The 144179-nt window shown below is 34.2% G+C and overlaps 1 pseudogene across 1 annotated transcript; it reads left to right on the top strand.

Annotated features, from left to right (window-relative positions):
* The first annotated feature begins 101895 nt into the window (after positions 1-101895).
* On the top strand, positions 101896-102691 carry LOC105738553 (annotated as a pseudogene). Its single transcript, XR_004027538.1, has one exon. The product of XR_004027538.1 is annotated as a 40S ribosomal protein S3a pseudogene (transcript).
* Positions 102692-144179: the final 41488 nt, after the last annotated feature.

The raw sequence follows: 144179 nt of genomic DNA, 5'->3' as shown, positions 1-144179 counted from the left end.
AGACTTGTTGTGAGGCCATTCTCTAATCCAACATCTGGAAACTCGTGCTTTCATTTCTGGAAATTCATTTCTTTCATGCTTCCAACAACTGTTAGTCATTTTTCTGCTTTATATATCTGAAAGTCTTCCAAATTAAAGCCTTTTTATTTGGAACTACTTATCACATTAAAAGCATAACACCTTAGAAAGTTGCATTTTTAACTTACGTTCAATTTATAAAATTTTTAATTTTTGTATATAAAACTGATGTTATTGTGGCTTTCCAGTTATTTAACTTTAAAATATAAAATATATTATTTTCTCTAAAATGTCAGGTTTCTTTTTTGGCTTGTTGCTTATTTATGTGGTATTTTCTTCAGACAAAAAACCATTAATTATTTTAAGTAGTGATAATAATTAGACATCCCATTTAACTTAATTTCTTATATATGCATATACACAATGCCAACTTTTGGCCTTCAAATTTGACTATGTAAAAAGGATTAAATTATGTCAAGAAACCAAAAACAAATTTCAGAGTATAATGTAGGTTAAAAAACAACTAAAAAGGAATTTTCATTATGTGGACCCAGAATCTGAAATGAGATTTAATCATTGCTTTGAAAATTATGAAAGATAGGTATGATGTTAATTGTTTATTACTAAATTTATAAAAGACAAAAATTTGAAGTGATTTTAATAACAAATACTTTGAAAATAAGGCTTAGATTTGTACTGAAGTTTGGAAAGAAGTGTATTAGACTGTAAAACATAACTGTAGACACATCCCATGTAAAAATACAATATATAGAATGCTGATTATTTATAAAGTTAAGAAATATACAAAAGTATTTAACAATTTAAGGACTAAAGATAATTTTCATTATTTTACTACTCTCATAAAAATCTAATTACAAATGAATGCAATAATTCTGATATAAGTGGATAGAATTCCTGGTTTATGTTACACTTAGTTTTAAGTTACAGACAAAAAGAGATATATGTGCTAAGCAGATTTATAAACTTATGTGTAAATCTGCCACTTGTGATTCTGGAAGATAGTAATCATTTAAACTTGAATACAATAATAATTGAAGAGAAATATATTGCATATCAAAATTAATAGTCTTTCTAATTAGGGAGATATAAATTAAAAGAAATACTTTGAGGAAACAACTTCGTTAATTTAGCCATGATTTCATTCAATTTATTGAGCACCTATCTCTGCCAGGCATTTTTATAGTCACTTGGGATGTATTAGTGAATAAATCACGTAGATATTCAGTGGTAGGCTAGAGTTGGGAAACCACAGTTTACTAGAACAGATTGTCAAATATTTAGCGTGTTTTGATTTGGTTTTTGAAACATCGCCATTGTTAGCTTAAAATCAGCCACGATGGGAATATTTTACAACATGGAAATTGTGCAAACAATACAAAGCATGGCTTCCTTTTTTAGACAGTTTGCCAGCCCACCATTTCAAATATCCCTTTTCTAGCACAGAAAGATGCAACAAACAATATGAAGAATAAGCAAGTATATCATATTGTATGTTAGAAGGCAGTAAGAGTTATGGCAAACAAAAAAGAGAGAGAGAGAATGGTGGTGAGTTTGTGAGTGTGATAGGAGAGCAGTTTGCAGCACTAAATAGGTTAGGCATCATCAAACAAAAACAATAAAACTTGTGAGGTAGTTAGCCATGCATATAAGGAACAGGTAAGCTGCTGTGACAGGAGCAGAGTGAGCTGTGAAGCAGGGTAGTAGGAGATAAGATCAGAGAGGTAATGGGGTCAGATAAGGTCATCTTCTGGAGGCTAGAGAAGGATTCTGACTTTTTCATATTGAATGGAATGGAGAGAACCTGCAGAGTTCAAAAGAGTGACAATATCTAACATATTTTAAAAGAATAACTCTAGCTTCTATGTTGAATGTGGGGTCAATGCGTAGGAGGCATATAGACAAAGTTTGAATAAGATAAGCCTTTAGGATATATTACATTCATTGCACAAGAAAAGACAGCAGCTTGCAAGAGGGTAGGGACAAATGAACACAATGAGAAGTCCTTGGATTCTGAATATATCTCAAGAGCTATAGCCATAAAGGATTTGGTGGTGGTAACTGCAAACAAGTTTATCACTACTAACCAATCATTTAAAGGTCAATATCTTGGAAAGCTAAATTTCCATCATGACTAGTGAGTTACCTTTGGTGCCCAAAATTAAAATACATAATTTGTTATTATCCTGTGAGATAGAATGGCCACTTTTACCACAGCTTTATTTTGTAATTTTTCAATCCTTTAAAATTAGAATAATTTTATTTTCATAATTTTTGTTTCAACATTTTAAGGAGTTAACAATATCAGTTTGACTTTTAAATATTCACCTAATTGAAAGTTTGAGTATGTTTTTGTTTTCACTTGCCATGGGTCTTGTTTGTCAAGAGTCACTAGTACCACAATTAACATAGTTGACACCAATCTGAGGCCATTAAGATGCATTTTGCTTCACATTGGAAATCTTTGTCCTCTTCATCTTAGAAGCCACATCATTATTATTATTATCTTGCTAATGAATTGAAGTGGTATGGGATTTCTAATTTACTTAAAACTAAGATCGGTTTTCTTTCAAGTCCATAGCTGGACTGATAGAAATCTACTTCAGGGCACATTTCAAGGTACATTAGACACCATCAACTTTATTCACATAATGCTTTTATTATTGAAATATTAAATGACCCCCTCCTCATCCGAAACACAGTGTTTAGTCTCTAGCAATTAGCAATTAGCAGACATATTTCCTACAGATGCAATGAATGAACTCTGTCTGAATTATATAATCATTATTTCATACATGTAATGTGAGTTTATCTTTCATAGGAACTTCATGTTCAGGTGGTAACTTGCTCTACATACTGGAGGAAAGAAAAACTCTATAAAAATAACTGATTATATAATTTGAAAGAGTCACCTACAGCATCTTTATTCTTCCATGTTTCTATATGATGATCTATATAATATTTGCCATAACTCTCTTGAAGATACCTTGATGACATATTATAATAATATATCACAGGGGTGCTACTACTAGGTTTTATTTAAGAAGTTTTACATGTTATAAAACTAACTTACACACCAAAAGTCAAATATTTATTTTTCCTGAGAGTTGTATTCAAAATGAGGCATAATTAACACAGAACTTTAATTTTAGAAATTATCACATGGAGTATATGTATAAGATAATTAAAACAGGAGGGGATTTTAGAGGTCACACCAAAGCTCTTACTTAAGGGAGGTGGTGATTAACACCAAATGAGGTGATATGACTTGCCTAAAGTCACACACACAGCAAATAGTCCTGGGATTAACATCTATTTTCCCAAGTTCATCTTTCATGCTTTTTGTGTAATACCACGCTGTACCTTCCAGCCTTCACTGTCATTTCTAAATTTGTCTGAAGCATTACCAATTTGGTCTTCTACTGTTTAACATCAAAATATTATTTCATATTACTGTAAATATTAAGAGTTTCAATATTCATATTAAGTAAAACATAATAGACAAATTAGTACTTTTGAAAAATATTTTAATAAATGTCATTAAAGTAGAAGATTAAGGATTGCACTAAATATGTTAATGAATATGTTTTGAGTTATTTCTCTGTACCATTGTATGCTTCACAAATGATGTTAAAGGTAAAATAATTATTTTTAAAATTTTTAAAATTTAATAACAATGGCTTTCAGTGAAAGTGAACATCTGAGGAGATTTGACCAAATTAATTGCTTACGTAACATCATAAATCATAAAGAAAAATACAATTTGGGTTAATGAAACCTTGGCACACACTGCATGCAGTGGTGGTACATTGGACAATTAAATATGTATTTTGTGCCTATAATAAATAGTGAAAAGTAAGACAAGGATGACTTAATAACTCAACCTGAAATAAATGAGTCACTCTTTTATTCTACTTTCCCAGTGACCCATGCTTTACTCAGGTTCCTGTATGAGTTAATGGAAGAATCAGACAGCTATCTCTTATAATTACAATATGTGTTTAAAGTCCTTAGTTGTATATATCCATCCATGATAAACATTGAATAAGAATTTATTTCATAATGAGGAAAACCTAGACTGTTATAACATTTTCTTATGCGAGTCAACGATTATTAGAATACAGATTCCCTTATGTCATAACATAAAAATGTCAGAATCCAGCATCACCATCAAATGTCTGATTTTTATTTCATCATTAAATAATGTTTTTGCTATTTTAACAAGCTATTTTGATTTGGTTATCATTTTAAAAGTTGAGGACTCTGAGTGACTTATGTATAGCTAGATTTAAAATGCAGAATATGCCATTTGAAATTCCTTGCCAATAGTAAATTTAATGGTAATTCAAAACTGCTTTCATTCCAGAGGACCTGCTTCAACAACGTATGAAATGTAAAGTACAGCATGTATCAGGAAATCTAACTGTTGGACTAATAAGGGTGATAAAAGCTATGAGAAAAGTGACATGAAGCTAGTTTAGTCATTGAGTTCCACGTTTTCTGTAAATGATCCTAGATCTGTACATTGTCTTATTTTTCTAAGAACCTTGGAATTATTTGTTGATTACTTTCTTTGAATGGCTGACTTTTTAATATCCCAAATTAGATTCATTTCATGAAACTTTCTCAGTGTTTAGTATGTATCTGTTACTGTTGCATTTGCTGAAGTTATCTAGACAAACAGGAGAGAGCCACTTATGGAGAAGATACAAATATATACTAGTATACACCATAAAGAATATGACATGATAAAATTTCAAAATGTCCTAGGGAAGAGATCAATAGGCAACATTAAATATAAGCAGTTCATTTAAAGAAGAAGCAATGCCTTTCTTTAGGTATGTATTTCAGAATTTCTGGAAATTGTTCTGATGGAATGCGTATACTAAGTGCTTAATGAATGTTTGTTAACTTAATCCTTGCTGTTCTTCCTACAAATAAGATCCCTGAAAGACAATATTAGTCCCACCATTGGCATTGGCATTTTAAATATGATAAAACAATGTGTTGATTCCTGAGAATTTTTCTACTGAAACTCAAAAGTTGTAATTTTTTTACTCTGAAATAATTTTAAACTTTCGTTAATGCTGAAAATATAGCACTATTTTTTCTTGAACCATTTGGGACTCCTTCTGATACGATGTTTCATCTCCCATGAGTACTTTCATATGATTTTCCTACGCAGGAATATATTCTTATCTGTATCTATAAGGCAACCATTAAAATAAGAAAATTAACAGTAATACACGCTACCATGTGATCTTCAGAACCGACACAAATTTCTTCAACTTTTGAAAATATTTTTTAACATCTATAGGATGTAACTCAGGATCATACATTCTATTTTGTTGTACACATCCTTCTTTTCCTTCAATCTGTTACAGTAACCCAGTCGTTCTTTTTGATGTTTATGACTGCAATGCTTTTGAAGATTGAAGGCCTATTATTTTATAGAATGTGCCTTGATTTTGGTTCATTTAATATTTTTATTAGATTCAGTTTATGCATATTTACCAGAAATATGTCAGAAGCACTGCTGCATTCTTCTCATTGCTTCTGGTCAGGTGATACATGATTTTCATTTGGTTCATTATTGATGATGCTAAATTTACTCACCTTAATTCAGATACTGCTTGATAACTTTAATAAACAGCTTATTTTCTGCTCTTTGTCAGAAAATAACTTTTAATATTTTATTGAGGTATAATTTACATACATACTATAAAATTTACCTATTTTAAATGTATAATTCAGTGATTTTAAAGAAATTTACAGGATTTTGAAACCATCACCACAGTCCACTTTGAAAGTTTTTCCTTCACTCCTTTAACAGATCTATATTGTTATTTAGAGTCAATTTCTATTTTCACTCCCAGCCTGAGGTAATCAGGCATCATTTTTTCTCCTAAAGTTTTGCCTTTCTAGACATTTTATATAAATGGACTCATACAAGATGTAGTTTTTTGTGGGAAAGTACTTTAAGACTTGTAAATATCCTATTGTTCATAAAACTTTCCCTCACAGTTTTAAGGACTTGGTGGTAATTAATGCGTGAATTCATTCATACTATGATGCTTACTGAGTGATGATTTTCTAATCCAATACCTTACATAGTTCTTAGCATTCTGCTGTAAAGAAAAAGCTTTTACTTCTGTCCATTTTTTCATCTATTCTTGTGTCTTTATCAGTATAGACTCATGGATTCGTCTTTTATTTCGTGAGTTATAATTTGTTACTGTCATTATTTATCATGCTTATATTTGCTGCTATTTGTCCAATGGGAGCCCTTTCAAACTGGCTTCCATATTCTTTACACCCAGAAAATCATTCTTTGAACACTTATTTATGAATAATAAGATATCTGAGACTCATCTTGTATTTTTCTGCTGAAGTCCTGGAAATTTTTCTTGGTTCCTCTTGGAGGACACTGGTATTTAGAAACAAAGATCTGGGAACTATGTTTGCTCATTGTTGCTTTTGGGTGTCATTTTCCCCAGGCTCTCAGTGATCAGAGATAAGATATAATATATATTTATGTTATACATGTTAACTATGCATCTATGTATTTATTATACATATATATCTATCTATGTAAACTTGACTTTGTTTGGGCTGCTACAACATAATATCTTAGATTGGGCACTTTATAAACAACAGAGATGTTTTTCTCAACTTTCTGGAGCCTGGAAAGTTCAAGATTAAGGCACCAGTAGATTCAGTGTCTGGTGAGCGCTCTCTGCTTCAAAGATGGTGCCTTGTTGCTGTTTTCCTCAGACCTCAGAAGGGCAAGGGATCTCACTTCAACCTGTTTTGCAATGGCACTAAATCCCATTAATAAAGACAGAACCCTCATGATGTAATTATTTCCTAAGCAACCCTATCACTTAATACCACCATAATGGGAATTAGGTACCAACATTAATTTTGGGGTTTCACATTCATAATAACAATGTTGAAAACCACGCATGTACATTTGTATCTCTCGTTCTAACCCAGTATTATAGGATTCATTCTAGTCTTTATCCCTAATTGTACTATCTTCCTCTAATAGTTAAAAACAAATACACAGACACAGAAACACAAAAACATACATACACACACACACACACCCCCTCTCATTATGCTCACTAAATATACTTGCTTGACAGATTGTGTGTGTGTAACCAATTTCTTGTTGCTCATGACACCCTCTTCTCTAGCTTTTTCCCACTGTGGACACACGTCTCACATTCCTTGATGCCTAGCCCTTCATTTTAGATTGAATATATCCACCCACTTCCCTCACAAATGCCTCTTTCACCGGCTCAGGCTCTGACATCTTTCAGCAGTTTAGTGCTACTTCCATACGCCAGTTTGGATGCCTACTCCATCCCTCTCGGGCTCCAACACGCTCTAAGGTTTTAGGGCCACTGCTTGTGACTTTACACCTCTCCCTCTCCCTGTAAACAGGTGTTCTGTCTGTGAAGGCTCTGATACTTTGTGCCACCATCCTGTATTTTCAATAACAAACTCCAAATGTACTTGGAAAAAAAACTTTGTGTAATTTTTTCCTCAGATTAGTCTCCTTTCCAGTATTTTTCTCCAGTGTTAATATTTTAGTATTCACTCAGAGTCAACATCTACATTTTATCGACCTTTTCTTCTCTGTTTCTTCTTCCTATTCACACATTCTACATTCTCAAACTTTTTCCTCCAGGTGTTTTTCTTCCCCTCCATTGCCACTGTCCTGTTGTTCAACACTCCTGTAAATCCATATCTATATTACTACAAATGATATCTTAATGCTTATAATTGTTTCCCCCCCCAAAATCATATATAACGACACAAGATTGAGATTCAGGACAATACTTTTATTTTGTTTCTCTCTAGCTTAACTCATTTTTCTCTTGCATTCTGGTTCACCTTTCCAGGTGTATTTATTTTCAGTAATAATTCTACCTTTCTTAAACACTTTAGAAGAATTTCCTCATTTGTTATTGCTTGTATTTTTCACCCACACTTTCATTCATTTCTTGGATTCATTTTATATCCAAGAAATTCATATAAAATTACATATATGGGTACATCAAATCTTGCCCACTAAGTTTTACACTTCTGTTCTCAATGCCAGATATTCTTGCTTTGTCATATTTTTTGGCGAATATATGACTGAGTTTTGTTTCTCCAACCACATAAGGAAAATACAACTCACCTTTCAGTTATTTCAGCTGCAGCATCTTGCATGGGGTCATGTACAGAATGGACAATAAATGATTGTATACTAAAAATACATAGAAAAACACTAAGCTATTCCAACAGAATTTGCAATGAAGTAATCAATTATAGCTGATGAGAGTCAAGGGTGCTTATGCTGTTTCATTTTTTTCTTTAAAACATTTTAAATTCTACTTGCCTAAAAAGTGACCAAATTGAAGGTTATATTCCATTTATGTGGCTGATTTATTATTTTAAAATACTCTCAAATTGTGTTAAGCAGTTTCTATTTGTATTCAATGTCACCTCTGTATGGAGTCAAGAACAGAAAGTAAATAGTAATAAATGTAGTAAATGAAGTAGTTACCTTGGGAACAATGCATCTGACCATTTTAGTTATAAAGAGCCACCTAGAATACAACAACCAAATAGGATCACAGCACACAGTGAAAAATGTGTGCTTGTTATTGTATGACTGTCCTATGTATTTATGTTTTTAATTTCCTGACAGTTTGTATTTTATTCCTATTTTCAATTCGGTTCAATTTTATGTTTACAGATAAATTAGATCTAAAATTCTTCTTCAAACCTGAATCATCTTGATACTTACAGGAAAATATTATTTACACTGAGAAACCAATGGACTTAAAAAATATTTACTATTGTCTCTCATAACCAATGCTTGAAATTGTCTATTAAACATTTATTAATATTAAATTTGTAAGCATGTTGTACTGTAATTTTAATCTGCATTTCTCTTTCACTAGTGAATTTCAGCATTTTTTTCTTTGTGTTTGTTGGCCAATTACATTTTTCTTTGCATAAACTTACTTTTCATATTCTTGTCACAAGTTTTAATACTGAAACTCAAGTTTTTATGTTATTACTAGTTTGTAGTAATATCTTGACATTCCAGAGATTACTCCTATGTCCATTTTAAATGTGGAAGATATCATCTCCCAGTTTTTCATCTGTCATAGTTTTCTGTGGTTTTCAAATGAAATTCTTAATTTTATGTATTAATATGTATCGATATTTTTCCCTACAGTTTGAAGTGTTTGAGCTTTGTTTAACAAATTTTATCTACGTTATGGTCATGAGACCATGGCCATGACACTCCTACATTTTCTTATATTAGCTTTAATATTCATATTTTATTTTATAATGTACCTAAAATTTATATATGGTATGTGGCAGTTATCCAACTTGATTTTTCTATGTATCACTGGAGGGTTTTCTTCTCTAAATTCAGTAGACAGTCCTTCTGTCTCATTTATAATATTGACTTCATCAAATGGCACTTTTCCACCTCTCCAGTGACTGGACCTTGAGCTATGTCTTCTGTTTATTTCCAAGTATTACCTCGTTTTCTTTCTTTTAAAAGTTGGCATACCCCAATTTTTAAAATCCAATTGTATAGGTTAAAGTATTTAGCAAAATATTTTGTCTAATTCAAACAAAATTTAATAAATCTTTAGAAATTCTTAGAAAAATCACATTTCTAATGTGGATACTTGATCCCATATTATTATGAACTGCAAAAAATTTGAATATAAAGTAAAAATATGTGGTTTTTGATACAATTCACATCTAGTATTCTATAAATCGCATTTAAATTATCCTCTAATTAAATTTTCATGTTTAAAGTATATCTTTTAGATTTTAATATCTAAATAATATCTAAAATAAAAATAATATTTAAAATAAAAAAACTAAAAAATATCTAAAGAGCTACCAATAATAATAATAATTTAATAATTCAATAATGCATAATTAAATAAACATGGGTTCTCTTTTCTAAATGTAAATAAAATATTTGATAGTGGCATTTTTTAAATCAAGACTTCTATTTTCAACAGAATAAATATTCCCTTCCAAAAGCAAAAGGCCAAAGATGAATAAAAAAAGTCATCAGTTTCTTCTGGAATCTGCAAGGACCAGGTTAGATTTTTTTATGAGAAGTGGCCACTTTGCAAGATTCTTTTTTTTTTAACTTATTTATATTACTTCAAGTTCCAGGACACAAGTACTGAATGTGTAGGTTGGTTACTTAGGTATACGTGTGCCATGGTAGTTTGCTGCACTTATCAATCCGTCACCTAGGTTTTAAGCCCCATATGCATTAGCTATTTGTCCTAATGCTCTTCCTCCGCTCGCTCTCCACGACCTGACTTGCCCTGTTGTGTGTTGTTCCCCTCCCCGTGGCCATGTGTTCTCATTGTTTTGCTCCCACTTATGAATGAGAATATGTGGTGTTTAGTTTTCTGTTCCTGTGTTAGTTTGCTAAGGATGATGGCTTCCAGCTTCATCCATGTCACTGTAAATAACAAGAACTCATTCCATTTTATGGCTGCATAGTACTCCATGGTGTATATGTACCACATTTTCTTTATCCAGTTTATCATCAATGGACATTTGGGTTGGTTCCATGCCTTTGCTATTGTGCTGCAATGAACATACGTGTTTATTGTGCTGCAATAAACATACGTGTGCATGTGTCTTTATAGTAGAATGATTTATATTCCTTTGGGTATAAACCCAGTAACAAGATTGCTGGGTCAAATGGTATTTCCAGTTCTAGATCCTTGAGGAATCACCACACTGTTTTCCACAATGGTTGAACTAATTTACATTTCCACCAACAATGTAAAAGCAGTCCTATTTCTCCACAGCCTCACCAGCATCTATTGTTTCTTGACTTTTTAATAATCACCATACTAACTGGTGTGAGATGATATCTCATTGTGGTTTTGATTTGCATTTCTCTGATGATCAGTGACGATGAGGGTTTTTTTTTCATGTTTGTTGGCCACATAAATGTCTTCTTTTCAGAAGTGTCTGTTCGTATCCTTCACCCACTTTTTGATAGTTTTTTTTTCTTAAATTCATTTAAATTTCTTGTAGATTCTGGATAATAGACCTTCGTCAAATGGGTAGATTGCAAAAATTTTCCCCCATTCTATAGGTTGCCTGTTGACTCTGATGATAGTTCCTTTTGCTGTGCAGAAGCTCATTAGTTTAATTAGATGTCATTTGTCAATTCTGGCTTTTGTTGAAATTGCTTTTTGTGTTTTTGTTACAAGTGTTTGCCCATGCCTATGTCCTGAATGGTACTGCCTAGGTTTTCTTCTAAGGTTTTTATGGTTTTGGATTTTACATTTAAGTCTTTAATCCAACTTGAGTTAATTTTTGTAAGGAAGGGGTCCAGTTTCAGTTTTCTGCATATGTCTAGCCAGTTTTCCCAGCACCATTTATTAAATAGGGAATCCTTTCCCCATTGCTTGTTTTTGTTTGGTTTGTTGAAGTCTGTTTTGTCAGAGACTAGGATTGCAACTTCTCCTTTTTTTTTTTTCTTTTCATTTGCTTGGTAAATATTCCTCCATCCTTTTATTTTGAGCCTATGTGTATCTTTGCATGTGAGACCCATCAGATACAGCACACTAATGGGTCTTGACACTTCATCCAATTTTCCCATCTGTGTCTTTAAATAGGGCTGTTTAGCCCATTTACATTTAAGATTAATATTTTTGTGTGTGAATTTTATCCTGTCATCATGATGTTACCTGGTTATTTTACACACTAGTTGGTGCAGTTTCTTCATAGTGTCATTGGTCTTTATATTTTGATGTGTTTTTGCAGTGGCTGGTACTGGCTTTTTCTTTCCATATTTAGTGCTTCCTTCAGGAGCCCTTGTAAGACAGGCCTGGTAGTGATGAAATCCATCAGCATTTGTTTGTCTGGAAAGGATTTTATTTTCTCCTTTGCTCATGAAGCTGAGTTTGGCTGGATATGAAATTCTGGGTTGAAAATTCTTTCCTTCAAGAATGTTGAATATTGGCCCCCAACTCTCCTCTGGCTTGCAGGGTTTCTGCTGAGAGGTCTGCTGTTAAGTCTGATGGGCCTCCCTTCATAGGTGACCTGGCCTTTCTCTCTGGCTGCCCTTAACAGTTTTTTTTTTTTTTTTTTTTCATGTCAACCATGGAGAATCTGATAATTCTGTGTTTGGGAGTTGATCTTCTCATGCAGTATCTTAGTGATGTTCTCTGTATTTACTTAATTTGTATGTTGGGCTGTCTTGCTAGGTTGGGGAAGTTCTCCTGGATAATATCCTGAAGTGTGTTTTTCTACTTGATTCCATTCTCTCCATCTTTTTCAGGTATTCTTTTTTTTTTTTTTTTTTTTTTTTGAGATGGAGTCTCACTCTGTCACCCAGGCTGGAGTACAGTGGCGCGATCTGGGCTCACTGCAAGCTCCGCCTCCCGGGTTCACTCCATTCTCCTGCTTCAGCCTCTCCAAGTAGCTGGGACTACAGGAGTCTGTCACCACGCCCGGCTACTTTTTCAGGTATTCCAACCAAGAGTAGGTTCCGTCTTTTTATATAGTCCCGTGTTTCTCGTAGGCTTTGTTTGTTCCTTTTCATTCTTTTTTCTCTAATCTTGTCTGCATGCCTTAATTCAGCAATATGGTCTTCAATCTCTGATATCCTTTCCTCTGCTTGGTCGATTTGGCTATTGATACTTGTGTATGGTTCACAAAGTTTTTGTGCTGTGTTTTTCATCTACATCAGGTCATTTATGTTCCCCTCCAAACTGTTTATTCTATTTAGCAGCTCCTGTAACCTTTCATCAAGGTTCTTAGCTGTTTTGCATTGGGTTAGAACATGCTCCTTTAGCTCAGCAGAGTTGGTTATTACCCACCTTCTGAAGCCTAGTTCTGTCAATTCGTCCATCTCATCTTACGTCCAGTTCTGTGCACTTGCTGAAGAAGTATTGTGATCATTTGCAGGAGAAGAGGCACTCTGGCCTTTTGAGTTTCCAGGATTTTTCACTGATTCTTTCTCATCTTCATGAGTTTGTCTCTTGTCCCTTGTCAAGGATCAATATCCTTGAGGTGCTGACCCTTTGATGGGGTTTTTCTGGGGAATTATTTTTGTTGTTGATGTTGTTGTTGTTTCTGTTTATTTGTTTTTCTTGCAATGGTCAGGTCCCTCTCCTGTAGGGGTGCTGTGGTTTTCTGGGGTTCGATCCAGGCCCTATTCATCTGATTCACTCCTGTGCCTGGAGATGTCACATGAGGAGGCTGCAGAACAGAAAAGACGGGTGCCTGCTCCTTCCTGTGGGATCTCTGACCTCAAGAAGCACCCACCTGATGCCACTAAAATTGCTCCTGTATAGGCTGTCTGACAACTTGTTGGAGGGTCTCACCCACTTGGGTGGCACGGGGAGTAGGACACATTTAATGATGTATTTTGACTGTCCCTTGGTGGCGGGGGTATGCTTTGGTGGGGGGAAAAACTCACTCATTTGTGCTGCCTGGATTCCTCAGAACTAGCAGGAGGAATGACTAAGTCTGCTGGTCTGTGGAGACTGTGGCCACGCCTGCCCCTAGGGGCTCAGGCTCAAGGAGATCAGAGTTCTGTCTCTGAGCCCCTGGCTGGAGTTGTTGGAGTTCCTGCAGGGAGGCGCCACCCAGTGAGAAGGGATGGGTCAGGGTCAGGCCTGAAGAGGCGCTCTGTCTGTAGTCTGCCACAGCCAGTGTGTTGGGCTGTGAGGGGGATACCTCTTAGGACCAAGCAGTCCAGCTTGCCTGGATCCAGCAGGGGAAAAGCACAGCCTGGAGCTATAAAGATGGATGCTGCCTTTCTCTTGCCCTGGGAGCTTAGTACTTTAGGCAGCTATCAGTCCCAGTGTTGGCTGTGGTCCCTTCTGCAAGGAACTCAAACAGCTTAGACAGCAGGCAGTGGCAGCTGTGGTGCTGGTTACCCCTGCCCCCGGGAGCTCCACAGGCTTAAGCGGATTCTAGCTTAATGACTGTTGAGAATCTGCACAGCTCTGTAGTTGAGACCCTAGGACTCGGTGGCATGGGCTCCCAAGTGGGATCTTCCGAACCATGGATTGCACAGTTATGTGGAAAAAGCACATTTTCCCAGGCCAGGAAGCATGCTCACTCATTGCCTTCCTTGGCTGCGCGGTGGGTCTCGCCTGCCCCCTGTGGCTCTCAGGTGGGCCACCACACCACACTGGCCTTCCTTCCTCTTCTTGGGTCACACCAGCCATCTAGTCGGTTCTTATGAGAGCCTTGTGGCCACCTAGATACCTCGGTTGGCAGGGCAGGATTTGCATACTACTACGGTTTTTTCCAATGGGAGCCTCTGACCACCACTGCTTCTAGTCGGCCATCTTGGACCCACCCCTGAGACTGTCATTTGCTACCTCTTGTACAGTTTAATCAAGTTTATTTCCCTAACATGTTGTTACATTCAATGTTTTGATTATCTTTATCAGAATAAGGGATCACAGTGAATGTTTTTGATGATCATCGTAATAGAGAATCACTGCCCCAATAAATTTCATGGGTACTAGTCAAGTATTTTGTAAAATGGCCCTTATCTAGAATTTTTCTGATGTTTTTCTCTGATTAGACTAAGGTTGGGGGTTTGGAGAGAAAGACCAAAGCAGTAAACTGACATTTTCATTATACCATATAAAAATCACATATATTAACATCATAATTACTGTTAATTTTAGCTATATTGCCTAGCTGAAGCAGTCTTTGTGAGGTTTCTTCACTGTGGAGTTTTCGTCTGTCATCAATTTATTCTGTAATCTTTGGAGGGTATCACTATGCATTGCCTGCAGTTAAGGAATGGGGAGTTAGGTTTCGTCTTAAGGGCCAAGTGTCTACAAAAATAATTTGAAATTCATCACTGGCAGTTTTTTTTCTATTTTCTCCTATTTTGCAATTATTAACAATTATTTATAAGCATTAACTTGTGGGTATTTGTGGTATTCTTTGAGTTTTAATGCGATACTAAGTTATTTATTTTGTTGCTCAAATCACTTCAGCTTTAGATGTTGGAAGTTCTTTAGCGCTTGTGTCACTTGGACCTATCCCTTTCATTTTGTGTGTGTGTGTGTGTGTGTGTGCGTGCATATTTGTTCAATATTTTCTTACCTTCTGATACTGTGAGATGCTTCAGGCTCATTTGTATATTCCCAAGACCAGTGCTAAAATCAGCCATTTCTCTAAGACGCCGTCATTTCTTTGTTTGAAGAATGGTGTTGAAAACCAAGATCTAAGGGCTCTATGTGCTATCAATAGTGAAGTGTCTTTGCTGCTAGGCCAATTCAGCTGACAGATGTGAAAAAAAAATGTGTATGCTAATCCATCTAAATATATAGATATCTGTAAGTATTACACTATATATTTATCTGTGTCTAAATTAGTCTAAATATGAGTTATTTTGATGTCTCCACCTCCAATTTAGTACCATATCTATCATTCTTACATTCTTTCCCTGGGTGTATGTAAGCTCAGACTCCAACAGTAATAAATCTGCTTCCCAACATTAGCAAACTATTTACTAAATATCCAATTACTATATTATTAATTTAATTACATATAGTGGTTTCAAAATTGATAATCCTTTTCTTTGTGGGAAACAACATTTTCCACTTGAAGACAGGACAAATGTTGCCTTTAGACTTACAGATTCCACTAATATGCAAAGCACCATTTATCCAGCTCCCTTTAGCATAGTTGTTTCATACGTTTGTAATAGCGTCAGATTGACTTGTCATATTCTGTATTCTATTCTTGGATCCTTCTAGTTCCTAAAGTGATTTATTTTTAATTTGCATGCAATAAGTTCACACTTTGTGTTGTAAAGTTCTATGGGTTTTGACAAATACATAGTGTTATATCTCCACCACAACATGGTTAAAATAATTTCATCAGTTTAAAAAATCCCATGTGCTTGACATCTTCAACCTTCCTCCTCCCAATCCCTGACAATCACTGATCTTTTACCATCTCTATAACTTTGTTATTCTAGAATGCCATATAAAAGGAATTACATAGTATTGTGCAGTAGACTTTCAGACTGGCCTTCACCTAACAATATGTATTAAAATTTAATGTTTTGTGTAACTTAATAGGTCATTCCTTTATATTGCTGAATATTATTTCATTTTATGTATGTAGTGCAATGTATCAGCCCACCTACTGAAAGACATCATAGTTGTTTCCAGTTTTTGCGTATTGTGAATAAAGCGTTATAGCTTTCACATGCAGATTTTTGTGACAACATAAATTTTAAATCAAAGAACTTAAGAATATGATTGTTGGCTCTTATGGTAAGACTTCAATTATTGCTTAAGATACTGAAAAACTGCTTTTCAAAATTACTGTACTAATTTGTATTCATACAAGCAATAATTGAAAGTTTCTGTTGTTTCATGTTCTTTCAATAATTGGAATTTTCAGCTATGTGTATTTTCAAAAGTGGTGTCTTATTATTTCAGTACACATTTTCATAAGGAAAAATAATAATGAACGTATTTTTATATGCTTGGTTGCCACCTACATTTCTTTTTTTTTTTTTCTGGTATGGTGTATGTTGAGATTTTTTGTCAATTAAATTGGATTTATTATTCCCTTATTGTTGATATTTAAGAAGTCTGTATATTTTGGATTCAAGTAATATCTCAGATATATAAATTGCAAAAATTTTCTCCTATCTTATGACTTTTCCATATTTTTAATTGTATTTTGTAGAGCAAAAGTTTTTAATATTAATAATTCCAACACAATATATCTTTTTTTCTTTTTCATGGATTATACTCTTGGTGTTTTATCTTAAAATATCATTAAGGCCAGAGTCATGTAGACTTTATCCTAGTTTTTACTCTAGATATTCTGTATCTTTGCCTTTAACATGATGTCTTCAATCTATTTGAAATAACTTTTATTTAAGGTATAAGGTCTAAGGTCAGTTTCTATGTTCTTTTTTTTTTTTTCTTAGAAATGTCCAACTGTACTGACACTGTTTTTGAAAGACTATCTGCTCTTCATTGCATTGCTTTTGCTCTGTTATCAAATATCAGTTGGCCATATTTGTGTGGGTCTGTTTCAGGACTCTCCATTCTGTCCCAATGATCTATATCCAAATTTGGTATATACTTTCACCAACATTATGTTGTTCTTATTATTGTAGTAGTACATTAAGTATTATAATAAGTATTGAAATCAGGTACTGTGAGTTCTCAAATTTTGTTCTTCTTCAATACTGTGTTAACTATTCTAAGTGTTTTATGTTTTGACTTTAATCTTAAAATCAGCTTTTGAGTATCTACAAAGTAGCTCAATGGATATTGTTTGGGGTTGCATAGATTATATAGATCAGGTTGAGAAATGATACCTCAACAATACTGGATTTTCCAATCCCTGGGAAAGTAATAATGCTTCTTCCAAACCATGGACAATGAATAATGCTTCATTTCTTTAAATCTTTTATTTATTTCTTCAGTGCTTTTTATTTTTTTTTACAAAAAAAAATCTGTGATATTTTGTTAATCTTACCTAAGTATCTCTCTCTCTTTTTTTAGTGACATTGTAAATGGTACTTTTAAAAATTTTCAAATCTATTTTTTATTGTTTGCTATAAAAAGGGAATGAGTTTTTGTATATTGGCTTTAGCAATCAACGAACTTGCAGTTTCAATATAGGTTTACATAAGGTTAAAATATTTCTTAATAATAATGTTAAATTTTATGTACTTTTTACTTTAGAAAGTACTCATCATTTTTAGGACATTTGGTTAAATGGTTCATTAAAATTCCAGGAGTTACTGTTTAGTATAGACTCTTGCACAATACTTTAAAACTTTTGTCACTAAATGTATTTCTTTGTTGAAAGGCTCTAAATATACATTAGTGGGTGATGCAAATTTACATTTAAATTATTGACATTAAGTTCACCGAGTATGATGCAGTTCAGCCTCCAACATTTTTAGAGCAAGTCACAGGCTCCTGTATATTGACTTTATATCTGGTGATCTTGTCAATTCATTAGTTAGCTCTTTTTTGTCTGTTATTTCTTTTTTAGATTATTTCGGGTTTCTACTTAAGAAATCTTGTCATCAATGAATAGCTCTATTGTCTTATTTATCAAAGACTGACTTTTGTCTTACTGTATTCGCCAAGACTTTTTATATTTTGCTTAAAAGCTGTGTGGAAAGAAGACATCTTTGCTTTGTTCCCCATTTTTAAAAGAGAAGTGTTTATTTCTCACCATTTACTATACAGTAAGCTTGGATTTTTTTTTTGTATATTCCCTTTATTAGGTTGAGAAACTTTCCTGTTAGTACTAGTTTTGGAGTTGTTTCATAAAAATGTGTTTTAACTTGTCAAATAATTTTTGTGCATCTATGGATAGTACGTACTTTTTCTTATTCAGTCTGATAATATGATGCTCACAATGATTGCTCACAAATATTGACCCAGTGTTGCATTTGTGGAATAAACTCAATTTGGTTTTGAGATATTATTCTTTTTATATATTGCTAATATTTGTTAATATTTTATTGAAGATTTTCACATCTATGTTCATGAGAAAGAATGGGTTGTTGTTTTCTTGTTATGATGTATTTTATGGTGATAGTATTATAATGCTGGCCCCATAAAATGAGTAAAAAATGTTACTTTTTCTTTTTTTTTTCTTTTTTTGAAGAGATAGGGGAGAACTGCAATTATTTTTTCTTCAAATGTTTAGTAGACTGCCCATGTAAAACCTTTGATCCTGGTAAGGTTTTGTGTTGTTTTTTATCTTTGGAAAAGTTTATATTATATTAAAATTATATTACAAAGAGATTAGCTATTTCTCTTAATGTAAATTTTAATAGTTTGTGTGTTCCAAGGAACTGATCAATTTTATCTTTGCTATTAATTTTTTAAGCATAGAGTTACTTATAGTATTAACTTTTTAAATGTCTATGAAATTATTAGGAATGACTCATTCATTTTTTATATTGATGGCTTATTCTTCCTCTTTTATTTTCTTATTCTGCTTTTTAGTTTATTAATTTTCTTAGTCTTTTTAAAGAATCACATTTTGGTTTTCATGACTTATTTTTTTTTGTTTCACAGGTTATTTGGTATGTTATTTGGAATAATTTCAAAATATTTTGGAATTTTTTAGTTTTCCTTGTGTTACTGACTTGTAGTTTAATTTTACTGCATTCTGAGGCTTCTATTCCTTTAAATATGAACGGTGTCTTTTATGCCACAGAATGTGTTCCATCTTGGTGAATGCTGTATGCAAAATTGAGTTGAATGTGTATTCTACTGCTGTTGATGGGTATTCTACAAATGTCAATTAAGTCAATTGATTGATGGTACTGTTTAGGTCATCTGTATCCTTCTTTAATCACTGCCTCCTTAATTTATTATTGACCATACTGATGGATTTATTCCTCCTTTCAATTCTCAGTTTTTGCCTCAGGTATGTTGACGTTGAACTGTTACAGTCTTACACTTTTAGGAGTGCTTTGTCTTTAGGTAGTATCCTTGACATAGTTACTTTAGTTTTCATTTGTTTTGTTTTAGTGTTATTGTACTATCTCTCTTCATCCCTTTATTTTTAACCTTTCTGAATCTTTTAAATTGGGTTTTTTAAATAAAACATACAATTGGGTCTTTTTTGTTGTTGTTGTTGTTGTTTCAACACTAACCCTCTCTGTGTTTTAATTGGTATGTTGTTTTGATGTGTTTAGACCATTCACATTTAGAGTTGTTGCTACAATTAGATTAATGCCTAACATGTTTGTAACTACTTTCTGATTTTGGCACTTTTTGTTTCTTTTCATCCTCTGTTTCTGCATTATTTTGTTTTAATTTAATGTTTTATGTGATTTTTTTAAAAGCTTTTTCTATAGTTCGTCATTTATTTTTTGTTTTATGCTAGATATGTTTTAACCAGTATAGGAATTATATTGAATAGGCCTTTCAAAATGAGGTTTTATATTAATCTATCTAATGTTTGGACTGGGTTTAATGTTTGTTATAGTTAAATATACCAGAGGCTTCAAGTTCCTCTAATATCCCTATTTTTGTCTCCTCTCTTAGCTTCGAGGCTTCCTCATGTGCTTCTTCTCAAAAAGAGTCTGTTACTTGAAACTCTTTCAGTTGAAACCTTTTGTAATTATGATGTCATTATAATGATATCAATATTGTCTTGGTATAGTAGTAATGTATTGGAAGGGTATGCGCTGTAATCTTTCTAAGTTTCTGTGTCTTAGTAGGCCTCTTTCTCAAAAGAGTGCGGAAATATGTGATTTTCTCTATATAATCATTTGTTTCTACTTTTTTTATCCTTTTACAGGTCTCAGACTAGCCTTCCTGCCTGAGAGCTCTCCTTGCCTACTTCTGAAGTTGGCCACTGGAATGTGTTCCAGAATGTTGAATTATTTCTGAACTTGCCAATGTTTTTCTCTGTGATTAGGCCATCTGTGTTTGCTAATTGGTGCTCATTAAATTAGGCTCCTAACCTCCCACATGGGCTGGGAGATAGAGGCCCTATCTTCATGATGGTTACATTTATTCAAATGAATGGCTTCAAGGTCCTTGAGACAGACATTATTGGGCTGTAAAACTGGCAAGAGAGTTTTTAAAAAGTATGTGGAAATAATGTACAACTGTACGTTTTCTAAAGTGAATGCTCTAAGAAAAAGGAAGGTCAGGAGCCAAGACAGGGAAAGACCTGTCTAAAATTCAATCATGGCGAGGAGAAGGCCAGGAGCACTTTGGGAGTCTGAGGGGGGTGGATCACAAGGTCAAGAGATCCAAACCATCCTGGCCAACATGATGAAACCCATCTCTACTAAAAATACAAAAATCAGCTGCGTGTGGTGGCATGCGCCTGTAATCCCAGCTACTCAGGAGGGTGAGGCAGGAGAATTGCTTGAACCCAGGAGGTGGAGATTGCAGTTTGCAGTGAGCCAAGATCATGCCTCTGCACTCCAGCCTGGCAACAGAGCGAGACTCTGTGTCAAAAAAACAAACAAACAAAAAAACTGTTTTAGTCACTTGTAGAGAAAAATTGAATTAAGAACACTCTTCTACTGGCCTCTTAAAAATAAAACAAAACAAAACAAAATCCATTTATTCAGAGTGTAAAACTAACAGATTGAAATGTCATGAATTGTGCAGTTCTGATGATTCAGCTCTTGTTCCAGGCCAGAAGGCTATGATAGGTGTGAAAGGAAAGTATTTTGGGTCCCTTCAACTTGGGAACAACTCAGGGCAAATCTGCCTCCCATTCTATTCAAAGTCATCTCTCTGCTCACAGGAATAGATACATATTCTGATTGCCTTCTTTGTAAAGACCTATCAGAAACTCAAAAGAATGCAACTATCTGTTTCTCACCTACCTGTGACCTGGAAGCCCCCTTGCTTTGAGTTGTCTCCACTTTTCTGGACAGAACTGATGTGCCTCTTACCTATATTGATTGATGTCTCATGTCTCCCTAAAATGTATAAAACCAAGCTGTGCCCAGACCACCTTGGGCATGCGTCATCAGGACTTCCTCAGGCTGTGTCACAGTCCTCAAACTCAGCAAAAGAAACTTTCTAAATAAACTGAGACCTGTCTCAGATTTTCCGGCTTCACTTTTTGGTAACCACCAAAAGATTCTGAGTGGAGATGCCCTTGACCTTTGACAAATCTCCTTTAGGTGCTTGTACCAGCATGAGCTAACTTTATGGCTCAAACCAATGGGACAATTTGCTGAGGCCAGAGAGCATTCCCTCCAGAGAGTCCCTGATCTCCCAAAATTTGGTCGAGATCTAAAGTTTATTTTGGTGTGCAACTCTTCCTTTTTTTTTTTGGAGTTTTACTTGCTTTCAACAGGAAGGCAAGTTTTCCTGCTTCTGTGATGATGGAAGGCAGGTAACTCCTTTGTGGAGATTGAGCTTGCTTCCAACAGGGAAGATGAATTTTTTTTTTCTTTTTTCCTCCTTCTACAATGGTAGAAAGCAGTCTACAACCTGAGACCCAACACTAGGTAAGAAATTGGTTTGGGATTCTGTCTTGCAAATTCTTTTTAAGTGACTAAAGTTAGCATTTAACAACCAGCTGCTGTTAATTTCTGCTCACACTTAGAGCACTCAGATATCATATAATCTGTGTGATCATAGTTCATTTTGCTTAACTGTTTTATTGTTTGTTTCTGTCTTGGTCAAATCCTAAGGGAAACCCTAACTCATGGGGAACAAGGTCTCTGAAGTGAAAGGAAAATGGCCAGCAAGAGGAAAAAAAAAATTTAACTGTAACTACTAAAAGGGCTTTATTTACATAATAAGGCCACCTTTTGCCAGCCACACCAAACTGAAAGAGCAATGGCTGAACTTCTGAAATAGCAGCATTTTCTCCTAGCTGAAATATGGTAATGAGATTTAAAGATTTTTTTTTTTTAAAGAGCTCAATGGTTAAAAGTCAGCTTAATTAAAAGGTTAACATCTGAGGTGTGTGTATATGTGTATGTTTGTATTAAAAAAGCCTTTATGTTTTTTTTTGGGGGGGGGTTGCTTGTTTTTCTGTCCTAAGACCTTGTCTTTTTTTTGAGCAAATTTCTTTTTCTCAGTTGACTGAGTTCTGTTTTCACCCAATCTTCTGACTAAAATAATTTTTGCAACAAAGTCTACTTTTGGTTTTTAAAGAAGAATGTAGTTTAGACACTCAGAAATGTCTTTGTTTAAAAAAATTTTAAATGGACTGTAAAAATGTCTCTCTCTAACACCACCAGACATTTTCTCTCTGTATCTTATGAGGTAAATTTTGCTATTCGATTTTCACCTAAGTTGTTTCCTTTAATGTGCAAATTTAAGAATATTTAGCTGACAACTGCTTAGGGTTGTGAAACAGGTTATCAAGAATCTGAAGGTCTAAGATAGGAAAAAACAACAAAAAAGGGGGAGTCTTTATTTATATTTATATTTTGTTTTATTTTATTTTGAGATGTTTTGCTCTTGTTGCCCACGCTGGAGTGCAATAACGTGATTTCAGCTCAATGCGACCTTCACCTCCTGGGTTCAAGTGATTCTCCTGCCTTAGCCTCCCGAGTAGCTGTGATTATAAGCCCCCGCCACCATGCCTGGCTAATTTTTTCTATTTTTAGTAGATATGGGTTTTCACCATGTTGGCCAGGCTGGTCTTGAACTCCTAACCTCAGGTGATCTACCTGCCTTGGCCTCCCAAAGTGCTGAGATTACAGGCGTGAACCACCATGCCTGGCCAGGGGGGTCTTTACTGATCTGTGAAATGTAGTTCCATCGGCATGCCTAACATGTCTTTGTATGTGTTTATGTGTTCTGTACAAAATATGTCACTACTAAAAATATATAAAAAAGCTCTAAAGTGCTAATTAATTGGCTTTTAAAAAGTGCTTAAGTCAGATACTTAAAAAAAAAGACTAGTCAAATGCTTTTTCAATTTTATGTAACTTAAGTAAAATCTTGAGTAAATAAACTGATTTTTAAATTTTTGGTAAAGTAATATTAGAAATGTCTTAAAAATTGGCAGCATACATCTTTGTTTGCATTTATTAATCAAGCAAATTTCATACTTATCCCTGACAAATATTATAAGGTGTCAAAATTTGACATAGGGCTAGAAAACTATAACCCAGCCCAAAACAGGATATTTCCTTTTGTAATTTTTAATAAATAAGACACTGCTGTAGGTTTAATAAAAATAGCTGCATCTTGAATTAAGTAAGATTACCATAACTTCTAATCCTGTGGCTTTAGGCAGTCTGGTCCACAGATAATAAGGAGATTTTTTGGGAAAGGATAGTTACTGTTTTTGATTCAGAACTAAACTATAAACTAAGCTCCTCCCAAAGTTAGTTCAGCCTAAGCCCAGGAATTATCAAGGACAGCTTGGAGTTTAACAGCAAGATGGAGTCAGTGAGGTCAAATCGTTTTTTACTGTCTCAGTTATAATTCTGCAATGGTGGTTTCATAACTTCAAATCATGACTATCACAGTTTTCTGTGATAATAATAATAATAAATAATAATAGTAATAAATAATCTAGGTAAACAATTAAAATTGTGTAATTAGGCAAATGTAATGGGATAAATACTTCTAGACAAACTGGTCATAATTTAAAATATAAAGTTATATGAATTAAATGATATTTTATTATTTGGATATTTTTCAACAAATGTATATTGTAGAAAAACATTCTTGCTACCAAAAAAGTGTGTTCTTTCTTTTTTTTTTTCTTTAAAAGGTGAAGAAGTTTTGTCTAATTCAAAGCTTATTTAAAGGTTACATATAAAATAAGGTAAAAGGAAACAGGACTAAAACAAGATGTAAACAAAGGTATAAAAATAAGAAGGATTTTTTGAGTTAAAAAAGCTTAAAGAAAAATAATTTTATATAAGAAAGAACCTTTTATGGTAAATTTAGTCCTAAAATAAAATAACTCTTTCTTTAAAAAGAAGTGATGTTCAGAACAAACCAGAAAATCATATTATTATTAAATTTTGGTTTACTTAGAAAAAAACTGAGATAATTTTTTTTTAACTAAGGGTATTACATCCAAGCCTTTTCCTGTATGTGCGTTTAAAGTCCTTGTAACATTGAGTTAGAGGGCTTTAACTCCTGGATCTAAAAGGGACACCAAGTCCTGCTAAATCTTGAACCCTGACAGCAATTAAAGCATCATCTTCAGGCCCCCATAGAAGACGCCAGTCAAAACAAACTTCATTCCTGAGACACAGGGCAAGAAATTAAAGCTATTCAACTCCTCAAGGCCCAGGGACTATCACCGAAGAGTTGGGTGCGTCAAATTCAAAGGGCTGATTTTGAAACACTATTAGACTAAGCTCAGTTTCTCTATAAATTAATCATTAATGCCAAAGGCACACTAATGCAAAACCAGTATATGGACTCCTGTGTCAGAATAACAAGTTTTTCTTGAAGCATTAGCTAACTCTTTAATAAAGGTTATAAAAGGCTTATGGAAGTTATATTTTATAATTAATTTAAATTTTATAGGTTGAAAATTTTGAAAAACAAATGTAATTGGCTTCTTTTTTTTATGGCTTCTTGTTTAGAAAATTAAGTCTCCTCTCTCAAAGGATGAAGGTTTTTGCTTTTTTTTGAAGTCCTTGAATTATCACTTTGGTTAAATAAATGACTTTATAATGACCTGTAATCCTATTTTGTAATGTTAAGTGTTTTAAACCTTTTATATTTGACAAACTTTCCAAAATCAAATTATAAGTTATGTCTTTTCCTAACCTAATTAATACTTTAATATATTAGGTTCCCCTAAAGTCCAAAAATGACATAATTAGGCTTATTTGATATAAAAATTACACAGGAAGCATTGTCAAATATGAAATGGTGTTTGGTTTTCTTTGGTATCTATTTATATAAATATGTTATTGGTATATGTTCCAAAATTATGGGAAACTCCAGTAATTCTAGGTTATATTAGAATTTGACAAACTTTCCAATCCAATTTGTTATGTTAAAATTATTGGGTGCCACAGAGATAACAAATTTCCTTGTCAATTGTCTTTTGACTATGGCTGCCTTAAAACTGTTTTTTCATCAATGGACAATTGTCTTGTTTTGGTCCTCTTTAGAAGGTGGTTTTATAATCAGCTATAAAACTCCAACAGGTGCTCTTAAATTCAGATTTCCAATAACTTTGGAGATTGTGATACCACAACAGAGGGAAAACTTTCAGGACTCATGGAGAGGTAAAAATATTCATGAGTATCAAGTAGAACAGAAATTAACTCCATGGACTGAACCAGTCTTTTTAACTTTTTACTTAAAATATTTGCTGATCCTTTGTTTTGTTTTTCACTCATAAAACTTTTCTTTTAGGCTATTGACAGGTTTTCAAAATTTAGTATACTCCTATGAACAAAATTTGGAGCATATTTGTTTCTCTCTACCTGATTGCTCCAGAATTTGGAAGCTATTTGTGAGTATTCTTAACTTATGGCAGTACAGTTATTTGCATACATGCAAAAAGAATCTGTTTTCATTTGTAACTGGACACAGTTGGAGAAATTGATTATTTTACCAAGGCTTTGACTGGAATAGTGTGCCTTCATTTAAGGAATCAAAATTGACTTATGAAGCCAATAAAGCCTTTGGAAAACCTGGCCTCATGATTTGTCTTTAGTGAAAAGGGAAACTGGAGAGAGAAAAAAATATGCTTCAAAATGATAGTACACACATTGTTAGATTCTAGTATTGCCTAATTTTTTTTCCAATTTTATTATTCTTCACAGTTAGGGCTAAATTCTATTTTTTTCTTGGCTACAAGTCTTCAAAACAATGTTTTTAATTATTTTTTCTTTTTCTTCTTTTGTTTTCCATTTTTTCCTACTTGGCAGTCACTGAAAACTAAGCTGTATTTTCTTAAAGCCCTGCAAACTGAAGCTAGACAACTTAAACTTCAGAAGAAAGTAACAGTAACCTATTTACATACATAAGCCACTTTCATACCTGCTGGTATGGACTTCAGAGTAATGTGTGGACTGTAGAGTAATGTGGCCTATATTGATTTTTTTCAGGATTGCTCTTTGTTATTGTTTTCCTCCCTTCTTCCCCCTTATTTTCCCTTCCCTGGACATGAGGCTTCACAACTTGTTAAAAAATGAGCTTTCAGGACATACCCCTCTAGAAATAAACTGTCCTAGCCATGAGAGATCATATGAAACCTGAGACCAGACACTCATTTTCTTGTAAGGTGGTTTCTCCAAAAGATTTTTAAAAAGAAAAGGGGGGAAATGTAAAAAGAAAATATCTTGGGCCCCTTGAAGCTGAAAACCCCTCAGGGCAAATCTGCTTCCCATTCTATTCAAAGTCATCCTTCTGCTCACAGAGACAGATGCATATTCTGACTTCCTCCTTTGGAAAGACTTATCAGAAATTCAAAAGAATGCAACCATCTGTCTCTCACCTCCCTGTGACCTGGAAGCCCCTGGTTGGGGGGTGATGAGTGGTTTGCTTTTACTTTTCTCTGCCTTTCTAAACGGAACTAATGTACTTCTTACGTATATTGATTGTTGTCTCATGTCTTCCTAAAATGTATAAAACCAAGCTGTGCCCCGACCACCTTGAGCACATGTCATCAGGACCTCCTCAGGCTGTGTCACGGCCTTGGCAAAATAAACTTTCTAGATTAACTGAGACGTGTCTCAGATTTTCTGGGTTCACACAGGATTAGTATATTTTTTGAGGATATATCTGGAGGATATACTATAAAGGGTTCTTCTGAGAGCAGTTTTTGAGCTACATGGGTTCCCTGTATCCGGGCTTAAAAAATCCAGAGGAGGACAGGTGGCATTATATCACTTGTATCTGCCTCAATCTGTGTTCAGAGATCTTAAATTTTAAACCACGTATCCCTATAATATTTCAATCAGCATTCATCCCTTGTGGAAAATTATTTTTCTGAGACTCAGGACTGCAGTTCTACACATATCTAGGCTTTTTTTCTGGATTGTGCCTTAAAAATTAGAGATTCACTCAGAATATCATGACCTTTTAAATTACCAAATTTCTTGGCATCTTGATTCCATGTATTTATATTGTAAACTTCAATCATATCTTCCAAGTTGGCAGAACACTTTATACTTGAATCTTCTTCTAAAATGAGGTTTACACTTTTAAATCAATAGGCAGGTTTACCTTCTACCTGGAGACAATTTTACAAATGTTTGTTTTATTGATTTCTAATGTGTTTCTCTCTCTCTCTCTCTCACACACACACACTCTCTCTGTCACAAACACACACACACACACACACATCTCTAGCTAAATTTTTTTTCTTAAGTTTAGTATTCATTATATTTATTAAGAGGGATAGTAACATTGTTGACCCTGTTCAACTATTAAGAGGTAGATTTAAATGATAGGTTGACCTAATTTTCAATGATTTTTTTAATATAACTTGGTAAAACAATTTCGAATATCAGGCAGTTGGAAAAACAAGACCACACATTATTTCTCTTTCTTTTCTCTCTTGAAAAAATTCCTTATTTATACATACATGCACAGAACAGATTTCTGCAAAGCAAATTTTTATGCGTTAAAAAATAAAATTTGACAATAATGCCAGCAGCTTGTAATGCATCAAAAAATGAAAAAAATATATAGTTTAATATTCATTTCTTGATGTTTGTGTTAAAAATACTTAGGAGGACAAAGAAAATATAAAGTCTGTTTATGTTTGATTTAACATGTCAAATGTTTCTACATTACAAGCAGTAAAAATCGAAGCTCTTAATGTATTTGCAAGTCAAACTAAACAATTATTGTTGTATGCACTTACTCCAGGAAATGTGTTTTCTTTCAAAAGAATTTGAAGCCTTCTAACTCAGATCCCATCAGTAAACCATATGGCATTTTTCTCATACACCATTTCATAGGGAAATAGCTCATCAATTATTTATGTTTCCTTTTTGAGATTTTCCTTTGTTAATATGCATAAATAAATTTCCTTTTATTTTACAGAAAAGCAAACTAGGGGCTACGGGCAGGTAAGAAGAGATAACATTAATAATGTAGTTCTACAAAGTTATTTGTTTCTAAGTGCTTTAGAAGCTTACCCTCTGGTTATAATTTTCTCAATTTTTGAAATTACACTGAGTATTAAAGAAGCACATTACATGCTAAAGTAAAACTATTTCTTTAAATGAGAAGCCAATTTGTAGTGCTATGATCAACTAAAGATATTGTAATTGTTAGAAAGAAATTATGCATCATTCCTGTACTAATTGTCTGACTCTTATGGCAATGTTGTGCTGTTGTAAGGTATAGAAAGGTTTAGAAAACTTCCATGTGATTTTAGTAACATTCTGCCCTCTTTGAATCTAAAATGTATGTGTTTTTTGTGACAATGAATAAAATAACCATCTTCAATTAATTAAATATAGTTTTCACAATCAGCTTTGGTTAACTAATAATTATGAAAATGAAAACTGACTTAATATAAAACTGAATTTGTCAATTTATCCAGATGGCAGTTATTTATATTATCTACTCGGACAGAAACATAGCTTTTATTTTAAATACTCAAGATGGTTCAGCCATGTCATCTAAAATTTCACTTTGTACCCCACATTAAAATGAATCATGGTTTGTTAATTGTAGATTTAATCTCTAAATATCTTAACAATCTGAAGGCTTAACCCCTTTGCCTTCCTATTTTCAAGTAAAAATTGCTTCTTTTGGTGGAAAAGATGAAGCAGAACAGTAGTTGAGCGTTTTCGCATCTGGTTTGGCTGTAGGTTCACATCATTCCCTTTGTTTCAAGCCATGCACACTGTGAAGTGTATTTTTACTTCCAAAGACATCTAAGAATAATTAATATTAATATAAGTGGTATAATCATGATGAAATAAATCACTGATAGCAAAAGAGTTTAAATATTTGTTTACTTGTAAGAATCTATTATAAAAGTAAAAATTTGACAAAGTGTTACCAAATATAAATGATCAATTAATCACTGTAATTTCCTTAGTCACTTTTTCCTAGTGTATAAATTTGTTTCTAAATAGAGTTATGACACATTTTTGGGGGCTGATTTTACATTGTGAATTTTCTTGCCCAATAATTATGTTTATACATTTAATTTCTAATTACTAGTAATTTATTAGTAATTGGTAATTATAAATAATTTGTAATTTATTAGTGTAATCTATGAAACAAATCACTGGCAGTTTAAGTCATGCTTCTCCTTGCCTAAATGGATGAGCATATATTCCCAGAGGAGTTGTGTTTCCTATGTTTATAGAAAGGTCATTTCTTTAGACTATAAGTATCTGGTCTCTTTCATAAGGATACCAATGTCTTGTACAATTTTTTATAACTAATTGAAAATAAATGAACCTGTCATGCCCATTTTAAGTCAGCGTAATAAAACAGTAATTATAATTATATCAGTAACCCAGCATTTAAACATATGCTGCTCTTCTCAAACTATTGTGAAATGAGGACTTGAAAGCATCGCTCTGACTGACCTTATTAAACTGTACCACACTTCATTATGCACTTTACCTCCTAAACCTTTGACTTCTCGTATTTAGATATGAATTCTGAATTATCATTAATTAAAAGCAAATACTTAGGTAATGGTTCAGATATTAATAAATTAATGCAATTTTGCTTTCTAAAATCCCATATATACTGTACATGATAGATACGGCCCTGGTATAATTTTTTCTTTTATTTATTTATTTATTTATTTATGTATTTATGTATTTATTTATTTATTTTTCTTTAAGTTCTGTGGTACATGTGCAGGATGTGCGGGTTTGTTACATAAATAAACGTGTGCCATGGTGCTCTGATGCACCTATCAACCCTTCACCTAAGTATTATGCCCAGCATGCATTAGCTATTTTTTCTGTTACTCTCCCTCCCCTCGCCACCCCTGACAGGCCCCAGTGTGTGTAGTTTCCTTTGCCCTTCCTGTGTCCATGTGATCTCATTGTTCAGCTCCCACTTAGGATTGACAACATGTGTCATTTGGTTTATGTTCCTGGGTTAGTTTGCTGATGATAATGGCTTCCAGCTTCATCCATGTCCTTGCAAAATACATGACTATGTTCTTTTTTATGGCTACATATAATTCCATGCTAAGTATGTACCACATTTTCTTTATCCAGTCAACCACTGATGGTTATTTGGGATTCCATGGCTTTGCTATAGTGCTGCAATGAACATACAAGTTCATGTGTCTTTATAATAGAATAATGTATATTCCTTTGGGTATATACCCAGTAATGGCATTGCTGGATCAAATAGCACTTCTGGTTTTAGGTGTTTGAGGTATCACCACACTGTTTTCCACAATGGTTGAACTAATTTACTTTCCCACCAACAGTATACAAGCATTCCTATCTCTCCACAGCCTCGCCAATATCTGCTGTCTTTTTAATAATCACCATTCTGACAGGCGTGAGATGGTATCTCATTGTGATTTTAATTTGCATTTCTCTAATGATTAGTGATGTTGAGCTTTTTTTATATGTTCATTTGCCCCATAAATGTCTCCTTTTGAGAAGCGTCTGTTCATGTCCTTTGCCCACTTTTTCATGGGGTTGTTTGCTTTTTTCTTGTAAATGTGTTTAAGTTCCTTGTAGTCGCTGGATATTAGACTTGTCAGATGGGTAGGGTGCAAAAATTTTCTTCCGTTCTGAAGGTTGTCTGTTCACTCTAATGATAGTTTCTTTTGCTGTGCAGAATCTTTTTGTTTTAATGAGATCCCATTTGTCAGTTTTTGCTTTTGTTTTTGCAATTGCTTTTGACATTTTTGTCAAGAAATGTTTGCCCATGCCTATGTCTTGAATGGTATTACCTAGATTTTCTTCTAGGGTTTTTATAGTTTGAAGTTTTACATTTAAGTCTTTAATCCATCTTGAGTTAAATTTTGTATAAGGTGTAAAGAAGAGGTCCAGTTTCAGTTTTCTGCATATGGCTAGCCAGTTTTCTCAGTGCCATTTATTAAATAGGAAATTCTTTCCCCATTGCTTGTTTTTGTTTGGTTTGTTAAAGATCAGATATTTGTAGATTACTATCTTATTTCTGGGTTCTCTAGTCTGATCTGTTGCCCTATGTGACTGTTTTTGGACCACCATGCTGTTTTGGTTACTATTGCCTTTCAGTATAGTTCAAAGTCATGAAGTGTGTTGACTCCAACTTTGTTCTTTTTGCTTAGGATTATCTTGTCTATAAGGGCTCTTTTTTGTTTCATATACATGTTTAAATAGTTTTTTTTTTCTAATTCTGTTAAGAATGTAAATGGTAGTTTGATGGAAATAGCGTTAAATGTATAAATTACTTTGGGCAGCATGGCCACTTTCACAATACTGATTCTTACTAATCATGAGCATGGAATGTTTTCCCATTTGTTTGTGTCCTCTCTAATTTCCTTGAGCAGTGGTTTGTAGTTCTTCTTGAAGAAGCCCTTCGTTTCCCTTGTTAGTTGTATTCCAAGGTATTTTGTTCTCATCGTAGCAATTGTGAATGACAGTTCATTCGTTGTGGCTCTCTGCTTGTCTGTTGTTGATGTATAGGAATGCTTCTGGTTTTGCACATTGACTTTGCATCCTGAGACTTTGCTGAAGTTGCTTATCAGCTTAATAAGCCTTTGGATTGAGACGATGAGGTTTTCTAGATATAGAATCATGCCATCTGCAAGCAAAGACAATTTGACTTCCTCTCTTCCTATTTAAATACCCTTTATTTCTTTCTCTTGTCTGACTGCCCTGTCCAGAACTCCCAATACTATATTGAATAAGAGTGGTGAAAGAGGGCATCCTTGTATTTTGCCAGTTTTCAAGGGGAATGCTTCTAGCTTTTACCCATTCAGTATGATATTGGCTGTGTGTTTATCACAAATGGCTTTTATTATTTTGAGTTATGTTTTTTCAATACTTAATTTATTCAGGGTTTTTAATGTGAAGGGATGTTGAATTTTATCAAAGGCCTTTTCTGCATCCATTGAGATAATTATGTGGTTTCTGTCATTGGTTCTATTTATGTGATGGATTACATTTATTGATTTGCGTATGTTGAAACAGCTTTGTATCCTGGGGATGAAGCCAACTTGATCATGGTGGATAAGCTTTTTGATATCCTGCTGGATTCAGTTTACCAGTACTTTATTGAGAATTTTCACAATGATATTCTTCAGGGATATTGGCCTGAAGTTTTCTTTTTCAGTTGTATCTCTGTCAGATTTTTGTTTCAGGGTGATACTGGCCTCATAAAATGAGTTAGGAAGGAATTCCTACTTTTCAATTGTTTGGAATAGTTTCAGAAGAAATGATACCAGCTCCTCTTTGTATCTCTGGTAGAATTCAACTGTAAATTCGTCTGGTCCCAGGCTTTTTCTGGTGGGTAGGTTATTTATTGTTGCCTCAATTTTAGAACTCCTTATTGGTCTATTCGGGGATTCAACTTCTTCCTGGTTCAGTCTTGGGAGGGTGTATTAGTCCAGAAATGTATCCATTTCTTCTAGATTTTCTAGTTTATTTGCATAGAGGTGTTTATAGTATTCTCTGATGGTTGTTTGTATTTCTGTGGGATCAGTGGTAATATCCCCTTTATCACTTTTTATTGTGTCTATTAGATTCTTCTCTCTCTTATTCTTTATTAATCTAGCTAGTGGTCTATCGATTTTATTAATTTTTTCAAAAATCCAGGTCCTGGATTTGTTGATTATTTGGAGAGTTTTTGTGTCTCTATCTCCTTCAGTTACACTCTCATCTTGGTTATTTCTTGTCTTCTACTGGCTTTTGGGTTTATTTGGTCTCGGTTCTCTAGTTCTTTTAGATGTGATGTCAATTTTAGATCTTTCTAGCTTTTTGATGTGGGCATTTTGTGCTATAAATTTCCCTCTTAACACTGTTTTAGCTGTATCCCAGAGATTCTGACACATTGTCTCTTTGTTCTCAGTAGTTTCAAAGAACTTTTTGTTTTCTGCCTTAATTTCATTATTTACTCAGGAGTCATTCAGGAGCAGGTTGTTCAATGTCTATGTAGTTGTGTGGTTTTGAGTGAGTTTCTTAATCTTTAGCTCTAATTTAATTGCGCTGTGGTCTGATAGACCATTGTTATTGTTTCAGTTTCTTTGCAATTGATGAGGAGTGTTTTACTTCCAATTATGTGATCAATTTTAGAGTAACTGCCATGTGGCACTGTGAAGAAAGTATACGCTGTTGTTTTTTGGTGAAGAGTTCTGCAGATATCTATTGGGCCCACTTGATCCAGAGCTAAGTTCAAGTCCTGAATCTCTTTGTTAATTTTCTGTCTCAGTGATCCATCTAATATTGACAGTGGGATATTAAAATTCTCCCACTATTATAGTGTGGGAGTCTAAGCCTCTTTCTAAGTCTCTAAGAACTTGTTTCATGAATCTGGCTACTCTTGTATTGGGTACATTTATATCCAGGATAGTTATATCTTTTTATTGAATTTAACTTTTACCATTATGTAATGTCCTTCTTTTTTTTTAATCTTTGTTGATTTAAAGTCTGTTTTGTTCAAAACTAGGATTGCAACCCCTGCTTTTTTCTGCTTTCCATTTGCTTTGTAAATCTTCCTCCATTCCTTTATTTTGAGCCTATGTGTGTCTTTGCATGTGAGATGGGTCTCTCAAATACGGCATACCGATAGGTCTTTATGTTTTATTCAGCTTACCATTTTGTGTTTTTTAATTGGGCCATTTAGCCCATTTACATTTAAGGTTAATATTGTTATGTGTGAATTTGATCCTGTCATCATGATGCTGGCTAGTGATTTTGCAAACTTGTTAATGTAGTTGCTTCATAATGTCATTTATCTTTGTATTTCAGTGTGTTTTTGTAGTGGCTGGTAATGCTTTTTCCTTTCCATATTTAGTGATTCCTTCAGGAGCCCTTGCAAGGCAGGCCTGGTGGTGATGAATTCCCTCAGCATTTGCTTGTCTGGAAAGGATCTGATTTCTCTTTAGCTTATGAAGCTTAGTGTGGCCAGATATAAAATTCTGGATTGGAAATTTTTTTTTTAATGTTGAATATTGGCCTCCAATCTCTTCTGGCTTATAGGGGCTTTCTGCTGAGAGGGCCTCTGTTAGTCTGATGGGCTTCATTTTGTAGGTGACCTGGACTTTCTCTTTGGCTTCCCTTAACATTTTTTTCTTCACTTCAACCTTGGAAAATATGATGATTATGCGTCTTGGAGTTGATCTTCTCATGGAATGTTTTACTGGGGTTGTCTGGATTTCCTCAACTTGAATGTTGGCCTGTCTTGTAAGGTGTGGGAAGTTCTCCTCGATGATATCCTGAAGTATGTTTTCCAGGGTGGTTCCATTCTTCCTGACTCTTTCAGGTACCCCAATTAGTCATAGGTTTGGTCTTCTTACATAATCCCATAGTTCGCAGAGGTTTGTTTGCTTGTTTTCATTCTTCTTTTTTTCTAATCTTGTCTGCCTGTCTTATTTCAGCAAGACAGTATTCCGGCTCTGGGATTGTCTCTTCTGCTTCATCTATTTGGCTATTGATATTTATGGTTGCATTGTAAAGTTCTTGTGTTGTGTTTTTCAGCTCCATCAGATCATTTATGTTCCTTTCTAAACTGGTTATTCTGGTTAACAGCTCCTATAATATTTTATCATGGTTCTTGGCCTCTTTGCTTGGGTTAGAACATACTCCTTTAGCTCAGCAAAGTTCATTATTACCCATCTTCTAAAATCTGCTTCTGTCAATTCATCTGTCTCAGCCTCTGCCCAGTTCTGTGCCTTTGCTGGAGAGGTGTTGTGATTATTTGGAGGAGAAGAGGCACTCTAGATTTTTGAATTTTCACCCTTTTTGCATTGATTTTTTCTCATCTTTGTGGTTTATCTATCTTCAATCTTTGAGGCTGCTGACCTTTGGATGGGTTTTTTGTGGGGTCTTTTTTTGTTGATGTTGTTGTTGTTTTTTTCTATTTGTTTCTTTTTCTTTTAACAGGCCCCTTTTCTGCAAGTTGCTGCAGTTTGCCAGGAGTCCACTCTAGACCCTGTTTACCTGTCACCCAACTACCCACACCTGGAGGTATCACCACAGGAGGTTGCATAACAGCATAGATGACTCCCTGCTCCTTCCTCTGGCAGCTCTGTCCCAGAGGGGCACTGACCTGATACTGGCCAGAACTCTCCTGTATGAGGTGTCTGGAGACTTCTGTTGGGAGGTCCCACCCAGGCAGGAGGCATGGGAACAGGGACCTGCTTGAAGAAGCGTCTGGCTGCCCTTTGGCATACCAGGTTCGCTGCACTGGGGGAAATCCCTCTTATCTCTACTTCCCAGCAGCCCCGGTATTATTTATGAAAATGTATTACATTGGGCCGGGTGCGGTGGCTCACGCTTGTAATCCCAGCACTTTGGGAGGCTGAGGCAGGTGGATCACGAGGTCAGGAGATCGAGACCACGGTGAAACCCCGTCTCTACTAAAAATACAAAAAATTAGCTGGGCGTGGTGGCGGGCACCTGTAGTCCCAGCTACTCGGAGAGGCTGAGGCAGGAGAATGGCATGAACCCGGGAGGCGGAGCTTGCAGTGAGCCGAGATCGCGCCACTGCACTCCAGCCTGGGTGGCAGAGCGAGACTCTGTCTCAAAAAAAAAAAAAAAAGAAAAGAAAATGTATTACATTATTCATGACACAAATCTTATGGACTGATATTCTCTTGTCTCTTTAATAGTTTCTTTAATTCTGATCACTTTTTTTCCAATTTTTCTTCCCTAAATGATAAAAAGGTGATGTGATTTGATTGGTTGCTGCCCTGACCATTTTGTGGAATACAGTTTACAAGTGGACAAATTTATGTGCGCTATGATTTAAAATTCACTCCTATATTTTCAGCTTACCAAAGCAAGTTTTGCTTCTCTGCATCTGTAGCTAATTGTGCTGGATATTTTTCATTTAGCTTCCAAATCCACTATTTGTCATTCTGCAGTTTTCTGCCCCAGGGATTGACCACTAAGACTGTGCTAACAAGTTGTCTTTTCCTCGTTGAGTTGCATTTTGGCCAACCAAAATTAAAAGACAGGAGAAATAAGATATTAGTGTGTTTATTCCTTCAGCATACTCTTTGTTCAAATATCGCACGTTGGTGTGTTCCTCTAGCAAAAGCCACAACCCCTATCAGGTGACCCTCTGCACTTGCTGAGTTATCTTGATGCTTCCCTCCTTTTGCCCTTCAGTCTAGATTTTAATGACACCATTTCTTGCCACTGTTTCAAAATTCCTTTATAAACAATTAACGTTTAAAAATTACTTCCAGTTATGCAGATTGAGTGAGCGACTTGTTCTTAGGGACCCTGATTGATACAACTGTTGATTGAATCTTCTTCGGATGGAACATTTCTAAGAAAACGGATGTAATGGGGATATTTGCACAGTTATTTTTGGCACAGCTTTAGTGTTTAAAGTCTAATCTCATACAGAGCTTGATTAGAAAAGCTTTAGAGTTGGTAAATGAAATGATATTTTGCTAGTGAAATTTCAATTGTTTAGTATTTTGGTTTTTTCTGGTCAAAACTAAAAAGTGAATACAAATGTATACACACAAACACACACACACAACTGAATTCTACATGGGCTGCAGATTAAATATGTTTAAGAAATTTGGTAATTATATTTTTACTCATTAGCAAAAGCAATTGAAATTAAATAGATATTTTTCTTTACCTTATTTTGATTTCAATCCATTGTTTAAAAAAGAAGTACAGCGGAAGGGTCACCTACCAGAGATCTGAAGTCAACTTCCAGTAAATAACCAAATTCAGTCATCTTTAGATTTCCTGCAAATAATCTCTAATCATGTTTTCAATTGTATATATTCAGGATGTAAAATGAGGAAGCAGATTTGTACTGTTATATAAAAAACATATCTAGGAAATACATGGGGTTAAGTCTCAAAAGGGAGAGTCTTAATTGGACTGTGTTATTTAACTCATCCTCTCTCTATGAAAACATTTCTGTTTTCTGTTTTATATTTTCATATAACCTAACATTATCTTGAATTATTTTATTAGTGCACTTTTTTCTTCCTCCAATAGAATTAAAATTTAAAAAGTCTAGGAACCTTATTCATTTTGTTGACTATTCATTCAAAATTTTTAGGAAGTTTTTACACCATTGTATGCACCCATTTTAACTAATAGATGAAAATAGTATTTCTAATATATTTATGTAGGATACAGTAAATTCCTCTTCAAAGTTTAGCCTGTTAACTTCCGTTAAAATTCAAGAGGGAGAAAAATTGTTAAGTATAATGAGTTCTGAGTTCCTCTTCAAAGAACCAATATGTCAGTATCTTCAACTTCTCTCTTCTTTGTTCTCCATTTTAAAGTTTAACTTCCTCATTCTCTATGTCTCTTTGCACCCAGTTTCAGTAAACAATCCCCTCCAAGCCTCTATCACCTATTCTGTCCTTAGTCATCCTTAATCACTTTTTCGGGCCTTAGTCATCCTTAGTTACCTATCTGTAAACCGTCCTTCCTGCCGAAATTACTCACCCCGCCACTCCAGCTCATACCCTTGCTCTCTTTAAAATAGCCAATTAGAATTAGCTTCCACTGTGTGGTCCAACCCTAGCCAATAGGGGAAAGACACAGCAGTAGGGACTAGCTGCGTTAGGAATAAGACCCCCTTCCCATGCCTGTAGTCCCAGCTACGCGGGAGGCTGAGGCAGGAGAATGGCGTGAACTCAGGAGGTGGAGCTTGCAGTGAGCTGAGATCGCACTACTGCACTCCAGCCTGGGTACAGAGCGAGACTCCGTCTCAAAAAAAAAAAAATAAAAGTAAAAAAGACTCCCTTTCCCTCCCTTGCCCGGTGTGCTCTCGCCATTTTTCCATGCATAAGTTGCATCCTTCTATAGAAGTAAATTCCCTTGCTGAGAAAACTTTTGCCCGAGTGTTATTTTCACTTGGCTTCACTGAGCATTAACTTACAACATTTAGAAAAAACAAACTAAGAATTGTTGCCCTCAAAATTTGGAAAAAAATTATTGAAGCACAATCCTATATATTCCTCCAAAATAACTGTCAGATTGATTTGAGATGTAAATATAAAAATAAAATTATAAATGAGTTTAAAAAAAGCTAAAAATAAATGAACATATCATTATTGCATGGTTGTTTTAAAATAAGAAAGAAATATAAAAAATATACTCTCTTTTGGGCAGGTAGATATTTTATAAAAATTTTTGGTAAAATAAAAGTGATTTAATAAATTAAGTGTTTTCTTAATTTATTACTTAAAAAAACACATTTCTCAAAAGATTTTATGACACATTCAGTAGTATAATATTTAACATATGTGTAACAATTACTATGATTCAAATAAAACATCGCTTTTCTAAGGACTTCTATATCATGCCCTTAAATAGACAGCTGCAAAAATAGTAGATATCTTATGTGTCTTCATTAAAAAAAAAAAATCAGAGAAAAGATGATTATTTAAGTTAAAAAATAGAATTAAGTGTTAACAGTACATATGATTTAATTAAAGTAATTAAAATAATTTAAAATTATCAAAAATAGTTGTATAGTAATTAAAAGTTACTATATATAATATATATATATAAAATATATATATTTACTATAAGTTACTAAATATAATTTATATACGAAATATAATTAAATTAAATTACTGTGATTTAATTAAAATATTTGTATAGTAATTACATTTTTTTCATTTAAATTTAAATGCAAGTATAAAAATAAACTTTGAAAGAGAAAAAACAGCAGTGGAAAAACCTAAGTGAATTCTACAAAAAAAATTGGTTACAGTCAAAAGTCTATTATTTTCAGACACATTAAACATTAGTAATTCTGTGTTCATTGCTTAATACAACTGATAATAAACTTTTATATTTAAAGCAAAGAGTTCTTTGATTATTAGTGTAATGTGGTACGAGGCCTGAAATCAATTCGTACATGTCAGTTAGTACATGTACCTTTCATCTGGAGAAAACTAGGAGCTCCTTAAATGCAAATTTCTCTTCACATTTTGCTCTTGCAGATAAGGTTCCCTAGCTGAAAATCCTCTTCATCATAGTGATCAGACACAATACCTACTTATCTTTGAATTGTGGGCTTCAATTCCTTGATGGCTAGCAGAATTTTTCAAACAATCCCATGACATCCTCTCCTGTGAGAATGAGAAGTCACCTCACCTCATTTTACTACAAAAATTAGTAGTAGATTGACATAATTTAATATGTTTCTCTTTAATGAAATATGATAAAATATTTAAAATATGTTTGTGCAATGGACAAGGTGGAATTTTAAGTGAATAGCATTGTATTGCATATCAAATTCATTGAACAAGATTGTGAGCTCTGAAGCTTCTTGGATAATGCAGACACTTGCCTCTCTCCTGCTGACATGACATTAGGCAGTGCAAATAAAAAAGTGATATTTTTTATTCATGTTGCTTTATCTATACTATCTATTTGTCATCACTGTTCGGGAGGAATTTCAGCATTCAAAATGTTATAGGATGTTTTAGGTTGCAAATTATTGAGGTGCTACGCTGCTAGCATTGCTTTTTACAGCCTCCCAGTAATGAAGCTAAACATACCTAAAATGCTGAACAAAGGTTTTAAATGTTCTGTATTTGTAATTTTAATAGAAAATTTTAAAAGAATATGTATTTTAAAATATAGGTAGTATTTCTATTCTCTAAATCAATGCAGACAAGGGAAAATTCTATAGGGCAACATGGAGTATAATATTGTTTATAATGTAAAATAACATATATACTATGACTTCACATTCATTATTTGAATCTAATCAGTTCTTGAAACATATTAAATAGTAATAGTAAATTTTCAGAGAATAGAAACTTGTATTCCATTATATTAAGTGGTAAAATAATAACAAATCTCTAGTTCGTTTAAAAGCTTAAATCAATCTCTCCCCAAAGCATTAAAACCATTTTAAATTTCTGTATAACTTACCACTAAGGATTTCCTCAAATTATATAGCATTCCTAGAATGAGTTGTTTAATTAACTCTTAATTAGCATGTGTGTGTTATGTGTGCATGTATCACTTTATCAATACGATATCAATAATTGTTTTATCCAACTTCACAAATATGCTCAAATAATAATTAGAAATGGAATGATACATTACAGTTACAAAATAAAATAACATTCACATACATAAAACAAAAAGGAGATTAAAAATGGCTTCTGTGATCAATTTGAGAAGTGAGAAAATGAATAAGTTTTGGTGTTCACGAGAGGAAGTGGAAAGCGATAGTAACTTGCTGTTAGGCAGTGGTTTGAATGGAGAGTGCTTGTAAAGGTGGGAAGGCAAATGCTACGAAAATATCTGTTGAAACAATAGATGCATGAGACAATATCTTATTAGGAGAATGGATGGACTGCAAGTGTAATGCAAGTCATTTTCCCTCCTATGAAGTTGTAATTATGTAAACATTTTCACTAGTGCACGCACAGGATTAGTTATAGTGGGTTTCTATTTAGTGAATTTTGGACAAATATTTTGATCTGCTTTATTAAAACAGAAAAATAAGAGTTTATGAGAGGAAGAAATATATATATATACACACATCAATTTGTTTTTTGCTGTCTATGTATTTCTCTATATATTTTATATATAAATATAAACTTTAATGTATTGAATAAGAGATAGAACAACTCCAAATTGCTTAGCTTTTCTATTGCCAAAGCCAAAAGCTTCTAACAAACTAAATCCATTATCTGGAGGCAGTGACTTGGGCAATGTCAGAGAGATCATTGTTCAAAGCTAAAACATTGATTGATAAAATCAAAGAATATGTGTGAAAATCACCTCAATATTTGTTAGTGAATATTCTGATTCCACATTTTTACTGTAATTCCTTTTTTTTTTTAGTGAGCCCCAGAACAGTCCATTAGGGTCAGTCTGCCCAGGTACCATTTAATACCTCATCTTGTGTACTCTGATCTTACAAGTTAGAGTAATGTCCTGGCCGTTCATGTTGCTCCTCTGTTAAAATATTGATTCAATATGGCCCTTCAGATGTAAAATAAATGTAGAACAAAAAGTTTTAGATGTATCTAACTTATGGATTACTAGATTTTGCTGGACTCTTCTGATACATCCTTAGTATTTTTCTTAGTATATTAGAATTTCCAAGCTGTCAGTGGATTCTGACATGTGGCAGGTTGTGTCAGACCTCTGTTCCAAGAACCCAAATCCTATCACATGTTATAGGACACAGATGGGTTAGTGCTAGGCAACTGAAGGTATTGAACAATGTTGCCAAATTGAGGAAGAACTGTGTAGAGCAAAGAATGTTCTGAGGAAGGACCAAATAAATAGAAGATTTTTTGCGTGACTTTAAAATATAGTGCAAAAAATAAAAAGTATTTTGGCAAAGTCCATTTCCCAATGTTCACTTCTAAATAAATCTAAATTAATTCAAACATCTTTGCACGGTGCCTGTGAAATGTGGGGACTTTGGGGGCATTATTTAAGTCTAGAATCAGGAATTAATTTAAATGATAATGAATAATATATCTGGAATAGGCAGGTTTAAAAAATAATAGTTTATTTGCAAAGGTGTCTTCGTTTTAATTTGTCCTTTTCTCATTGTACTAGTTCTCTTGAAGTTTTATTTTATCATGAAAATCATACAAGAGAGGAAATGCTTTGGACTAATATTTCTGCAAAGTAAATTGGAACTACTTCAGTTTGTTGTACAACTGTCAACTTAAAAATATATGGACTTTTCCTGAAAACCAGGCAAAACAAACAAACATGAAAAAACAGACTATAGATATTTTCTGCTGCTTTCTTTCCTGAGGAATTAGCTAACTGCATCCTGTGTTCAATTTAGACTTTGGAGCCATCATTTTTCCAGTAGACTACCTGGTTGGTTTTCCTATATCCCCTGAGGTAAATTTAATGTTTATGGAGCATGTATAGTTATCAGTGCTTTCTAGTTAAAATCACAAAACTTTACCTTCCTTTCTCTCCTACTGCTGCAAAATTTTTAGAGTGTATCGCTTCCTTTGAGTTCCAAGTAATGACTCAGTCAATGCTTGCAGTTTGTTCCTTTGGGCTATTGATTGGTGTTTCCAGATTATTAACTTTCTCTACTAATTTGTCCAATGTAGATTTCAAACCTTTATGCCCTCTTTGCATACTATTTGTCTTTTTGCCAATTTCCATTAGTAGGGCATGAGTGCAAAGCCACTAATGACAGTTCCATTGGTTCATTTGATTGCTGTACTACCCACAGAATGCTGCGGGTATTGACTGGGAAAAAGTAACTCAGTGTATTGTTCATATTGACAATTCTCCCGGCTCACTTGATCCAATTCTAACCATTCTAAAGCTTTCTCAGTCAAAGCACATAAATCACGTATCTTTCCTGCAGATCAACCATCTTGCATCTTGATGACCGAATATCTGGATCTAGTCTGTCTATATTTCATTTCATTGTGTGATGCCGGGTTTACTTCGTTTGAAGTAAAGAACATTATAATGAGTTTTTGAAGATTTCTGGGTGGATCAAGTTAATTGACTGTTCAATTTTTAATGCCAGACTTCAATGTAGTGACAGATATATTTTAAGATATTGGTAGAAAAGGTATAATTTAGAATCAAAATTACTGTATTAATTAATAAATTAATTGAAATAGGAATAACTTTTAGCTATGAAACTTTTGCATTGAGAACTATGCTCTTATATTACAGTTATGACAGTTTATGCTTTTTTATATGACAGTTTATTTTTTTATATACTTTTTAAAATATAGTTTTGTTTATAATTCTTTTCACGTGCATTTTTTGTTTACTTAACAGTATTTAAGTTACTCATGCTATGAATAACTGTCCAACAGGCATCAAATATGTGAATCAAAGTAAAAAGCTTCACTTAAGAAATTATTATTTTATGTCACTAAGGGCCATTGTAGGGAATGATACCTGTAATCAGTTGATCATACTGCTTTTATCATAATAAAGCACACATTTCTGAAGACAAAACATTCAAACCACATCACTATGCATAAATGAAATTCAATATAAATGAAATGTGTGTCTTTATCATGTTAAACCTAAAACATTATGAAAGTGTTTGAATTTTCTTAAATTACTACTTAGAGTTATATTGTTCTGAGTTAACATTTAGGGCTGTTTTTTCATTCTGAACAGGACACTGAGACCAGATTAGAACTTAATAAGAGAATGTTAGTCATTAAGACTTAATAGCATCACTTTTACTCTGCCATGTTCTTGCATTGCTATTCTAAAATATTCATATACTTTGTACAAGGTATCAGCAAGTGGGGGTCTCAAGCATTAGGCTAAAGAACCTCACAGAAAATCAATGCAAATTAAAGCTATTTCCTTGGAATCAAAATTAACTTCTTTGATCTTTGCAGACAGAACTTTGTTTTTATGAGGTAAAACAGTTCGAATATTAGAAAAAAAGGAAAAAATTAAATTTATCCATGTTTTTCTATAATAAAGCATAACCATTATGTTTTTGTATGAAGTCAATCAATCAAATAACACACTTGCTTCTATCTTTGTTAACTCTTTTGAAATGGTATTATCTTAAGAAAAATAAGAAGACCAAAGGCCTAAGAATGCTAGACATCTAAATGTTTGTGTGTCTAAACAGCACTAGGATTTAGACTAGTTTCAAAACTTTTCCATGTACCCAATCCCAAGACTAGGACGTAGTCACTGAACTCCTTGAGCACTAACATTAAAAACTGGAACTAATATGAATATTTCTTATATCCATGAGTTTAGTTACATGATTTCCTAAGTATAGAAAGGAAATATACTTTAACAAAAAACTCAGCACATAGTTACTTCTCACAATTAAAATTTATTGATTGGTATATATAAAATCCCAAGTAAGAATAAATATTATCATAATATAAAAAGCTAAGATTTAAATCTCAAGACAGACTATCTATAGATATATCAACTTATATAAATATTACAATAATAAATATTCCCATACTAACAAAACTAGAATAATAAATTTTAAAAACCAATAAAAGTAAAGTTTTAGTATCATATGTACTTGGAAATGCCATTCCAAAATACTCTAGTATTAAATTAAAGTAGTTAGAAATAATTTTCCACCAACATGAAAATATGTCAAGACTCAAGATATCATCAAATAAGACACGAAGTCTGGAGCAAAAGACATTTTTATAATAGCAGATTATCAGTTATTATTATAACTTACACTAAATGCTCAATTTTCTTCTCTTCCTTCCCCTCTCCTTCTCCTCTACTGTTTTATGTAAAGAGGATACCCAATAGTAAAAACCAATTTTTATAGCTTCGATAAAAGGCAATAAGCTAATTTAAGTAAAAACTTGGGTTTAGAGAACTAATGCAGTTTTTAAAAAATATTAGAATATTTAAAAATTGACGAATCAATCATATCCACCGAAGACATTACAGGGTATCTGATTTACTGATCTTAGATGTTTGGGGGGAAAAGCTGAATTGTCTTTTTAGAGGACTTCAAATGAACACTGGTAACAAATCTTTTACGAATATTTAGAAAGTTTGCAAGTTTATAAGATAATTCAATTCTTCAGTGACTGACTGTAATAAAAATATTTGTATATCTGTCTATGATGTAAGGGATATAAATAGCTGCTCTTAAAAACATCAGCATTGACTCAAGGCAGACAACTTTGTTCTCTGCCTCCTCGTGAGTCAAATGGAGACAGTCACGCCTCTTCCTGCTTTTTTCACAGGAACAGAGGTGTCCTCACACTCTTGTCAGGTATGCACCAGCAGGATGGGATGTAAATCAAACTTATGGAAAATATATTTTTGTTTAAGATTCTGCTAAGCTCCTGCTTCTACATTATTCTAACTCCTATGGCTAAGAGCCATTTGCTTCCCTTTTCTAATACTAATGTAACACTAATCCTATCTCAGAACTAAGAGAATGCAGGAGTTTCTAGTTTAAAACTCAGCAATTTAGAATTGTCAGTTCTATGTTCGGTAATATTCTGACCTTTTCCCTCCAGTTTAATTGAGTTCCTACTACTCTTCTAGTTGTGAGAAACTAGCATCACTGCCTCTGAAAACTGTCAGAGACAAGTCCTCTGCTGGTTTTAGAGATGGTAACTTAAATAAAAATCAGTAAGTGTTGAAGAAAGTAGTATATTTCAGGAGGGTGAAGTTAATAGGAATGAAATGCCAGGAAGGCTTATATAATGTTATGTCTGGAAAGCGAAAATATTTACTGTAAGTTTGGAACTATAGGATGAACTACAAACAAGGTTTTAAGAGAGAACTGAGTAGTAAGAACATGTCTAATGACTAGAATCAAGTGTGTATTAGTGTACAAAATCAGAATCTGATTAAGTATAGATGTCGGCAGATCCTGACGCTCCAGCAGCGGGAGTGATCAAGATATTCTTTTGACCTAGATAATGCAAACTTTTGCCAGTTGTCCTACATTTTTGAGAATTAGGAACATTGGATGGGGGTTATTTCCAAGCCACAAATAACCTTAATCTATCAAAGAATATAGTAGTCAATCAAGTAAGTATCTGCATTCTTATTCTTTCAAATCTTAAAATATGGCAGTGAAAGGCAGCAGAGATATTAAAAAATGAAGGTGGGGAAGTAAAAGGAAGTTTTGAGTTTTGACATAGGGAACTTTTTTCCTACTTGACTCTAGTGTCTAAAACAAAGCAATAGCTCAATATTTCATAAAGATTGGTTGGTGGAACAATTGATCAAACTGTATGACAATGGAACAGAAAACCAGGAGACCCCAAAAGTGATATAAGAATAAACCATTCTGAATTGGGAGCAAAGTTAGCTTTCCCTTTGAAACAATGAACGTATAGCTATCCAAGTTTATTTGCTTGTCAAGGTAAAAACTAGAAAATGTGCTCATGGGGAAATTGGTATGTGGGTATGGGAGTTTCATTTACACACACATATGCGTAAGAAAGGAGACAATAGAAGTGTACATCAAAAAACTGAGTTCTAGAACTCAGAACAGATAAGGAGATGGGAAAATATATATGCAGAAGATAGCCAGAAAATGCAGAGCAATGTCTAGAAGGTCCTATAGCAGGTATTTTGAAAAGGGTTTTGTTTTGGTAAGAACACATGAGATCTACCTTCTTAAACAATTTGAAAGTGTACAGTACTGTTAACTATGAGCAGAACTATGAGCACAACAGAACTCTAGAAGTGACTAGCTTCCAAAACTGAAACTTTATACAGGTTGAAGAGCAACTCCCTGTCTTCCCCACCCTCCAGCCCCCGAAACCAACATTCCAGTTTCCTCTTCTAAGAGTTTGACTATTTAGATACTGCACATAAGTATAATTACGCGGTATTTGTCCTTCTGTGGCTTTTTTCATTTAGCATAATGTAATCAAGTTTCATCTATGTTGTCACATATCGCAGGATCTTCCTAATCTTTTTAGCAGCAAAATATTCCATGGTATGTATATATCACACATTTTTTAAGTTAATTCATTCATCTATGGACATTTAGGTTGCCCCTACATCTTGTCTTTTGTGAATAATGCTACAGTAAACAGTAGTACAAACACCTCTTTGAGATTATAATTTCAGTTCTTTTGGATAAATACTGAGAAGTTTGATTGCAGGAGCCTATGGTAGTTCTATTTTTAATTTTTTGAGAAATCCCCATATTGCTTTTTACATAATGCATCTTTTTACATTTCCGCCAACAGTATATAAGAATTCTCTTTTCTCCACATCCTTGCCAACACTTAATATGGTTTCCTTTGTTTAATAATGGTCATACTAACAGGTATGAGGTTATGTCTCATTGTGGTTTTAATTTGTACTACCCTCACAGTGATGTTGAACATCTTTAATATACTTGTTAGACATTTGTATTTATTCTTTGAAAAATTGTCTGTTCAAGTCCTTTGCCAATATTTTAAAATGGGGACATTTGTTTTGTTTTGCTTTGTTTTGCAATTGATTTGTAAGAGATTCTTTGGATATTAACTCCTTCTCATACATATGGTTTGCACACATTTTTCTCCCATTCTGTAGGTTGCCTTTTCACTCTGTTGACTGTTTTGTTTTGTTTTGTTTTTTGTTTGTTTTTGCAGTGCAAAAGCTTTTCAGTTTGACAGAGTACCACTTGCCTATTTCTGCTTCTGTTTCCTGTGGTTTTGGTATCATATCCAAGAAAGCATTGCCAAAACCAATGTCATGAAGCTTTCTGCTTATTTTAATGTAGCAGAAAATCTAGTTTTCTGTAGTACTAAAAAAAATGGAAACAATATTTCAAGTGTTCACCTTTCACAAATGGGCCTATTGGAAACTACGGACAGGGAAAATCTCTAGAAGATGAAATTAATAAAATATATTCTTTTGGGGTATTATGGAACTCAAGAATGTCTCTGAATAGTCAAGCTTAAAATAACTATTTTCTTAAAGACACACAAAGTAGACAGTTAAGATGTATTTCCCTTCTTCAATACTGATTTTGTGACTTTATAGTAAATCCAAATTTCACATTTGATATATACACAAGGTGTTCCTTCCTGGAAGAAGGTCTACAGAATAACTGTAAAACATCTATCTTTTTATTCTATCAATCACCAAGAGACAAATCACAAAGAAACAAAATAAGAGTTATGTCCTTTATCACATGGTTTAATATGCATGCAGGGCACTTTAAATTTCGTTCTGAATTTAAATTTGAATTTTTTTAATCAGTGGATTCTCAACACTGCCTCAATTACACCCATGATTCAGCTTCATTGGGTTGTATTCCTCGGATTTTTCATATGCTTCGACAGCTCTGTATCATCTTCCTTGAATGCTTAATCTATCTCCCCTCCCTTCTTTTTTTATTCTTCACCTGGAAAACTTGTAGGTTTCAATAACTACTTGGAATTACATTTCTTGACTTGCTTATTTAGGATACATTGTTCACTTGGATTCCACATAAACTTGTGAATACTTATTTGTAGCACTTAAAAATATACTACAGTTATCTATTTCTTTAACTAGACTGCAAGCTATTTGAAGGTAGGGACCATGTATTATTTCTTAATTTTTGTATCACGAGTAACTTGCTCAATATTTGACACAAAATGAATATTAAGTACTTATATATTTGTATCACTTGTTTGTCATGGAATTTATATTTTCCATATTGAGATAATATATATTACAAACAACAATTTTAAAATTAGTTTTGTTCCTTTTAGAAATGGTCCTTGTGATTAAAAAAAGATTTATGTAATTAATTTCCCTCTCATTCCTTTATTTATAGGTTATCTGTCACCTTTCTTTTGTAGGGAGCTTGTTTTGCTAACTTTTTGCAGATAGCTGAAGAGTATCTTTTGAATACAATAATTCGTACCTGAGAAAAAATCAGGAATTTAAGTGCAAGATTGGAAGCATGGCAAAAGGTAATGTTGGCTGGATACAAAAAGAGGAGGCACCTCTAAGCTATATTAGCAAAGAATTGACAGTTCAAGGAAAATTATGGAAAAAAGGGTCAAAGAAGATAGCTGGACCAACAAGTAATTCTGTGAATTCAACTCTGTATATTTAGAAAATATTTTTTCTCTTTGATTTTGTTTAGATTATTATATATTAACTCTATTCAGTCATCAATATGCACTAAGCACCTATTGCAGGCAAGGCACTTTTGTGGGCACTGGGGATCAGGCAGTGAACAAAAATTTTGGTTCTTAGTAAACTTACCCTGTAGTACAATTTAGTAGTACTTATAAGTAAATCTAAATTTTAGGCATTTATATTCTTAACAAATTTTATTTATTCTTAACAAAGAATAATTTTATTGTGACTTATCTGACAGAATATATGAGTGTACAAATTCAACAAAAATAATATCAATGAACAGTCATATACACACACTGGGCTTAAAAGTAAACGTTACCAATGAAATGGGAGAGTTCCCTGACCCCCTTGCAAGATTTGTGACAGGGGTGTGGCTTGTTTGCTCTGTCACTGCACACTCAAAACCCTTACAGGAGGGTGAGCATGCAGACTGGCAGGTGCAGGAGCTGGAGTGAGTGCTTTTGGGCTCTGGCCCCATGGTAACATCTAGGGGTGTGTTACAATTAATACTGTTATAGCAGTTGCTATCTGTGGATGACCAAGTATTAGACCAGCTCAGGGTAAAGTGACCCTGACAGCCTTTTACACTCTGTCATCTTGGTACCTGGGTCCTTGTCCAGCATCCAGGAAGAATAAGATCACATGGAATTCAACGATTGTGAATGTAGGGATTTTACTGAGTGGTGAAGGTGGTTCTCAGCTGTTTGGATGGAGAAAGGGGATGGAGTAGGAAGATGATCTTCCCCTGGAGTTCATTTGCCCCATGGCTGATCTCCTCACTGACCCTCCCCAGCTGAAGTCCTCCCGATGTTCAGATGATCCTTCTTTTCTCTCCTTCTCTGCTGTGGCGCTCTGCTGCTCTGCTGCTCTTCTGCTTGTGGAGTCTGGGGTTTGGAGTTTAGATGGGGTGCAGGGTAGGTGGATGTGGCATGTCAAAAGGCAACATTTGGTCATGAAAACAGGAATGCCTGTTTCCATTTAGGGCTGTGGGTTTTCAGGCTTGAGGGTGGTGTATTTGCCAGGGAACCACTTCTTCTACCCAGTATTTCCCTGCCCCCTGTCCATATCACCATCTTTGAAACTTTTTCATTTTCTTGCTTAAAGGGAATTGAGCAACACAGCTACAAACCTTCTTGCTCTCTCTCTCTTTCTTTCTTTTTTTTTTTTTTTTTTGAGATGGAGTCTCGCTCTGTTGCCAGGCTGGAGTGCAGGGGCATGATCTCAGCTCACTGCAAACTGCAATCTCCACCTCCCAGGTTCAAGCAATTCTCCTGCCTCAGCCTCCTGAGTAGCTGGGACTACAGGAGCCCACCATCACGCCCAGTTAATTTTTGTATTTTAGTAGAGACGGGGTTTCACCCTGTTGGCCAGGATGATCTTGATCTCTTGACCTCGTGATCCACCAGCCTCGATCTCCCAAAGTGCTGGAACTACAGGCGTGAGCCACTGGGCCTGGTCAAATCCTCTTATTTTTGCTAAGGAGAAGAGGCTATGATCCCAGGCTTTGAGAAGAGTGACACAGAATTCACAGTTACGCCACATAATTCATTTGCTTGTGATTCTGCTTTCTTTCTTACTGTTATGGGGGTTACATTCAGCTCATAGAGGTTGCCAGCAGTTCCGTGACAGGTGGCTCTCTTCATAGGCACAGTCATGTCATGAGACCTCAGTACAGTAACTCTGCAAACTGATAAATTACCATACACAATAGTCAAAGCAAATTGCAGGGAGCATTGAGACTGTGTATTTATGGCCTGATCAAACTAGAAATGGTAATTTCATTCTAGTATCAATTGAAAATTCAATGTTTACAATTTTTGTCTATGAATAAGTAAGAATTTTTCTTTTTATTTTTTTCTGAGACAGTCTCATTCTGTCTGCAGTGGCTGAAGGATCATGGCTCACTGGGGGCTAAACCTCCCAGGCCAATCTATCCTCCCATGTCAGCCTCCTGAGTAGGTGGGAATTTTGTATTTTTTCTAGAGACAGGGTTTCGCCATGTTGCCCATGTTGGTCCCAAGCAATCTGCCTGCCTCAGCCTCCCAAGTTCTGGGAGCCACCATGCCCAGCCTGAATTTTTCAAATTCAGTAAAGGAAAATGGCTTCCAAAGAAGAAAAATACATTATATTTCTTAAAATTGGTCAAGTCCTCAGCATTAGGATAATGCTAAAGATAATGAACTTTTATAATGATGATAGTTTACCTTGCTACATTTTAATGGCATGGCCTTTTTTTTTTAATGATTATTAGCTAGAGGCAATTGCAGGATTTAAAATGAGTTTAGAAAAAGATAACCTATGTGTTTCATTTAAACAAAGCAATCATAAATAAATAAATACTAAAATTGTAACCTTTGGTTATGTTGAGTCTTCAGTAATGCCACATTTTCCTTGTGTTGAAAATTCTTCAGTGTGCTGATGATAAGTTTTATTTTGCATAAGATTAAAGGTTTTTCACTGATACATAAATTTATTTTCCATCTCCTGCATTTTTAGTCTATCTTTAATCACTTATTTTTGTAAGATATCAAAGCATAAAATTTCAGAGCAAGTTATAAAAAATGTGTTTTTCACTGATATTCATGTCAGTTATCTTTCTACATAAAGATGGATTCCTATTCTGTCATTTGTAAATTAGAATAAAAATTTCTTACCTGTGTATATTGCAAGTCAGTAGCAAATGGAATATCTGAACTTCTTTTTACTCTTCAAATGAAATTGATATTGCTGCACTGGTGCTGTATGATTTGTTGACTAATGCTATAGCATTCATATTTGATTTCCCAAAAGTTTAACATTTTTCTAGAATAAAAGAGAAGACCAGCATGTACTACTCAGTTATATGATGGTCTTTCTATAATACGAGGTATAGGTTTTATACCTTAACGCTATAGAAATGCTAGTCTAAATCACGAATACAAAATATACTGTCTAAAATAACAAACAGTAACAACAGCAATAATGTATTTCACAAAAAGAAGTATCATAGAGAAAATGATGAAGCAAATAATTATGAATTTCTGAATTATTGGTTTACAACAATACAGAATGAAGCACATGAAATATTACTTAAAATTACTTGAAAGCTTGAAATGGGAAACAAAGAGTATAAGTTCAGCTAAAATAGCTCTCAAGAAGCGAAAATGCTCATTACTGTGAAGATACAAGAAAGAAGTCTTGGTAGAGCAAAGAGATATAGAAAAATTATTTTAAAATATGGGAGCTTTAGGCAATCTTTGAAACTCGTTACTACTGGGGAAAATAAGGGAGTAAGACATTTTGGAGACTAAATCGTGAATAAAATAATAATAATGAGAGGAATATTGAAGAACCTTTAAGACAAAAGAGGCTAACTATCAAAGGATGTAGGAAACACTTACCAAAAATTAAAAAAAAAATGAACATGGAAAGAAAGAAATGAATGAAAGAAAAGAGACCATAGATAAAACTGCAAAAGTTCTTTGCCAGACTAACAAAAGAAGTTGAACATGAATCCCGTTCATAAGTAGGCAAAAGATTTAATCATTTATGCAAAGCATGCAAAGCAACTATAACAAAACAAAAAAATGAAAATTAATATGCCAGATGATAACATTTTTCTTAAAGAAACCTCACAAAACTGAAGCAGCTAAAAAGTAGCACACTCTAAAAGGAAATAGCTGTTTGTGAGCACACTTCTCAACAAACAAAATATGAAAGATAAATTTTAAAACTGATAATGGATTTTTACAGAATAGAAGAAATGAAACAAGAATTAATTGAAATAAGAAATATAAATGGAAGAGAAACAAAGTGTTCTCAGAAAAGAAGACAAAATTATGATATGCCAAAGAGAACATAAAGTATTATGAAAACTTACCTTCCTAAGAAGGAATAGTTTTTTTTTGCTCTTAAAATATATTTTGGAAACTAACAAAGTGATGTCAAATGATCTAGAGCTAGATCCTTTTCTTATCATACTATCACTTTGTAATGATGGATAACTCAATCAAATGTTCCAAGTCTCATTTTCCTTTTCCAAAAATAATAATTGTTTTCTTGTATTTATTAAAGGCTATTACATTTTCTAAGTTGTTTTGTAGCTCTTTTATCATTTAAGTTCAATCACTTATTAAGTTCAAACAATTATTATTGTTGCTTGCCTGTTTTCCCCAGCCGTTAATTTTAATTTATCCATATGCTTAATTCATTGTGTCTCTTTCTACATTTTGTTTCTGTGTCTCCTTCAAGAATAAAATTCAAGTTGCTAATTCCAGCATAAAACTTTGAGGCATTAAATCAATGGTACTTGAGAACCAGAATAGTTTTGAAATAGGTGATGGTCATTAAACAAGGTCAGGCTAGTCACATATCACCTGATTATTTTATGGAGAAAATAAAGCTGAACAGAAGCTTGTGTCCACTCGGCTATGGAAATCAAATGGTAATCCTAGAACTAATGTGGGGAGTCATCAAAGATATTAATCTGTGGAAGGAGGAAAAGGCACAGACAATTAGACTACCTTTTACAGTAATTGAGTGAATGTCCATTGAGTGAATTGTCCCTGACATTTGTTCAGTTACTGTAGCTTTTGACAAGGAATTTCAGAATATTTCTTCCTCTGTTCATGTCCCTTTATCAAGCAAGTGTTTTTATAGTTTCAATATTACGTAGAGAAAATTTTAGCAGTGGCTATTTTATTTCTTGATTAGTCTTTTGAAGCTGCAAATTTATTCAAAATTTCTGTATGGTTTAATGGATCTTCTTGTTCCGTATGATTTTGATATTTGTTTTCAAGCTAATAATACACATAGCTCTTAAAATAAAAATGTAATACAAGAAACATTTTCCCATCATCATTTTTGTGTGTGTGCAAGTTAGTATAAATATGCACTCTCTTTGAGTAAAATTTAAAGTAAATTGCTTCAGAAATGATAAACTATAACTAAAATTATTTAATAACTATTCACAGTTATGTGACACAAATCAAACTTTTTTTATAATCTTACTTGACTTAGTTATAAGTATCTTCACTAAAATTACTTATAAGCACATTGATGTTCAGTTCTGAACTGTGAATGTGGCTTACTGCAGATGTTCCTCCTTCTCATTCATAGTTCAATGAAGTTGTCACTCATAATTCCATACTATTTAATTTGGTGGCAAACATGCACAGTTGGTTTTGTTTATTCCATCTCTTTCTTATTTATAAAATTAAATAATCAGGTACCGTAAAAAGTGGTGGAGATATATAGTTCTGCGAAGACAAAAGAAAACAAAATTAAAAGAACACATTGAAGTATGGTAATATAATTACTTTCTCCGAGGAAGGTAAACTAAGTTAGAAAGAAGGTCAGTGAAGATGTGCTATGTGTGAAAATGCTTTCTTGGTGTTTACCCTTAATGACCAACCATTACAGGCTTAAAGAATCAATTTTACACAAATACCTCTGGGTAGATTTTATCTTAAAAATCTAATTTTTGTAATTGTGTTAATTGCTTTAAATTTCCGTTGAAGCATAGTTTTAATAAAATAAGCTCCTAGTTGATTAAAGTAGAATAATATTCCCCCTCCTTATAAAATCAGTAATAGCCACAGTATAACTATTGAAATTAATATTTAAATCCTTCTGGAATTATGATCACTGTCTTTGTGTATCTGTCTTTGTTTCTTTTTGGCTCTCTGCAACTCTGTCTAAATCTGTGTGTCCCTTTCTTTCTCTGTTTTTTTTGTCTCTCCTGCTCTGTTTCCTCCCCCTTGTCTTTCATCTTCTCTTTTTCTTCTCTAATTTTTTCAAGGTGGGAAGTTGCACTCAGAAAGATCAGACTAGTTTCCTATTTAATATGGTCTTTGGTTTCGAGTCAAAATGTGATGAACCTGGTCATGTTTCATTGAGCAACTGGGAAATACTAATGTGTGGAGTACTGTAAAAAGGTCAGAAAAGAGAGTAATTTAAAATCACTTTCCTCTTACTGTCATACATGAACAAAGTAAAATAAATCATTAGTTGAGCATATGTGTGAATAAATTTAAACTAGTTATTTTGAAAACCCATAAAATTCATAAAAGCTTAATGAAACGAAGAAAGTCTATTAACCCAAAATACCACCAGAATTCATTAGAGATGATTAAGCCTCTCAGACAACAGATAAATGAACCAGTCTCGGTATGAAAAGCGAAATGTGTGGGAGAGCATCTTAGTTGCCTCTCCCAACACTGTTTTCACTCTCATTTCATATTTTTGAATAGAGCAGTAGAGTGAATATAAAAGGAATGTTAATTGAAGTATTATTTTCTTATTCTACATATTAGAGCTTTTGGAAAACAAATGAGAAATATCTAAGGCATATAATTTACTTCCTTTAAAAGATATGATAGTTTAGAGTTAAGTTAAATTCAATTAGTGAGTTGATAATCTCTGATATATTTATTAGGTAAATTTTATATTATTTAGATCTATATTACTTTTAAAATTACATTAGTATTTGATATCGTTTGGCTCTGTGTCCCCACCCAAATCTCATCTTGTATCTCCCATAATTCCCACGTGTTGTGAGAGGGATCCAGTTTAGCTCCCAGTATTCCCACGTGTTGTGAGAGGGATCCAGTTTAGCTCCCAGTATTCCCACGTGTTGTGGAAGGGACCCATGGGGGCTAGTCTTTCCCGTGCTGTTCTCGTGATAGTGAATGGGTCTCACAAGATAGGACGGTTTAAAAACAGGAGTTTCTCTGCACAAGCTCTCTCTTTGCCTGCTGCCACCCACCTAAGATGTGACTTGCTCCTCCTTGCCTTGCACCATGATTGTGAGGCCTCACCAGCCATGTGGAACCTGTAAGTCCAATAAACCTCTTTCTTTTGTAAATTGCCCAGTCTGAGGTATGCCTTTATCAGCAGTGTGAAGATGGACTAATATAGTATTGAATAATATCACATACATTCTTAAATAATAAATTTAACTTACATTTTTTAAAATATAAAAATGAAATGTATTATTGTAATTTCCAAATTTCTAACAAAAAAGGGCATGACTAAGAACTAAGCTATTTTTGAAATTAATTTTATCACTACGTTGAATGCTATCAGAATTAAAATGATAAAGAATGAGAGAGGAGAGAGATGAAATATTTATGAAGTCATTTCAATTAGTTTCACTTCATAAAAATACTACTTAAAAGTGGTGTTACATATATTACTTAGAGCATATTAGTTTATTTAATGTGAAAATTACATTTTAATAACAATAGTATAATTACATATAATTTTCAGCATCTACATTAAGACGTAATCCATGTACCATAAAATGCCATAAAATGCAAGCATTTAAAGTGTACAATTCAATGCTTTTAGTATACCCTAAAACACTTGTAAAACAATCACTGCAGTATAAATTTAAAATATTTTCATCATCTTTCCAGGAAAAAAAAAATGTTCCCATTAGCAACCACTCTTTACTTCCGTCCCTTACTTATACAAATGCTAATCTTTATTTCAGCCCTACACAACTGTGTTTAATTTTCATAATAATGACATCATATACTAGGTGATCTTTTGTGACTGGTTCTTTATATCATAATGATTTCAAGTTTCATACATGTTGTTGAGTGTACCAGTATTTCATTATGTATTAATGTGGACTAATATTCCATTGTATGAATATGCCATGACTTATTATCCATTTTTTAGTTGATGGACATTTGTGTTGTTTCCACTTTTTGACTATTATGAATAATGCTGTTATGAACATTATGAACAAGTTTTGTGTGGATATGTTTTTGTTTCTCTAGAATAAAAACATAGGAGCAGATTTCCTGGGTTATAAGGTAACTCAGCATTTAACCTTCTGAGGAACAGACAGTTTTCCAAAAGCCAGCACTATTTTACATCCCCATCAGGAATATAAGGGTTACAATTGTTCTACATTCTTGGCAACAGTTGCTATCTGTGTTTCTGAAGATAGTCGTCCTAGTGAGTCCAAAGTGGTATCTTACCGTCATGTTAATTTGCATTTTTCTAGTGACAAACAATGTTGAAAATTATTTTATATACTTTTTACCCATTTGTGTATTGTCTTTGAGAAAACCTCCATATAAATACTGTGCCATTATTTTATCATTTTTATTTTTAATACCTGTTGCTGACTTGAAATGAAGCTCCAGTGTCATATTAATTGGGTTACCTGTCTTTTTTATTATTGAGTTGTAAATATTCTCAGATATTTTTAATATGTATTTGTCAGCAAATATATGATGATTAGATTTGCAAATATATCTGTGATTGTCTTTCACTTTCTTAATGGTATTATTTGCAGTACAACATTTTTAATTTTGAGATACTCCAACATAATGATTTTCCTTTCAACATATGTGCTTTTGGTGTCATATCTAAAAAACAATTGCCTAAACCAAGATCACAAAAATGTATTGTATGCATCCTTTTGAAGTTTCTGTAGTTTTAGCTTTTACATTGACTTCTATGGTCCAGAGTTCATATCCCCCTATGGTGTAAATAAGGACCCAACTCATTCCTTTGCATATAAATGTATTTTTTTCCCAGTACCATTTTTTGAAGAGTCTATTATTTCTTCACTCTTACTGGCAACCCTGCCAAAAATCAATTGACTGTAAATGTTAGTTTTTTGTTGTCGTATGTTTGTTTTTCCTGGACTCACAATTCTATTCCATTTCTCTAAATGCCTATTCTTGTGCCAGTACCACACAGTCATGTTGCTCTCATTTTGCAGTACATTTTGAAATTGGGAAGTATGTGTCACCCAACATCATTCTTTTTTTCCAATATTATTTTGAGTATTCTGCATCTCTCCCATTTCCATTTGAATCTTAGCATCAGCATGTCAATTTCTGCAAAAAGGGAACCTGTGATGTTGTCAGTGATTGCACTGAATGTGTAAATTTGAGGAATATAGCCATCTCAACAATGAAGAGTCAGTCTTCTGGCCCACTAACATGAAATGTTTTTCCAATTGCTTAAGTCTTCTTTAACTTCTTTCAAAAATGATTTGTAGTTTATAGTATGGATGTCTTATACTCCTTTGCTACATTTATTCTAGTGTTTTATTATTTGGTTGATCCTATAAGTAGATTGTTTCCTTAATTTTGTTTTAGGATTGTTCATTGATAGTGTATGAAAATTAAAATTGTTTTGTATGTTGATTTTATATTGTGTAATCTTGTTAAACTTGTTTATTAGTCCTAATATCTTCCCTCTCTCTATGGAAATTTTAGAATATATAAAATTACGTTATCTGCAAATACAGAAAGTTTTATATCCTCCTTTTCAATCTGAATATCTTTGGTTTATTTTTCTTGCTTAATTTCCCCAGATAGAATTTTCAATACAATGTTGGTGGAAGCGGTAAGAATGAAAGAAAGGGCATTCTTACTGTCCTTTGATTTTAGTAAGAAAGCATTCGGTTTTCATCATTTTAAGCACGAAGTTAGCTGTACCTTTTTCATGAATGTTCTTTATCAGTTTTAGGAATTCTCTTCTATTGCCAGTTAGTCCAGTGCTTTAACAAAAAAGGGTGTTGGATTTTGTCAAATGTTATTTTATTTTAATGATATAATTCTGTGGCTATTGCCCTTTATTCTATGGAAATGGTATGTTACATTCATTGATTTTCATGCTAAACCAATCTTGTATTCCTTGGATGAAACTCACTGGATCATGGCATATGATTCCTATTATGTGTTGCAGTATTTTTAAATTTAATAATCTATTGTTGAGGAGATTTGAATCAATCTTTAGAAGAGATATTGATCTATAGTTTCTTTTCTTGCGGTGTATTTTCCTAGTTTTAGCATTAGAGCAACACTGATGCCAGAAAATATGAGAAGTATTCCGTTTTCTATTTTTGGAAGAGTTTTTGAGGATTTATATTAATTCCTCTTTAAATGGTTTCATTGTCCAGTCAAGTCAGTCCAGTCCTATGCTTTGCTTTGTGGGAATTTTAAGATTAACTAGTTGAATAGTTTTACTTGCTAGAGTTCTATTAAAAATTTTATTTCTTCTTTAATTATTTTGATAGTTTACATTTTACTAGAAACTTTTTTGTTTTTAAATATTATCCACTCTTTTAGCATACAGTTGTTCAAAATATTCCCTTTTAATTATTATCTTTATCTATAAGTAATATCTCCTTGTTCATTTCTGATTTTAGTAACAATTCATTATTTTATTGACTTATATAGCTAAAGGTTTGTCAGTTTTATTGCTGTTGAGTCAACTTTTGCTTTTGTTGGCTTTATGTATTAAAAGTAATATATATTATAATAAACTTCTTATTTCTACTTTATTATCATTTCTTTCTTCTAAATATTTAGGAATTAATTTGCTGTACATTTTTAAATCTTTTAAGGCAGATGTTATGTTATTGATTTGAGATCTTGTTTGTTATTATAGGCATAAAAACTGTACATTTCACTCTCATAACTGTTGGCTGCATACCATATGTTTTACAAGTAATTTTTTTTCTGATTTTTAAGTTTTCTTTGTGACTTCTGAATTGATCCATTGGTAATTCAGAAATATGTTAATTTTCATATATTTGTAAAATTTCTAAATTTCCTTCTAATTTTTAATTTCATTCCATTGAAGGAAATTGAATTAATTTTTAATTTCATTCCAAAATCATCAAACAACATACTTTTTATGATCTCAATCCCTTCATATTTACTAAGGGTTGCTTTATGGCCTTTGTTATCATAAAATGTCTCTCTATCTCTGGTAATATGTTTTATTAGTGGCCTAGTTTGGCTTATTTTTATATAGCCACTCCAATTGTCTTAAATTTGATATATATATTTATATATATATATATATATATTTGATAAATATATCTTCCATCATTTTACTTTCAAACTTTCACTTCTTTGAATCTAAATTGTGTCTCCTAGAGTCAACATTTAATTGTGTTTTTAGAAAATAATAAGACTAGTATCTACATTTTGTTTGGATTGTATAATACATTCACCTGTATTGTCGTTATTGAAGTGGTAGAATTGATACCTAGATTCCTGCCATGTTGTATTTTGCTACTTGTCTCATGTCTGTTTTATTCCCTGATCCCCCTGTTTATAAGTGTTTCTTTTTATTAAATGGGTATTTGCTAGTGTAACTTATTAATTCTTTTATTTCTTTTAATAATATTCTTAGAATTATTTTATCACAGGTTGCTTCAGAGCTTATTTTAATACCTTAACTTATCAAATACATTTAGATATAAGCAAACAATTCTAGAAATAAAGAAACCTAGTCTTTTACAGTTTTTTATCCCTCCTCTTTGTGCTATTCTTCTTTATATATTTATAAACCCAATAATAGTAATAATTATTACTCATGTATTTTTACTTTTGGCACTTTGAATGTGTATTTCCAGTGCCTTCTAGCCCCTAATTTTCCTTATGAAAAGTCCACAATAGTTAATTTTATTGCAGTTCCCTCATATGTAATGTTTTGTTGTTGTTGTTGTTGTTTTTGGCCGTCAACATTTTGACTCTGATGTATCTGAGAGTGTTTATCCTATTTGGAAGTTTTGAGCTTCTTGGGTGAATACTGCGAACTCAAATTATCTGAGACAGGTCTCAACCAGTTTGGAAAGTTTATTTTTCCAAGGTTAAGGACTTGCACATGCACAGCCTGAGGAGGTCCTGATATGTGCCCAAGGTGGTTGGGGTACAGCTTGCTTTCATACATTTTAGGGAGGTATGAGACAACAACTAGTATGTGTAAGATGTACATGGTTTGGTTCAGTTCAGGAAGACAGGACAACTGGAAGCAGGGGGCAGGTGGCTTCTAGGTCACAGATAGATAAGGGACAAATGGTTGCATTCTTTTGAGTCTTTGATCAGCCTTTCACTGAATACACAATTTATGTGTGACAGCAGGATACAGGAATAGTGATTTATGCCTTAGTCTGGCTTAGTGAATCTGCATTTTTACATAAACAATAGGGCAGAGGAAGCAAGGAGATAGGCATTTTTCTCAGGTGAGCAGAGGGGTGACTTCCTGTCCTGCACCTGTGAAGATAAGCTATCAATTTATATTGCCAGGGTGAAATTCAACAGAACTGTTTTAGGGTAAAGATCTTGATGCCCATAAGGAATTCCTTGTGGGCAAATTGTGAGGGGGCTATGCAGCTTTTTAAAAATCTTTGTAACTGTCTTATTTGAAGTTATCCAATATTTCTCTGAGTCTCGTAATTTTTCTTTGTCCTCTTTTTTCTCTGTTTATTCTTGGCTTACATAATCATCTGTCATCAAGTTTGTTGAATTTTCTTATAGCTCAAGTCTACTTTGAAATTCTCATGTGAATTTTTCATTTCATTATTATGCTTTTCAACTCCAGAACTGTCATTTGGTTTGCTTTATAATTTCAATCTCTTAACTGATATACTCTATTTTATGAGACATTTTCATTGTATCTTCTTTACATCCTTTAGATGACATGTTCCCTAGTTTTTTTTGTTTATTTGTTTGTTTGTTTTAACATATTTAAAAGAGCTACTCGGAACTCTTTGTTAGCCAACTCAAACATCAGGTCTCCTTTAAGAACAGATTTATTATCTTACTTTTTTTTCCTATATATTTGGATATATTTTTTGTTGGAAACTGGACATTTTAAATATACATATATGTAGATAGATAGATATTCTGGATGTTCAACCTCTTACCAACTCAAACTTGGAAATTATGTTTTGTTTTTGTTTTTTTTTTCTTAGTCATTTATTTACTTGGTTAATGACTTGGGTGAACTGATAATATGCAGTTCATTTTCTTTTTTTTTTTTTTTTTTTTTTTTTTCTTGTGACAGAGTCTTGCTCTGTTGCCAGGCTGGAGTGCAGTGGTACGATATCAGCTCACTGCAATCTCCGCCTCTCAGGTTCAAGGGATTCCCCTCCTCAGCCTCCCGAGTAGCTGGGACTACAGGTGCACACCACCACACCTGGCTAATTTTTTGTATTTTAGTAGGGACAGGGTTTCACCATGTTAGCCAGGATGGTCTTGATCTCCTGACCTCATGATCCTCCCACCTCAGCCTCCCAAAGTGCTGGGATTACAGGCGTGAGCTACCTTGCCCGGCCATGCAGTTCATTTTTATGCAGTATACATCCTCTGCTGTTTCTTCTCAGATTGTCTTTTAATCAATGTCTTTGCTATTTTAGATCAGCATAAGTTATATTTGTCAAACGTTATGTTGAAGCCTACTGGTAAGATTTTACTCTTTCCATTTTAGCTGTTGGAAGTTGCTATTAGAGTTTAAAGAGTTATTTTTTCTTACTGTCACCCAAGGACCAGTAGCTTAGATTGTTTTTCTTCTCTCTGATTCCTCCTGAGAGTATAAATCCTTAGACTTGGACATAGTCTTTCAGATTGCCAGGAATGTGTGAAATTATATTTTATGACTGTCTTCCTAGGACTTACCCCTGGGTCACAGTAGCTTATTGCTCAGCCTATAGCTGGCAGAGATTTTCAGTAAGCCCCTAGTGCCATTGAAACTGTCCCCCTTTGTTTTCTGAAATGCTTCTGAGTTGTTCCCACTCCCTACTCCAATTGCTCTTGAATGAATGTAGCTTAACACTTCCAACAACTTTCTCATCACTAATGTAGTCTTAAGCATTCTCTGGAGACTAAAAAAAGTTAACAGACAAGATATTATTAAAACAGCATTATTATTATATGGAATGTTATACAACATTAGCTACCCAGGTTAAATATGTGTGTGTGTGTGTGTGTGTGTGTATATATATAGTTTTAATAGATATTTGAGAGTTTATGCCATATATATTTCCCAGATACATTTCTTATAATAGTGTAAACATTGACTGAGAAAGTTAAAAGTTAATCTCCAATAGAGTCTCCTTTAGAGTAAACATTGTCAACATTGTAGTTACTTGTTATTTGCTAATATCAATATCGTAATACAAACTCAGGCTTTGGATACAAATAGTCATAATTTAGAATTGTGCCCTAAAGCTGTCTTTTAATGCAAAAATTGTAAAATTTTAGAAACTCTCTTGTGTTTATTTTTTAAGTCATTGCCACAGATATTTTCTCATAACAATGTCTTGAAGATTAATTATATAACTCCATAAATCAGGATTACTATTATCCTTGTCATTGTTATAAAAGTGACTGATTTTTTAAAAAAAGTTAAATTATATTGCATGTAAATATTTTTTCCTTTAGTCACCTACAAACATAAGTGACTATTTTATATGAATGAAGTCATAAGCACTTTAATAATTGCATTTAATGAGTGTGCTGTGGATTCATTGGTATTATGTTACATAGGTCTTAATTATGTCACCTAAGTTTGTTTTTTTTTTTTTGAGACGGAGTCTCGCTCTGTCGCCCAGGCTGGAGTGCAGTGGCGCAATCTCCGCTCACTGCAAGCTCCGCCTCCCGGGTTCACGCCATTCTCCTGCCTCAACCTCTCCGAGTAGCTGGGACTACAGGCGCCCGCCACCACGCCCAGCTAATTTTTTGTACTTTTTAGTAGAGACGGGGTTTCACCATGGGCTTGATCTCCTGACCTCGTGATCCACCCACCTCGGCCTCCCAAAGTGCTGGGATTACAAGCGTGAGCCACCGTGCCCGGCCCACCTAAGTTTTTTTTTAAACCACATTTCTTCTTCTCTATAATCTAGAATTTCCTTTTTTTTTCCTTTCAGTGATTTGAAGGCATGTCTTATTCTACTAGTAATTGTCTTTAATTTAATAACTATTTTTATATTATTTTCCTAGTTATTGTCAAGGTAAAAGTAAAATATACTCAATCAGACCTTATGAGTTAAAAGTTTCGCACATTTTTGCTTCTTCACCTTACTTGGCATTTTATTGATACAATTAAGGGGTTGTTGGTGGTGATGGTGAGTCTGATGGTGATGATGATAATGATGATGGTTAACCACGTTTAAACTGGCTACATTATACATCACTTTTCAAAATATTTCATGATAAAAATTGATGAAAGAAAAACTTCAGCCAAATTAAATTTAAAGGCACATAATTGAGCAATGAACAATTCGCGAGTCAGGCAGCATTTCCAGCCAGAGAAAGTTTGGAGATTCCAGCGCAGCCTCATGGTGGAAGATTTATAGGCAGGAAAAGGAAAGTGAGGGGTAGAAAATGGAAATGAGGTACAGAAACAGCTGGATTGCCTACAGCTCCACCTTTGCCTTATTTGAACATGGTTGGAATAGTTGGCTACATTTGATTGGCCAAAACTCTGTGATTGGCGCAAGTGTAGGCTAATGTCTGGTCTGTTTACACTTTCACTTGCTATAGTTCACAACGTGGGAAAAAATCTTTAGGCTGAACTTCAAATACATAAGGAGGAAGCTTTAGGCTAAACTTGATTTAAGGAAATCTTCTATGATACTTTTTATGTGTTTTGTTTTTGTTTTTGTTTTGCTTTGCTTTATATCTAGGCCGCAGGATTGAAATTTTCTTAACTTTCATTCAGAAAGAGTTTTTTTGTTTGTTTGTTTTTGTTGTTGTTGTTTTGTTTGTTTGTTTGTTTGGTTTCCAATACTCTAAAAATGACTTGGCAGTGGCTGTTAGATTTTTATAGCTACCTGAACAGTTACATTATTGTAAGATCGTATTAGTCTTATTTTAATTGTGGCATACTATGTTGTAACAATTGTACTGTCAGAGTGATATTTTATTCATTTTCTGTTGTGTATATTTTTCTTGCCTGGAGATTTGGGAAATTTTAATTTATAATTTTTTAAATAAAAACACTGTACCATACATAGGTATCAAAATATTTTTATCAATTATTTCCTGCTACTAAAAAGTTGATTTTTTTTTGGCATGTGAAGTCTGTACTATTTTGTCTTTTCATTAATTGTAAGATTGCTTTATTGAATCTAATTCTATACAAAATGAGATCTTCTGTATCTGTTTGTAAGGTTTTTTTGTTGTTGTTAATGTTTTCATTTGCTTTATCTTGTATCTTTCTCATATTAATTCTTGGAGCGTGCCTGAAGTTTTCAGTATCCTGTTCCATTATAATTTGTTATAGACAATTGTCAGATTCATCTTAAATAACTAAAGTCAAATAATTTCCCTTTAATTTTTTTCTCTAGATTTATAGATACAATATCCCCTTAGCTATTGTTAAAAATCCATGCTAGATATTGAACAAATTTTTCCACATTCTTGCAATATTTGTTTTTCAGAAGCATTTCTTGTCCTCCAGCATATTTTCATGGATTCGATGAATTTTTCTTTTTCTTCATCTTATTTTTGAAAATATTTTACAATTACTCTTGCCTTGCTTTGTCTATCTTTAGAAAATATGTCTAGCTACCCTGACATTTTCTTTGAAATGTTTGATTATTTGAGAATGCTCTCTCACCCCTGTGATTTAGGAATAACAGGTGAGGGTCCATGAGTATTTTTCTTCACCAATTTTATAATACTCGCTAATTAAATACTCTCATTATTATGCAGTGACACTCTCTAATAAGAAAAGTCATTGATGGGCCAGGCACGGTGGCTCACACATGTAATCCCAGCACTTTGGGAGGCCGAGGCATGCGGATCACAAGGTCAGATGGAGACCATCCTGGCTAACATGGTGGAACCCTGTCTCTACTAAAAATACAAAAAAACTAGCCAGGCATGGTAGCGGGTGCGAGTAGCTGAGACAGAGAATTGCTTGAACCCGGGAGGCGGAGCTTGCAGTGAGCCGAGATCACACCATCGCACTCCAGCCTGGGCCACAGTGAGACTCCGTCTCAAAAAAAAAAAAAAAAAAGGAAATAAAAGTCATTGACATCATTGGCTTTATCACTGTTACCCTGTTGTGCTAGTCAGCTCAAGATGCCATAACAAAATATTACACCACAAGCTGGATGGTTTAAACAACACACATTATTTCTCACAATTCTGTAGGCTATCAGTACCAGATCCATTTGCCAGTAGATTCAGTTCTTTTTTATTTATTTGTTTATTTTTTTTTATTATTTTTTGAGATGGAGTCTTGCTCTGTCACCCGGGTTGGAGTACCGTGGTGCAGTCTCGGCTCACTGCAAGCTCCGCCTCCCGAGTTCACGCCATTCTCCTGCCTCAGCCTCCTGAGCAGCTAGACTACAGCCGCCGGCCACCACAGCTGGCTAATTTTTTGTATTTTTAGTAGAGACGGGGTTTCACTGTGTTAGCCAGGATGGTCTCGATCTCCTGACCTCATGATCCGCCCGCCTTGGCCTCCCAAAGTGCTGGGATTCCAGGCGTGAACCACCACGCCCGGCCAGACTCAGTTCTTCAGGGCTCTATCTTGGCTTGCATATAGCTGCCTTCTCTCTTTCTTCTTTCTTCAGTGCATGCATGAAGAGAAACAGAGGTCTCTTTTGTCTCTTCCCATTGTCATGAGGCCAGCAGTTCTATGAAACTAAGGCTTCACCCTTATGACCTCGCGTACTCTTTATTACCTCCTTATAGGCCTTATGTCCAAAGACAATTACATTGCAGCTTAAGGCTTCAATATATAAACTATGGGTAAACATAATTCAATCAGTAACACTCATCTACACTAAACCTAGAGGGAACTTCTTCTCTTTAAAATACTTAGCACCCTTCTTTTACCACCCAGATTAATGGAGGAAAAATTTACCTTTTTATTTTTCTTAATATTACAATTATTTTATACGTGTTTCCCCAATCCAGAAAATTTAATTTTATTGAAACTCATTAGTATACCTTCCAGGGATTTAATATCACTATCAATTTGTGTGTGTGGTGAGAAAATTTAAGATCTACCCTCTTAAGAATCTTTAATTATATACTATGTTATTATTATTAATAGTCTGTCCCCATGCTGTGCAGTAGATCTCCAGAAATTTTTCTCCTTTCTAATTGAAACTTTGTACCCTTTGGCCAACAACTTCTGATACCAGTGGGCTGGGGGAGGTCTCCAAATACCAGTGGGACCTCAACCCCAACTGGTGTCCGGACTCTTGACACCATCATGAGAAGGAAGTCAGGATGAGTCAGAAAATAGTGAAATTATGGAGATTTATTGCAGTGAAAATCACACACTCAAGAAAGGCAGTGCAAGCCTACTTAAAACAGAGTCATGGCCAAGGGATTTTGGGGCCTTATTGGGTTTCTTTAACCAAGGAGTGAAATATTCATGAAAATTTCTGGAAAAAGGTGGTTTCTCAGAACAGTGGTGCCACCCATTTTTACAACAAATATGATTGTTCCTGGAACTGTCATGGTGCTGCTAGGTGTGTGATTTAATATGCTAATGAGCATATAATAAGGTCCTAGGCAAAACGTAGGTCAAATCCAGCACCAAAGTTGTCTAAGCAGGCTTTGAAACTGCCTTTGCAAAAACCGTAACTGAGAAAATTATTACAGTGAAAGACATCTGGCCTAACTGACTCCATCTTGCTAGTAACACTTCCATGCTGTCCTTGTCTATTCCCAGGTGTAAGTCAAACTAACTTCGGGAGGAACTTAGTTTATATTAATAGTTTATAGTTTGAAACAAAGACAATAACAGAGCTTTCCCAAAACAAGCCCCCTTCTTGCCTGAGGGCTAGACTTCCTTTGTAGGACTAACAAATTAGCCAAAAGATGAGAAATTATGGTTTAGGAGTCATACAGCTGGAGGCTACAAGATTCTGATCCTCCCCATATTGCTCCTGGGGATAACATCACTTTTGTAAAACCTAAGGTCACTGCTTGAGATATTCTGTAGACCCTGCACTTGATGAACCAGCTGGCAACACCCAGATCCATAAACTGGCTCATCTGATCTTGTGGCCCCCAACCCGAAAGTGACTCAGTACAAGAGGACAGCTTCAACTCCCTGTGATTTCATCTCTGAACCAACTCATCAGTATTCTCAACTCACTGCCCCCGCCAACCCCACCAAATTATCCTTAAACACTCTGATCCCTGAATGCATGGGGAGACTGATTTAAATAATAATAGAAACTCCTGTCCCCTGCATGCACAGTCAGATCTGTGTGCATGACTCTTTCTCTATTGCGATTGCCCTGTCTTGAAAAATCGGCACTGTCTAGGCAGTGGGCAGGGTGAACCCACTGGACAGTTACAACTTGGTCCACATGTTGTTTTTCAGGGTCTTATCAGCGCATAGCCTCTGCAACTATTTCAATAGTTTCCTTTTGCTGGTCATGGAAAATTGCTGCCTGGTATTTTCTATTCTCCTGAAATCACACTCTATCACTCACTCCCTTCCCCCAACTTCAGACCCTGAACACCACCATTCTACTCTATGATTCTATTTGTTGCACTTTTAGATTCTATGTATTAGTGAGGTAATGCAATATTTGTCTTTCTCCACATGGCTTATTTCACTTAATATAATGTCCTCCAGGTTCATTCATGTAGTAACAAATGACAGGATTTCTTTCTTTTTTTAAGGCTGAATAGTATTCTAGCGAATATGTACACTCATTATTTTCCTTTGGATATTTTCCCGGGAAGTGAGATTGCTAGATTCTAAGGTAATTCTATTTTTAATTTTGGAGGAGCATCTAGTGAGCAAGATGATTGTCAGAAGTTGTCATTTTTTTCAGCTTCCATCTAACCTTCTTTTTTTAATAGCTGAGACAGAATGGTTTTCCATAATGGCTGTGCATACTTACATTCCCAGGCACAAGAGTTCCCTTTTCTCCATATCATTGCCAACACTTGTTAACTCTTGTCCTTTGGTAACAGTCATTCTAACAAGGGTGAGGTGATAGCTCATTGCAGTTTTAATTTTCATTTCCCTCAAATACCAGCTTATCCTCTTAAGAGCTGTGTTACCTTAGGCAGATAACTCAGTCTTTCCAAATGTCAAATCTTCAACACAGAAATAGGGATAATAATGTCTAATTTTTATTTTTGCTGTAATTAGTATTTCCTCATATATCTGTGTTTATGTGATTTCATGTATTTATGTGTGTGTATGTGTGTGCTTGTAATACGAATCCTAGCAGAATGCCTGACACGTAGACCTGTGCCAGGTACTCAGTAATGGAAACAATTATTGTTGCTAAATATTTAATGACTTGGATCTTGAAATAAAATAGAATATATTTTTTCTTAATTGACTCCAAATACGTTCAGCATTTATGTTGACAGCATTGGTTCATATACTCTCAACAAAAATATTCAAGTATCCTTTTATTAAACAGATACAAATCTAAATTATCTGTGGTTTTGTGTTATTTAATGCTCAGCCTCAAAATTTAGCAGGTCCTCTGGCAACCTCTGGACATCTGGAGTAAGATAACAAATACACTACCAAACAATATATATATGAGAAATTTTGAAATAATTGTGAGTTTAACACAGAAGTTAAAAATTCTCAGGTTTCTACTGAGATACATTTATAATTTTTTTTTCCTCATAGAAACCTTCACTTTGGGGTGCTATATTTTTAAAAAATTGTATTGCTTTCCATCAGTTGCACTCTCTTTGAGAGTAGATTACTTTCCTCTTGCATCTCTAATCCTTGCAGCTGTTTCTGGCTCAGTATCATGCTTGGATTGTTTGAATGAATACAAGTAAAAATGAATATATTAATCTTCAATTGGAAGTTCAAGTACAGCTGAAAAATAAATTTAGAATCATGTTCCATTGCTATAACTTTTTTGGAATAAATGATGATTTGTAAACATTCATAGTCTGTAATAAATTGAATTTCTAGTGTATTTGTCTAATAAACAATATCCATTTTAATCTAGCAAAATACTTTTCTTAAGAAAAGTGAAGGCCAGGTAAGGTGGCTCACGCTTGTAATCCCAGCACTTTGGGAGGCCAAGGCGGGCGGATCACGAGGTCAGGAGGTCCAGACCACGGTGAAACCCCGTCTCTACTAAAAATACAAAAAAATAGCCGGGCATGGTGGCGGGCGCCTGTAGTCCCAGCTGCTCGGAGAGGCTGAGGCAGGAGAATGGCGTGAACCTGGGAGGTGGAGCTTGCAGTGAGCAGAGATTGTGCCACTGCACTCCAGCCTGGGCTACAGAGCGAGACTCCGTCTCAAAAAAAAAAAAAAAGAAAAGTGAATGACGAACTTTGAATTATACTTTTAATAATTATTTTCTTGTGCTTATTTAGCACTTCACCCTAGAACAATCAAGTATTCTAAATTTGTAAACACAGTTTAGTTGGAATATGCCACTTTATATAATAAAAAAGAAATATAAGTAAATATTTTAGGGTGTCAGGTGCTACTAATCTAAATGGCTTGTTTCATTTTTAGTTGCAAAAGTTTTGCTTTTGTAATTCTACAGTAAATTTTTTGTAATGACGTAGAGTTGATCACTATCCTGTCATATTTTCTCTATATATTTGGCATGCTTTATTTCAGGAGCATTAAATTGATATAATTTATTTATTGGTACATAGTGTTCTCAACATATATAAACCGAGTTTACTCCAATAAAAAACAAGAAAACAAAAGAAATTCTAACAGTGCCATTCCTTCATCTGCACAAAGCTTGGCATTATGCAAATCATTTGGACTTGGAAATTGGACAGATATTAGTTTCAATCCCAGTCTACACTAATAGGATAATAAGGGGTGAAATGGGTAGAACAAATACCTTGGAGAAACTTTAAGGGAATTAAATAAAATATATAAAAATGACTGTCAGAAGTTGGTGTTTTCTTTACCTCCCATCTAACTTTCTTCTACAGCTGGAGATGGAATGGCTGAAACCAATAGGCTAACAAGGTCATGATACTCATTTCCTATATTAAAGGTAGAATTTTCTGTCCCATTTTAAAAATCATGAGGGCATTGTATGATAAAAAGCCATCAGTATGTGTTCTTGACAAATTACATTTTAAAAGCTTTTAACACTTTTCTAATGACTAAATCCCTTAAGATGAACAGCTTGAAAGAGCCAAAGGTAACTCACAATCAGGAAGATTATATATTGAAAAATAGCCTTGAACATTGTCTTTTTAAGTGCTCTTACAAGTATGTACTTGAAGGAAATCGTAAATTTTACTTGAGAAGAAAATCATACCAATTGTGAAGTGATGATGTCTGGCCTTTGAAAAGTGCAAGTAGTGCCTGATTATAAGGTTACTGATTTATTTAGGCAACATGCTGCTTGTAACTTGTACTTTCAACTGTCATTTAAATTGTATTCAACTTTGGCTTAACTTACATTCAGCTCATTGAAAACCTTAGGGAACCAAACCTGATGCTGTTTCGGAGGGTAAGGAGACTCTATAATCTCTCCAGCTCAAATCTGGCTGACAGAAACAATTGCGTGCTTTCTCAGCCATTCAAACTAATTGTGAAATCAAAAGAAACAAATGGTGATGACCTGGCTTGCTGTGTGATTTTTGTTCTAGCTTTACTCTGTATCTACAATACGTTCTCTCTTAAAATACACAGGAAAGGCAACATGATTTTTTAATGAACAAAAACTATTATTAGGAAGTAAATGAGTAAAGAAAGAAATTCTATTTAAATACACATTTAACAAATATAATGTTCATAATACATACAAATACCGATATTCATTCTTCACTTTCTACCTTCCTTTTCCTCTCTGCTTTCTTCTCTCCTCCCAATCTACCTTCTTTTCCTTCTTCTTTCGTCTCTCGTTCCTTTTTTCTTTCTTCGTTCATTTCTTCATTTCCTAACAGACAAAAGTTTGTGTAATGTGTAACAGGTAAAATCAAACTGTTACATAGACATCATCACCTGAGGTCGGGAGTTCAAGACCAGCCTGACCAACATGGTGAAACCCCATCTCTACCAAAAATACAAAAATTAGCAGGACATGTTGGCACGCTCCTGTAGTCCCAGCTGCTTGAGAGGCTGAGAATTGCTTGAACCTGGAAGGTAGAGTTGCAGTGAGCCGAGATTGCGCCACTGCACTCCAGCCTGGGTGACAGAGAAATACTTCATCTCAAAAAAGAAAAAAAAAAAAAAGTAAGTGAAGGTCCTCTGAGTGGATTTATAGAGTAAAACCAATTCTTGGAGGGATTACAAACCCTTATCCTAAAAAAATTAAATGTACAAAACTTTCAATATGGACTAATTAGAAATAAGATGTATACAGTAACACTTGTTTTAACTATTTAGCAGATTTTTGTGAAGTCAGAAATTTGCAAAATGTTGGGTGTGTGTATATGCAAAGTTTATGTTCGTGTGTAGCCTGTATGTGTATCGTGTATCTTCCTTGTTATGCAATTCCAGATGTACCTATAAAGCATTGAATGACCACATTGTTAGCTCATGTAACATATTTTTAAAGATCGTTTCAGAAGATGGTACAAGTCCTTAATATCAAATCAGCTGTATCAATCTCGTATTTCTCTCATATGCCCCCAAATTTGGGATGCTTTCAAATTTTTTTTCATAACCGTGTACAATGTTGTTTTAAATCTCTCTTTCTATTTATATCATTTTTGCCTGTTTATTCAGCTGTTAATTGTTAGTTTTCTCCATAAATGTGTGTCTTAATTGCCCAATGAGAGGTATCCATCTTGTGGGAGTTGTTTTTTTATTATTTCAAAGTACATAGACATATTCTGAACATAGTTTATGATTTATGGACTAAAGTTTAAAGCTCAACTGGCAAATGCACTACATAAATTTATTAATCACATATAAATACTTCAAAGCCTATTAATGAGAGGCACTACATGCAAATATGAATAGAAAATAAGTATGTGCCCATTCCAAATTGCTTGTTCATTGACAATATATTTGAAAAAGTTAGATTTGTGTAATTTACATACAATTCTCAATCCCAACCATTATTTGTACTTGAATATATTTTCTCCTTCTGAGGCAAAAATATAGGATCTGAAGACAGGGAACATAAGGCTGATTCACATTTTGGCTATGACAGGAAATATCCTCTCCATAGGGGGTATGCTGAGTAAATGACTTTGTAACTTTACTTCATCCTCTCTATTTACATAGGGCATACACAGAGTAACCAATGGAATCCTCTAGAAGGCATTTAAACTCCCAAAAATTCTGTAACGGGACCCTTGAGCCCCTATGCTTGGCCTGCTCCCGCACTGTAGCATCTACTTTCATTTTCAATAAACCCCTTCATTCCTTCCTTGCTTTGTTTGTGCATTTTGTCCAATTCTTTGTTCAAGGCACCAAAAACCTGGACTCCATCCACCAGCAATACATCTTCCCTACATTTTCTCAGTTTAGTTCATCAAATTTCCTTGTGCCATTTGAGTGCATGGTTCTGGGGTCAGCCAGGGAAATGGGTGGAGTTTGTACATAGACTCTGGGCCTCACACCCTTACAGTTTTTCTCTTTGGGATTCTTTTCTCACATTCCAGGGTCTGTGGTTGTTTCTATATTACTCTCCTTGTTCATCTGGGGTGATACTTTGGGTTTTCTATCAGTTTATTTGTTTATTTTTAATCAGCCTTATCAGTAGGATTTCATTCTACCTTCGGGCGAAAGCCTTTAAAAAATGAGTAACTCACATAGTGCTGTTCTTTTTCACTCGTTTCCACTCTGTCTCCTAGGATTTTGTCCACGTTTTTTCCTGTCTCCACTGATTTAAGTTGAACGATTTTGTTGTATTTTTCCAGACTTTATAGTTACCATCTGTGAGAAGAGGGATTTGGGGTTGAGTAGGAGCTTACTTGTATATACTAGAAGCAGACCCACACATTTCCACTGGAGCAAGAAAGTAACTATGTCACTGAGAAGTCAGAATTAAGATACAGGAGTATAGTAGTGACAAATTTTAATCTCCAGAGGACATTTATTTGAGAGTGTGACAATAAGAAATGATGTGAGATATTTTCAGGATATTTTTAGGGCATTATAGAAATAGGGATGGGAGAGAATAACCTGGAAATCTTGATGCCTGGGGTGGGTGGGAGTGACGGGTGGGGTTGAAACAGGGATGGAATTGTTGTTTTTAAAAGTTTCATAGAAGGAAAGTAGATGATGCTCACATTGTTTAGCTGGAGATCAACTCTTCAATCTTGCAGTTCTCAATAAAAAAGAAGTCTCAATGTTCAAAGATACTCTGGCAAACACTCATAGAGGGCTTCTTGAGTTATTCTACCCTGAGACAGAGCTTGCCTCACTGGAAGCAGAAGACAGTATACAACAGAGAAAAGACTCTCTCTGGCCTTTGAGGGTTCAATAATTGAGTCTATGAAATAAACTGACAGTAGGCAGGTTAACAAGAGAAAAGGAATACACATTTATTATGTGTATTTGGTAGCACAGGAAAAAAAAGTGAATATTCCCCATAAGCCAGTGAGATCTAGAAGCTTATATATTAGCTTGGGCTACAGAAAGAAATAGGTGACTGGGGCCTACAGCAGATTAAAGGGAGGTGGCAATAAACCACGGGAGGGTAAAAGGAGTAAATGCAATCTGAACAAAGGCTCTCCTGCTACGCAGATAAATTTATCTCAGGTTATAGAAATGATCACAAAGCAGCCCTCTTACTGATTACAGATATTCTACTAATGTAGATTACCTTTAGAGATGTACGTTTCCTTTACAAAATGACACCTTTACAGAGCTACTCCTGTTTCTGCAGTTTCTGAGAATAACCAACTCAAAATATGCCAAAGAAATATACTTTGGGATGTCACATTCTGGCCTACTATGGTCGTATTTTGGCATGGTGTGTCCTGAACCCTAACAACAGCATGGAGATGACCATAGAATATACGACTGTGACCCCATGGAACAGTGGTGATATGGACATCTCTGGTAAAGAGCAATTGATTATGTCAAAGATAAATAATATAGACAAAAACAAAAATACTATATTCTTCCTTTGATTCCCAATTTATTTGTATTTTGCTCTGTGAAAATGCTGAAAATAAATGATACTACGTTTTCAAATTGTATTCTGCTAGGTTTGTTTCTGAAGAAAAAATATCTCAATATAGGTGTGTATGTGCATAATTTTTGAAAAGGTACAACATTTCAAAGTTTTTTATAAAGCATAAGTTAGCTTGAGGGCATCACATAGGTTGAGACATATAAAATGGGAGTTCAGATATTACAATTCATTTTTTACTAGATTGTGAAAATGAATTTAATAATGAACAACAGATAATCATTGATTCAACCTTTTACATATATTTAATATTGATTTCATATATAGTCCCATTTGCATGCCTTTTTGTTTGTTTGCTTTGTTTTTTTGAGACGGAGTCTCACTCTGTCACCCAGACTTGGAGTGCAGTGGCACGATCCTGGCTCACTGCAACCTCCGCCTCCCAGGTTCAAGCGATTCTCCTGAATCAGCCTCCCAAGTAGCTGGGATTACAGGCGTTTGCCACCACACTCGACTAATTTTTGTATTTTTAGTAGAGATGGAGTTTCACCATGTTGACCAGGCTGGTCTCAAACTCCTGTCCTCAAGTGATCCACCCACCTCGGCCTCCCAAAATGCTGGGATTACAGGTGTGACCCACCACACCTGAACTTCCATGTGTATGCTTTTATTTTTCCATCACTATAGATTTTACAAAATGTGTCAGTTCTTTATTTTTGACCACAGCTATACAGCCTCATCAGCTCCAAACTTCCTTTTTTGATAAAACATTTTTAAAAATAATTTTTGTACTTCTGCAAAAGAGGTTTGGTCAATGGGATCTACTCAGTGAGACATAGCCCAGGTGCATTTTTGCTCTAATGCAACACATCCAGCCCATCTGTTCTTGTCTCTTTAGGCGAAGTGGATGTGGATAACATCTGTTTTACTTGTTTGTTGACATACATCAGCATTTGGAATGTGGTTGCAAAAATAGAAATCTGCACATTCATCATTCAATTAATCCTTGAAGAATAGCTTGCTTTCTTCCTTAGCTTACTTGAGAGATTTTTAAAGTCCTGTGTTAATCTCTCTCCCTGCATTTGAGGAGGAGTTGATGAGTAACTTGTTAACATTGTTCACTATGCTTATTCAATTCAAATGAAGTTACATCCCCTCATATTTATTTCTTATTTATCACAGGCTGCTTTACCTTAAATCCTGTTGATTTTAATATTTTAGTGTTAAGTGGCTTTACATTTTTAAGTGGTAGTATTCACTTTAAATAATTTCGCTTTTTGTCTGAATCCGTTTGTATGAACGGATGCATGTGGGTGTGTAAGTATATACGTTAGATATATGTAATATGTTACATACATAATAGATATGTGAAATGAAATTTAAATTTTACATAAAACATGAACATTAAATTTATGTTTGAAGGACTTTTAAGTTATAGCTTACTAATTTGAAGAACATCTATGAGACAGCAATATCAAGTATCACATCTTATTAACTGGAATGGATGGCAGTACTTTCAAATGAAAAAATTTTTTCTGTGTTTAAAGAACTAAGTATAAAAGAGAATAGTAATCATGTTATTGAGGAATAGCATGTTGTTGCTTCTTTTCTTAGGAAATGTGTACTTATAAATGTTTTTGTTTTGTGTCTTAAAATTTGAAAAAATACAATAAATGCAATAATTGAAGTTTATTTTAATGGCTTCTTTTTCACTTCAACAAAATTTTACTTTAATTTACACTTCTTTTAAAACCTTAACGAAAACTTGTGCTACTCATACATTTAGAAACTATATTTAGATGTTCTAGAGGAAAAGATATCCAGAAATTAGCACTTGAGAATTTTCAGTAAACAAATTCAGAAGGGGAGTATGAGTTGTGCGGTGTGAATACTGAATAATCATGTCAGTTCTGTTCCCAAGTCATTGACCTCCATCCCCCAAACACTGGTGGGTATTAGCAAGCAGCAGTGACCAAGAATGACCTGGCGAGGAATGTACTGGCCCATTTAGGACCTCAGAGGGAAGGATTATTCTATGAAGAAGCTTCCTTGATCATTTCCATTTTTTCATGGTGGGGATATACATTGCTCCTCAATATAAGACGTGTAATAAGTGTTAAAATATACATTATCAATTACTTTTTATTTATCCTCATAAAAATGTCCTATGCAAATATTTTCACTTCTGCTCATTGTGAATTATAGATTCAAGTAAATTGCTTCATCTTCACCTTTTATATTTCTAGTCTTAATATTTTTGAGCATACTGTTTCAATGTGGAAGTATATAATGTAAATAAGTTTTAATATATATCCATATTATACGATTCACCTAACAGATGACTGAAGAAATCTAGAGACTATAATGGTTAAGTGAATACCTTCAAAGAGAAGAGGAAAATTCAAAAACAGACCATACTCCAAAGATACCCAAGCATTTATCTTCTTTGTTTTTAAACACTAAAATTAGACCCCCCCATCCTCGGCATTTTGGCTCAATGACATTTTAGAATTTTGAATGTGATTGATATTTCTCTTTTAGAGGGTGGGTAGAATGAATGACAGTAAAGAAAAGCAGGCTAAATTATCTCCTAAAGACTAGCAATATATTTGGAAACACATATTCATTATTTATAATTTTTTATTTTGAAGACGTTACAAAAATTATGTGTCAAAAGAAACACTAGAATACATTTTCACAATTAAAGCCTTTGCTAATTGCTCTAAATAGTATAGCCTTCTATTCTGCCTAAATCCATTCATTTATATAGGCAAGAATACAGACAATACTTTGATCCATTCTTATAATTTGCTTCAGTTGCTTCATGTATATAAGTGGCATTAGTAGCCTTTTTAATTTTAGCTTGTATATTTTGTTTATAATATATGTGGGGTCTTGGCTGTTGTTATTGGTGGTGTTGTTGGTGGTGGTGGTGTTGTTTTGAGATGGAGTCTCACTCTGTTGCCTGGACTGGAGTGCAATAGCGCTACCTGGGCTCACTGCAACATTCTCCTGGGTTCAAGTGATTCTCGTGCCTCAGCCTCCCGAGTAGCTGGGACTAAGGCACCTGCCACCACACCTGGTTAATTTTTGTACTATTAGTAGAGACAGTGTTTTGCCATGTTGGGCAGGCTTGTCTCAAACGCCTTACCTCAAGTGATCTGCCCACCTCTCCTCTTGGGATTACAGGCATGAGCCACTGTGCCCTGCTGATACACCTTTTTATCTTAGTGACAAAACCAATCTTTTATAATATGACTAAGACTTACCTAGATTATGCGACATCTTCCCTACGTGCTCAGAAAAATATAATTTCATTCATTTTAAAAAATGATATTTAATTATCACATAAAAGTTGTGAGCTTTGATATATGGGATATATGTACATTGAACTACTTTCCACTTTTAAATCTCCTTTTCATGTAAATATATGCCCAGGCATGTGTATAAATTCCTTTATATGATATATTGGATTAGTTTTTCAGATTAGCCCCCTTCCACTTCTCTTGGCATGTGAAGTACTTCACTGTCCAACTGACTTTGGACTTCACCGTGTAGCTTGTTTTGGTTAATCCATGTTAGACGGTATAATGCGAAGAGAGGCTTTAAATGTGTTTGCACAGTTGAATTTAGTGTCTTGCACTACTGCCATTCATTAGTGCAAAGAAATTGAAGAAAGACACAAGGAACTAACCTGAACCATGCTGCTTGAAGTTAATAGAAGCCCATCCCATGGGAGTCCAGCAAAGGCCCGGCCAGCTCACAAATAAAAGATCTGTTGAGCACCAGCTACAATGTTTATTAAAAGATCACTCAAAGATCACACAGTCTGTTTTCAACGTATGTATGTGTGATCAGAAACTGGATCTCACAGGATCTCAGTGGAACGCAGTTAATACCAAAATTTTCTTTAAAGACTGGTAGTATTGTTTAGTTGTTTGCTTGTCTCGAAGTTGAAAAGAGACTCTGTGATCTTTGAGTGGTCTTTTATCTGAACATTATGTTGAGCTTACTTACATATGCACAATCTCAGATGAGAGGGAAAGAACAACAGTTTGTTTTAATAGCCTCTAACTAAAATTTGAGTTTTATTTACCATGAATGTGTGCAACAAACCACAGTTGTACTAGCTGCAGCTGTGACTTTGTCACAGGTAAAAGAGATTGACAAAAACCAAAATACTGCTGTACGTCATTGAATTTGGAGCATATTTACACAGCATTATTTTAGTGATAGGTGACTAATAAACTGTGATTAACACATGGACATAGTCTTTGAGTCAATTACAGAAAACTTTAGAAAAAAGTTTGCATATTACTTATTTTAAGTGCATTTGCATAGTGGTTTTTTAAAATACACAACAATAAAACAAAAAAATTCAATTCTACAAAATACATCAAAACAATATACTATGTAGATTTTTTTTTTTTAAAAGAATATCTATACAATTTTCACATAAAATTCTGGTGAGTAGTGATCAAACATTTCCATGAAGATCTTTTAAAAAGTCTGGATGCACTGAATTATTCTGATTTCAAGTTAATTGATAATCATGAATATATTATAGTAAAGACCCCAAAATTTGGGGAAAATCTTGGCTATTTGGATGTAATGAATTCTTATAATCTGACCTTTACTTTGGCATCCATTTTGAATCTAGCTTTGATTTTTTCTTTTATTATTATTATTATTATATTTTAAGTTTTAGGGTACATGTGCACAATGTGCAGGTTTGTTACATATGTATCCATGTGCCGTGTTGGTGTGCTGCACCCATTAACTGGTCATTTACATTAGGTATATCTCCTAATGCTATCCCTTCCCCCCTCCCCCCACCCCACAACAGTCCCCGGAGTGTGATGTTCCCCTTCCTGTGTCCATATGTTCTCATTGTTCAATTCCCACCTATGAGTGAGAACATGCGGTGTTTGGTTTTTTGTCCTTGCAATAGTTTACTGAGAATGATGGTTTCCAGTTTCATCCATGTCCCTACGAAGGACACGAACTCATCATCATTTTTTATGGCTGCATAGTATTCCATGGCGTATATGTGCCACATTTTCTTAATCCAGTCTATTGCTGTTGGACATTTGGGTTGGTTCCAAGTCTTTGCTATTGTGAATATTGCCGCAATAAACATACGTGTGCATGTGTCTTTATAGCAGCATGATTTATAGTCCTTTGGGTATATACCCAGTAATGGGATGGCTGGGTCAAATGGTATTTCTAGTTCTAGATCCCTGAGGAATCGCCACACTGATTTCCACAATGGTTGAACTAGTTTACAGTCCCACCAACAGTGTAAAAGTGTTCCTATTTCTCCACATCCTCTCCAGCACCTGTTGTTTCCTGACTTTTTAATGGTTTTTTCATACCAGAAGCAGGGCTTAGTCACCCTTTATACAGCTTCCAGTTCTCAGTGTCCTCCCAGTGCTTCAAGGTCATTGATCCCGATGCAGATATCTGCCTTTTATCACTGCCTCCTGGTACCCATCTCCCTATGGGGTGGCTAGATGCAATTTACATGACTTACCCCTGAGACTCCCACACTCCCTATGGACTGAGCAAATATGCCCCAGTGACACTGTAAGTCACATTGTGACTCCACGAATTTATATTTGTTTGCTTTAAACCCAGTTAGAACTCGCCTCAGGAAACCTGCTTGAGTAGCTCCCAGGATGCCAATAAAGGCATAGTCCCACAGGTCCTCTCTCTCTCTTGCTCCTCACCCATTGGTTGAATATGAGTGTCTGGGCAGCTCCCTGCTTCCTGTTGGCCTTGTGAGGCCTGCTGCCCTCTTCTCTCTGGGATCTGTAAGTAATACAGGACTTCTGTTATTTTATGTCATACCATCTCCTCTGTGTCTCATCTGACCAACACACCAGAACCTAACTCTCTTCCCAGTCACGGCTTTCCTGGAAAGTGTAGTATCTTTTTTTTTTTTTTTTTTTTGAGACAGAGTCTTGCTCTGTTGCCCAGGCTGGAGTGCAGTGGCGTGATCTCAGCTTACTGCAAGCTTCACCTCCTGGGATCAAGCAATTCTCCTGCCTCAGCCTGTGGAGTAGCTGGGACTACAGGCGTGCACTACCACGCCCAGCTAATATTTTGTATTTTTAGTAGAGACGGGGTTTCACCATGCTGGTCAGGCTGGTCTCAAACTCCTGACCTCGTGATCCACCCTCCTTGGCCTCCCAGAGTGCTGGGGTTACAGGCGTGGGCCACCGTGCTTAGCTGAGAGTGTCTATCTTAGCAGGAATAAACTAGACACAAGTCAGACAGGAGCCACAAGGGTATCTGCTGGTATAAACAAGTTTCCTGTGAGAGGGACAACTGGGCATGGGTCCAGACACTTGAGCATTAGGCTGTCTGCAAGACAAAATGTATCTCGTGAAAAGCATACTTTAAACATTCACAACCTAATCCTCTAGAATCCCGTCAGGGCAGAAGTATAAATTATACTCACACTTCAGAGAGAAACTTTGAGACCAAACTAGAGGAAAATCACAAGAGGGAACGTTGGAAAAGAGTTTAGGATTTGACCAGGGCCAGCTTCATGGCCACGTTATCCAGGTCTTCAAGCAGGACCATGGACTCAGAAGGACCCCACACTTGCTTTAGTGCTCTAATATCAACATATTGAAATTCCTAATAATTTTATCTTCAAATTTGTGTTCTGTAAGTGAAGACTGAGGAGCCAGTGGAACATTCATGTGAAAAGAGGAGATACCTGATATTTGCATATTTACCATTTTTTCATCTTATTTTTATATAAAGTTCACGATGCCCCATGATCACAGAATTCCATAGGACCCAGTATGCATGGGAGCTTGGTGAGACTCAAACCAATGACAAGGTAAGTGTGTCACATCTACAACCAAGTAAGCAAGGGTAATGGTATCTCTGAGAGCTACACCTGCCATTTGAACCAGAACTCACTTTGAATACTAAACAAAGTTCACAATGTTCTAAGAACACACACACAGAGCCTTAACATGTCTTTTCTTATTTATGTTATTTCTTTATGTTAGCCAACCACTTACACTGAAAGAGATTACATCGAAGAAAAGAAAAAGTTAGGGCAACCCACAGCTTTCCTTTCAGTCCTTTACTTTCTGTGTTTCTGTTCACTCTCAAAGGCAGAGCGTGTTATAGATGGTGCACATATCAAGAAGTGAAATTAAAGCAGTTGAGTTAAATTTGTACAGTGTTATCCTTGTTTGTACTAAATTCACATGCAGGTATGAGCTACAAAATACAAATTGCGTAATGTAACTTCAGTGATTTTAAAACTGCCATTGCACAAGATAAAGATGATGGTAAAACTCATGCTAATAACTTCAAATATAATTTTTCTTTGCCTATAATGATATTAAATAGCAAATAAAAAACATAATGACAATTTGAGAGACGGATCATAGAATGGAAAAATCTTTCTATTTATTACCCTTAACAGCAGCTTTTTTCCCTGCTTTTCTAACAGAGAGACTCACATTTTCATTTTACAGTAAGCCCTGCAAATTGAGTAGCTTGCCTTGCATTTGACGAACCATTTTAAACTGTGTAGGACTACAATATCATATGGATAGTAATGTGAATTTGTAGCTGTTAAGCAGCAGCCAGTTTTTCTAGATATGAACACTGAAGGGAGAAAAAAGACTGAGATGAAAATTAGGCTAAGAGTAGATTTCTTGGAGCTGGTCTAAAATATTCACTTCTATTAGATTATTCACAAATTTTTTGTCTTGCATAAACATGTAAAAAACGATCGGTAGGTGACATGTTACAATATTGACATTACACTTTTGACATATATTTGACATAGAATACGTCTCCCACTCTCCAAACAGCTTCATGCATTTTAATTTATCCCACACGCAGATACTGACAGGCTATCTTATCGTCACCATTTCACATTGCAACAGAAATTATATGCCTGGTTGTGCTTGGAACAGTTGTACAACTATGTTCAAATTAGCAACGTTTACAAAGAGATAAAATATTAAATTAACAAGACATTAAGGAGCAGATAAGTGGGGGCAAAGGGAGTCAGTTTCACGTAATGTCCTTAAGGTGTCCAATCCAACAGTAAATATTTGCATTGCTTTTCTAAACATTGTACCAATGTGTGTATGCTAATTCTTTCTCCCTTGTTTAATGGAAACTTGTCCTCATGTCACATCACATAGTTTAAAATGTTAGCATGATCATCATCCAATTAAATTTTCTCATTCATATTCTTGTATACTGTATATATCTCTCTCTCCTTTCTTTTTCTGTTTATCCATTGTTATATTTTTTGCAAAATTTTCATTTTAGCCCTTTATTATTTATAAAATACAATTCTTAACTTTGAGTTGAAATTCAGATGACTTGCTTTAAATCAGTATTTGAACTTTTGGCACTAGTTAAGATCTGAGCCACTTTGTTGAAGTGGGACATTTTTTTTTCCTTTTATTTAATCTTATTTCTATCAGATTTGTTTGACAGATAGCGTATTTCAATCAATCAAATACATATTAGATATGTATCAGAAGGCATACAGGAACTGTAGAGATGACAGCACTTTAACTTCAAAAGATACTAATTAACTGATTTGACTGGAAATGTTCCTAATATGTGACAAGATTCATGGTTTTAAATAAAACATTTATTTTAAACATTTCATGGAAAATCCAATTTTGATGTTATGGCACTGACACCTAGATATATGCAGCTGATTCCATACCAAATGCTTTCTTCCCGAATGTCAACATGTCTTGTGTTTGTGAAAGTATTATTTAATATAACTAAAAAAAAAAAACACCCATCATTTCAAACAATGAACTCTGAGAATGTGTGAGTAAAAATTGGGCTGTGCAAATAAATACTTGAAAAAATACTGATGATTTCATTATATAATTTTGTGTTAAACATCTCAAAAAATTTAATAGCTTTAAGTTATCTTAGTGGCTTCATTAAAACCTAGCAAGTTCTCACCTAATATGTAAGAAATTTTAAATTATCAAAATAAATGGAGTTTGTGAGGCTCAAATTCTAGCATGTGATTTCTTGACTGTGGGACTTGAAACTGTGCTTTTTTAATTTATTTCTTATTACAATATAAAGATGTGTACTAAACAGCATTACATAATTCTCCCACCAATATGTCAGTAATTTTGACTTGACTTACTTAATGGTAATCACTTCATAAAGTTTGTAAGTTTCTGTTTAAAAATTGTTAAGAAAAAGTGTGCACTACTACATGGGCAATGCACCATCATCCAGATGGTTGAAACATATGGTGTTGCTGAAGTTGTCACTCCTAGGATGCCACGTGCTGCAGCCACATGATAGAGTAAGCACACTACACATTTTCCCAACCTTGGCAGAATAAACAGAGTTTACCACTGGGATTAGACATTGATTTAATCTAAGTAGAATCTAAAAAATAATTTAATAGAAGTGTACTTTAAACATATCTGAGTAAGAATATCTGAAGGGGTTTATCAAATATCACATGAAAAATTCAGTTAATTAAACCATGATTTTTTGTTATTACCTATTCTATGGTATTAAGTGCATCAATAGGCTGTTTTAGGTTTTTACTTAAAAACTATGTTTTAATTTTATGTAGATAGAGTGATTTGCAGCTCTTTTGTATGCTAAAGGGTAGGTGGAGAGAATTAAAGAGATTGATCGCACAGAAATGTCAACCAGAGGGTTTTCCTTCTTTCCTCAAGCCTTTTTGTGATATATGTGACAATATAAAAACGTTTTCTTACCTTTCTGTGTGTGTGTTTTGTTTTAAATGCTTTGCCAAAAATAACTTTGACATAAATAGGTGCTTTAAATTATTTTGTGAAGTAAAAGAATAGATGACAATATGACTGTTTCATAGAAAATTGGAAAGTAAGAATTTTTCATGTTCATTCTCTGACATAACAACGAAAGAAAGTTTGGCTTTTTAAAATCATTTGTACGTGGTTTTGGGGGCAGAGGTTGCTAGATTGACTCTTAAAAAATAAATAGGAATAATTCATGAGATTATATATTAATAATTTATACATGTTAAGTTCTTATTTGTTATTAAAGGTGAATAATAGCTTATGTACATCATTTTACCTAATTTCTCAAACCCACTAGTTGGAAATGATATTCTGTTGTTATTTTTTGAAATCCCTTCTGTGGTTAACAGAGTATATATGTATGTGTCTATTTTTCCAGTAGTGAGAGAATGAGGAAAATTTGCCTGTCTGTCAGAGCTCCAAAGATTATTACTAAACAATTTGACAATATAGACTGAAAACATTCTTCTTATTAACTGAATTCAGTATTTTACCTTTAGAAGAAGTCAACTTAGAGAGACAACTTGGGTAGCTACATTTTGGCTATATTGTCTAAAAGATATTAAAAGGATATCTCTAATATGAAGTTAAATATGGCTTTCTAAGTACAGGAAGCAAGTTTCTGTTAAAAATACCAGCTTGCTACTAGGAACTGCATTTGACAAAAAAAAAGATAGTTTATGAAGTGAATACTTTTTTGATGCCAATATAATGAGAGTAACTTGAAAGGGAAAGATCTAATCTTTGTAGTGTGATAGAACACACAAGGAAGGCAGCAATACTCAGTTCTAATTTTATTCATTCTTCTACATCAAATGGAAAAAAAGGAATTGATAAAAAAATCATTTCAAATAAAGTAAACATAGGTAAAACTGTTTCTTGAAAGTTCAGTTTCCATATAGCACCAGTATATCTCCATCCCAGATGGTGTACTTGTTTTATATTTATTTTGATATTCAGTCTTGTTAAACATTCAAAAAATTTAACTTCTCATGGAAGAAATAAACACTGATTTATAATTCACAATTTGTAAAACTGACATTTAAACATAAAATTATAAGATTAGTCGTGTAGGATAATGACACAGAAAAAGTATACTTTGGTAAACAAATCAATTGTCAAAATTTAAGAAAGTAGCTGCAACTCAGCCATTATTGAAAAATTATAGTTAGTTTATCTTGATTGAGGGATTGAATTAACTCTGTGGGTATTCTCTATTGAGGTATTTGATTAATGTCTTGAAATAGCATTTAAAGTGCTAGACAAACACTTTAAAAATATGCACAGGACTATCTAAAAAATTAGAAAAAACTTGGCAGGTATACTCTTTAGAGGATCAAATTATACAGCTTGAAATCGAACATCAAGAAATTCAAATTAAGGATAAAAATAATTCACAGTTGGTGAGACCTGGTTTAACAGCAGATAGAGAGTGAGAGGAGAAGGTGAAGAAAGAAAACTCTTGGAAGTTTTGTTGAGGACAAACTCAGGTAGTATAGCTAATAAAACGGTTAAATTGAGTATCAGTATCGATGGAAAGGAAAGAGCTTTACTATAGTCAAAACTGATAAAAGCATATGTGACACATTGTATGTAGTTTTAGAGGTCATATTTTAAGGGGATATGAATAAGTTTGAATATTTATAAAAAAGTAGCTTAGGCTGGCTGTGGTGGCTCACACCTGTAATCCTAGCACTTTGGGAGGCTAAGACAGGTGGATCACGAGGTCAAGAGTTCAAGAGAAGCCTGGCCAAGATGGTGAAACCTAGTCTTTACTAAAAGTACAAAAATTAGCCGGGCGTTGTGGCGGGTGCCTGTAATCCCAGCTACTCGGGAGGCTGAGGCAGGAAAATCGCTTGAACCTGGGAGGCAGAGGTAGCAGTGAGCCAAGATCGCTCCACTGCACTCTAGCCTAGACGGCAGAGCAAGACTCCATCTCAGAAAAAAAAAAAAAAAGAAGCTTAGTGAGGAGTGGGAAAAGTAACATACAATAGTTGAATATTAGGCAACATGGATTTAGTGTGGTAAAATGGAAGCATAGAGAGGAAAATATAAAACTCCATGTCCTGTATTCCAACCACCTGGACTGCTTGATGGGTGTTGCAGATGTTCTGCAATTTTCTGCCTCTGTAGTTTTGACAATCCCTAAATTTGCAATGCTATATCTTTTTGTTTGTTTGTTTTCTTCTCTAATGATCAATTAAAATTCCAACAATGCTTTAAGGTTAGCCTCCAAAACTATCTCATCCTCTTGCCTCCTTCAGGAATATCTTCCTCTGCCCTCATTCCCAAAAGAACTTGGCACATTGGGGTCACATTCTTCTTTATAACATAATGCCTTGGACATTTTATTCAGAATGTTCAGAGCAGAAGGGATAGAAGCATGTCTTTTTCAGACTCTTAACTCCCACAGTTTTGGTACAATCTAACATATTTAATAAAAGCATTCTGTTGATTAAAGATCATTAATATTTAACTCAAAAGATTATATTTTTGTATGTAGAGTCGAACACACACAAGACAAAAAAGAGAGGGCATGCATACTGGTACTGATATGAAAAAAATGCTGGAAGTGATTACATTGAACATGTTTTAGAAATTTAATAATAATTATTTAAAGAAAGCAGAATTCTATACATAAATACATAAGAAAAAATTAAAACTAACATTATTAAATGTATTTAGAAATAAACTTTCAGAAAGATATAGTTCAAACAACTCTGCAAACTAGAGATTATATCTCCTTTTAGAATAATAAAGAATAAACCTTTGATAAATACATATCTGATTTAATACTTTTAATTAATTGGACTTTTCGTAAAATTAACAATAAAGTAGCATTAATATGTATTTTTCAACAGCAGGACTGCTGGGGAGCAGGCAAAATTATATGTATTGTATATATTTTTCAGTGTTTTTTTAAAACCTCCAAAATATATGTGTAAAAATGGATTTTTTTCATTATATATTCAATACTAAAGTAAATATTTATAGATATGTTAATTTTATAATTTTTGTTCTATTTTACTATTCATTTATCATATTTTATTTTGAATTAAAACTGACTTTGGTTGAAATCAACTTATACAACATAAATGTTGAGCTTGAATTCCTTATAAGGATTAGTAGTAAATGAATTGACATCTTACCTATACAATGTTTAGTTAGGTTGGTTAATTTTGAAAACATTATTAGGGAATTACTGTTAGAAATTAGTAAAAATACAGAAAAATTTAGTTTTGATAAATGAATAGAAAAGGGAAAAATATTTCTGTGAAGTCTACAGAAACAGAAAATATTCTGACATAAAATGATTTAAAGATGTTCCTGTGTAAATACTCAGCTATTTTGTCACTGCAAGTTTTGTTTGATGCTGAAAAATTATTAAAGTAGTGAGTGATATACAATCTTCATATAAAAAAATTCTCACCTAGGTTATCTTATAAAGTGGTCACATTGCATGACTAGATTTGCATCTTGAATATTATCTGAAATTTAAACATCCTTTTAAAAAATCACTGCTATAGTGGCAAAATATAATTCCTTGAAGGTTCATTTATTTTAAAAAATATATGAAAGTCTTTTGGCTCAAACTATTAATGCATTCCATGATCATTAAAAATATGATTTGATGTCCAATATTGGACATCACTCTACAGTGAAAGTATACATTTTCTTATATAATTCCTGTAAGCTGAAAAAACATAATCAAAAAGAGAATTCCTAAAGTATTTTTAGTAATAACAACATCTAGATTTATGCTATAATTTATTTTTTAATATCAGAAGTAAAGTACTGTTAGAGTAATGAACTATAAGGAAGAACCAAGGAAAGACAGCTGTTATTTGGGTTCTCTCTCTCTGAAGAAGCAAACGAACACATTTTTTATTAATTTTTTTGCTCTTCCTTGACATCAGTAAGAGGTATTCCATGATGCTAACTCAAAGGGATTATTGCAGCTTAATACTTAGTCACAGCAATCAAATCAAAGTTAAAAGTCTTTTGGTCTTTATCAATAAATGTACCATTACTATTCAACCTTTAGCACTATCGGAGGCATTTGGGATATTAAAATCATTTGTTTATAATGCCCCCTTTCTTTCTGACATTAATTTCAATGTTATTCTTTTTAATGCTAAGGGAAAAAACATTTGGCACAAAAAGCAAACTAATGTATTTCAAAAAGAGATTCTTGCATGACATGATTCCTAAGAGATTTGCTTCAGTTAAAAGCATTCTTCTGTCCTGTGAATATTTGTGTACATGTCTGATTGAGTGGAAAAAAACTGCTGGAGAAAAATTGGACCACAAATGTATGTTTTGGCTGCTATCAAGTCAATATAGTAATAGACTGGTGAAAACATCAAAACACAATCAAAAGCTGCCTTCAGTGTCTGAAAGAAGAATTTACTTGGCAGTCATCCAAAAAAGGTCATTTTTTTTTTTTTTTTTTTTTTTTTTTCTAACCTCATCAGTAAATATGAAGGAAATAAATCTGGGGATCTTGGTTTTTATAAAACAGTGTATATGGTTGCCCTACGGAAGACAATCTCTGACTCTATTATTTAATATATGTATTTATTGCACTAGGTTGATAAGCCAAAATGTAAGGGGAGGCATTCACAACCAGGCCAATACATATTTGCAAATGGTTAAGAGAAGAATAGCCTATTATTCAACACATACTTATGGAAATTGATGTGTATTTGAAATGTTAATGCTTAGAAAATCCTTTGATGCCTATTTGAAACACTAAGGGAAATGCAAATAAATCTGACTATTTAAAAAGCTTGTATTCAATACTTTCATGTTAATTATAATAAAAATAATCTGACGAAAGAATCTATGTGATACAATCAATATTACCTTACAAAATCAAAGCAATTATGCTTTAAAAGTAATACTGATATATAAATCACAAGAAAAAAAGGCTAATATGTAGAACATGAGAGTTTGAAATGCTCTGCCTGTGTTGAAAATCTGCTAATTTAGTGGACATTTTTAATTACGTACTTTAGAGGAGAAAAGCAGTTCCAATATATAAAACAACAAAAATTACAACTCATTTCTATATATTATGTACTGCGCTAATTGGTAACCATTTAAACCATAAAGAATATTTGTGAGCTGAGCAGTGATATAAAAACAGAAAAATCTGGTGTTTTTGACATCTGACTGTGCTTACTTTGAAAGTATATTTTACACTAGACACTGTGAATGGCTTGTATTCTGAAACAACTCCAATTTTTGTTAAGAGTGGGAGTGATAGAAACATAAAAGTTATGATATAATGTGATAACTGCTTAAATAATCAAGAGCTATTGAAAAACATAGTGAACAATAAACTCTATGCCACTTTGGAATTAAATATTTATAATATCTGATATAGTCAAAATGTGAAGTTATTATATATTTTTACTAGATTTTGTTCGACCTAATTAAGGTTCTTCATACTATTTTTATCAATCCTATACAGGATGGTATCAGACTGTTTTATTTAAACACACTAGAGATAAATATATAGAATGCAAAATATCAGAACGAATCCTATATAGCCAAGATAGTATTATTTTGTAATATTTTATTTCAGTTTATATAATCTGTCTACACACATCCTAATAAGATTGATCATATAAGTTATATATTTTTTACTGGAGATTATCATCATAAAACTTTGAAAAGCATAGTTTTAGCAAATTTAACAACTTGTAAGATGAGAAAATAAATTATAGAAAATCAAGTGCCAACATCCTCCCCTCAATACAAAGAGAAATGCCATAGTGAATATTATTTTATAAACTAGGACTATCTAATGCCAGCTGAATGTCAAACCCAAAATAGATTCAATAATAAAAATTGTGTAAACAATTGTTATGTTAACAATAAAAATATATTTACTCAAATCTATAAGAATATCATCAATAACTACCATTTTATTGATCTGCTTTGTGAGAGTACTTTACGAAGAGCTTAAAAATTAGTTCTTTGATTTTTATGACAACTCTATGAAATGTATATGAATATCCCCATTCTATAGCTAGAGAAAATGTGGTAAGGAAAATTAAATCATTTGAAGAAATGTAAACTGCTAAAACATGCCAGATCACATCCAAAGATTATTCTGCTAATTACTATGCCACCTGTGCTTTACATGAAGACTCATGTTTCTGGAATTTTCTGCCTGGAACAAGGCATGATAGGCCTTGCAGGTTTTCCTGAGGAATGTAATGCATAGTAATAATTGATGCAGGAGATAGCCAAATGCCTATGTAGACAGGGAAGGGTCTCTGGAGAACCTCAGATTCACCCAGGTCATTTTGCACTGGGGAGTTGCCTAAACATGCTCACAGTGAAAAATTATCTCCCTTAACAGACGTGCAGTAAGGGAAATAAATCAATGTGGAGTGGATCAGACTAAGGGCCCACATGTGCACTATAAGGAAGGGGTGAAGCCACATGGAATTTGTGCCTTTTTCAAGGGAGGAGCCTGGTCTCTTCAGCTAGTCTGTGGTGGCCTGGTATTCAAGTGCGAGGGAGAAAAACCTGCTTGCAGGACACCTCTCCTTGGTGATAACTTTCTTTTCACTTAAAAATTCAGTCCTCCTTTCCCTTCAGTGTGTTCATGTGCCTAATTTTTCCTGGTCGTGAGACAAGAACCCAGATTTACCTGAATTAAGAAGCAAAAATCCTGCATCAGTATTATGTTAAATCTATTGGCCATGAGGTGTTTTTAAGGAATCCTGAGGTAGCTTTCTCAAAATACTTTCTAATTTTTAATTTTATTATGTGTTAAAAATAAAGGCTGCAGCAACATAGTTCAGAATTTAGTCATTCCAATAAGAATGAGGCTTCCTTACCCCCCTCCACACGCATCCTGTTTTTGGTGCTATCTCTCAATGTCTGCTGTTCCAGGTATTGGAACAAGCAAAGAAATCTAAGCAAACTCTCACCACAAAATAAAATTTATAATTATAGAAAGAGTGATGCCTCTTTAACAAAATGTTATAAATAAAAAAGGTAAATTTGATACATGTAGTGAAATAAAGTTATTCTGAGTCTATAAGTGAGTCATACGCTAAGTAAACATGTGCTTTTATAAAAAACACGAGCAAGGAACATTAACAAGATTTTATTAGGCATAGTAGGAGCAGGAAAGGGCTTTTTACTAAAATAAAATGATCAAGAACCTTGGATTTGAGGCAAAAGGAAGGGAAAAATCCAGACAGAGGTTTGACAAGGTTTGTTTCAGAAGAGCTAATATAGCTGGCTTTGGAGTGTGAAAGTGGAGTCATTTATCAACTGAGGGTGAGAATTACCGGGGAGAAGAAAATGGTTCTTAAGGATTTTGAAATCAAAACTTTAGTAGCAAGCATATTTTGGTAAAGTCAGTTACGATGTGGCCATAATATTGACAATTTTTGAGGAGGGAAATACTTTTCAGACAATTACCTCAGGCTTGATGTCTATTTCCAATGAATCTTATAGGGGCCTTTTATTCTTTATACGTTCACAGTGGGATGGGCTCTAATAGATGTCTTAACCTACCTATAACATTTAGCCCAGTTTTAAAGGGCTATAAATGCCACATAATTTTTTATTATCTTTAAGTTACAACAAAAGTATTATTTGAGAAAGAAAATTTTCAGCAACTAACCATAGAGTGTCTATTATTATTATTTTCTTATTGTTTTAAACTGATGGGAAAGGCATAAATTAAGAATTGTGTTTGCCTACCTAGCAGGAGACCTGAAATTAAAGTATAACACAGTATTAATTAAGAGAACAGAAGAAGAAAAAATGACAAAACAGCCAGAATTAGAAGTTGAAAGAAATTTAATTATATTACACCTGATTGCTCCAAATTGGGTGTAAAGAGCAAGGAGTAATTTGAATTTTCAACTAAGTCAAAGATGTAATTATTTTGGTGTGCTAAGAAAAATTTTACTAAGGAAAGATAAGTAGTATTTTGTTTTGCATATTGTAAAGTTGGACAGTGTACTGACATAAAGATAATCTTAGGGTGCTTATCACTGGCACTGTGTTTCAAATGTCTTAAACTGTGAATTGTGAAATAGAGCATACATATAAAAAAGAGTTATATGAGAAATAGGTATAATATAAAATAGAAGAATATTGAACTCTTGTTGTTCCTCATACTGAAGTCCAAATGTGAAACATCAATATCTCTGAACCCTTCTTTGGGCCCAGCTTTGTCCTCAGTCCCTTGATGTGGTCAACAAAACTCAAATTCCTGTGGTATGGCAAATGCAAAACTAGTCTAAATGCTCCGCTTGCCTTTCCTGATTTCTACATTCATTTGCTTTTTGGACTACTTACTCTTTACTTTCTTGTCAGCTTATCTTTATATTTATGAGATTTTTTAAAAAATTAATTTCATAATTATTTACAATAGGAAGGCTGGTCGATTTACCATAAACCCTTCTTGAAATATCAATTAGTCAAATATGCTTTTATATTTGAAATATAAGTTAATAAATATCAAGTTGGTTTTAATCCAACCAGAGTAATATTTTATGCATGCAAATGGATTTGTGGATCATTACAGCAGATGATAGGAACATGGCTGAATCATTTGTTGGTTTTATAAAGGAAAGGAAAAACATTTACTTCTCCAGAAGTGATCTTTTAGAAATTATGCTAGAAGATATTAGATCAGAGCATTAGAACCTAGAGCATTTTGCATGCTCTGCAAATGTGACACCAGAAATATGTCAGAGCAGAAAAATGTGTATTTTTATTAAAATGATCAGAGTACCAATGCTGGTAACTCTCAGAGAGCTCCAAAGAAAAAAATAATAATATTGTGATTTAAATAGACAAAAATTGTGATGCCTTCTTTTCAAGAATGGTTTTCTTTACCCAATCAGCTTTTGAGAGGTTAATAATAATAATAATAAGAAAGAAATAGAGAAGCTGGAGTAAGAGAGAATGGCATCATGACAGATGTTTCAGGTACAGTTAAAATGGTTAATGTGACAATAGCTCAGCAATAGTGGGACAAAAAATGGGACTTAAGCAACTACATTATAGGTAAAAGAGATGATTCTTTGTTCTAAACCATAATCATAGGCTAGCCACAATTTATTTGGCAGATAATCAGTAGACTATGTTAAGATTCATGCACATCATTCTAAAAACCACCATCTGAAAGTGTATTTAAAGGAATCAAAAAACTACCAGAACTGAAACTTTTTCTTTATTTTTTTTTACTGAAAACACACCTGTAATTACAAAGTTTGAATGACTAAAAGAATTCAGTATCTCTTTTTATATCATCACTCTATTAAAATGTAAATCATTCAGAAAATATTTTAACGATAATATCTTTCTTAGTTAATCTTTTTCTACCCTTTTGAAAACTGAAATCAAATTTTTTTTTCTTATAAAGCATATCTAGTTGAACCTACCCAATTAATCAATTGTTAACTTTTTATTTCCGTCTGTGCATATGCTTGAAGTAATCCTTGAAATAACTAAGTGGGAGGGTTAATAGCTGGAGAAATCCACCAATATCACTGCTTCCCCCAAAACTTCTGAATTTTTAGCTGTGAATTGGTAATTCTGTCTTCGTTTTTTTTGTTTTTTTTTTTTCTTCAAGATGGAGTCTTGCTCTGTCCCCCAGGCTGGAGTGCAGTGGCATGATCTCGTCTCACTGCAAGCTCCGCCTCCCGGGTTTAGGCCATTCTCCTGCCTCAGCCTCCCGAGTAGCTGGGACTACAGGCACTCACCACCATGCCTGGCTAATTTTTGTATTTTTAGTAGAGACGGGGTTTCACCGTGTTAGCCAGGACGGTCTCAATCTCCTGACCTCATGATCTGCCTGCCTCGACCTCCCAAAGTGCTGGGATTACAGGGGTGAGCCACTGCGCCCGGCCTTCATTTTCTTTTAGTCAGAGTTTTTTGGCTTAGTTGTCTGACAGGAAGAGTTACGTGAACATAGGATTGACACCAGGATTGTGTTCTGTTCTAAGTTTAAATATGGTTTTGAGAAAGAAGTTATTCAGTCATTCATACAGTTATTATAACAACTACACAAGAGTATGTATTTGAAAGTATTTTCAGAAGCAAACTCTTTTATCCAGATTCAAGATATTTTGAAATTGCTTCCATCATAGTCACTATGTTTAAAACAAAAATTCACAAAATTGTCTTATGTTGACAACTATAAGATGTATTTTCTAAGAGACTAATTAGCCTTATATTGTAGTTTAATTTCCATGTTTACTTTAAAAATCTACATTTGAAATGATGTTTTTATTTTTAGAAAGAGAAAAATACAATTTTTTCAAAGATAAGCATCTTTTTATCTCAATCTTTTCTTGTATTCACTCTAGAAATAGTGAGCGAGAATGATTCACTGGTGACGAAAAAGCAAGCCATGTGAAAAATTTTCTAAATAACTCATTTTTAATAAATGTAGCTTTTTTGCTGTTCGTTTTATTATTACATAAGTTGACATTTTCAGCAGTGGGAATTCAGTATGATTTGTTAGAATTCATTTTTAATCTCACATAGGTTTTGTTTTTCATGATGTGTTGTAGGTAGGAATGAACACACCTGCAGATTTTCTAGTTGTTAAGACATGAGAATACAAATTAACAGTTTTAATTATATTAAAGTTTAAAATAGTCTCCCAAATCCTCTGTTTTTAAAGAAACTATATTAAAGCACATAGAATTATCTATACTGAATTTTAGTCTTTCCAACTGTCATACCCCTGTGCCTCTTGTGAGTGGAAACTCCCCATTCTAAAATATATGAGTAGATTTTAAATTCCTAAATAATGTTCAAATTTACATTAAACTATTCAGGCAATGAACAATTTGTTTTTGTTATCAACAAAATGGTGTATTTGTCTCAATTTCATATAAAAAATCTAAAATAAAAATTAAAAAATAGCCAATGATAGAAAAAACTAAAAAAATAAAAAAAATTAATTTTACTGTATAATCAGATCTATATGATATTAATTTTAATAAAAATTAATTATTCAACCTATGCTCTCCTTTCTTTGTATTACTGCTAAGTTACTACTAGTTGCATCAGGTATGTAGGAGATACCATAGAGAAAAAAAAACATTTTTATGTATCTTTGCAAAACCATGTTACAAAAGTTGTTAAAAAAGGAATCTGTTGAAGATAAATATTTCATCTGCTCTAGGGAAATATTAGAGAATAGATTGATAATGAAATGTTAGCAATATAACTCATATTTACTACAATGCCAGCAAGCATCACTGCAACCTACCCCACTAAATATTTTGGTTGAAGAGGTGGTAAAACTGAATAAAGCAGAGAATAAAAAAATATTATTAGCATGGGCTGATGATATGGTTTGGCTGTGACCCCACCACAAACTCATCTTGAATTGTAGTTCCCATAATCCCCACATGTCCTGGGGGGGACCCAGTGGGAGGTGATTGAATCAGAGGGGCAATTAATAAAGAATTTGTAATTTATAAAGGAAAAGAGGCTTAATGGACTCACAGTTCCACATGGCTGGGGAGGCCTCACAATCATGGTGGAAGGTGAAAGGCACATCTTATATGGCGGCAGGCAAGAGGGAATGAGAACCAAGTGAAAAGGGTTTCCCCTTATAAAGCCATCAGATCTTGTGAGACTTATTCTTTACCATGAGAACAGTATGGGGGAAATTGCCCACACTTACGATTCAATTATCTCCTGCTGGGTTCATCCCACAACACATGGAAATTACGGGAGCTACAATTCAAGATGAGATTTGGGTGAGGACACAGCCAAACCATATTACCCCCTTTTGATCAGCACTTCTTTTTTCTGCTGCCATGTGAAGGACATGTTTGCTTTTCCTTCTGCCATGATATTATGTTTCCTGAAGCGTCCCCTGCCACACTAAACTGTGAGTCCGTTAAACCTCTTTCCTTTATAAATTACCCAGTCTTGGGTAGGTCTTTATTAGCAGCATGAGAATGAACTAATACAGTAAATTGGTACCAAGTAGTGGAGCACTGCCATAAAGATACCTGAAAATGTGGAAGCAACTTTGGAACTGGGTAACAGGCAGAGGGTGAAACCATTTGGAGGGCTCAGAAGAAGACAAGAAAAGGTGGTAATGTTTGGAACTTCCTATAGATTTGGAGGGTTCAGAAGACAGGAAGATGTAGAAAAGTTTGGAACTTCCTAGAGACTTGTTGAATGGATTTTGACCAAAATGCTGATAGTGATATGGACATTAAAGTCCAGGCTGAGGTGGTCTCAGATGGACAGGAGTAACTTGTTGGGAACTGGAATAAAAGTCATTCTTGCTATGCAAAGAGATTGGTGGCATTTTGCCTCTGCCGTAGAGCTTGAGGAACTTAGAACTTGAGAAGGATGATTTAGGGTATCTGGTAGAAGAAATTTCTAAGCAGCAAAGCATTCAAGAGGAAGCAGAGCATAAAAGTTTGGAAAATTTGAAGCCTGATGATATAATAGAAAACAAAATCCCATTTTCTGGGGATAAATTCAAGCTGACTGCAGAAATTTGCAAAAGTAACAAGGAGCCAAATGTTAATCAACAAGACAATAGGGAAAAAGTCTTCAAGGCATGTAAGACACCCTCATGACAGCCCCATCAATCACAGGCCTGGAGGCCTAGTAGGAAAAAATTGTTTTGTGGGCCAGGCCCAGGGTCCCCCAGCTCCGTGCAGCCTCATGACATAGTGCTTGTGTCCTAGCTGCTTCAGCTCCAGCCATGGCTAAAAGGAGCCAATGTACAACTCAGGCTGTTGCTCCAGTGGGTGCAAGCTCCAAGCCTTGGCAGCTTTCACATGGTGTTGGGCCAGTGGGTGTGCAGCAATCAAGAACTGTGGTTTGGGAACCCCCACCAAGTTTTCAGAGGATATACAGAAATGCCTAGATGTCCAGGCAGAAGACTGTTGCAGGGGCAGAGGGCTCATGGAGAACTTCTGCTAGGGCAGTGTGAGAGGGAAATGTGTAGTTGGAGTCCCCACACAGAGTCCCCACTGGAGCACTGTCTAGGGAAGCTGTGAGAAGAAGGCCATTATCCTCCAGACCCCAGAATAGTACATACACCAACAGCTTGCACCCTGCACCTGGAAAAGCCACAGGCACTCAATGATAGCCTGTGAAAACAGCCAGGAGGGGGGCTATACCCTGGAAAGCCACAGGGGCAGAGCTGCCAGAGGCCATGGGAAGCTACCTCTTGCATCAGCAAGACCTGGATATGAAACATGCAGTCAAAGGAAATCATATTGGAACTTTAATAAATGCCCCATTGGATTTCAGATTTGCATTGGGCCTGTAGCCCCTTCATTGTAGCCAATTTCTCCCATTTAGAATGGGTGTATTTACTCAAAGCCTATACCCCCAATGTATTTAGTAAATAACTAACTTGCTTTTGATTTTGCAGGCTCATAGGCAGAAGGGACTTGCCTTATCTCAGATGAGACCTTGGACTTGGACTTTTGGATTAATGCTGGAATGAGTTAGGACTCTGGGGGACTGTTGGGAAGGCATAATTGTGTTTTGAAATGTGAGGACGTGAGATTTGGGATAGGGCCTGGGGCAGAATGATATGGTTTGGCTGTGTCCTCATCTAAATATCATCTTGAATTGTAGTTCCCATAATTCCCACGTGTGGTAGGAGGGACCTGGTGAAGGTCATTGAATCATAGGAGCAGTTACTCCCATGCTGCTGTTCTTGTGATAGTGAGTGAGTTCTGACAAGATCTGATGGTTTTATAAGGGGCTTTTCCCCCTTTTTCTCAGCACTTCTCCTTGCTGCAGCCATGTGAAAAAGTATGTGTTTGCTTCCCCTTCCACCATGAGAGTACTTTTCCTGAGACCTCCCAGCCATGCTGAACTGTGAATTAGTTAAACTTCTTTCCCTTATAAATTACCCAGTCTTGGATATGTCTTTATGAGCAGCATGAAGAGGACTTATACAGCTGATTACTGGTGACAATAAGCATAAAGAGTATAACTTTAGAAAGAAATACGTTGAGTTGAAAGTTGATCAATAGAAATGAACTTATCCAAGATATTCCACAAGAGAAGATTATCTAATTAATTATATTTAATCACGGCTATTTAAAAATACATGGGTATAACCAACAGAGTTCTATGCCAATTAAAAAGTGTTACTCATTAAAAATTCTGATGTTGACAAAGAAATTTCACATGTTCTGTGGGTTCAAAAATGAGTCTGGAAAAATTGAATGTAGAAATACCCTATAGCAGAGTTTTATTATCACTTTCAATTCATCATAGTACTAGCAGTAGTAAATGGTTACCATACTTAAATGAACATCCCCTAGAGGTTCAAATCCTGGGATTTGAGCAGCTTCAGTTTGATGATGGGACAAATGATAGCTTATGTCAGTGGACTGTTGGCTACAAGTGCTATCAGGGATGTATTGAGCAATGTGCTTAGGAATGGATATGAAGGAAGAACATTGTACTTAGTATAAGGGGAAGGATTGGATTGACTATCTAAGTAGTAATCAGAGGAAAATAAGGTGATGTTTGAACAAAAAGGTGTCTGAAGAATTAAGCAGTGATAGATTTGAAGGTGAATGAAAGAAGGTACCTTACATGTGTAGTTAAGACTGAAGAGCTCCTCTTCATTCCCTTGAGATAGTTGGCCTTAGCCAACTTTCGAAAGAAAAAAAGAGAGTAATTGTAGCATTTATATACTTTTGCTGAGGTATTTGATAAATTTTCCACCTATCTAATGCTCAAGAATCCTTCAGGAAAATGTCAGTGAGTGAGAACTCTTTTTTTTTTTTTTTTGTATTTCTTCTCAATTAACCCAAAACTTTAGCTGAATAACCACAGAGGTTCATCTTAATCCATGTCATGGACTTTGAACTCTGCCATGGGAATATGAGGTGGTTATTCTAGATAAATATGCGCACCAGTGAGAAACTTGAGATCACTAATACCTTCACTAGGTAACCCTGTTAATAAAGACCTCTCTGTAAAACTCTCTGTAAAGTCTTATCTTTTGTTTCCTACAAGATAGCTTCATCTAATTATTTTTTTCTTTTACTTTTGAGACAGAGTCTCACTCTGTCACCCATGCTGGAGTGCAGTGACAATCTCAGGTCACTGCAACCTCTGCCTCCCAGGTTCAAGAGATTCTCATGCCTCAGCCTCCTGAATAGCTAGGATTACAGGCGTGCACCACCACCCCCAGCTAATTTCTTGTGTTTTTAGTGGAGAGGGGGTTTCACCATTTTAGCCAGGATGGTCTTTAGCTCCTGGCCTCAAGTGATTCACCTGTCTTGGCCTCCCAAAGTGCTGGGATTACAGGCATGAGCCTCCATGCCTGACCCCAGTTTCATCTAATCCTTTAGAGAAGAAGGAATACACCTATTATTAGCAGAGATAGATATTTTTCTCTAGTTATTAATGAATCTACAATGTAGAACTTGGTAACACAGAAATGTCTGACTATAACCAAACAACTAAAACTATAAAACGAGTGCCTGACTATACCTAAATCTATTAGCAATTAAGAAACATTATTTTTGCTTGTTTTTTATTGTTACTCCATGAATCGATTCAATTCAGATATTCCTATGGTGTTGTTGGAAAGTACTGGTGAAAGATTTATCCTAATCATAGGCATTCTAGCAATATTAGAGAAGAATTAAAGTCATAATTAGATACTAGTGTCAGTGAGTTTTTGAAAGCAAGTAATGCACATATAACAATAAAAGTTAGAATATCATGAACCCAGTTATTGAATTAAGCATTTATTTACTTGAACTCAGAATATGGTGCTATGATAAATTGATTATTAGAGAATTTACAGTTTGAAGGAAATATTTTTAAAAGAGTAAAGACCGAAGCTGAGATCCCGGCCCACTGGGATCATTTTCAAGACCTTTATAGTTGAAGACCAAAGTATTTTTTTCAGAGTTCTAGGCATGAGTTGTCATATTCTAGATGTTCTCAAAGAGCTTTCTAGAGTCTACTCAAAATGACCTGTGTATGTTCTGATGGATTGTCGTAGTTTTCATCTCTTCACTTTATCTGGCAGGTAAAGAAAGATTTGCTTTGCTTACTTTATTCCGTTCACTAACAAAATAATTTAGGAATTCAAACTACTTTTCAAATGTATTTGATTTATTTTTATTAGATTATTATTTTAAAAGTATTCTAATAGGATCTGTTTGATTCTTTTAATAACAAAATATCATTTAGAAAAATACATGTATTGGGTTTTTTGTGGGGGTGACTAATGTCTTTGGAACATAGTGGTTTTCTGGAATAATGCAATTTCTAATTTAGAAAAATCAAAACATATATTACAATGGGATGGTGTCATGTCCTGAATTGTATCATTCCAAAATGTATATGTTGAGGCCCTTACCCTCAGCAACCCAAAATGTGACCCTACTTGGAGAAAGGCAGTTTAATGGGGTAGTTAAAGTTAAATGAGGTCAGAAAAGTTGACCCTAATCTAGTATGATTGATGTCTTTATTAGAAGAGGAAACTAAGACACACAAAAAATACATCAGGTACACATGCACTTGAAGAAAAAGCCACACGAGGACATAGCGACAAGGCAGCTGTCTGCAAGCCAAAGGCAGAGGCCTCAGGAGAAAGCTAAGCTGTCGAAACCTTGATCTTGAAATTCCAGTTTCCAGCACTGTGAGAAGATAATTTCTGTTGTTTAAACCATTCAATCTGTGGTATTTTGTCAAGGTCACCCAAGCAAACTAATACAGGTGAGTAGGATGGTACAACTGACAAATACCAGTAGTTGAAAGGACAGAAGGGATTACATGCATTTGATGGCATGTACTCACAACACAAAAGATGTGACAATATTATATGGCTGAAGAATTCTGAATCAGGTTTGGAAGACATAACCGGATTTGGATCCGGTGATTGAGAAGGTATCAAAATTATGAAGAGCTGACTATGTCATGGTATATGGCTGATCTTTGGTCTGTGGGTGGTAAAAAGCTATAACACATTTAAAGAAAGAGCTATGTAATCGTGAGTTACAAATAAAAGGTTAAAAGGATGAAAGGAAATATTTTATGTGCAGTGTTATAAAAGACATTTTGAGCCTTTTGGCTCTCTGACTAGCATCATGGCGGTTGGCAAGAACAAGCGCCTAACGAAAGGCGGCAAAAAGGGAGCCAAGAAGAAAGCGGTTGATCCATTTTCTAAGAAAGATTGGTATGATGTGAAAGCACCTGCTATGTTCAATATAAGAAATATTGGAAAGACGCTCGTCACCAGGACCCAAGGAACCAAAATTGCATCCGATGGTCTCAAGGGTCGTGTGTTTGAAGTGAGTCTTGCTGATTTGCAGAATGATGAAGTTGCATTTAGAAAATTCAAGCTGATTACTGAAGATGTTCAGGGTAAAAACTGCCTGACTAACTTCCATGGCATGGATCTTGCCCGTGACAAAATGTGTTCCATGGTCAAAAAATGGCAGACAATGATTGAAGCTCATGTTGATGTCAAGACTACCGACGGTTACTTGCTTCGGTCTGTTCTGTGTTGGTTTTACTAAAAAACGTAACAATCAGATACGGAAGACCTCTTACACTCAGCACCAACAGGTCCACCAAATCCAGAAGAAGATGATGGAAATCATGACCCAAGAGGTGCAGACAAATGACTTGAAAGAAGTGGTCAATAAATTGATTCCAGACAGCCTTGGAAAAGACATAGAAAAGGCTTGCCAATCTATTTATCCTCTCCATGATGTCTTCGTTACAAAAGTAAAAATGCTGAAGAAGCCCAAGTTTGAATTGGGAAAGCTCATGGAGCTTCATGGTGAAGGCAGTAGTTCTGGAAAAGCCACTGGGGACGAGACAGGTGCTAAAGTTGAAAGAGCTGATGGATATGAACCACGAGTCCAAGAATCTGTTTAAAGTTCAGACTTCAAATAGTGGCAAATAAAAAGTGCTATTTGTGAAAAATAAATAAATAAATAAATAAAAGACATTTTGAATGATTAAAAAATTAAAAATATTTAAAAAGAGTTACATGTTATCCTTGTCATTGAGAAATCCAAGAAAAGTAACTATTTTGGGAGAAATATTCTGAATTCAGAAGCAACTTAAAACTATCCTAAAAAATAATTATACATACGTCTAAAAATATGAGTAAGTTAATAGATATATCTGACAAAAAAAGAAAACATTGTGTATGTTTAATCAGATAAGGTAATTAATACCTTCTTTGATATATTCATTGGCCCAGTCAACCAATGATATAAGTTTTTTTTCTTGTTTGGATTTTTGTTTTAAGTAGTGCTTTCTGAATAGATTTGACTGATTTTTAATGTTTTACAGGAAAGAAAGCCATAAATGGATTCAGGGAATCTATTTGTCATATCTCGTTTGAAGAATGGTGAAGTAAAGACAGTCCATTAAGAGTTTCAGGTACTTTAGAGATCTTAATTTAAAAAATAAAATCTAGCAAGAAAATAAATGCTGCTTATGAAAACTTGCCTGAAACACCAAGATATAAAAGTTAAGTTTAAGTTATTTGTGATATAAAAGTACCTATAACTCTGAGATTTAGGGAAAGAATAAAACAGAAAAAGGACTTTGATAGATGCCCTATAACCCCAGGAGCTTAGATTCTATTTCTTTCTTTATTTCCCTTTAGAAATGTCACGTAATTTGCTGTTATGAGCCAACGAAGCACTACTGAACTAATGTTTAAATATGCCACTGAGCTCTGAGTCTTGCAGGGTTAATTATGGAGAAAATATAGTACTTACGAGAAAGGTAAAAAAAATTACGTACCTGAAATATCCTTTCAGTTTTATGACTCCCAGGATACAGAAATATTTGGTTCCTGGTTTCTAATGGAATCTATGATGTCAAGATTTACAGTATAATTACACTCGAAGTAACGTTTATTAAAGAAAGCTGCCAAGAGGAAGGGTATCCAGAAAATTGTTTCACTATGAGAAATCCCTTATGAAAAATATGGAAAAATCTCTGCATTTATGGAGTGACTGTGATATACAGTGGGGAAGTAGAGTATGGTTGGAGCATCATTTAGTTACATTTTTTATTTATATTAAATTTTGTGATGCAAATATGTCTGTATTATTACCCACAAGGAGGTTTGTATTTGCAGATTGTTTTATGAAGAGACTAGATAAAATGATGGTCACAACAAATTCATTTCAGGGAAAAATGCTTTGAAAACTCATGGAAGCATCTCTTTTGTGATAAGAATTCTGAATAACTATTCTGGGTATTCAGGTTTTCATAAATCTCCGTAAAGACAAATAACTATAACAAGTATCACAAGCATCATTTTTCTAAAGTTTCCAGGAAATAAAAATGTGTATTTTTGAATATTTTTATAATGTAATTATTTAAAAACAAGAATGTGCTAAGAAAGAAAGTGAAGTGATTTTTAAAGTAAAGAAGCAAGACTTAGATTGCAAAATAAGTTTTTTTTTCTTTCTTTCAGCTTTCCCCTTTAACACTGTAGAAAGGATCATCTCTGCAGCTTGAAAATTGTTTTGTCGAGGTGTATGACATTTTCATGTGAGTGTTTTCCAGGGTCCATTGAAGACTAACTTGTGGTAATATGAGTCAGAATTGTTCTTGGATTAGTTATAAAAGATTATCACATTTCAATAGGACAATATTAATGGGAAATAGCACTTTATCTATTCTGAGTAGGTCCATACACTCGAGAAGATTTTACCTTGTCCTTATTTTTGTATTCCTCATCTCACAACTGTCATAGCTGTCACTCTAACTGCCTTTTATATGTGGAAGGTGTGAGGTTCTATTAGATATGATTAGTGTAAGTGCATTGCTTATTTCTGTGTCCAAGCAATTTACTCATTTGAATAATTTAAGTAATACACCTCAGTTAACTTAATTTATACTTAATTATGAAACAATGTTTTGACTAAAACAATATTACGTAACAGAGCCTAAGAAATTCAATAGTTGTTTCCTGGGATTGTGAGGGAAAGAGTGAGGGGCAAATACCCAAAGAAAGACAACTTATGCTCTATCTAAATTACTATTTTTGTGTATTCCAAAGTTATTTTTAACAGCCACATGGATTATATTCTTATATTCTACTAGCTATATATTACTCATTCATGTATTCATTTGTTAATTACTATGCATCCATTCAATGAATATTAACCTACATTCTAGGACTTCACATTAAAATTTTAAAAATATCATAAATCAATTTTTTCAAATAAATTCATATACAAACAATTACAGAAATGTGTAACATTTGGATTTTAGAGTTATTTTTTATTTTGTTGTGAAAAAAGAGTCAATATTTTAAGCTGTCTAGATTAAAGTTTTGTGTGTGTGTGTGGCTGCTGTTGTTTTTTCACTTGTAATTTTTATTTCTACTTCAAATGCAAGTATCAGAGACCTTTGTTTCTCTTGAATACCTAGTACTAGAATTGCCCCCCTGTCATAAGCTACTAGAAAATGGGGCAAAATATAAAACAAATTATTGTCAAACATTGAAACACAGACAGCAGAGGACCACTATTCTAAGGGAAAGAAAACAAATTATGAGAGTTTGGCAACTCCCCAGCTATCCTAGGGAAACTATCCTAGGTAGTTTCCCAGATGATAATGCAATTAGGAAACCCACTCAATACACAGTAGTCTTGCTGAGTTGATGAGCCAGAGATGAGAATTTAGGAAGGCTAGTGGCTAGACATTGTGGACAGCAGTAGAAGAGTACAGAAGAGGGAACTACATAGAAAAAGAGCTCCAGAAATCTGCATAAGAGTATCTTCGAATCTGTTGATGAAATACAAAGGGATTTCATGCATAGAGTGAAATAACATGAGTGCAGAGAAGTAGTGTCAGGGAAACTATAAGATGAACATTTCTCAGAGCTCACACAGAAGTGGAGAAGTCCCCACTGAACACCTGAGATTTCGGAAATCAGTAAGGGCATATTTCAAGAGTAGGGTTAACACAATCCTAGAATAAAAGCCTAAAATAATGTTAGACATATAGTACTAAAGCTTACAGATAAGCTTTAACAAGATGAAATTAATTTGTAAATAACTAAAGTGCTTTATAAAACAAATATTAACATTCTGGTAAACAAAGATATGATAAAACAAAATCCACTTACACTTAATAATTTACACTGTTTGTAGTTTTAAAAACCAATACAGTTGTGTAGAAATTGGAATATGTGACTGACAATCAAGAGAAAAGTCATTCATTAGGAACAGACTCAGAAATGTTAGAGATGATGGATTGCCGACAAAGTTTTAACATCTATTGATATGATTTAAATCTCTGTCCCTACACAAATCTCATGTCAAATTGTAGTCCTAAGTGTTGAAGGTAAAGCATGGTGGGAGGTGATTGAATTATGGGGAGGGGTCCTTCATAAATGTTTAGCAACATCCCTTTGGTGCTGTTCTCCTGATAGAGTTCTCATAAGATCTGGTCATTTAAAGGTGTGTAGCAACTCACCCCTCTCCCTCTTCCTCCAGCTCCCACCATGTGAAATCACCTGCTTCTGCTTTGCCCTTTGCCATGATTGTAAGTTCCCTGATTCCTCCCAAGAACTTGATGCTGCTATGCCTCTTGGACAGCCTGTGGAACCATGAGCCAATTAAACATCTTTCCCTTAAAAATTGCTCAGTCTCAGGTATTTCTTTTTAGCAGTGTGAAATGGACTAATGCACCTATTATAAATATTGTCAACACATTCAAGTACTTAAACCACAAACAGTATGTGAAGATGAGCAAAAAATATTTAATAGAATCAAGAAAAAATATTAAGCAGAATCTGAAGTTCAAAAGTTATTGAATAACTTTTACAACAGATTAAACCTAGTACAAAAACATAGATTATTGAACGTGAAGACATAGAAGAGGAACTAACTAAACAGACACAAAGAGTTTTCTCCCTGCAGGGGAAAAATGGAGATTCAGTGACCTGTGGGGCAATAAAAATAGTTATCCTACATGAAATTCAAGTTCAAGAAAGTTTGAGTATGCTAAAAACATATTTTAAAAATATGTACAATTTTTTTTTTCAATTTTGATAAAAATGTAAGGAATCTTTAAAAAACCCAAGCAGGAAAAATGTATAAAATTGTATGACACCTGATAATTTAGTTGCTGGAAATTATTGTTAACTTGAATTAAATTTGACCTAGAGCTGCCTCCATACACCTCCATACATAGTGAACTGTAACCTAACTTAATGTGTAAACAACTTGTAATCTTACCTAAGAGTATACTCATGAAACAAGTAGCCAAGGCCCAGCCAGTTATAGCAAGTGAACCTCAAGCCAACTACAGGCTGAAGTCTGTCAAAAGATGTACAAATAAGACAAACACTAAACAGCAACCAATAAGGTTATTTCTGAATATCATTACTATTTCTGTGGCTATAAACATAGCCTGCACACTTGGGGGAAGGAGCTCTCTGTATCATTTTTGATACTGAGTACTACTTGCTCTATGAACCTGTCTTTTTCCCCTACTCAGTTAACCTCTGTTAAATTTAACTTGTCTAAGGCTCATTTTAAACTATTAATACATAAATAAATATCAAAGGTGACTTGCATATGGGAGAATGATAAAATGACTGGTTTTCTTGTCAAAACCATGGGAATTAGAAGAAAAGAGAGCAAAGTTTTTAAGGTCTTAATGAAAAAATAATATCAATTTAAATTTTTTTATCTAGCCTAAATATTGTCAAGAGCTAAGTTAAACATCAGATTTGGGGAGGAATATGGAGTAATCAATACTGTTAAACATTGTTGGAGGAAGTGTAAGGTAGTATGGTCACTTGTCATAAACTGAATAGTCTGAGATTTTACTGTAATGTGCAGGTTATATTTTATCCTCTTACTGTTTCCTGGACACTAGCAGAAAACATAAGACTCCTGGTTAATATATAAATGAGATTATTACTCATGGCATAGCAGGGAACATAAGCTTTATGTTTGTATCAGTTTCCCCTGCCCCCACGTCCTATGAAAGCAACACAGAGCAGTCCATATAGATGGGCCCAGTGAGTTGCATAGCAGTTAAGGGATCACAGGCTTAAGGAACTACATGCTTCTATAACAGGCACTGGGCCTGTTTGACCTCTGGCCCTGAGGAAGACATGATTTTTACATTGGATAGTAAACAAATCTGAAGGGGAATCTATCTTCCAGAACTGTTCACCATACATATGTACAAATAAGAGAGTTTGAAACAATGGCTGTCAATGATTTGGCTGGTAAGAAATACATAAATATGAGAAACTTGAGAATTCTGTTAGACACTACTTTGGAATATCATTCAGTTTTTTTTGATATAAATTTAAGTGTGAAACTACTGTATGATCCAGCAATTCCAACTATGTATTTATCTAAGAGAAATAAAAATATGTGTTCACAAAAAGACTTTCATCAGAATGTTCATTGCAAAATAATAAATATTTATAGCTCAATATAATAATATATTATTAGAAATTGGCTTGACTTTTATTTTGTGAAGTGATAGAAAAGAAACCAATGCAGTAATAAATTGTTGCAAAACAGTACATAATTGTAGCTCAATAATAAATTGAACAACCTAATTAAAAAGTGGACAAAAACGAAAGACAAACAAATAGCCAATTAGCACATGAAAAGATGCTCTAAATCATTAGTTGTTAGGAAATTACGAGCTAAAACAACCGTGAGTTACTACCAAATACCCAACAGAATAGTGAAAATTGAAAATGTTTAAAATAGTAAGAATGTCAAGTGCTTTTAAGAATGGTAAGCACTGGAACCTTCACACATTGCTAGTGGGAATATAGATTCATACAATCTCTTTGGGAAAGAGTTTTGCAGTTTCTTATAACATCAAATACGTACTCATCATACTTTTGTCCTATCTGTTGCTGTATCATGTTCTGGTTGAAGCCAGGAAGAAGGGGAAAAGGTAGGGGATCCACCAGGATTTTCATTTTTTTTTTTTTAACTAGGAAGAAATGTCATGTAAAAAGAAAGTTTCTGCTTATCATACCTGTTTATTCAGAATTGTGCAACGAGGTCTGCCCTTATCAAGTAGAGAAGCTTGGAAAGTCAATATTCTGCTACTATAGTGGAGGAGAAAATGGTTTGGGCATTGGTGATCAAAAGCCAAAGCAGTGAGATCATGGGAAAATATTTTTTGCATTCAAAAGCATAAAGAAACTTACTTAAAACTTGTTTCCATAACATTAACTAGAAGTATCATGATTTCTAAGGGAAATTCATCTGGCTGGAAGAAATTTCTATTTATGTATATATTAGGAATTGTTTGCTGTGGGTGGTTTCTTTTTCATTATTTCGCGGAAAAAAAATCAAGCCAGTTTCTACTTACCATTTTGTTAACAAGTTTTTAATAATCACTTTATTTTCAAATGGCCGTAAATATAATAGTTTTATGAATATATTTCAAATTCAATTATGTTAAAATGTACCGTTTTACATTCTTAGAGCTTACAGCAGTTTTGAACTACATAATATAAAAGACGAAATGAATTGTATGTATATAACAAAAACACAGCTAATGTTCTTATCAGCTAGCATTCTGACCGTTTCATGGAGTATGCAATTTTAAAATTATTGAAAAAATGCTATAATAAGTCTATAAAGGGATGAATTGATATAGTTTGCATATAAAGAAAAGCAGACTATTACCATGCAAGTAAAAATGAATTAATTTAATTATGTAGTTTCCAGTCTTTCTTCTAATAGAGCAGTTGCTCTCATACTCATCAGCCCTATGATAAGGTCCACAATAAGAAAAAATGGTATATTCTATTGCTTGCCTTCTCTGGTTAGATCGTTTGTCCTAATTACTCAACAAAAGAATCTTGTCCTTCTTTTCATTCATAATCTATTAATATGGAATTACCTGCTCTTCTCAATATATGCCACATCTTTTTCTTATGAACATTCTTACTTTAACGTCTCCATTTTCTTTCTTCTTCATTTAGATAATTCCTAGTTAGCTGTATAAGTTGACTTCAATAACTACTTCCTCTAGGAAGCTTTTACTAACCAATAACCTGTGTTTTGTGTCTGTCTCATAGTCCCCTTTAGCCCCTGCATGGATCTTCTTCTATTGTTTTATTACATTTCTTATTTTTTGCCTTTCTCAATCATTAATCTGTAATTTCCTTGTAGGCATGCACTCTTTCCTTTATATCTGTTTCTCTAGGATTTAATGTAGCACCTAAAATATCTTACCAACACAATCAATATTTATTGAAGAGAAGGACTCTAACTTTATATCTTGATTTGTGAGTTGACTAAGTTCAATAACAATTTCTGATTTCTCCAGCTACCATCATGTGCATATTATTGGTTAAGTAAAGTAAAACTTACGATTCTCATTAAAACTTGGTAAATCAAAATGAACACATGAGAAAGGAATTTGATCGCAGTAAAGAAGGATCGATGTTATAGAAATCATTGGTACTCTCACCAACACAGAGACAAGAAAATGAACTGTCACTCAGCTAAATGTGTTAGACATTGTCAAATTAGAATTATAAGAAACTAAAGATGCATACCAACTATTTCCACAAAGTTCAAACCTGAAGCTGAAAATGTTACTTTACTCAGAAATACATTCAATGGTTTTTCCTTGCTCTTAACATAGCAACACCATCATTTCTCCGTTCTTTTTCTCTTTATCTAGGATTTTTGGTTTAACTTTCCTCTTTTATTAAGATCTTCATATATGGTTTGCCAACTTAATTATTTACAGTTTCAATACCAATTTGTCATGTTTTCTTCCAAAAAATCATAATTCTGCCAACATGGTCAAACCCTGTCTCTACTAAAAATACAAAAATTAGCGAGGCATGGTGGCACACGCCTGTAATCCCAGCTACTTGGGAGGCTGAGGCAGGAGAATTGCTTGAGCTGGGGAGGCAGAGGTTGCAGTGAGCCGAGACCGTGCCACTGCACTCCAGCCTAGGCGACAGAGCAAGACTCTTGTCTCGAGAAAAAAAAAAAAATCATAATTCTTACTACCTATAATAAAACCTTCTGATCCTTCTTGAGTCCTGTAATAAATATAACAGTTGTGTTTTTAAGATTAATAGTATCTCTAGAGAGGAAATTAGAGATGTCTTTCCCTCCCCAGAAGAGAATTGTGAAACAGGATGGTAGAAAACAGCAAAACAAAAATATTGTATCACTAGACTGAAAGAAATACCTTGTACTCTTCCACTGTGTGTCAACTTTAATCTTTATAAAATCATGAGAAAGATTACTAAATTAGTGGCGAACACGAAAAATAACCTGAAAATTTATCACAAAATGGAACAACTTTAATTTGCAATTCTTTTTGTCCTTTCATTTTTTCTCTTCCATTTCTCACTTTACTTTGGGCTATTTTACTATGCTAACTTATGTTAAACTATGCTCAATACAGAAGAAAATAGATGAATGTAATTGTTTTCAAACTGATGCTTTGATTCAAGAAAAAAGATTACTGATAACCGGCATGAAGCTGAAATTAAAGCGAGAAAAATATCTACATTTTTGTACTCTCTATTTCTGTCTTCACACACGCATACACAAATAGTTATTCATCCATATACATATATACACATAGCTGTTTATAAATATACACATATGGATATATGTATGCCTATATGATCATTCATCTAACATCCAAGTATTTATCATTCATGCAGCTAACATATTTTTATCAATTTATGTTTTGCAAATGGAAATTGGCAAAGAACAGAAATAAAGGAAATCACAGAAGATTAAAATTCTTGCTGATTTTGGATAATAAGCACTAGTGAAAGAGAAGAGGAACTTAGAATTTTAAATAATGTTTGGCATAGACATGACATTTATTTATGGATGAGAAAAGTAGACATAGACGAATAAATCATATGTATATTTTAAGGCTCTATAAGGTTTAAGGACAAGAGTGATGGAGAAATTTGTCCATAACAATACGCATGTTTTGTTTATATAAGAGGTCAAATTTTTATTGTAATACTTGGTGCATAACACTCCAAAAAACAGATTTTTGAGATGTTTGTCTTCAAAATGAAAACAAATTGGTAGTGAAAATTTAACATGGAAAGAAATTAACTTTTATCTTTAATTGACTAATAGGTCATAAATACAACTATAAGCTATTTTGAATTCTGTCATGAAAATATTAAATTTTAAAAAGCATATTTATAACTTTATCAAAACTCAAATCAAAATTGAACTGTACTTTAACTTGTAAAACAACTTCATAATGAAAGCACTTGTTTTACTCTTTGCCATTTTATTTTCCAAAGTTTCTTGGCAATATATTTTGATAGCTATATGGGCCGTTTTTTAAATTCACATTCGACCTTTGTAGCATAATCATATAACATATTATTTTGCAATAAATTTAATAAATTTATTAATTTTTAAAGGACATTTCCTGTAGGATTATCATTTCAAGTCTCTTATGTTTATTTCCTCAAGCACTTGCCATGCTGAGGGATGTCTGTCTCAGCTGAAGGGCAGAGAGCAGGCCTCTTCCCAAGGAGAGATCAAAACCATTGAGGATAGGGAATTTTGCTTTTTTGATTCCAGCTTTATTATTAGAAACTAGAACATTTGAGAAACAGTAAGCATTGGTTCACCATGTGTTAATTGAACAAATTAATTAATGAACCCATAATTAGCTAATGAGTTCTTATCAATGTGTAATTTTAAATGAATTATTATTTTTGATAAATCCTCACTTGAAAACAGCTTTGCAGAGGTTTTGATACCTCTGCCCAGCATAGTGTCCTAAAATTTCAAATATTTGCAATATCACTTTGAAATTAATTTGCATTCTATTATCTCATATGAACAAATTCAAAACAAAGAAAGTATTTAAGATATGGAGGGAAAACGAAACACTGAATGATGAAGAATATTGGGGTGTAAAGTTAATTGGCAGAGATGCAACTTTGTGGGAAATGGGGAGAGATGTTTGAGAGAGAACTGTTGAGTGATCAGTCCTTTGGTGAGTATTTTTGTGCTTTGACAACTTTACTTTCACATGCAGAACAGTAACTGGATATTTTTACTAATGAGTACTCTGTGTGTCCATGCCTGTACACCAAGTTCCACATGTGTTTATATATGTATACATTTGTATGTATGTGTATACATATATATGAGCTACTACCCTGGAATGTAGAATATTTGTCTGTATCTCGTATATCCAGGCACAGATACCTTTTAAAAACACGTGATACTGAAGTACTTGTGGCCTCATTTATAGTTGGATCATTGCACCAGTTCAGTACTCTTCCTCACAATGGGCCCAGAGATGAAAACATGGAACAGATGTGCTCTTCTACCAAGTAATTGCAACTTAATTGAAGTATCATATTAGAACTTGGGTGGCTTGTAGTTTTTGTGTCCATATTTATTTAATTTTTAAGAAGATGTGCTTTTAAGAAAGACTGTTTATAGCAAAATTTAGATTTCTTTTACAAATGCCTAATTGGTTGTTTTGGTCAATTGTTTGTTTGTATGTTTGCTGTACAGGATTGTTCACAGATTGCATTTCTCCCAAAATGACTATAATTTTAGGTGTTCAACACATTCCTAACACCATCACCATCCATATTTCTGCTGAGCATCTTATTCTTTAAGATTCTAGCATCTCAGCAGTCACTCAAATGTTGCAACATTCCATTAAAGATAAATTATGTCTAAAAGGAACAAGTATTCTCTCAGGATTTGACCTCTAAACAAGTGCCATTGGATAGAATTTTCTGCAACTGTGGGAATGTTCTATAATCTGAGCTGCCCAGTATATTAGCTACTAACCACATGTCGCTGTTGTTCATTTGAAATGTGGCTAGTGAGACTGAAAAAATAATGTCTTTAATTTTAAATGTAATAAATACAACCAATTAAAAATTTTACAACTCTCTTATTTATTTTAATATTCGAGGTGTACAATGTTATAAGATACATATACATTGTGTAATGATTATCATAATCAAATTAAAAAACACATCTATCATTAAATATGCTGTACATTAGATCCCAGAACTTGTTCAACTTAAAACTGAAAGTTTGTACCATTTGATTAACACCTCTTCAGTTCCCCCACCCCTACCCTCCAGCCCTTGGCAACCACAATTCTATTCTGTCTTCTGAGTTCGACTTATTAAAATACCACATATGAGATCATGCAATATCTGTCTTTCTGTGTCTAGCTTACTTCACTTAGCATAATGTCCTACAGGTTCACCTGTGTTGTAAAAATGCAGGATCTCCTTCTTTTTAATGGTGGAATAATTTCCATTGTATAAACCACCATTTCTTTACTCATTCATTTGTCCATAAACACTTAGGTTGTCTCCATATCTTGGCTATTGTGAATGGTGCTTCAGTGAACATGAGGGTGCAGATAACTCTTAGACACACTGATTTCTCTACCTTTGTATACTCAGAAGTGAGATTGCTGGATCATGTGGTAGCTCTATTTCTTAATTTTTTGAGGAACCTCCATACTCTTTCCCATAATAGCTACATCAATTTAGATTTCCATCAGTAGTGTACAAGGGTTTCCTTTTCTCCACACTGTCACTAACACTTGCTATCTCTTGCCTTTTCGATAATAGTCATTCTAACAGGTCTGAGGTGATAACTTATTTGATTTGTATTCCTCTGGTAATTAGTGATGATGAGCACCTTTTCATATATTGTTTGGCCATTTATATGTCTTCTTTGAAAAGATTCAATTCAGGTCCTCTACCCATTTTTAATCAGGTTATATATGTGTATGTGTTTTTTTGTTTTTGTTTGTTTTGCTATTGAGTAGTGTGAGTTCCTATATATTTTGTATATTAACCCAGATTAATTAGATATGTAGTTTGAAAATATTTTATTTCATTGCATTGATTACCTTTTCATTTTGCAGTTTCCTTTGGTATGCAGAAGCTTTTTAATTTGATGTAATTCCACTTGTTTATTTTTTATTTTGTTAACTGTGCTTTGATGTCACACCCAAACAAAGCATTGCCAAGACCAAGGTCAAAGAGCCTTTTGCTTTCTTCTAAGAGTTTGACAGTTTGAGATCTTAAATTTTAGTCTTTCATCTATTTCAAGTCAATTTTTATGTATGGGATAAGACAAGGGTCCAATTTTATTTATTTTCATGTGGATGTTCATTTTTTTCCAGTGCACTTATTGAAGAGATTTTCCTTTAGTCATTGTTTATTCTTGGCACCATGGTCAAAGATTAATTGACCATATATGTGTAGGTTTATTTCTGGGCTTTCTATTCTGTTCCATTGGTCTGTGTCTGTTTATATGCCAACTGCAAACTGTTTTGATGTTACTACAGCTTTGTGATATAGTTTGATATCATGGAGGGTTATTCCTCCAGAATTTTTTTCTCTCAAGATTGCTTTGGCTTTTTGGGATTTTTGCAGTTTCATACAAATTTTAGGATTGTGTGTGTGTGTGTGTGTGTGAAATTCCTTTGGAATTTTGATAGGGATTACACCGATTTTGCAGATCACTTTAGATATTATGGGCCTTTAAAAAATGCTCATTAATACACATTTAAGTCTGTGTAGTCACATGTGTCTTATAGATCCGTATAGGACAGCACAGTATTCTCCAAATCTCTCTCTCTTATATAAATATATAGTAGGGCCAGGAACAAAAATAATGGCTAATTTATGTTTCATTCCTTCATTTTGATTGGGACAGGGGCACAGAAATTCTAGGCAGAAAAGGGCGGTTTCTGACAAAACTCTACCTTCAAGGCAAAAAGCCTGAAACCCACAACCCAAAGTGAGAACTTCTCTCCCTGTTTCCCAGCTATAGTGTTACCTTTTCCTAAACTACCCATGCCCCCTGTTTCTCTCCATCCTGTGTCTATAAAGACCCCAGACTCAGCCAGCAGAGAGAAGAAGTAGCTGGATGTCAGGGACAATGGCTGCATGTGGGAGACAAGCAGCTTGACTTCAGAGGGACAGCTTGATGGCATAACTTTGGAGAAGAATTCAGCTGGAGATGGCCAGACTTCAGGGGAAGATTACCTATCCCCTGTCCCCTTTTCAGTTCCCCTTCTTGTTGAGAGCTGCTTTCATCAGCAATAAAATCCCCCTCATTTACCACCTCTAATTCGCTCATACAACCTCATTTTTTTCTGTGTGCTAGACAACATCTCAGGAGACACAAGTAAATATACAAAAGGCTATCACACTGGTCCTTTGCCCTTGCTGGTAGAGGGCAGCTGCCGTAGGTGAAAAGGAATATGGCCCACTGAGCTGTTAACATTTAAGCTGTCCACGGATGGCAGAGCTATAAGAGCCCTGTAACACACCCGCTGGGGCTTTGTGGGTGGCAGCCACCCCCACCTAGATGCTTCTGCAGGGCCTGCATGGAGGTTGCTCCTGCCAGCACCCAAAAATACTCACTTGGGCACCTGCACCCCCTCACCTGCATGCTCCCTCCCACGAGGGGTGAAGTGCAGCAGGTCCGAGTGAGTGGAGTTTGATTCTTCCAGTGCCTATGTGGAGGCCGTTTCCAGCACTTGTGCTCTCCAGTTCCTGTCTCATTCACTCACATGATCCTTCCCACGAGGAGTTGAGAGTGGCAGGCTGAGTAAACTAGGCACCTCTGTCACAAGACCTGCAAAAGTGTAAGGGAAATATTATGCTTCAATCTGACCTATCATTCAATATCAGTCCTTACTGTGTGCTATTTTCCAGGTAATGCACTGTCTGAGGGTAATCAGTCATGAAGACATAGGTTATGCCAAGAAGCTTATGCCATATTCCTATAGTAAGGAGTAGTATCCGAAACTCTCAAACACATCCTCTGCATAAGTAAAAATGCTTATAGGAAAAATGCCATCAAAAACAAAGGTGTGTGCATGTGTATATTTTATTGTGTGTTTAAAAGTGGGTATATCTGTATATATGTCTGTAAGTTTTTGATTCATTGGCTAGGTTTTCTGGAAGATGACTTTAAGAGGGAGATTTGTGTATAGAAAATTTAATGGGAAGTTTCTTGAGATTGGACAGAGAAAAAAATTAAATTGAAATAGAGTCACAGAAAATACCTCAATTGATCTTACAAGTTTCTCTGGAGCACAGAATTATTGGATCTCAGATGAAGTAGGGTGTCATCAAACAGCTATTGAATTAGGACATTTTCTTGAGAGATTCAGCACACCACCCAGAGCTGCCAACCCTTTGAGAAGCTGTCATGCACTGCCTGTGAGACTGAGAGGTAGGGAAAGAAAGAGAAAGATTAGAGGAGGAAAGTTAAAGCAGAAAAATGATCACTCTTTTTCTTGACATTTTTTGTTACATTAATCATCTGGAATTGAGGAGTATGTGAATAATTTAATATTCTTGGCTATATGGCATTAAAAGTTCTTTAATTGTATAACCATTTTAATGATTTTGAAAATCATAGTTCTCTTTTTAATGAATGTTACGAGATTTTTCACAGAAAATGACTATCTGTAAAAAGTTCTATAATTTTAAGAGTATCTGAAAACCATAAACTCCCTGAAATCATGATATTTTAGTTTTGGTTACTTTCAGACTAGCCAATTTTCAGATTCAGTTCCCTGAGAGTAGAAACCTGTCTGGTTTGTTTCTATGTCCTCAGTGTCTAAACAGAGTAGATTTGAAACAAAAAAATAGTTGAACAAATTAATACACAAAGCTCTTCTTTATGTCTGTGGAAAAGTTGTCATAATTTCTGCCACATAAGGAAGTGTTTCTGAAGAAGTGAATTTCTCTTCCTTTGTTTCTGTCCCCTTCCACTCATCCTCAGTAAAGTACACATCTGATCATGAAACTCTCTCTAATACCTGCCATCACTATGAAGATAAAGTTAAAAATCCCTTTTTAATTCATGATATGCCCTTCATAGCCTTGCTAAGGATTCTCCAATATCTATCATGCAACTTGCACCCAACCATACTTCACTACTTACTACATCATGCTTGTTCATACCTCTATATCTCAGTATTCATTCTCTTTTGCTTTCAATCACTTTTCCAAAAGCTCCATCTGATAAATTATTATTTACCCCTTAAGAATTAGCACAAACTAATGTCACTCAGAGTTGATTTTCGTAATACCTTACAACTAGAGTGAATTCATCCCTCTTATTACTCCTTGATTTTTTTTTTCCATTTTTATGGACATCTCACACTTTCTGTGCTCTCCTTGAGTGATGGGATCTGCAACCCTGGTAAATACACGTGCCATACTCTATTGTTACTAGCGTTTTGAATGTGGCTAAGGTCTTTCCAATGAGATGCATTCAGAAGAGACTTAGAAAGTGAAAGAAAAGCAGAGGCTTTCTTCTTGCAGCTGTGATCGATAATGAGTAAAGTTTAGCTAACTTGAGTTTGCAATAACCAGATTTCATCTTTTACCCAGTGGCTGCTCTGAGGCTGTGGGATGGCTTTGTCATCAGTAGTCCCTAACTACTTCTTGACCTCTGAGAGGAAAATGTAATAGCTTGACCTTAGCATCTACAAGCCATTCTCTGGGTTCTACTTTCTCAGCCCTTCTAATAATGCTGTAAGACCTTGTTCCCTGAATTAGCCATTTTTCTTCATGAAATAACTTTAGTGAGCATATTCCCTCCACTATACCCCGAAAAACTGATTTAGTTGGCCTCCGTGATGAACTTTTGGATCAAGAACTTATAAAGACACTGAAAGGATGAGTATTTCCAGTATAGTATGTAGTTTTTTTTTTCTTTTACCTTCTTTAAAGTAAGAAGTAAAATGTAATAGCATTGCAGGGTGACAAATGAGAATGCTCCTAAGTACAACAGTATTTTATTACAAATCCAACTCTTCTGGGGCTTAAAAAAAACTTTGAATCTTCCTTTGGATAAGACAAAATAATATAACCTAGAGAATGCATGTAAACTTTAAGACAGTTTGAAGCACTGTAAAAATTAATCCACACAATACATATACCAATGTTAATACATAAAGTTATTTGCTTAATCATGTTGGTGAAAGTTGCATGTAAAAAATATAGATTTATAATAGCCTTACTAATGTTATATAGCCAGATATATATTATTATATTAAAAGGTGATTGTTTTCATTAAATGTGGCAATTTACAAATCAAATAATTCATTGTTATGGTAGTTTATATCCTATATTTTTCTAGTATATTTCAAATAAAATTTGAATAATCAAAACAAAAATTTGCACATAACTCCTGGAATACAAATAAAATATACAGTAAATAGTACCCATACTATACTCAAGTCTTACAATAAAATAAATATTATAATGAAATAAAATAAATATCAATAATGATAATAAGATACTTTTGGCAATAACTAGGTTTGATGATTTATTCATTTGAACCTCTTAACTTATTCTTTAAAGACAATAGTTCTATCAGCACCTTAATAAATATATATCAAACTTCACTTACCTTACAGTTTGCTTTAATGAGGCTTATTACCTAGGTTTCAATAATCATTATAAGATATTGTTATCTGCCAGTCTAACAAGTGGCAGAACGGAGTTACTCAGAAACAAACAGGAAGTCATTCCTCTCTGCTTAGATAGAGTACTTATTTTTCAAAATCATATTTCAGCACACAGTAATGTAATCATCATGCTGAGACTGTCGGTAATAACCCTCACTACTCAAGTGGATTCTTCGAACAGCTGCTCTGACACAATTCTAAATCCCATTCCTCTGAAGGATAACAAATAATGACTATGACTATAGAAACATTTGAAATCTTAATGTGATACCTTATGAAGACATTTACATGGCACCAGCAGTGTGCCAACACAGATTGCCCATTTCCTTACAACAGGCACTGTCTTTGAATCTGATGGAAGCATCAAAGACATCATGTATACTTTCTATATGAAACAAAAAAATCTGAAATTTTGAACATATAGAGTAAGAAAAATTCAGAACATTTCTCTATGCAATATATTTGATATTAACAAAATCCATCTTTGTATCTAAAAATTAAATTCTTCATGCCACAGTGTTTCTGACTTAAACCATGTTATGAAATAATAAAAATTGTTAAAATCTAAATAATTAAGTTTTATGGAAATTATTTTAAAACTAGTTAACATTTCTTACGATTATTCAAGGCCTAAATTATTAGAACTATTCATCTTTGCAAGAAAGAACGCATGGTTCGTAGACTGAAAGGTCTGACCAAAATTTAAGAGGGGGAGAGAAAGAAAATATTGAAGGGTACGTGTTTATGTACAAATATGTATTGATGTAGAAAGTACTTTATGCCAAAATATAAACATGGTAGAAGATGATTTTAGCTTTCCACACAATCAATGAAAATAATATTTTATGTTGGTTGGATTTAATCTGATCACACTGTACCTTTGTTTAATGATTATAAATTATTGCAAACATATACAATTAGGAGACAATTCTTTCAACGTTAACCAAAATACTTGGTTTAGTAACTATTATGTTTTTCTATTATTTGTGTATTATACTATGCTTGTCCAGATTTGTATCAACTTTATACTAAGGATTTTTTGGTTAATTTTCTTTTTCTCTTTTAGCAAACTTTGAGAATAAGAAAGTTACAGTATTTTCTTGAAGTTTTATAAAGCCCTTGCATATGAAGCCTTTTGCCAAAACAGAGTATTATTAGATAAATTTTAATATTTAAATCATATTTTAAACTTTATTGAGTCACTGTTATACCATTAAATATCTAGATATTTATTAATGTAAAATAAATGTTTCAACTTAAATTTTTATGTATCATTTCTTTCTAAAGTTCTACTTCAAACCTGAATAGTCAAGGCAACTATGAGCAAAAAAAAAAAAAAAAAAACAATGCTCAAGGCCTAACACTGTATCATTTTGAAGTATATTACAAAGCTATATTAATTTAAACAGCACAGTACTAGCATTAAAATAGATACTTTGAACAATGACACAGAATAGAGAGCCCAGAAATGAACCCACACATGAAAGTAAATTGGCTTTTAACAAAGTTACCAAGAATAAACAATGGGAAAACAATAATTTCTTTAATAAATAGTGTTGGGAAAACTGGATATCCACATGCAAAACTGGATATCCACATGCAAATGAATGAAACTTGAGCTAAAGCTCAAGTTTTACACCATTTACAATAATCCACTCATTATGACTTAAAGACTTAAACACAAGACCAGAAACTGTAACACTACTAAAAGAAAACATGGGGGAAAACTACATGACTTTGGTATGAACAGTAATTTCTTAATTTGGCCACAAAAGCACAGGCAACAAAAGTAAAAATAGACAAATAGGATTACATCAAATCAAAAAGCTTCACCACAGCAAAGGAAATAATCAACAGTGTGAAGAGACAATCTATGGAGTGACAGAAATTGGAGGCATACCTCAAAGAGATTATAAATCAAGCTCCAGATAACCACAGTACAGTAAATATTGCAATAAAGCAAGTCACATAAACTTTTGGGTTTCCTGGTATACCTAAAAGTTATGTTTAAACTATATTGTAGTCTACTAAGTGTGCAATAGCATTATGTCTAAAAACATAATATACATACCTTAACTAAAAATACTTTATTGTGGGCCAGGCACAGTGGTTCATGCCTGTAAACCCAGCACTATGGGAGGCTGAGGCAGGAGGATTGCTTGAGGTCAAGAGTTAGAGACCAGCCTGGCAAACGTGGAGAAACCCAGTCTCTACTAAAAATACAGAAATTAGCTGGGTGTGCCATACCTGTCATTCCAGCTACTTGGGAGGCTGAGACACTAGAATTGCTTGAACCTGGGAAGGAGAGGTTGCAGTGAGCTGAGATTGGACCATTGCAATCCTGGCTGCATGACAAAAAACAAAACTAAACAAAAAAAAGTTTTTGCTAAAAATGCTAGGATCATTTTAGCCTTCAGTGAGTTGTAATCTTTTTGCTGGTATTCACACCATGGTGTAGCCTACTAAGTGTGTAATACCAATGTGTCTAAAAAACAACATACACATCTTAATTTAAATACTTTATTGCTAAAAAATGCTAACAATCATTTGCGCCTTTAGGGAGTCATAATTTCTTTGCTGGTGAAGGATCTTTCCTCAGTTTTGATGGCTGCTAACTGATCAGGGTGGGGAGTGGTGAAAGTATGAGTAGCTGGGACAATTTCTTAAAATAAAGAGAATGTTGAAGTTTGCAACATTGCTAGACAGAAGATCTATCATTTCACAGGAAGATTTCTCTATAGCATGCAATGCTGTTTAACAGCATTTTACCCAGAGTAGAACTTCTTTCAATACGGCAGTCAATCCTTTCCAACCCTACTGCTGCTTTATTTAGGCTGTGTAGCATTCTAAATCTTTTGTTGTCATTTCAAGAAGGTTCACTGAATTTTCACCAGGTACAGAATCCATCTCAAGAAACCACTTTCTTTGCTCATCCATAAGAAGCAACTTCTCATGCATTCAAGCTTTAGTATAAGATTGCAGCAATTCAGACACATCTTCAGGCTCCTCTTCTAATTCTAGTCTTGTTGCGGTTTCTACTGCATCTGCAGTTACTTCACCCAGTAAAGTCTTGAACCCCTGAAAGTAATTCACAAGGATTCAAATCAACTTCTTCCAAATTCCTGTTAAAGTTAATATTTTGACCTTCTCCCAATGAATAATGAACAGTCTTAATGGCATCTAGAATGAATCTTTGGTTTTTAATGTACTTAGTTCTGTTCTATCAGAGGGATCACTGTTTGGCAGCTATAGCCTTACAAAATGTATTTCTTAAATAAGAAGACTTGAAATTCGAAATTACTTATTAATCTATGGCTGCAAAATAGATGTTCTGTTAGCAGGCATGAAAGTAACATTAATATTGTTATACACCTCTATCAGATCCTCTTGGGTGACCAGATACATTGTCAACAGGCAGTGACGTTTTGAAAAAAAATTTTTTTTTTCTGAGCAGTAGGTCTCAACAGTGGGCTTAAATTATTCAGTAAACCATTCTGTAAACAGATATGCTGTTATCTAGGTTTTATTGTTCAATTTATAGAACACAAGCAGAATAGATTTAGCAAGATTTTTAAGGGCCATAGAGTTTAAATGGCAAATAAGCATTGGCTTCCACTCAAAGTAACCAGCTGTATTAGCCCCTAAGAGGAGAGTCAGTCTGTCTTTCAAAGCTTTGAAGACAGGCATTGATTTTTCCTAACTCTGGTGGTCCTAGATGGCATTTTTATCTACTACAAGGCTATTCATCTGCACTGAAAATATGTATTTTATTGTAGCCACTTTATCAATGTTCTTATTTAGATTTTCCGGATAACTTGGCGTAGGGTCTACATCAGCGTGTGTTGCTTCATCTCACACTTTTAAGTTATTGAGATGGCTTCTTTGCTTAAACTTCGTGAGCCAACTTCTGCAGCTTCCTCAACTCTTTCACTTTTCATAGCATTGAGCAAGAGTTAAGAAGTTGTTCTGGATTAAGCTTTGGTTTATGGGAATATTGAAGCTGGTTTAATTTTCTATCCATACCACTCAAACTTACTCCATATCAGCAGTGTGCTGTTTTGGTTTCATATTATTCATGTCTTTACTAAAGTAGCACTTTTAATTGCCTCCAAGAACTTTTCTTTGCATTCATAACTCAGCTAACTGTTTAACACAAAGAGGCCTAGCTTTTAGCTTATCTCAGATTTCAGCATGCCTTCCTCACCAAGCTTAATCATTTCTAGCTTTTGGATTAAGTGAGTGAAAGATGCGTAACTCTTCCTTTCACTTGAACAATTAGAGGCCACTGTAAGTTTATTAATTGGCATAATTTTAACATTCTTGTGTCTCAGGAAATAGGGAGGTCCAAGGCAGTGTGGAAGAGAGAGAGAGGTAGAGAGAGAGAGAGAGTGTGAGAGAGAGAGAGATGAAAGAACAGCTCATCAGTGGAGCAGTCGGAATACACACAACATTTATCAACGAAGTTTGCTGTCTTATATGGGTGTGGTTCATGGCTCCCCAAAATAATTGAAATAGTAACATCAGAGATAATTGATCACAAATTATGATAACATATATAATAATGATGGAAATGTTTCAAATATTGTAAGCAATGCCAAAATGTGGCATAAAGTCATGAAGTGAATACACAATGTTGAGAAAATGGCACCACTTAGACCTGCTGGACTCAGAGTTGCCACCGACTTTCAACTTGTAAAAAACATGCTATAAAGTACAGTAAAGCAATGTGCAATGAAACAAGGTATGTTTATATTTGTAAACTATACATTTTATAAAAGGTTGATATAGCATTTAAAATACATAAGGAACTGAAACAATTAAATACAAAAAAAAAACAAAATAAAGTAACCTGATTAAAAGAATGGGCAAAGCACATCAATGGACAACCAAAAGAAAACATACCAAAAAAGAAGACATAAAAATGGCTTATAGATATATAGAAAATTGTTCAATATCATAAATCATGGCAGAAATGCAAATTAAGCCTCAATGAGCTATCATCTCACACATTTCAGAATGGCTACTATCTGTAACCACTACAGAATACTTCAAGGAATTCCTTGGAAAATAAAAAAAAACAACTCTAAAAACAGAATTACCATATGATCCAGAAATCCCACTCTGAGTATTTACCCAAAAGAGTTGAAATCAGCTTTGCAAAGAGATGTCTGCACCCCCATGTTTATTGCAGCACTCTGCACAATAGGCAGGTTATGGAATCAGTGTTCATCAACTGATGAATGGATAAAGCAAACACTATGTATATACACTACAGAATACTATTCAGCCTTTAAAAAGAAGGAAATTCTCTCATTTATGACAACATGGATGGAAATGGAGAACATTATGATAAGTAAAATAAACCAGGCACAGCAAAACAAATGCGTTGCATATTCTTACTTACATATGAAATCTAAAACAACAGAACTTCTAGAATCAGAGAGTAGAATGGTGGATGCCAGAGATTGGGGAGTTTGAGTAATGGGGAAATAATGGTCAAAGGGTATAAAATCTCAGTTAGACAAAAGAAATAAGTTTTGTCTGTTTTTTTTTGGAGATCAATTGCACAGTGTGGTGAATATAATTAATATTAATATTGTACATTTTTAAATTGCTCAGTGATTAAATTTCAAATTTTCTCCCTACAAAAAAATAATAAATGTTTGAGGTAATGGATAAGTTAATTAACTTGTTTTAATTATCCCTCATTGTACTCATAAATCATAACATCACTTTGTACACTGTAAATATGTGTACTTATAAATTGTCAACTTTCAATAAAATAAAAAAGAGTTCTACTTTATAAGTACAAATCTATTTTCATTTTTAATGTATTATTAGATACATTTTTTTATGATTTTTCCAAAGATAGTTCTATTTCACCAGTTTTTTATTAAATCAGCTTTTTGTACTCTTTTCCACAGTGTTTTCTTTTCTATATGGCTATTTTTAAACTTATGTTATTTTTGAACTCATTCTATTTTTAGCTTTTTTTTAGTATTTTTTCTTTTTTAATATTTTAGCCATTAATTTTCAATTTTTTCTTTTTTAGACTAGAAATAGTAAAGTTATGAATTGTCGTGTAAGTATATCCGTAAGTTTAGTATAACATTTCTTTATTGTCTCTCATCCTATATAAGATCCATTGCAATTTCTTGCTATTTACATTTATCATTGAATTGTTTCTCTCTGACACCAGCAATAACCTTTGCCTTTAATTCAGCTTTGTTTGTTTTTGAATTCAATGTTCCTGTCTGCCTTTGACAGACACTTTCTTAGTATGCTCTTCTATCATTTTCTTCTGTATTGGATATGTTTTTTGTATTACCTGTTGTTAAGTGGGCAACCTATTTTTTTAATACATGTTAGTGCATTAGATTTATTAAAATGATAAACATGTGTGGCCTTCACTTTATCACTATATTTACTATTTATGCTTTTATCATGCCTTAAAGATATTTCACAGTACAGTTTGGTTTTTATTTTCTTTATATTATATACATAATTTTCTATTTATTTGGAAAGTATGTTAGATTCCCTAATATAAGCAAGGATACAATTGCTATAGTCACACTTTATCCTAAATCCCTTTAACAATGTGACTGTATATGATTACATTATATTTCTTAATATATACTTTTATAAATTCAACTATTCTTATACTTCTATTGCTCAATTTATCAGCACAATGTTCTCCTTGGTTATAAAATAGGAAAGCATTAGCATATTCATACTCTCACTCTTTCTCTTTAAAAACTGTATTTGTATTTTCTTTATATTTTCAGTTTATTACATACACAGTCTCTTTAATCATCTTAATTGCCACGTTTTTGTCTTATATGCATGTAATATTCTTCTTAGCTGCATAACAAAGTATCACACATCTAACAGTTTAATATAACAAAACTTTCCTATCTCACAGTTTCTAAAAGTCAGGAGGCCCAGCTTGGCCTAGCTGAGTCCTTTGCTCAGGGTCTTACATACGGTGAATGAAGGCAGAAGCAGGGATTAGAGTTGCAGTTGAGGCTCGGTGTCCTGTCTTGCTTCACACTGCAAAATTTATTTCTTGCTGCTGGATGAAGTGACTTGCTTCTTTAAAGCCAGCAAGAAAGAATCTGACTTCTGTCTCTGACTCCTAAGACCTTTCTGAAAGGGCTCACCTGATTTGATCAGACTCATCCAAAATCGTCTTCCTTTCACTAAAGTCAACTTATTACGGGGCTTAATGACATCTGCTGATTTCCTTCACCTTAGCCATATGACAGAACAGAAGCAGAGGAGTAATGTTCCTACACTTTGCCACATTTTAATGTCAGAAGCAAGCTTCAGGCCTGCACACACCAAAAGGCACAGGATTTTTCAAGGGTGTGATCATGGAGTCTCACGTTATTATTCTGCCTACCACAAAACATAAGGCAATTTAGTTAATACCACTGCAAAGTCTTTTGCTGTCATTTCACCATTTCTTATTTGAAGTTTATCTTCTAATAGTTTCTTCAAGAAAGATTCTTGAGAAAGGCTTTCTTTGAGCTCTTAAATGCTTGACAGATTGATTTGTTACTTTTACATTTGAATGACAGTTTGCTGATTACTGATGCATACTTTAGTTTCTTGGGAGCTTTGTAGGCATTTCAAAAGTCCTTTACAGAGTTCACTGCTAATGATGGAAAAATGTTAGGCCAGCCTATTTTATATTGAAAGGTAGAATGATATTTTGTTTAACTGACAATGTATTTATTGATAAGATTTTAAATTAGTTGCTTCATTACGATATTTCTATATTGATCATTCTGTTGATTTTTTTCCAAGACAAAATATGTCCTTTCAATTGGTGATTTCAATACTTTTTAATGAAAGTTTTCCTGAATTTCATGTTGTTTTATATTTTTAAATTTACTTGTTAAAACTTTTTAGTTCTCTTGTATTCCATATTGCATCCTTTGTGCTGCCTCGAAGTGATTACTCTTTTTCCCTTGATATGATTTGATTTTTCTCTTATGATTCTTCTCGGGGTCAGCCAGTGCATAGCTTATTTATTTCTCTAGTTCTGACATATTTTTCCGAGATTTTGTTTGTCTGTTTTAATATTCTAATTTCTGCGATATTTACACATCACAGAAGTACAATGATACATAGTTTTATTTTGTATTTAAATGTAGCAGCAAAAACATTGGTCACAATGTTTACATTAATTGTTAGTAATTGTTTTGCTGACTCTTTCTTTCTTTCTTTCTTTCTTTCTTTCTTTCTTTCTTTCTTTCTTTCTTTCTTTCTTTCTTCTTTCTTTCTTTCTTTCTTTTTTGGCATAGTCTCACTCTATAGCTCAGGTTGGAATGCAATGGTGGGATCCTGGCTCACTGCAGCATCCACCTCCAGGGTTCAAGCAATTCTTGTGCCTCAGCCTCTCCAGTAGCTGGGATTACAGGCACTTGCCACCACGCCTGGCTAATTTTTGTATTTTTAGTAGAGATGGGGTTTTGCCATGTTGGCCAGGCTGGTCTTGAACTCCTGACCTCAGGTGATCCGCCCTCCTCTGTCTCCCAAAGTGCTGTAAGTACAGGCATGAGCCACCATGCCTGGCCTAACTTTTGTTTCCTAAAGAGTGTTAACATTATTTTTTTTCCTTTTTGTTTTTTTCTTCTTTTATCTTGTAGACCACATGCTTGACATCTTACATTTTACTTGTACTTTAATGATGTAACTACTTCCTGATATATGTTGCTTCCTGATCCAAATTTTATCAGGTGGAGCAGGGTCATTAACTAGCATAGCAGGAAATTTCGTTATGGAACAAGAGTATCTCTGAGGCCAGGCTTTTCACCTATATTTCTTCCAGACAAAAATAATCAACTGCTTATGGGAAGGATACTAACAGTGCAATATGGTTGCCTTCCACCAGTCTACTACACTCTGATACCCCTTCAATTTCTTCTTCTGAAACTTCTTTTAAATATCTATTTAGGTATCTCTATACCTCATAACATTGATCTTAACATTATGCCAATGTTAACATCCTGACATTTTGGTGCATTCATGGCAACTTCTTGAGTAGCGTCCTCCAGGATGCTAAGACTTTCTTCACTTGTTATCTTATCAAGCTTTTACTATTGTGCTTCTATTTCAAGAAAAAAAAAATATATATTGTGACCAATATTTTAAATTCTTTTTTCACTGTAATAAGTTCTTATTTCCTTCTATTTATTTTTTAGTTAAGTATTTGAGCATCACAAGCATATTTAATTTAAACGTGACATTAGACCATTTTGTGAAATCATGTCCATCTAGATTTAACTTACATACTACTTGTCAAGTTGTTTTTTACTTTCTTAGCATTAGTTTTTTTTGTTTGTTTGTTTCTGGCATTTTGGAATTCAGTATATTGTATCACAGGAAAAGGAGTTTCTTTTCTAAATTTATTCTTATTTTTTCAACTATGTTTTTGATTTACTTTCATTTCCTCCTAACCAATAGTTTTCTAGTATCTGTTCCATGACCTACTAATTTTTTATACTAGCGGCCTTTGTTGACATTTTACAACTTTGTTAATTTAATAAAATATGAGGCTTTCAACTCTATGATGGTAACTAGGGAGATCCACATTGAAACATAGATATTATCCTCATCTTTTTTCAGTTCCGAGACTTCAAGTGACATATGTTGCTTTAAATTGTTGCCTTAGGAGTACAGTTGCCAGATAAAATATAAAGTGCCAAATTAAATTTGAATTTCTACTAAATAGTGGACTTTTAAAAATTATAAACATGCTCCATTAGATTTGGTGGTCTTATTTGCTAAAAGTGGCACCCCTATAAAGAAGATGGTTTTACAATAATTTTGCTAGGCTCTTTTGCTGAGATAGGGAGCTTCACAGCCTATTAAGTTTGAGAGTAAAGCAGTGAGCCTCGCTTTTGTTCCCAACTGTCATGGTGCACATGTTGTCTATTACGCTGGAACCAAATTCTCAGTCGTCATTATATGCTTATGGGCCAAGGGCCCATGGTCTTTAACACTTGATACATTTAGTCTTGTTTTTTTCAACCTGGCTATGCCTTTTCAATTAGCTATATTTATAATATTTCTCTCACTTTTATGTATTAGGAGCTGAGAAAGGGCATTGCACGTCTATATACTATATTCTTCTGACCAGAAATGAATTATTATTTTAAGAAATAAAATTCATAGAAAACAAGTAAAGCATCACAATATTTTTCTTTTTTCTTTTATTTATTTTTTAATTTCAATAGCTTTTGGTTATAAGGATAAATTGTATAGTGGTGAAATCCAAGATTTTAGTGCACCTGTCACCGGATTAGTGTACATTGCACCAAATATGTAATAAATTATCCCTTGCACACTCTCCCACCCTCCCTCTTATGAGTTTTCATAGTACATTATATCACTCTGTTGCATGCCTTTGTGTACCCACAGCTTAGCTCCCACTTATTAATGAGAACTTACCATATTTGATTGTCCATCCCTGAGTTACTTCACTTAGGATAATGGCCTGCAGCTCCACCCAAGTGGCTCCAAAAGACATTATTTCATTCTTTTTCATGGCTGAGTAGTGTTCAGTTGTGTATACATGCCACATTTTCTTTATCCACTCATTGGTTCATGAGCACTTAGGTTGGTTTCATATCTTTGCAACTGTGAATTGGGTGCTATAAACATACACATGCAGGTGTCTTTTTGATACAATGATTTCTTTTGCATTGGGTAGACTCCTAGTAGTGGGATTGCTGGACTGAATAATAGATCTATTTTTAGTTCTTTAATAATACTCCATACTGGGCCAAGTGCGGTGGCTCACACCTCTGATCCCAGCACTTTGGGAGGTCCAGGTGGGCGGATCATGAGGTCAGGAGTTTGAGACCATCCTGGCTAACACTGTGAAACCCCATCTCTACTAAAAATACAAAAAATTAGCTGGGTGTGGTGGCACGTGCCTGTAGTCCCAGATACTCGGGAGGCTGAGGCAGGAGAATCACTTGAACCTGGGAGGCTGTGGTTACAGTGAGCCGAGATCCCACCACTGCACTCCAGCCTGGGTGACAGAGCAAGACTCTGTCTCAAAAAAAAAAAAAAAGAATACTCCATACTGTCTGATAGAAGTTGAACTAATTTATATTCCTACCAGCAGTGTGTAAGTGTTCTGTTTTCACCATATCCATGCAAACATTTATAGTTTTCTGACTTTTTAATAATGGTCATTCTTGCGGGAGTAAGGTGCTGTCTCATTGTGATTGTAATTTGCATTTCCCTAATAATGTGATGTTGAACATTTTTTCATATGTCTTCGACCATTTGTATATATTCTTTTGAAAAATGTCTGTCTGTGTCATTTGCTCACTTTTTGATTAATTAGCATTTTAATTAAGACCTCTGTATTTATTTTTGTTTTTGTTGAATTTGCTTTTGGGTTCTAAGTCATGAATTAATTTTCCAGGCCAATGTCAAGAATAGATTTCCCTAGGTTATCTTTATAAATAACCTAGAATTTTCATAGTTTTAAATCTTAGATTTAAGTATTTGATTTATCTTGAGTTGATATTTGTCTATGTTTAGAGATAGTGATCAAGTATTGTTCTTATACATGTGGCTAGACAGTTTTCTGATTATCATTTTAAAAATAGGGTGTCCTTCCCCTATCTTATGTTTTTGAATCCTTCATCAAAAATCAGTCGGTTGGTTGTAGGTATTTGGCTTTACCTCTGGGTTCTATTCTGTTCCATTGTTTTATGTGTCTACTCTTATACCAGTACCATGTTGTTTTGGTAACTCTAGCTTTCTAGTAGAATTTGAAGTCTAGTAGTGTGATGCTTCCAAATTTGGTCTTTTTGCTTAGAATTGCTTTGACTATTTGGGCAATTTTTTTTGGTTCTATAGGAATTTTAGGATCGTTTTCTCTAATTGTATGAAAAATGATGTTGGTATCTTGATAGGAATTTCATTGAACCTGTAGTTTGATTTGGCAATACGGCCATTTTCATTATATTATTGCTTCTAATCCGTGAGCACGGGATTTGGTGCCATTTGTTTGTGTCTTCTATGATTTCTTTCAGCACTGTTTTAAGTTCTTCTTGCATTCATCATTCATCTGGTTAAGTATATTTCTAGGTATTCTTTGTTGTAGCGATTATAAAAGGAAATGAGGTCTTAATTTGATTCTCTGCTTCGTTACTGTTTATGTATAGAAGTTCTACTTATTTGTGAACATTGATTTGATAGCCTGAGATTTTACTGAATTCATTTATCAAATCTAGGAGCCTTTTGGATTTTCTAGATATATGATCATATCGTCAGTGAACCGTGAAAGTTTGACTTCCTCTTTTCCAATTTGGATGCCCTTTATTTTTTTATCTTGCTTAATTGCTCCAGCAAGGCCTGGTGATAATAGGAGTGATAAGAATGAACAGGAGTGATAAGAATGGGAATCCTTTTCTAGTTCCAGTTCTCAGGGGGAATACTTTAACTTTTTCCTATTCGTCTGATGTTGGCAGTGGAACTGTCATATATGGCTTTTATTATTTTGAGGTAAGTCCCTCTATGTCTAGTTTGTTTAGTGTTTTTATCATAAAGGGATGTTAGATTTTATTAAATACTTTTCTGCATCTATTGAAACGAACATAAGGTTTTTGTATTTAATTCCATTTATATGACGTGTCATGTTTATTGACATGCCCATGTTAAACCATCCCTGCATTTCTGCAATGAAACCCACTTGAACACGCTATATTATCTTTTTGATGTGCTGCTTGATTTACTTAACTAGCATTTTGTTAAAGATTTTTGCATTTAAGTTCATTAGGGATATTGGCTTCAAGTAATGAATTAGGGAGGATTCTCTCTTTCTCTATATATTGAAATAGTTTCAATAAGATGGTCACCAATTCTTCTTTGAATGTCTGATAGAATTCAGCTGTGAATCCATCCTGCCCTGGGCTTTTTTGTTGTTTTGGGCAATTTTTAAATTACTGATTTAATGTCACTGCTTGTTATTGATCTGTTCAGAGTTTCTATTTTATTTATTTGGCCTGGGAGGATTATATGATTCCAGAAATTTTTAATTTCCTCTAGATTTTCTAGTTCATAGTAGTCTTGAATGATCTTTTGTATCTCTGGAGTCAGTTGTACTGTCTCCAGTTTCATTTCTAATTTAGTTTATTTTGCTTTCTCTCCTCTTTTCTTGGTTAATCTAGCTAATGGTCTATCAATTTCATTTATCTTTTCAAAGAATCATCTTCTTTTATTGATGTTTTGTATTTTTTTGTTGGTGTTGCAATTTCATTTAATTCTGCTGGATTCATTGTTACTTCCTTTCTTCTGCTAGCTTTGTGTTTAGTTTGACCTTGTTTCTCTAGTTCCTTGATTTGTGACATTAAGAGGTCAATTTGTGATATTTCAGACATTTTGATGTAAATATTTAGTGCTATAAACTTTCTTTTTAGCACTGCTTTTGCTATAACCCAGAGGTTTTGATAATTTGTGTCTCTATTATTATTCATTTAAACGATTTTTAAATTTCCAACCTGATTACATTGTTCAACCCAAAATGATTCAAAAGCAGGTTAATTTTCATATATTTGTATAGTTTTGAAGGTTCCTTTTGTAGTTGACTTCTAGTTTTATTTCACTGTAGTCTGAGAAGATACTTGATATGATTTCAGTATTTTAAGTTTTATTGAGACTTGTTTTCTGACCTATCATATGGTCTCTTTTGGAGAATATCCCATTATCCCATGTACTTATGAGAAGAATGTATATTCTGCACTTTCTGGATAGAATGTTCTATACATATCTGTTAGGTCTATTTGTTTTATTTATTGTTATTATTATTATTATTATTATTATTATTGAAACAGAGTCTCACCTGTTACCTAGGCTGGAGTGAGGTAGCATGATCTCAACTCACTGCAACCTCCTCCTCTGGGTTCAAGTGATTCTCCTACTTCAGCTTCCTGAGTAGCCAGGATTACAGGTATGTGCCACCATCCCCATGTAACTGTTGTATTTTTAGTAAAGACAGGATTTCACCATGTTGGGCAGGCTGGTCTTGAACTCTTGGCCTCAAGTTATCTGCCTGCTTTGGCCTCCCAAAGCTCTGGAATTACAGGCATGAGCCACTGCACCTGGCCTCCATTTGTTATACAGTGTAGTTTAAGTCCATTGCTTCTTTGTTGACTTTCTGTATCCATGATCTCTCTAGTGGTGTCAGTGAAGTCTTGAAGTTTCCCACCACTACTGAGTTAATATCTGTTTTCTGAGGTCTGGTACTAAATGTTTTATGAATCCAGGAGCTCCAGTCTTAGGTGCATATAAATTTAGGATTGTAATACCTTCTTGTTGGATTGATTTATCATTATATAATGATTTTCTTTGTCTTTTTTTTTCCTGTTGTTGCTTTTAAGTCTGTTTTGTCAGCAGTAAGAATAGCTACCCTGCATGCTTTTGGTTTCCACTTGCATGAAATATCTTTTTCCACCCCTTCACCATGAGTTCATATAAATCCTTACATGCTATGCATGTCTCTTGAAGACAACAGATACTGGGTTTCTGATTTTTTTCATTTATTCTGCTATTATGTGTCTTTTAGGTGGAGCATTTAGGCCATTTGCAGTCAAGGTTAATATTGAGATGTGAGGTACTTTTTTAGTGATCATGTTAATTGTTACTTAGATACTTGTTTTCCTCAGTGTATCATTATTTTATCAACCCTGTGAGTTTTATGCTTTCAAGAGGTTCTATTCTGGTGCACATAAACCTTTTGTTTCAGGATTCAGAACTCCTTTTAGAATTTTTTGTAGGGCTGATGTGATAGTGACAAATTCTTTCAGCATTTGTTTTTCTGAAAATGACTTGATTTCTCCTAAATTTTGTTTTGCTGGGTACAAAATTCTTGGCTGACAGTTATTCTGTTTATGGAGGCTAAAGACAGAACTCCAATTCTTTCTGGCTTATACGGTTTCTGGTGAGAAGTCGGCTGTTAGTCTCATAGGTTTTCTTTTGTATGTTACCTTGTGCTTTTGTCTCCCTGCTCACAGAATTGCTTACTTCATGTTTAACTTTAAATAGCCTGATGACTATATGCCTTGGTAAAAGTCCTGTTTGTGGTGAATCTCCCAGGAATTCTTTGAGCTTCCTGTATTTCAAATATCTAAATCTCTAGCAAGTCCAGACAATTTTTTAAAAATTTTTTCCTCAAATAAGTTTTCCAAATTTTTGCTTTCTTTTCTCTATCAGTAACACCAATTATTTTTAGGTTTGGCCATTTTGCATAATCCCATATTTCTTGGAGACTTGTTCAACTATTTTTTATTTTTTATTTTTGTCTGAGTATGTTAGTTTAAAATACTGGTCTTCAAGCTCTGAAATTCTTTTTTCTACTTGTTCTCATCCATTGTTGAAAATTTTGACTACATGTTATAATTTCTTAAATTTGTCTCTCATTTTCAGACGTTCTGACTGTTCTTCCCTTAAAATATCTATCTCTTCTGAAAATATTTTATTCATATCCTGAATTTTTTTAAATTTATTTATATTGGTTTTCACATTCCTCTGGTATCTCCTTGACTAGCTTAACAATCAACTTTTTGAGTTCTTCATCTGTTATTTCAAAGACTTCATCTTGATTTGGATCCATTGCTGGAGAGTTCTTGTGATCTTTTGGGGGAGTTATAGAGCCCTGTTTTGTTGTATTACTAGAATTATTTTTCTGGTAGACTATTTTTTCTAATTATTCTTGAATTTATTTCTTATTTGACTTTTTAAACAAATTCTCTTTTTCTCTCTTAAGAATATGACTTTAATGTTTATAGTTTATTATGCCTTAATTTGACTTTCAGGAGTAAAAACTCTGTATGATAGCTTTTTCAGATTCTGGTTGTAGTTGCTGTGCTTGGTGTGTGAGCAAGTTCACTGTTTCCTATGAAGTTGTAATGGCAGAGATATCGCGAAGCTGACTTTTTTTCCCTGTCATTTTCACTGTTTAAATTTATTTATTTTTTACCTGTTTTTTGTTTACTGTGTTGAAAAGTTCAGGGAGGATGTCCCTGTGTACAAACCAGTTGTGACTAAAGAAGGTGGGTAAATGCAATGGCCAATGCTGAGCCAAGGTCCCAGCCTTGACAGAGGTGGCTGAGGGAGCTCTCAGTGAAATGCACTGAGGTCTTACCATGGGGAAGGGTGGGAGCCACCTCAGATCCCCTGACAGGTCAGCAGGAAAGTGAGCCACCTCCTAGACACATTTTTGACCCAGTTCCAGCTATTTAGATCAGGTAGTATCCTCTTTTCATCTGCAGGAATGTTGATGTTCCAAATAGAGAGGAACTGTGACTCTACCTCTCATGCATGCCTGAACCTGGAAGGTGTTTCACTTGTGGGGTGGAGTGTCTTTCCAGAAACAAAAAAGTGGTCTAGAAAGGCTGTCTATAGGTGCACCCATTCTGAGCTTCCATGGAAGAAGTCCCAGTTGTGTCTGCAGTGGTTGACATCAGGAAAAAGAAGTTCCTTTCTTCAAGACTCTTCACAAGTGCAGAGCTACATGTCTGCTAGGGTAGAGCTGCAGACCTTCCCTGCTAAGCCCAGCACTGCAACTTTGCCTGTGCTGAAATAAACTTCCTGTCAGTGGAAAAATCTGAAACTCATGGCCTACCATCCAGATTATTTTGTTCCGCAGAGTCTTCACTTGATGCGGCTCACCCCCCTTCCCTTAGGAGAAAGATTCCCTGAGAACCAGACTATTATGGATGCTGCTGCTCCTTGAGGTCTAGCCTCTCAACGGGGCTGACACTCCAGGCTGGTATTGAGGAATGTCTGCAAGGTGTCCAGTAATATGACCAGTTCTGATGGGGGTGTCAGGGGAGTGACATAGACTCTGTGAGATTCTTTGGCTGTAAATAGCCATACTGTGTTGGCTTTCTCAGATGTTAGTTGTAGTAATAATGAACTTGTCACATGGACAGACTCAAGACCTTCTGGTTAGCTAGGGTGATGAAGGCAATGATAGCTGAAGTCATGCACAAGTTTTATCCTTCCTGAGTGCAGTTATTCTACCTGTAGATGCTGTATTAGATTATATTGGTTGGCCTCTAGCCAAGAGTTGGTGCTTGCAAAAAGCACCAGCTGCCATAGAAGCAGTGCGATTTGTGCTTGCTTTATATTACCCAGGGATATATGCTGATTTCTCTCAAAAGTTTCTGTCCTTTATATTAAGCTATGAGGGTGAGTAAAGGGACAAATCCAGGTGAAGCCTGGGTCAGGCAGGTCCGTACTCTGGCTCTTCACATATAGGTACATGAGGCCCTTTTGGGAGTTGGGGATGGTTCTCTGGCCACTGGGATAATGTTGCAGGAAGGAGTGTACCTGTGTCTGCTGCACAGAAGAGTTCTCACAGGGAGTGGGGAGTAGCCGGTGGCCATAAGCTTCACCCAGCTCCCACGCACTTGGCAAAGCAGGACTCTCACCCACAGTGTTCACTAACGGCAGCTAGCTGAATTCCAAGCCAAGACATCAACGGTCAGAACTCAGAAGTGTCCCAGGCAATAAGCCTTTCTTTTAGAGACAGAAAGTGTGGCTTTCAGGCCATACCCTTCCCCTTCCCCACAAAGCCCAGGTACCCACCTCCTGTGCCATGACTGCAGCTCAATTCCCACTTGCCCCCCAGTTCTGGCCAAGGGAGTTTGTCCTCACTGAAGGTTATATTTTACATTTTAGTTGGGAGTTTATTTCAATCTGCAACTGCTGCCTAAGTTAGTTTGCAGACTTCCACAAGGTCACCTGTGAGTAGAATCAGGAATGGCTTTCCTCAGTCCACACTGGAGACTGGGAATGTGTGCAGAGATCTTTGTGCCACTTCTCCTACTTTTATATTTCTCACTGCTCTCTGTATCAGTTCCAGCACTGGGGGCAGGGTTGAGGCCTTCCACGGTGGGCTGGATTGCCAGGTTACCTGGTGGAGGGCTTATATCCCCCAACCAAGGGACTTACAGTTTCTACCCAGTTCATGATGTAGGCTGCAGCCTGCTGCTTCTTTCAAAGGGTCTGTGGATTTCTTTCAATTTTCCTGTTAAATTCCTGCATTACTTCTTGGAAAAAAGTTTTAAAACATGACTCTCTATACACGATTTTGTCTTTCCACATGGGAGAGAAATGCTAAAACTGATTCCAATCAGTCATCTTGGAAAAAAAAAAAAGCATCATAATATTTTCAAAAGGTATCCAGTTATCTATGGAAATACATAATATTTTCTGTAAATATATGCAAAAAATAAACATAATTCCATAATGAAATCTAAAATCAGTCTGACATATTATTAAAAATTCAAGTGTTAATATTTGCTATGGAATCATAAACCCAGTAAGTATTTGGGAGAACTTATCATTTACATTCTCCTTTGTGTATAACACTGAACTTTTATGAAGTGTTTTATTATTAGGCATTAACTACAACATTGCCTTTTAATGGAACCATACATCTTTAATTACAGTTCAATATGTTGCTGACTTAAATTGCTTTTGGACTAAAACAATTCTATTACAATATACAGTATGAAGAAGCAATTTATTTTTTCCTAAAATAAATATTCTAATTTCAAAACATAAAATAGATACATGTTGCAGCACATGTCATTTTGGGGAGAAAATTAGTAAGACATTATCTTTTCTGCCAAAAATATGCTTACCTCCACCTTGTATTGTTATTCACCTGTTTTTTACTAACAAGAGAAAGCCAGAATAGGATAAAGTGGAAAAGGAGGTAGACTTTAAAGGTCAGTGATTTCAACCACAAATAAAATCAGAATTTACTTTCATTGCATACATAGTAATTTTAACACAAGAACAAGAATAATAGCAGCAGCAGCAACAACAAAAAAAACCTTTGAATGTGCTCTATTTTTTAAAAGTACCTAAAAATATAGGTAAAAATTATCTTTACATTTTATGTGTATGTGCATTTAACTCAGTTTATATGGAACTTCATATATGTGTTCATCTGTACATTTCTGTGATTTATCATATGTAAAATTTAAGAGCTATGACGGTTAAGTGCAGATAGAATAGCAGACTTATTTAATCTTAATATTTTTAATTTGACCATAGAAAATATATTGTAGTAAGATGGAAACTGGGTTTGAATATATCTTCACATTCAATTTCTTAGTTTTTCAAATAACTAATTTTCTAAGTCTTTGTATGACCTTATATAAAAATTGAAAAATCTTGTACCTAACTAATAAGAATTAATTAAAACATGGAAGTACCTTGCTTGGTAACATATGCCTGGGTCATAGTAAATATATAAATAATGGATTTTTTCTTGTCCTATTTCTATTCTAAATAATTTTTATGTAAATTTATAATGAATACTTATTAAGAAGCATATTATGCTAAATGTTTCTCCTATTATTCACTAGTGGTGATGTCAGGTAAATATATTAAATATATTTTCTCTTTTAATCTAGATTCTTATGCAGGAACAGTTTTCTGTAAAAGTTTGGTTTTCTTTTTCACTGTGACTTTTTATTTCATTGAGTGCATCTTTTTTTTTAAAGTTTTTGCTGTAATCTAACTACACACAAACTATTATTTGTAAAAAAAAAAATTTGATTCTGATGAATAAGCAGACTATTTTTAAACACAATGAAAGATAAATTCCATGAGAAAAATAATTTAGATGGTCAATTATTTTATGTAGTTAAATCACAGCAACAAAGAAAATATTACATAGAAAAAAATTAAATACCCATATTTTAAACTTTGATAATGAATTTCGAATATTGGTCACAAAACAAATAAGGAGAGTTTTCATTATTGTACATTCAGTATGGGCATGTACAGAAAAGCAACTGCCATCTTGTTCTTTTATTAGCATTATAGTGTGATTTTTTTAATTTTTCTTTTTTCAGTAATAATATAGCAAATAGCCAATGCTTAAAAACAGACAAAGTAGGATTAGCAAAATAGTGTAAACAGAGATTAGCTATATAATGAACACAGATGGTGTGGTACCAAAAACAGGCAAATGTGGATTACATTTGGGACAATAAAGGAAACAAATACAACATATTTAAATTCCCATCTGTATACATAAATTCAATAACTAGACTGGGGTGATATTTTTTACTTAATAAAGCCTGTATCAACTACTCTAAGCCTTACTAGGGAATGCAAAGATGAAGAAAAAATAAAGACGTTTCTCATGTGAAGAAATACATATATATTATATTAGAGAATGTCACATACTTGAAATATGTAGATCAAGCTTGTCCACCTCACAGCCTATGGGTCTCTTGTGGCCCAGGATGTCCTTGAATGCAGCCCAACACAAATTCGTAAACTTTCTTAAAACATTATGAGAATGAGTTTTTGTGATTTTTTTTGTTTTAGCTCATCAGGTATTTTAGTGTTAATGTATTTTTTGTGTGTTGCAAGATAATTCTTCTACTTCCACCATGGCCCAGGGAAGCCAAAAGATTGGACTCCCCTTATGTAGATGATTAGGAAAGGAGAAAATTGCTTTCTAAATCAAAACATAGACATTACATATTACATAGATATTAGAAAGTCTGCTTTACCCACATTTAAACTCTGCCTCTAATATATTTATACAATAATATGTAGGGAACTCAAAAATATTCAGGAATGTTCTACAGCTACCTAAAAATAACTTGCATTTCCCTTTAAGGGTGGCAAAAACCATGTTGCCAGTGAAATAATTACTTCAAAGTAATCTCAAAATTTCAAATGAAAAAGGACATCCAGAAACAATATCTACTATATAATATTCAAAATTAACACGCTCGTGTGTGTGTGAGTGCACATGTGTATGCGTAAGTGCAGAAAACATGCATACCAATGAAACCCTATTTGCTGGCTTATATTTTCTGCTGTTTGGTACTTACTATGTGTGTGTTTGTGTGTGTGCGTGTGTGTGTGTGTGTGTATATATATATATATATGCACATCTACATATGTATAATGTCCTGAAAGTATATATAATATTATCTTAGAATTAGACATTATAAACGGTAAAAGTTTTTTTTTCCAGAATTAATGAGGTATGTTAATCTTTAAGGTACGTTAAATTTTAAGGTATGCTAACTAAGCCCAAATTGAAGAAGAGTAGTAATCAGTCATTGAAACTGTGTCCCACAGTTTAGATAAGAATTGTTTGCCCCCAAGTCCCATGTTGCAATTTGATCCCCAATGTGAGAGACGTGGCCTGGTGGGAGGTGTTTTGTTCCTCGGGGGAATTACTCGTGAATGGCTTGCTGCCATTCTCACTGGAGTAAGTGAGTTCTCATTTTAAGTTCCCACAAGTAGAGGTTGTTGAAAAGAGCCTGGCACCTCCTCCAGTCTCTCTTTTGCTTCCTCTTTCACTATGTGATCTGCAAGTTTTGTCTCCCCTTCACCTTGCATTGTGAGTGGAAGCAGCCTGAGGCCCTCACCAGATGCAGATGCTAGCACCATGCTTCTTGTACAGCCTGCAGAACTGTGACCCAAGTAAAACTCTTTCCCTTATAAATTATCCAGGTGCAGGTATTTCTTTATAGAATACAAATGGCCTAGGACACTATATATTTATTTTAGTATAAAGATGCTCATCCAAGCCTAGGGATAAAGATTAAAGATAGAAAATTTTAAAAAGACTAAATATAAATGGAATAGAATTAAAGAGAAAACTATCTATTTTGTAGTATTCATACTTTTAAAAAGTACAGTAGAAAATCTTAATAATATCAGGTAAATATTTATTAAATATTTTAAATGTCTTATGTAGAATTACAAAATACGCTTTGTGCATCACTGCATTTTAAAACATGACAGGACAGTCATTTTTTTTTTCAAAAATGATGAGAATCTTTGCCACGTTTATATTTTATGAAAAGTTCTATGAAAAGTGAAATTTTAGTCCATCAGCCAGATGGTTTGTCGGAAAGATGCCAAATTGCCGCCTGCTTAATAATAGATGCATTATTAACCGTATTATTTTTTTTACTCACATTTGGCAAAATGCAGAAAGAAAAGTTATTCAATGTAACTGTTTAACTTGAAGAATTTAATGGTATGCCATTTCTGACAACAGAGAAGATCCTTGTTTTTCATAAAAAAATATTTATTTTTAAGGACAGAATACCAAAGCTCAAAATGTACTGTGTGGTATGAGTGTTCACACTATTGTAACCCTTTCACTTTTTATTACTTCCAGAATATATTTTCGGATTCAATCTTTCACCTATGTGCTACTGTGTTTCTATCAATGTACAAAAATCTGAAGAACATTTATATCGAACGTCTTAAATACAGAAGTTTTATAACGTTCCTTCCAGAAATTTGATTGTCAAAGTAACTTAGACAAGCTGATATTTCATGTATTTGTACAAATCATATTACAGATTTGCACAAATATTAAGAGATTTAATGAGAATTTGCACTGATTACCAATACATTTTAATACCCCTGTAGCTATCATAAAAGCCTGGCTATTTAACATCAACTATGCTAATATATATCATAAGCACAATAAAATCATTAAATTCTTACAAACTAAAAACATTTTTTATCTTTGAGCACAATTTGTGCAGAGACTTTTTATTGTTTTATTTTAATTTTTTTCATAATTTCAACTTTTAGATGTGGGGGGTACATGTGCAGGTTTGTTACTGGAACATGGAAGGATCCCATCACCCAGGTACTAAGGTACTAAGCACATACTTAGTTGTTGGTTTTTCACCCCCGCTTCAGCCTCCCTCTAGGAGTCCCAGTACCTATTGTTGTCATCTTCATGTCCATGAGTATCGCTGGTTTAGCACACGCTTACAAGTGAGAACATGTGGTATTCGATTTTATGCAGACTTTTTAAATAGACAATATAAAACAAAACATGGAATTTAAAAAGTCGTCAAGTAGAGTTAGGTTAAAAGATTCTTAAGATTTTTATTATGAACGTATATTTGAATAAATATGAATTTTCTGTGCTTTTTTCTCTTTTATGCACATAGTATTCAAATACTGTGCACAGTAATTACTGAAGTGGTTTTTGCTGTTTGACATCTATTATGTACATATTCATAAATGCTGTATGAGGTTTGCTACCTGTCAGCTTCTCCTTCCAAATAAAACATTTTAATTATTCAGAAAGTTTTATTATTAAAACAAGGCACAGCCACAGCTTTCCCCCCTCCTCTCCTTTTTCTTCTCATGGGTAAAGTATATTGGTTTCAGTTTCAAAAGTGGGACATCTGCAGGCCTGGAATACACAATTTAAATAATACAAAGAATTTCAAATATTAATAACACTGGACTCATAGCTAAAGTATATGAATGATAAACTGTTTTAAAAAGTGATGTTGCTATTTATAGATTTTGAGATACTCGCTTATAGTTCTTGAAAAATTACAAATCTAAAATATTGACTTTATTTCCTCAAGCTGTTAAAACTTTCACAAGTTATATTCTGAAATCCAGACCTTTCCCAGACTCTTTTAAACTATTTTATCAATCCATTCCTTAATTTTCTCCTCAAAACAAGTTTATTTCTACATTATTTATAATTTTTCCCACTCTGTTCAGCTAGTAGCTCAATAATGACTTTTGCTGAATTGTTACAGCTGTGTTTGCTAAATAATTCTACTCAATCAAAGTCTAACAACATTCTCTGCCTATGTGTTAAGCTTCCATTACCACATAGAATTTTAAATCAAGGGTATTTGATCAGTATGATATGTGATTTTTTAAATAAAAATACTACTTAAAACAGAAAGGAGAATCTCATATTAGTCAGAGACATTATAAGTATATGTTGATCATTAATATTATTATGTAAACATTTGTTTCTTCAAAATAATTTCTCAAACACACCTCAAATATTTTCTGTGTAGTGTATTAAGGTGCTTAGAATTATTTCTACCTCTAGAGAAAATGAAGACAGTAGTACCACTCTATAAAGAAACTATGGAAAGGAGAATTTTGTATGTAAATATTTCAATCATATGTGTGTATGCTCATATATGTTTACTATGTATTTCCATACACAGCCATTGTATTCATCACTTTTTAAAAAATTATATTAGCCGGGCGCGGTGGCTCAAGCCTGTAATCCTAGCACTTTGGGAGGCCGAGGTGGGCAGATCATGAGGTCAGGAGTTCGAGACCATCCTGGCCAACATAGTGAAATCCTGTCTCTACTAAAAATACAAAAAAATTAGCAGGGCGTGGTGGCAGGCGCCTGTATTCCCAGCTACTCGGGAGGCTGAGGCAGGAGAACGGCGTGAACCCGGGAGGTGGAGCTTGCAGTGAGCCGAGATGGTGCCACTGCACTCCAGCCTGGGAGACACAGCCAGACTGTCTCAAAAAAAGTAAAATAAAATAAAAATAAAAATTATATTTTAGAAGATATTTGGTGTCTAATCTCCACCTTCATGGTTTATTATTTCAATGGCTGCCTGTAGGATCTTTTGCCACTTTTGGAGTCACTGTACTTTTAAAACAGTGGTGGATTAAGCATATCCTTTCTCCACACCAGCCGTAAATTTTTCAATAACTTTTGGTTCAATACTGTTTTTGAGACTAGTTCCTAAGCTTTTTCAGTAACTTTCTACCCTTGGATTTGGGTTTAAATGGCAGATATTTTTTCCCAAAAACTATATACAAAACATATTTTTATCTTCTAGAAGATAAAATCAATTAATAGTCTTCAAATCCATTGTAATGTTAAGAATTAGATACTGAGTATATTTTATCTTAAAAAGAAAAATACAAGATGAGTTTCATAAAAGTTCCACTACCATCCTTAGGAAGAAGTAAATCTATATTAATATTTAAGATATATAAAATAAACATGGTTTACTTAAACAGTTAATTCAAGATAAATTTGTACATCGTGACA

This window comes from Nomascus leucogenys, chromosome 21 (assembly GCF_006542625.1).
Source record: "Nomascus leucogenys isolate Asia chromosome 21, Asia_NLE_v1, whole genome shotgun sequence".
Lineage (NCBI taxonomy): Eukaryota > Metazoa > Chordata > Mammalia > Primates > Hylobatidae > Nomascus > Nomascus leucogenys.
The sequence above is the reverse complement of the archived record's forward strand: the minus strand, read 5'-3'. Positions and strand labels throughout refer to the sequence as shown.